Raw genomic sequence first — 134,434 nt, forward strand, 5'->3', positions numbered from 1 at the left:
TATATATCAGGTGCTTAATAACTTTAACCCACTTCAAAGTCAAAACACTGTCCCATTTTTGTCAAAAAAGCGTTCTCCCATGAATCGAAGGTTGTGGCTTCAGGCAAAAGTCGAAGTTTGAAAGCAGACAATTAAAACATTAATCAAAACAAACCTTTACGAATAATATTAGTGACGAAAGACGTCCTACTACTACTAGGTATTAAAATGGCTTATATCTCTCTCTATGCCCTGTAAAATAAAACAACGCTCGGCACACACCACGAGTAGCCCCCCCCCCCTAGTGATGCCATCCCATTCCCACCCCGGGTTTATCGCCCAACGAGCGAGTGACCACGAGGGGACGGCGCGCGTCACCCCGTAGCGTCACGTGACGCGTGTTCCCAGCACGCCCGCGGTGGAGCTCCGCCCTCTCGGCGTTGAGCGCCACGCGGCGCGCGGTGCGAGGGACGATGGCGTCAGAGAGAAGCTTGGCTCCCCCCGCCCTCCCCAACCAGTGCGCTAACCACTGCACCACAGCTCCACCCCACACTACGCACATGGCTCTCTATACACTAAAGACGAAGATACCCCGTGTAGCCTTAACAGACTGTAGGGGCAAGTGCTGTTTGCCAGAGGTGTGGACTCGAGTCATGTGACTTGGACTCGAGTCAGACTCGAGCCATGAATTTGATGACTTGCGACTCGACTTGGACTTGCATAACAATGACTTTGTCCCACCTATGAGATGTGGACTCGAGTCATGTGACTTGGACTCGAGTCAGACTCGAGTCATGAATTTGATGACTTGCGACTCGACTTGGACTTGCATAACAATGACTTTGTCCCACCTCTGCTGTTTGCTAGTAGCACCTATGAAGTCCGGCACTGTGGCACACGAGGGGGTCGGTGACCAGCACCACGCCCGACCCGCCTTTGTCTCCCCAGTGGCGATGTTTGCACGTCGCAGCAGGTACTCATTTGAGGCTCAGTCGACCTAGGGGAGAGCCTGGACCGATTCCGATAATCGTCACTGGTGTTGGTGAACCGGTCATGGGCCTCTACTAGGTCGACTCAGCCTGAAAAACGAGTTCCTGGTACGGTGTGTAAAAATCACCACTGGGGAGACAAAGGCGGCCGAGCGTGGTGTTGGCCACCCACCACCGAGTGTGCTGTGCCGGCCTTCATAGGGGCGGTCCATAAATGACGTCACGCGATTTTGGACGATTTTTGCCCCCCCTCCCACTTCGTCACACGGCGTCATAAAAGTCAGACCCCCCTCAAATATGACTTCACAAGGCTCTGCCCCCTCCCCCCAAAAAAATAAAACATGCCTCAAATAGCTTTAAACTATTGTCATTGTAGTGCATATTTAATGTGGCGCTGCACTCTGATGTTGTAGGAGAAAACATTTATTAAAAAAAGTATATTTAATTAAGTAGAACGTGTTGTATATATTTATTTAAAGTTACTCATTTTGACGTGACGTCACATTTCTCAAACCCCCCCCCCCCATCGTCACAAATGTCTGACCCCCCCCCCCCCAGGTGCGTGACGTCATTCATGGACGGCCCCATATGTGCTCGCTAACAGCCCTTACCCCTACAGCCTGTTAAGGCTGCACGGGGGATCTGTGTCTTTGTGTGCGTGAGTCTGTGCGTTGTGCGCCGCTCACACTCCGTGCTCTCAGCACGCACGACTCAGATCCAGAATCCTCACCGAGTCACCATCACACCACACATACAGTGCGGGGTAGAGCGGTTGACTAAACGAGTGGTGGACAGAGTGCAGCAGCTCCATGGAGTCGGCGCGGTAAAACGACAGCAGCCCCGCCTCCCAGTGCAGGTGACACCCGACTCTCCGGGGAGGATCCCTCACCGGCACTGAGGTCCAGACACCACCATGACACACGTAGCAGCTGTTGTTGTCTTTATATAAAACCCAGGATGAGTCGTTGTGTCCCATCCCGCACTCGTCACCATTCCCTTTCCGTGCGATCGTCCCGTACGCGACTCCAACCGCACAGATCCCCGCCGCACCCCCCACGTCCACCTCCCAGTAGTGCTGACCCGACGAGAAGCTCTCGGAGCACAGAGCTTGGTCCCAGTAGTCAAAGCGGTGCGGGTGATCGGGGCGACCCTGGGAGACAGCGGTCCGCGTCACCGTCCTGAGATCCGTGGATATCTGGAGGTTGTTGTAGGCCGAGTTGAGGTCCACAGTCGGTGAGCGTCCGTCTGCAGTAACGATAATCACAGTAGCCGTGTAACAACAGCACCACTATAACAACAGCACTCGTGCACTAACACGCACGTACATTACAATCGAGCAATTCATAATGAGCATTGTTACACAACGTTGTAATGCGTAGCTATCGGTGTGATGAGATGTAACGGGCACTTTGTCAATCCACTGCTGGATGAGGGCCTCCCTACACCGTGGGGGTCGCGGGGGACATTTGACCATACTTCACCACGCCGGTCACCGCGCGTTGGCGAAGGCAGACGGCGCAGCTGGCGAGAGCACAGAAGTACAGTACAGCGGTGCGTTTGTCTGCCCCGCCATCTACATTTTTAAAAGTCGAGCTTCAGTTCAATATTCACTGTGTAATAGATGTAAAACATTTGATGATGCCATCAAAATGTGAACGGCTCTATATATTCTAATGCAAGGCTGAAAACTTAAAAGATATTAATTGCTTCCAACATGTATTTATTAAAATGTTTTAATTGAAATAGAACGATCAAACATAGAACAATTGTTAAGTTTTTTCGGTAAAGTCACGTAGGTAAAATAATAATAATAAAATAAAGTGATACAGTAGATTTAGCTGTGACGGTCCCACGTGAAGACGGAGACGTGTGTTGTCTCCGAAACGTCGTGATTTAATTGAGTTATTTTAATTTATTATTTTTATTTATTTATTTTTACTTACGTGACTTTACCGAAACAACCTAAAAGCTTCACATCTAGAATAAATTGTTAAGTAAATGAAATAAAGTTCTAATAATAAAAAATAAAATGGGGCTTTTAAAAAATCGCAGCCTTTGCGATTTGCTAATCGCAATGTTTCAAATTGCGACTTCGATTTGGAATCGATTCATCGTTCAGCCCCACTGTGCGGAAGTGTCCGTGGGAGGCAGTGGATCACAGCAGCAGCAGTGGCGTGGATATCAACACCGCCGCAGCCTCTCTGTGTGTGTACAACAAACACAAACATCTCCCGCGTGTCACCTTTCACAGACTGTAGGAGCAAGTGGTGTTGGTGAGCACCTGTGAAGTCCGGCACGGCACACGAGGTGGGTGTGATGGTGTAGTGATGTACACTCGTGTGTGTGTGTTAGTGTAGTGATGTACACTCGTGTGTGTGATGGTGTAGTGATGTACACTCGTGTGTGTGTGTGATGGTGTAGTGATGTACACTCGTGTGTGTGATAGTGTAGTGATGTACACTCGTGCGTGTGTGTGTGTGATAGTGTAGTGTTGTACACTCGTGTGTGTGTGATAGTTTAGTGATGTACACTCGTGTGCGTGTGTGTGATAGTGTAGTGATGTACACTCGTGTGTGTGTGTGATAGTGTAGTGATGTACACTGTGTGTGTGTGATAGTGTAGTGATGTACACTCGTGTGTGTGTGATAGTGTAGTGATGTACACTCGTGTGTGTGTGATAGTGTAGTGATGTACACTCGTGTGTGTGTGATAGTGTAGTGATGTACACTCGTGTGTGTGTGTGATAGTGTAGTGATGTACACTCGTGTGTGTGTGATAGTGTAGTGATGTACACTCGTGTGTGTGTGATAGTGTAGTGATGTACACTCGTGTGTGTGTGTGTGTGATAGTGTAGTGATGTACACTGTGTGTGTGTGATAGTGTAGTGATGTACACTCGTGTGTGTGTGTGTGATAGTGTAGTGATGTACACTCGTGTGTGTGTGATAGTGTAGTGATATACACTCGTGTGTGTGATAGTGTAGTGATGTACACTCGTGTGTGTGTGTGTGATAGTGTAGTGATGTACACTCGTGTGTGTGTGATAGTGTAGTGATATACACTCGTGTGTGTGATAGTGTAGTGATGTACACTCGTGTGTGTGTGTGTGATAGTGTAGTGATGTACACTCGTGTGTGTGTGTGTGATAGTGTAGTGATGTACACTGTGTGTGTGTGATAGTGTAGTGATGTACACTCGTGTGTGTGTGATAGTGTAGTGATGTACACTCCTGTGTGTGTGATAGTGTAGTGATGTACACTCCTGTGTGTGTGATAGTGTAGTGATGTACACTCGTGTGTGTGTGTGTGTGATAGTGTAGTGATGTACACTGTGTGTGTGTGTGATAGTGTAGTGATGTACACTGTGTGTGTGTGTGATAGTGTAGTGATGTACACTGTGTGTGTGTGTGATAGTGTAGTGATGTACACTCGTGTGTGTGTGTGATAGTGTAGTGATGTACACTCGTGTGTGTGTGTGATAGTGTAGTGATGTACACTGTGTGTGTGTGTGATAGTGTAGTGATGTAAACTCGTGTGTGTGTGTGTGTGATAGTGTAGTGATGTACACTCGTGTGTGTGTGTGATAGTGTAGTGATGTACACTCGTGTGTGTGTGTGATAGTGTAGTGATGTTCACTCGTGTGTGAGTGTGTGTGTGATAGTGTAGTGATGTACATTGTGTGTGATAGTGTAGTGATGTACACTCGTGTGTGTTATAGTGTAGTGATGTACACTTGTGTGTGTGTGATAGTGTTGTGATGTACACTCATGTGTGTGTGATAGTGTTGTGATGTACACTCGTGTGTGTGTGATAGTGTTGTGATGTACACTGTATGTGTGATAGTGTAGTGATGTACACTCGTGTGTGTGATAGTGTAGTGATGTACACTCATGTGTGTGATAGTGTAGTGATGTACACTCATGTGTGTGATAGTGTAGTGATGTACACTCGTGTGTGTGATAGTGTAGTGATGTACACTGTATGTGTGATAGTGTAGTGATGTACACTCGTGTGTGTTATAGTGTAGTGATGTACACTGTATGTGTGATAGTGTAGTGATGTACACTCGTGTGTGTGATAGTGTTGTGATGTACACTCGTGTGTGTTATAGTGTAGTGATGTACACTTGTGTGTGTGTGATAGTGTAGTGATGTACACTCGTGTGTGTGTGATAGTGTAGTGATGTACACTGTGTGTGATAGTGTAGTGATGTACACTTGTGTGTGTGTGATAGTGTAGTGATGTACACTCGTGTGTGTGTGATAGTGTAGTGATGTACACTCGTGTGTGTGTGTGTGTGATAGTGGAGTGATGTACACTCGTGTGTGTGTGTGTGATAGTGAGTGATGTACACTCTGTGTGTGTGTGATAGTGTAGTGATGTACACTCGTGTGTGTGTGTGATAGTGGAGTGATGTACACTCGTGTGTGTGATAGTGGAGTGATGTACACTCGTTTGTGTGTGTGATAGTGTAGTGATGTACACTCATGTGTGTGATAGTGTAGTGATGTGCACTCGTGTGTGTGTGATAGTGTAGTGATGTACACTCGTGTGTGTGTGATAGTGTAGTGATGTACACTCGTGTGTGTGTGATAGTGTAGTGATGTACACTCGTGTGTGTGTGTGATAGTGTAGTGATGTACACTCGTGTGTGTGTGTGATAGTGTAGTGATGTACACTCGTGTGTGTGTGATAGTGTAGTGATGTACACTCGTGTGTGTGTGATAGTGTAGTGATGTACACTCGTGTGTGTGTGTGTGTGATAGTGTAGTGATGTACACTGTGTGTGGTAGTGTAGTGATGCACACTGTGTGTGTGTAATAGTGTAGTGATGTACCCTGTGTGTGTGTGATAGTGTAGTGATGTACACTCTGTGTGTGTGATAGTGTAGCGCTGTACATTGTGTGTGATAGTGTAGTGATGTACACTCGTGTGTGTGTGTGTGTGATAGTGTAGTGATGTACACTGTGTGTGTGTGATAGTGTAGTGATGTACACTCGTGTGTGTGTGTGTGATAGTGTAGTGATGTACACTCGTGTGTGTGTGATAGTGTAGTGATATACACTCGTGTGTGTGATAGTGTAGTGATGTACACTCGTGTGTGTGTGTGTGATAGTGTAGTGATGTACACTCGTGTGTGTGTGATAGTGTATTGATGTACACTCGTGTGTGTGTGTGTGATAGTGTCGTGATGTACACTCGTGTGTGTGTGTGTGATAGTGTAGTGATGTACACTCGTGTGTGTGTGATAGTGTAGTGGTGTACACTCGTGTGTGTGTGATAGTGTAGTGATGTACACTCGTGTGTGTGTGATAGTGTAGTGATGTACACTCGTGTGTGTGTGATAGTGTATTGATGTACACTCGTGTGTGTGTGATAGTGTATTGATGTACACTCGTGTGTGTGTGATAGTGTAGTGATGTACACTCGTGTGTGTGTGATAGTGTAGTGATGTACACTCGTGTGTGTGTGTGATAGTGTAGTGATGTACACTCGTGTGTGTGTGATAGTGTATTGATGTACACTCGTGTGTGTGTGATAGTGTATTGATGTACACTCGTGTGTGTGTGTGTGATAGTGTAGTGATGTACACTCGTGTGTGTGTGTGTGTGATAGTGTAGTGATGTACACTCGTGTGTGTGTGATAGTGTATTGATGTACACTCGTGTGTGTGTGATAGTGTAGTGATGTACACTCGTGTGTGTGTGTGATAGTGGAGTGATGTACACTCGTGTGTGTGATAGTGGAGTGATGTACACTCGTTTGTGTGTGTGATAGTGTAGTGATGTACACTCATGTGTGTGATAGTGTAGTGATGTGCACTCGTGTGTGTGTGATAGTGTAGTGATGTACACTCGTGTGTGTGTGATAGTATAGTGATGTACACTCGTGTGTGTGTGATAGTGTAGTGATGTACACTCGTGTGTGTGTGATAGTGTAGTGATGTACACTCGTGTGTGTGTGTGATAGTGTAGTGATGTACACTCGTGTGTGTGTGTGATAGTGTAGTGATGTACACTCGTGTGTGTGTGATAGTGTAGTGATGTACACTCGTGTGTGTGTGATAGTGTAGTGATGTACACTCGTGTGTGTGTGTGTGTGATAGTGTAGTGATGTACACTGTGTGTGGTAGTGTAGTGATGCACACTGTGTGTGTGTAATAGTGTAGTGATGTACCCTGTGTGTGTGTGATAGTGTAGTGATGTACACTCTGTGTGTGTGATAGTGTAGCGCTGTACATTGTGTGTGATAGTGTAGTGATGTACACTCGTGTGTGTGTGTGTGTGATAGTGTAGTGATGTACACTGTGTGTGTGTGATAGTGTAGTGATGTACACTCGTGTGTGTGTGTGTGATAGTGTAGTGATGTACACTCGTGTGTGTGTGATAGTGTAGTGATATACACTCGTGTGTGTGATAGTGTAGTGATGTACACTCGTGTGTGTGTGTGTGATAGTGTAGTGATGTACACTCGTGTGTGTGTGATAGTGTATTGATGTACACTCGTGTGTGTGTGTGTGATAGTGTCGTGATGTACACTCGTGTGTGTGTGTGTGATAGTGTAGTGATGTACACTCGTGTGTGTGTGATAGTGTAGTGATGTACACTCGTGTGTGTGTGATAGTGTAGTGATGTACACTCGTGTGTGTGTGATAGTGTAGTGATGTACACTCGTGTGTGTGTGATAGTGTATTGATGTACACTCGTGTGTGTGTGATAGTGTATTGATGTACACTCGTGTGTGTGTGATAGTGTAGTGATGTACACTCGTGTGTGTGTGATAGTGTAGTGATGTACACTCGTGTGTGTGTGTGATAGTGTAGTGATGTACACTCGTGTGTGTGTGATAGTGTATTGATGTACACTCGTGTGTGTGTGATAGTGTATTGATGTACACTCGTGTGTGTGTGTGTGATAGTGTAGTGATGTACACTCGTGTGTGTGATAGTGTAGTGATGTACACTCGTGTGTGTGTGATAGTGTATTGATGTACACTCGTGTGTGTGTGTGATAGTGTAGTGATGTACACTCGTGTGTGTGTGATAGTGTATTGATGTACACTCGTGTGTGTGTGATAGTGTAGTGATGTACACTCGTGTGTGTGTGATAGTGTATTGATGTACACTCGTGTGTGTGTGATAGTGTAGTGATGTACACTCGTGTGTGTGTGATAGTGTATTGATGTACACTCGTGTGTGTGTGATAGTGTAGTGATGTACACTCGTGTGTGTGTGATAGTGTATTGATGTACACTCGTGTGTGTGTGATAGTGTATTGATGTACACTCGTGTGTGTGTGTGTGTGATAGTGTAGTGATGTACACTCGTGTGTGTGTGATAGTGTATTGATGTACACTCGTGTGTGTGTGATAGTGTAGTGATGTACACTCGTGTGTGTGTGATAGTGTATTGATGTACACTCGTGTGTGTGTGATAGTGTAGTGATGTACACTCGTGTGTGTGTGATAGTGTATTGATGTACACTCGTGTGTGTGTGATAGTGTAGTGATGTACACTCGTGTGTGTGTGATGGTGTAGTGATGTACACTCGTGTGTGTGTGATAGTGTTGGGATGTACACTCGTTTGTGTGTGATAGTGTAGTGATGTACACTCGTTTGTGTGTGATAGTGTAGTGATGTACACTTGTGTGTGTGTGATAGTGTAGTGATGTACACTCGTGTGTATGAGATAGTGTAGTGATGTACACTCGTGTGTGTGTGTGTGATAGTGTAGTGATGTACACTCGTGTGTGTGATAGTGTAGTGATGTACACTCGTGTGTGTGTGTGATAGTGTAGTGATGTACACTCGTGTGTGTGTGTGATAGTGTAGTGATGTTCACTCGTGTGTGAGTGTGTGATAGTGTAGTGATGTACACTCGTGTGTGTGTGTGTGATAGTGTAGTGATGTACACTCGTGTGTGTGTGTGATAGTGTAGTGATGCACACTCGTGTGTGTGTGATAGTGTAGTGATGTACACTCGTGTGTGTGTGTGATAGTGTAGTGATGTACACTCGTGTGTGTGATAGTGTAGTGATATACACTCGTGTGTGTGTGATAGTGTAGTGATGTACACTCGTGTGTGTGTGTGATAGTGTAGTGATGTACACTCGTGTGTGTGTGTGTGATAGTGTAGTGATGTACACTCGTGTGTGTGTGATAGTGTAGTGATGTACACTGGTGTGTGTGTGTGTGATAGTGTAGTGATGTACACTCGCGTGTGTGTGTGTGATAGTGTAGTGATGTACACTCGTGTGTGTGTGTGTGATAGTGTAGTGATATACACTCGTGTGTGTGTGATAGTGTAGTGATGTACACTCGTGTGTGTGTGTGAGATAGTGTAGTGATGTACACTCGTGTGTGTGTGTGTGTGAAAGTGTAGTGATGTACACTCTGTGTGTGTGTGTGATAGTGTAGTGATGTACACTCGTGTGTGTGTGATAGTGTAGTGATGCACACTCGTGCGTGTGTGATAGTGTAGTGATGTACACTCGTGTGCGTGTGTGTGTGTGATAGTGTAGTGATGTACACTCGTGTGTGTGTGTGATAGTGTAGTGATGTACACTCGTGTGCGTGTGTGTGTGTGATAGTGTAGTGATGAACACGCGTGTGTGTGATGGTGTAGTGATGTACACTCGTGTGCGTGTGTGTGTGTGATAGTGTAGTGATGAACACGCGTGTGTGTGATGGTGTAGTGATGTACACTCGCGTGTGTGTGTGATGGTGTAGTGATGTACACTCGTGTGTGTGTGAGATAGTGTAGTGATGTACACTCGTGTGTGTGTGATAGTGTAGTGATGTACACTCGTGTGTGTGTGATAGTGTAGTGATGTACACTTGTGTGTGTTTGATAGTGTAGTGATGTACACTCGTGTGTGTGTGTGATAGTGTAGCGATGTACACTCGTGTGTGTGTGTGATAGTGTAGCGATGTACACTCGTGTGTGTGTGTGATAGTGTAGTGATGTACACTCGTGTGTGTGTGTGATAGTGTAGCGATGTACACTCGTGTGTGTGTGTGATAGTGTAGTGATGTACACTCGTGTGTGTGTGATAGTGTTGTCATGTACACTCATGTGTGTGATAGTGTAGTGATGTACACTCGTGTGTGTGTGATAGTGTAGTGATGTACACTCTGTGTGTGTGATAGTGTAGTGATGTACACTCTGTGTGTGTGATAGTGTAGTGATGTACACTCGTGTGTGTGTGTGATAGTGTAGTGATGTACACTCGTGTGTGTGTGATAGTGTAGTGATGTACACTCGTGTGTGTGTGATAGTGTAGTGATGTACACTCGTGTGTGTGTGTGTGATAGTGTAGTGATGTACACTCGTGTGTGTGTGTGTGATAGTGTAGTGATGTACACTCGTGTGTGTGATAGTGTAGTGATGTACACTTGTGTGTGTGAGTGATAGTGTAGTGATGTACACTGTGTGTGTCATAGTGTAGTGATGTACACTCGTGTGTGTGTGATAGTGTAGTGATGTACACTCGTGTGTGTGATAGTGTAGTGATGTGCACTCTGTGTGTGTGTGATAGTGTAGTGATGTACACTGTGTGTGATAGTGTAGTGATGTACACTCGTGTGTGTGATAGTGTAGTGATGTACACTCGTGTGTGTGTGTGATAGTGTAGTGATGTACACTGTGTGTGATAGTGTAGTGATGTACACTCGTGTGTGTGTGTGATAGTGTAGTGATGTACACTCGTGTGTGTGTGATAGTGTAGTGATGTACACTGTGTGTGATAGTATAGTGATGTACACTCGTGGGTGTGTGTGATAGTGTAGTGATGTACACTCGTGTGTGTGTGATAGTGTAGTGATGTACACTCGTGTGTGTGATAGTGTAGCGATGTACACTCGCGTGTGTGTGTGATAGTGTAGTGATGTACACTGTGTGTGTGTGTGATAGTGTAGTGATGTACACTGTGTGTGATAGTGTAGTGATGTACACTCGTGTGTGTGTGTGATAGTGTAGTGATGTACACTCGTGTGTGTGATAGTGTAGTGATGTACACTGTGTGTGATAGTGTAGTGATGTGCACTCTGTGTGTCTGTGTGATAGTGTAGTGATGTACACTCGTGTGTGTGATAGTGTAGCGATGTACACTCGTGTGTGTGTGTTATAGTGTAGTGATGTACACTCGTGTGTGTGTGTGATAGTGTAGTGATGTACACTCGTGTGTGTGTGTGTGATAGTGTCGTGATGTACACTCGTGTGTGTGTGTGTGATAGTGTATTGATGTACACTCGTGTGTGTGTGATAGTGTCGTGATGTACACTCGTGTGTGTGAGTGATAGTGTAGTGATGTACACTGTGTGTGTGTGATAGTGTAGTGATGTACACTGTGTGTGTGTGTGATAGTGTAGTGATGTACACTCGTGTGTGTGTGATAGTGTAGTGATGTACACTCGTGTGTGTGATAGTGTAGCGATGTACACTCGCGTGTGTGTGTGATAGTGTAGTGATGTACACTCGTGTGTGTGTGTGATAGTGTAGCGATGTACACTGTGTGTGTGTGTGATAGTGTAGTGATGTACACTGTGTGTGTGTGATAGTGTAGTGATGTACACTGTGTGTGTGTGTGTGATAGTGTAGCGATGTACACTCGTGTGTGTGTGATAGTGTAGTGATGTACACTCGTGTGTGTGTGTGTGATAGTGTAGTGATGTACACTCGTGTGTGTGTGTGTGTGATAGTGTAGTGATGTACACTCGTGTGTGTGTGATAGTGTAGTGATGTACACTCGTGTGTGTGTGTGTGTGATAGTGTAGTGATGTACACTCGTGTGTGTTATAGTGTAGTGATGTACACTGTGTGTGTGTCATAGTGTAGTGATGTACACTCGTGTGTGTGTGTGATAGTGTAGTGATGTACACTCGTGTGTGTGTGATAGTGTAGTGATGTACACTCGTGTGTGTGATAGTGTAGTGATGTACACTCGTGTGTGTGTGTGTGTGATAGTGTAATGATGTACACTCGTGTGTGTGATAGTGTAGTGATGTACACTCGTGTCTGTGTGTGATAGTGTAGTGATGTACACTCGTGTGTGTGATAGTATAGTGATGTACACTGTGTGTGTGTGATAGTGTAGTGATGTACACTCGTGTGTGTGATAGTGTAGTGATGTACACTGTGTGTGTGTGATAGTGTAGTGATGTACACTGTGTGTGTTATAGTGTAGTGATGTACACTGTGTGTGTGTGATAGTGTAGTGATGTACACTCGTGTGTGTGATAGTGTAGTGATGTACACTCGTGTCTGTGTGTGATAGTGTAGTGATGTACACTCGTGTGTGTTATAGTGTAGTGATGTACACTGTGTGTGTGTGATAGTGTAGTGATGTGCACTCGTGTGTGTGATAGTGTAGTGATGTACACTCTGTGTGTGTGATAGTGTAGTGATGTACACTCGTGTGTGTGTGTGATAGTGTAGTGATGTACACTCTGTGTGTGTGATAGTGTAGTGATGTACACTCGTGTGTGTGTGTGATAGTGTAGTGATGTACACTCGTGTGTGTGTGGTGTAGTGATGTACACTCGTGTGTGTGATAGTTTAGTGATGCACACTCGTGTGTGTGTGTGATAGTGTAGTGATGTACACTCGTGTGTGTGTGAAAGTGTAGTGATGTACACTCTGTGTGTGTGTGTGATAGTGTAGTGATGTACACTCGTGTGTGTGTGATGGTGTAGTGATGTACTATCGTGTGTGTGTGTGTGTGATAGTCTAGTGATATACACTGTGTGTGTGATAGTGTAGTGATGTACACTCTGTGTGTGTGTGATAGTGTAGTGATTTACACTCGTGTGTGTGATAGTGTAGTGGTGTACACTCGTGTGTGTGTGTGATAGTGTAGTGATGTACACTGTGTGTGTGTGATAGTGTAGTGATGTACACTCGTAGGTGTGTGTGTGTGTGATAGTGTAGTGATGTACACGTGTGTGTGTGTGTGATAGTGTAGTGATGTACACTCGTGTGTGGGTGTGTGTGATAGTGTAGTGATGTACACTCGTGTGTGTGTGATAGTGTAGTGATTTACACTCGTGTGTGTGATAGTGTAGTGGTGTACACTCGTGTGTGTGTGTGATAGTGTAGTGATGTACACTGTGTGTGTGTGATAGTGTAGTGATGTACACTCGTAGGTGTGTGTGTGTGTGATAGTGTAGTGATGTACACTCGTGTGTGTGTGTGTGATAGTGTAGTGATGTACACTCGTGTGTGGGTGTGTGTGATAGTGTAGTGATGTACACTCTGTGTGTGTGTGATAGTGTAGTGATTTACACTCGTGTGTGTGATAGTGTAGTGGTGTACACTCGTGTGTGTGTGTGTGATAGTGTAGTGATGTACACTGTGTGTGTGTGATAGTGTAGTGATGTACACTCGTAGGTGTGTGTGTGTGTGATAGTGTAGTGATGTACACTCGTGTGTGTGTGTGTGATAGTGTAGTGATGTACACTCGTGTGTGGGTGTGTGTGATAGTGTAGTGATGTACACTCGTGTGTCTGTGTGATAGTGTAGTGGTGTACACTCGTGTGTGTGATAGTGTAGTGATGTACACTGTATGTTTGATAGTGTAGTGATGTACACTCGTGTGTGTGTGTGTTATAGTGTAGTGATGTACACGTGTGTGTGTGATAGTGTAGTGATGTACACTCGTGTGTGTGTGTGTGTTATAGTGTAGTGATGTACACTCGTGTGTGTGATAGTGGAGTGATGTACACTCGTGTGTGTGTGTGTGATAGTGTAGTGATGTACAATCGTGTGTGTGATGGTGTAGTGATGTACACTCGTGTGTTTGTGTGTGATAGTGTAGTGATGTACACTCGTGTGTGTGTGTGATAATGTAGTGATGTACACTCGTGTGTGTGTGATAGTGTAGTGATGTACACTCGTGGGTGTGATAGTGTAGTGATGTACACTCGTGTGTGTGATAGTGTAGTGATGTACACTCGTGGGTGTGATAATGTAGTGATGTACACTGTGTGTGTGATAGTGTAGTGATGTACACTTGTGTGTGTGAGTGATAGTGTAGTGATGTACACTCGTGTGTGTGTGTGATAGTGTAGTGATGTACACTCGTGTGTGTGTGTGATATTGTAGTGATGTACACTCGTGTGTGTGTGATAGTGTAGTGATGTACACTGTGTGTGTGTGATAGTGTAGTGATGTACACTCGTGTGTGTGATAGTGTAGTGATGTACACTGTGTGTGTGTGATAGTGTAGTAATGTACACTGTGTGTGTGTGATAGTGTAGTGATGTACACTCGTGTGTGTGATAGTGTAGTGATGTACACTCGTGCGTGTGATAGTGTAGTGATGTACACTGTGTGTGTGTGATAGTGCAGTGATGTACACTGTGTGTGTGTGATAGTGTAGTGATGTACACTCTGTGTGTGTGTGTGATAGTGTAGTGATGTACACTGTGTGTGATAGTGTAGTGTTGTACACTCTGTGTGTGTGATAGTGTAGTGATGTACACTCTGTGTGTGTGATAGTGTAGTGATGTACACTCTGTGTGTGTGATAGTGTAATAAACGACTGGACCACGATGTCTGGCTCAGTGTCCTTTATTCGGTTCGTGCTGTACACCCACACGGCTGTCTTTACTCTGTAGCTTCTCCACGGTGCTGACTCCAATGTCGGCCCGATCCACAACAGCAGCCCCGCTGCTGTTTCTCTCACACAGCCCCCCTTGGCTGTACTCGCTGCAACTCCTCTCTCTCCGCAGCCCTGACAGCCTCGTGCTGTCTCTCTCTCTCTCCGCAGCTCCTCCTGGCAGCCACACCGCTGCCTCTAACACCCTTCTGGCTGTCTCCTCTGCAGCTGCACACCACTCCGCAGCTTCCTCTTGTCTTCGGGGTTGGCTCCCGATCCGTCGGTGCCCCCCCCCCCTCTTCTCACTCGCCCGCGTGGCCTCACTCTTTTCCGCTCACACCCCGACTGACTTCCCCTTCTGGTTTACCCGCTTAAGGACCCGAACCTTCCACCCACGTCACATGACTCCACCCCCCGTGACGTCACATCCGGAAGGTCGCTTACGCCCGCATTACACCACCCTCCCCCGTAGAAAAATCCCAGCCGACCTCGGCTGACCAATAGCAAATCGTAATGCGGCGAACCGAGCTTCCCCCCCTAAAGGACACTAAGCATACAATGTAACAGCAAGAACAACAACAACAACGCAATTAACATCAACGAACGTACAAAAAGCATGCAATAAATACAACTGTAAGAAAAAAAAAAAATAACAAGACAGCAACAATCAACGAAACCTAAGCGATTTGGAACGTGTGCGGGTCGCCGGCCCGTCCCGGACGGTCGGCGGCCCACTCGCAGAACGGGAACGCGATGAAAGTCGAGGAATGACAGGGGGTAATCCCCCTGTCGCAGCTGGAAGTCCACCGACGTCCCGTGTCCCTAAAGAGTTAGTCTTGGGCTTGTCCTGTGACCGTGCCCGCAGCTGGGTCGGAAGGGCTGCAGGGCTCGAAGGTCCCGCAGACCTGGCAGGCGTCCTCCGAGCAGGGCCCCTCGTCCCCCGCAATGTCACGGCCGGCCTGTCTGGAACAGGTACGACAGGCGCTCTAGCAAGATCAATGGACGCAGGCAGGGGAGAGTCAGCAGCAACAGACCCCGGCAAGGCAACATTGGGGGATGACGCATCATGTAAGGGAGCAACATATGGTTTCAAGCGCGACGTATGCACAACCCAGCGACGAGACCCAATCTGGACGCGTGCTGACTGTGGGTTGGGAACCGCAATGAGGCGTACGGGACCATGCCAGGGTTTGTGCTATTTCGGCGAGGTCTCCGGACGTACCTGTGGACAATGAAGCCAGGCTAGGTCCCCAACCTTCCAAGGGCACTCCCCCTCAGACCGTCGCGCATATCGCTCGTTCCGGGCCTGGGCTTTGGCCGTAGCCACGCGGGCATTCTCCCGCGCCTCCGTGACTCGGCGAACCGTGTCCTGAATGTATTCAGGAAGTGGTTTACGAGGTCCCTTCACCCCAGTTCCCAATTGCACATCCACCGGCGGCACGTTTTCCCGACCATACATAAGGTAAAACGGCGAATATCCTGTAGCCGCATGAGGCGTCATCCTGTACGCCGAAAGCACCCCGGGGATGTGCAGATCCCAATCTGATTGTTGTTCACTCACGGTATGGCAAAGCATGGCAGACAATGTCCTGTTCAGCCGTTCAACCATACCATCCGTCTGCGGATGATATGGGGATGTCCGTACTTTCTTAGTCCCAAGGCCCGCGCACACTTCCGCCAATAATTTAGAAGAGAAATTCCTGTCCTGGTCCGTGAGGAGTCTCTCAGGCGCCCCCTTATCCATAATATACCCAAACAAAAAGGCGTCGGTAATGGCCGCGGCCGACTGATCGGGCAACGGCCAGGCCATCGGCCAACGGGAGAGGTACTCAACCCCTACCAGCAAATATTTATTACCCCTCGCCGATGGTGGAAAAGGTCCCAATATGTCCAGTGCCACCAATTCATTGACTCGAGACACCTGAATCGACTGGAGAGGCGGCACGTAAGGATGTTTCGGCGGCTTACGTCGTGCACACGCAGGGCACGCGCGCACGTGCCCTACGACATCTGTCGCCATGCCGTGCCAAAAATAATGACGTTGCAACGTCAACAAGGTCTTCTGCACCCCTAAATGTAAGAGAGTGTCACAATGGAGGGTTCTAATCAACTCGAATCGCAAGGACGTTGGTACCACCAGGCGCCAACGTTCCTGGAACCCCTCCCGCCACATAAGCAGACCATCTCGGAGAGCGGTTTGCGGCCCCATAGCCGTACTCGGACTCCCATTGTCCCTAGCAGACCGCTTCCGCAAGGACACCAATGACTCATCCATCATCTGTTCCCGGATCCAGACAGACCGCGGCAGATTCAAAACCCCGTCAGCCGGTCCCGGTTCCATCGGAGTGTCCGACTTCTCGACGGCCAACGTAAGCGGCTGAGGGGGGTTTGGAATCGGCGAACACCTATGCGTCCCCGACTCACATTTACAAGGGGCGCGCCGCGGTAATCTGGAAAGTGCGTCAGCGTTCGCATGGCGCACTCCCTTCCGATGTTGAATTTGGAAGGAAAATTCCTGTAGCGTGTCCAACCAACGTGCCAACTGTCCGGATGGCTGGTCAATTTTAAGGGCATATTGCAAGGCCGCATGATCCGTACGCACAATAAAAGAACGACCGTAGAGGTATGGTCGAAATTGCCGTAGGAAAAAAACAACCGCCAATAGTTCTCTGCGAGTGACACAGTAGCGGGTTTCCGCAGGAGACAAGACTCGGCTACCATACGCCACGACATGCTCTACACCCCCTTTAGACTGTGATAACACCGCCCCAATACCTGTGTCACTCGCGTCCGTATCAAGAATGAATGGGTGATCGAAATCGGGATAATCCAATGTTGGGGCCGTGGCCAATAGATCACGCAGACTCCGAAAGGCCGCCTCCTCCGGCTGTCCCCAAACAAACTTCCGTCCTTTACCCGTAAGGAGATGCAAGGGCCTCGCAATCGTCGCAAAACCCGGCACAAATCTTCGGTAATACGAGGCAAATCCCAAAAACCGCCGAACATCCCCCACGGTGGCCGGAGTCGGCCAATCCCGGACGCACGCCATCTTTTCCGGATCCGTGGACACTCCCTCAGCACTCACAATGTGCCCCAAATAGCGGACGGACCGTTGCAGTAGGTGACATTTCTTTGGTTTGAATTTCAATTTGGCAGAACGCATCCTCGTGAACACTGTCTCCAGCCGCGTCAAATGTTCATCAAATGTGCGGCTGAAGACAATAATATCGTCCAAATATATAAGACACGTCTCCCACTGCAACCCCGTCAAAACGAGCTCCATCAATCTTTGAAATGTAGCAGGGGCCGCATTCAATCCCATCGGGAGACAGTTGAATTGAAATAACCCCTGCGGCGTACGGAATGCGGTTTTCTCCCGTGAGGACTCGTCAAGGGGAAGCTGCCAAAATCCCGAAGAGAGGTCCAGTGTGGAAAAGAACTTAGCCCCCGACAATGCGTCGAGGGAGTCATCCATACGCGGCAGGGGGTACGCATCTGCCACCGATATCTTATTCAATTTGCGGAAATCAACACAAAATCGCAATTTGCCATCCTTCTTCTTAACCAAGACGACTGGAGCGCCCCATGGGCTGTTAGATGGCGATATAATGTCCGCAGCCAACATGTCTTCCACTGCCCCCCGTACGTGTTCTCGCTCCGCAGGACTCATCCGATGCGAATTTAATCGAATAGGGGCAGCATCGCCCGTCTCAATGTGATGGTAAAGCAACGAAGTGCGGCCCAAATCCAAATCATCGGAGCTGAACACATCGGAATATGTCAACAACAATTTACGCAGCGCACCACGTTGCTCCATGGACAGGGAAGAATTTCCGTCACATAAATGAGCAACCCAACGATCATCCGAACTCCTTGGCTCGGAAACCCCAGCAACAACTCCCCGGCTATGTGGACAATCATGGGTCGCAAACGCCGTAGTGGCATGTGCCACAACCGTACCGGCCGGGACACGGACGTTTTCTCCCCCCGCATTAAGCACCTGTAAAAACGGTAATTGATCCGGCCGGACAATGGTCTGTGCCCCCACTAACGCCAACCCGGTTGTTATCGTGGCGGACGGTGACAACAAGACCCCTACTGCTCCTAGCCGATCAGGCAGGGGCTTCCGATACCGCAAGGGTATAAGCATCTGTGTACCAGGTGGGATGTCCACAGATGCGACGGACAGCGCCTGCACTTGTACGGCCGAAGCAGGTCGCCCCCAGGGCGATGGCAGAAACGAGATTTGACGGCCCCCCGGCAGTTCAATACAATTCTCATTGATTTTGATCAAAATGGGCATCTTAGCCAAAAAATCGGTGCCTAACAAACAAGGAACCGCCAAAGATCTCGATATCAACACAACACCCGAGGCCGACACATCCCCAATAGATATCTTAGCATCCACCTGACCCACGATACCCATGCTACCCCCGTTCGCAGCGACGCACGACCCATAAACCGGACGCACAGCCCCCGGCGGGATGCCCAACAGATGGAAAATGACATCCGAAATAATAGTCGCAGACGCGCCGGAGTCGACCAAAATGCGTACGTCCACCCCTTGTATAGACCCCGGTACAGTGGACGAGCCCGTAGCGGCCGCGACGACTCTCCGTGCCAACTTGCGCCACTGCGTGACCGAGCGACAAGGCCCCGTCGAAGGGCATGCTTTAACCACAACGTTAGGATGGCGCAACGACGGTGATGGGTGAGGTGTAAAGCCTTGCCGAGTGTCTGGTGCGTGCCGACATGCCTGTTTCGGAGGATCTTTAGCCGACTTGACCGGTGCCGAGGCCTCCTGCTGCGGCGGAGCCGGGAAGCAGGCCCAGCAGTCTCTGGCGTAGTGGCCCCTACGCCCGCAGCGGAAACATTCGGCCTCGTTGCGCCGAAGCGCAGGCCTCGCCTCCTGACGGCCCCGTTCTGGTAGCGCCGCGCGCGGTCTCGGCCCGCCGCGTCCCGTCCATGGAGCGGAGGCGGCCGTCAGTTGTTGAGGGCCCCGGTCATCCGGAACATAGACAGCCTGCGCAGGGTTCCACCCCAGCGCATCCCCTTCTTTGACGGGCCCCCCCGTCCACGCCGTCACTTGTTTCCAGCGACGGAGGTTGAATTGCGCATCGAGACACTTAGCAGCCGTCCGGGAAGTTAGCTTCTCATGCCCACACACAGGCATGGGGATCCCTAGATCCCGAGACAGCTCCAACATTTTCCCTAATATGAGAGGCTCGAGCAGGTCCTGTGGCGTCTCAGGATAAGCTGCCATGGCCAGCTCCAGCACCGCACCCCTGAACGCCACGGGCGACTCCTCTGGTGCTCGTTGTCGTTGAGCGAATCGCCGATGCGCATCATCTGGTGGCTCATAAGCATCGGCCATTTCTTGAAAAACACCACATAAAGTTGCCTTCTTATCGGTCGTTATGGAACGGAAGAATCGGACAGATTCGTCGTCCAGGAGAGTCGGCAACACCTCCAAAGCCTCCGCATCGGTCCATCTTGCTGTGCGTACCGCCGCCAAGAAGCGGCAGGCGAACGCGCTCCAGTCCCCACCGACGGAAAATTCTTTAACCGTTGTAAGGTGGCGACTCCGACTCCTCTTCCCGCCGTCTTCCAATGGTGGTGGTTGTGATGGCAAATTCAAAATGGCGTCGGCCCGCGGCGTGGCCAAGATGGCGGTTTGGCGCCACGGAGCGCGCAAAATGGCGGCCTCTTGCCGCGTGGGCAATGGCGGCGGCAGGATAGGCAACGTGGCGGCCCGCGGAGCACCAATTGCATCATCCATCGTCCCTGGCGCGACGAGATGGCATAGATGCGCCAGGACGTCCTTAAGTGCCTCCAGTTGTACCGCCATCGCTTGCCATCGTTGATCCGCGTCTGATGATGTCGACGGACCCGCCACCGCGCCAACATCCTCCACTCCCGTTCCCGTGGTCGCCTCAGCCGGGCTCTCCTCCACCACCCCAACAGGATCCGTGGTTGGAGGGAGTTCGTCGTCGTCGGACGAAGAAGCCGATGCAGGCGCCGGATTAACTTTCTTCCTCACTTGTTTCGACATGCCGTTGCACTTCCGACACCAGTGTAATAAACGACTGGACCACGATGTCTGGCTCAGTGTCCTTTATTCGGTTCGTGCTGTACACCCACACGGCTGTCTTTACTCTGTAGCTTCTCCACGGTGCTGACTCCAATGTCGGCCCGATCCACAACAGCAGCCCCGCTGCTGTTTCTCTCACACAGCCCCCCTTGGCTGTACTCGCTGCAACTCCTCTCTCTCCGCAGCCCTGACAGCCTCGTGCTGTCTCTCTCTCTCTCCGCAGCTCCTCCTGGCAGCCACACCGCTGCCTCTAACACGCAGCCCTTCTGGCTGTCTCCTCTGCAGCTGCACACCACTCCGCAGCTTCCTCTTGTCTTCGGGGTTGGCTCCCGATCCGTCGGTGCCCCCCCCCTCTTCTCACTCGCCCGCGTGGCCTCACTCTTTTCCGCTCACACCCCGACTGACTTCCCCTTCCGGTTTACCCGCTTAAGGACCCGAACCTTCCACCCATGTCACATGACTCCACCCCCCGTGACGTCACATCCGGAAGGTCGCTTACGCCCGCATTACAATAGTGTAGTGATGTACACTCGTGTGTGTGTGTGATAGTGTAGTGATGTACACTCGTGTGTGTGATAGTGTAGTGATGTACACGTGTGTGTGTGTGGTAGTGTAGTGATGTACACGTGTGTGTGTGTGGTAGTGTAGTGATGTACACTCGTGTGTGTGTGTGATAGTGTAGTGATGTACACTCGTGTGTGTGTGATAGTGTAGTGATGTACACTCGTGTGTGTGTGTGTGTGATAGTGCAGTGATGTACACTCGTGTGTGTGTGTGATAGTGTAGTGATGTACACTCGTGTGTGTGTGATAGTGTGGTGATGTACACTTTGTGTGTGTGATAGTGTAGTGATGTACACTCGTGTGTGTGTGTGATGGTGTAGTGATGTACACTCGTGTGTGTGTGATAGTGTAGTGATGTACACTCGTGTGTGTGTGATAGTGTAGTTATGTTCACTCGTGTGTGTGTGTGATAGTGTAGTGATGTACACTCGGGTGTGTGTAATAGTGTAGTTATGTTCACTCGTGTGTGTGTGTGTGTGTGATAGTGTAGTGATGTACACTCGTGTGTGTGTGTGTGTGATAGTGTAGTGATGTTCACTCGTGTGTGTGTGTGTGTGTGATAGTGTAGTGATGTTCACTCGTGTGTGTGTGTGTGTGATAGTGTAGTGATGTTCACTCGTGTGTGTGTGTGATAATGTAGTGATGTACACTCGTGTGTGTGTGTGTGATAGTGTAGTGATGTACACTCGTGTGTGTGTGTGATAGTGTAGTGATGTACACTCGTGTGTGTGTGTGATAATGTAATGTCGTCACTATGTAGTGATTTACATGGTCAACCAGGGAGAAGCCCTTGGCTGGCTGGCTGTCTGATAAACCTCTGAATATTCACAAATAATTCTCAAGGTGCCTTTGATTCTGAGAGCTTTACACATTAACACTGAACCATTAGCATCCTAACTGTGTCTGAATCTGTATCACGCTGCCTCAAGTACTAATTATGAATCCTCAGAATCTCAGCCATAGCGTCTCTGTGTAAAATACTCACAGAGACAACAAAGCAACAGCATCCTCATTCAATAATACAAAAGAGTAGTGTTAATAGAGCTCGTGTAAAACTCCGTTGCACTCGTGTGTGTGCTGTATATTAATGTAGAGGTATTGCAATACAAGGGCTATCGTAATGTATGTGTATGTATGTGCAGTGGTGATAACTACTCGTTGTTCGAAAGCTGTGAGAGAGCAGATCATTAACAGGGTTTTCCCGCTCGTTGGAACGGTCAGGGTCAAATAGGGTAAGGTGGGATCCAAACGCAAGATTGGGAAAGACCAATCGGCAGGTTCCACAAGGTGGCCAGGGATTGGACAACTCGGCCACGAACAGGTATAAAAGCCCGAGCGCTGAGAGCTCTTGGCCAGTTCTGCTACACGAAGACCCAAGTCGGCCGAAGACATCTAGGACCCTGGACCAAGCCCTCTAGCCCTTATCAGGGCTAGGGCTCAGTGTAACCAGTGGTCGGGGAGAGATTAGGTCCTAGATAGCTAGGACCCTGTCTCCCAGCCTTCCCGCCATTGTGAGGGCGAAGGCCCTGAGCGACCAGAGCGGTGGGTCAGTGTGCCTCCCCTAGGTCCAGCCAGAGGACGCTGGGATAGCAGGGAGATTAGATAAACAGCAAGGTCCGGAGGCTGTACCTCCTCAAGGTAACGGGTGAGGGGACCATATACCCCTTTGTGTGATAGGGACTGTGTATTAAGACAATAAACAGTGTGTGCCATAAAGAAGTTTAGAAGTCCGTCCTTTACAACACTACATATGCACATTGATACACATGATGAGCCACAGTGATTGCCCAGTATGGCTCTGTGAGCCTCGGGTATTAACCTTGAACCCCAATAATCCTTACTGTGCCTTAGAAGGGATAAAGCAGCTTCAAGCATTATGAATGAATAATGCGAATCTGTAGGCTGCCTTAGTTTGGTTATGAGCCTACAGCATTAACAATGAACCATACGCATCACAATGGTGATGTGGTCTTTCTCGAGTCTGATGATGACATCCATTACAGGGAAGACTTATTGTCATATATTCATCTGCTACAATGGTTGCTTTGGCCAACAGCATCCTCACTGGATAATACACACGTGTAATATCAATGGAGCTCATGTAATAGTGAAATACACTCGTGTGTGCTATATATTATTGTCCAATGAATACATTACAGTCGTAATGTTTATCTTTGCACGTGCAGTGCGGTGATAGGCAATGTTAACCAAGGTTATGCCTTAGTCTGGCTCTGTGAGGCTCAGCCATTAACTGGGGAAGCTAAGACTTGTAAAGGTAGATTTGAAGCTTTCGTGACTGCAAGGATTCATATTCTTAGGTTTTTTCGGTAAAGTCACGTAGGTAAAACATTAAAATTAATAAAAGTAAAATAAAATAAAATAAAAAATCACGACGTTTCGGAGGCAACACAAGCTTCCGTCTTCAGGTGGAACCGTCACAGCCACGACAGCTGTATCAAGTAAATGAGAGATTGCAGGAGCTACCTCCGAAACGTCGTGATTTTTTATTTTATTTTATTTTACTTTTATTAATTTTAATGTTTTACCTACGTGACTTTACCGAAAAAACCTAAGAATACTTGTAGAGGTGCCTTAGTTTGACTCTCTGTGCATCAAACTGTTAACATGAAGCCTAAGACTCCTATGTCTGGATGTGTGATCCTTGGGTATTAACAATCAACGATAAGATTCCTTGTTCTAAAATCTATAGTCTTTATCATTGAACCGTACAAATCCTACAGGCAGCCTTTGTGTCTGCAGTGGTGAACTTTACAAGACGTACTAGGTACTCATTAAGGCTGAGTGGACCTAGGAGGGATCCAAAATTGGTTCTAAATCCACTCACCACTGATGTTAGCCATGAATAGCCTGTTGGTGATGATGTTTGTAGCTCAGTGCACAGTACATCCAATCTTCACTGGATATCCGTACTCACTCTCGCTCATCCATATGTAGTGACATAAGAAGGGAGGGGCTGCTGGGGGCTCTGGGTCCCTGGGAGGGCCAGGCGCTTAATCCCCTTGGTGCCAGGCGTGGGTTCTCAGGCGGGTCAGACGCTTAAGCCTCTTGGCGTCAGGCGTTGGGTTCCCAGGCGCTTAATCCTTTTTGCGCCGCCAACGGGGGGGGGGGGGGGCTGTGTGTGCTCTGTGGGATATCTGGGGGCGCACACGGCCCCACCCCTCGTTGGGCTAGGCATAAAAAGGGGAGATCCCTAGAAGATTGGGGCCAGTTGTAACTCAAGACCCAAGACCCACGACCAGCCATCTGAAGACCCTGGGATGTTGTGAGAGCCAGTGGTGGGACTCTGGAACTCCCGACTCGGCGACCTTGTGAGGGCAAGTTCCAGAGCATAGCCAGAGTAGAGTATCTAGGCTGTGTACCTAGGCTGTGTACCTAGGCTGTAACAGAGTATCAGGACTGTTGGAGTGTTGTATTGTAATAAAGGAGTTACCTCTACAAGTGTCTCCGGAACCCGTTACATTTGGCGTCAGAAGTGGCAATGGAGACAAGAAGTAAGCCACGTACCTTCAGTCCTGACGGCAATGTCGAGGAACAAGCAGCGATGGGGCGGCCAACGCCGGCCGACAGCGACGCTGCACCGCCGGTTGAACAACTGTCTGCTCCGCCGACCGTCCCCTTTCCAGCGTCGGGAGCAGCGATGGAGGAGGCGCTGCTTCGCCTCACTGAGCTGCTCCACGCCACCGCCTCCATCCTGGACGACATGCGTCACTCACAGGCAGAGACAGGAGGGAGAGAGGCGGCGCAGCGGCCGCGCCATTCCGCCGGCTCCCACACAAAGATGGCAGCCGTTCCCGCCGCAAATACATCCGGGTGTGCCGTCACTTCTGCCGGGGGAGCAATGACCGCTGGGAGCAACGTCACTTCCGGGCCCAGCGTGGGCCAACCCGACGACGCCGCGTCATCAGCGCTGCGTCCCTCACCGCCGGGTGACAGCTGTTTGCAACCTAGCAATGCCGCATCATCAGCGCTGCGTCCCTCACCGCCGGGTGACAGCTGTTTGCAACCTAGCAACGCCGCGTCATCAGCGCTGCGACCTTCACTGCCGGACGACAGCTGGCTTCAACCTAGCATACCACGTCATCAGCGCTGCGACTGGACAGTGAGGGCGCCATTCTTACTGTAACCGGCGCCGGGGTCGGCACATCGACCGACACGCTGGTCGCCGCCTTTGCTGCTCTAGCCAAAGGTTGGAGGTCGGGAGACCAGGCCCCTGACATTTCGTACACTTATGCGCTCCGGATTAATGATTTTTTTGTTGACATTCTCTTCGTTGTCGTCGGGGAGTCGTGACTGTTGTTGGGTAAACTGTGTGGAGCTTCGCTCGTGAGTGTTGTCAATGTGTGTGCGAAACTTTGCTTGTGATTGTTAACAATGTATGGTTTTTATTGAGCTTTGTTCATGATTGTTAATGTATAGCTTGTGCTGTCATTGTTAACGATGTATAGACTGTATGGGGCATTTATCTTGAGATGATGACATGCTGCCAAGGATTTGGAATTGTCAGGCTGGCTCTCAAATATCTTGGGGTGCAGATCCTGACCAGGATGGGCCAGCGGGTGTTGCGTGTCTAACACGAGAGTTGTGGTCCCGTCATGCTATGGCTGACGGCTTGACCTGACAGCCCGGAGATAGAGACACTCCGTGGCATGTCTAGCCTAGTGGGCTGTGTGCTCACATGGCTCGGAAAGTGTGGTCCCGTCATGCTATGGCTGACGGCTTGATCTGACAGCCCGGAGATAGAGACACTCTGTGGCATGTCTAGCCTAGTGGGCTGTGTGCTCACATGGCTTGGAGAGTGTGGTCCCGTCATGCTATGGCTGACGGCTTGACCTGACAGCCCGGAGATTGAAACACTCCGTGGCATGTCTAGCCTAGTGGGCTGTGTGCTCACATGGCTCGGAGAGTGTGGTCCCGTCATGGAATCGCTGACGGCTTGACCTGACGGCCCGGAGGTTGAGACCCTCCGTGGTGTGTCTGGAGCAGTAGGCTCGCCCTGATGGCCCGGAGATTGAAACACTCCGAGGCGCGTTGAAACAGTGGGCTGGAGATTCGTGGTGTTCAGGTGTAGTTGTCCCGTTACGTTGGGACTGTTTCCCTCAGTTGTTAGGGTGCATGTTGTGCAGGGAGTGAACGATGGGTCGTCTCAGCTCGGTCGGTACAGCTATATGCTGCGATGCGAGTCTTGGAGAGAGATTGGGTCTCAGCTTGGTCGGTACAGCTATATGCTGCGATGCGAGTCTTGGAGAGAGACGGGGTTGAAGCCCCCCGATATGGCCGACCTGCGCGGTTTTAGGATGGAGACGCCACGTTGGAAAGGCGGGGGGTGCTAACGGTTGACATGTAATGTCAGTGATGGTCCTCATTGAGGGCTGCTGGGACGCAAGCACGGGATGCCTTTTGGAGATGCGGTTCACACGTGCGGCCACCATTTCTGGGCAGGAGCAGGCAGATTTATTTTGTTTGTGTCATGTAAATTTTATATATATATATATATATATTTTAAAATGTAGATACTGGAGCAACCCTGAAGTGCGACTTCTTTGCCCAGTACACGGGTCGGCCCTGAAGTACGACTTCTCGACCCGGGACGTAGACAGATGTCCAGATTAGTGTGTGTAGAGGGATGCTCGACATGTTGGTCTTCGCCTTCTCTCCACCTGACGGATGGGAGGCTGGCAGGGTGGTGTGGAACCCTGCCATCCATGCGGTGGTTGTGCATCCAACGCGTCAGAATCTGTATATTTGTTGTTGTTAATTCCCCGTTTTCTATGCGGATCCCGAGGAGGGCTAGGTGTGCCACGGGTCGTTTGTTCACGTGTCATTGCTTCACCTTTTTGTTGATTGATGCTTGTATATAGTGTAGAGTTGTACAGGTTGGTTATGGTCTTTATGGTTGCTTTCTTGTTCTCTTTTCTTTTCCTGTTGAGGCTCGCGTATTTTTTTTTCTCTCCCTTTCGTTAATTTAAACTTTCTAATTATTGACAGCCGGGACGGCTGGAGGCTACATAGAGGGGGGTAATGTAGTGACATAAGAAGGGAGGGGCTGCTGGGGGCTCTGGGTCCCTGGGAGGGCCAGGCGCTTAATCCCCTTGGCACCAGGCGTGGGTTCTCAGGCGGGTCAGATGCTTAAGCCTCTTGGCGTCAGGCGTTGGGTTCCCAGGCGCTTAATCCTTTTTGCGCCGTCAACGGGGGGGGGGGGGGGGGCTGTGTGTGCTCTGTGGGATGTCTGGGGGCGCACACGGCCCCACCCCTCGTTGGGCTAGGCATAAAAAGGGGAGCTCCCTAGACGATCGGGGCCAGTTGTAACTCAAGACCCAAGACCCACGACCAGCCATCTGAAGACCCTGGGATGTTGTGAGAGCCAGTGGTGGGACTCTGGAACTCCCGACTCGGCGACCTTGTGAGGGCGAGTTCCAGAGCGTAGCCAGAGTAGAGTATCTAGGCTGTGTACCTAGGCTGTGTACCTAGGCTGTAACAGAGTATCAGGACTGTTGGAGTGTTGTATTGTAATAAAGGAGTTACCTCTACAAGTGTCTCCGGAACCCGTTACACATACACCCAGACACCTCCGATTAGCATGGTTGGTGTAAAAGAAGTTCAATGTAGATCTATACACTTTTACAAAGACAAAGATACCCCCGTATATTCTCAGACGTTTGGGGCAAGTGTTGTTAGTAAGAACCTATGAAGGCCGCATGGCACACGAGGGGGTCAGCACCACGTCAGGCCGCCTTTGTCTACCCAGAGGTGATGTTTACACACCGCACCAGGTACTCATTTGAGGCTGCGTCGACCTCGGGGAGGCCCAGGACAGGTTCAGATGATCCATCACTGGTATTGTCCTTGAGCAGGAATCACACCCAGGACACCAGGTTCATAGCGCAGTGTGCTAACCACTGCACTACCGCTCCACAACATACTTGTACAAGCACAATTACACGCGCAATAACACACACGCACAGGTGGTAAGAGTCCGTGGAACTCACACATGAATGCCAGCAGGTTGACCCCAGCTCCCTGCAGGGCGCTGATCACGGCAATGTCTTTTTTGCTGAGAGATGAGTGTGGAGCTTCCTTCTGAGCGTCTCTCCTATGACACCAGAACCATCAGTGACTCACACAGCCCGTGTCTTACACTGCATCAACACACAGCATCACCACTCACAGCACCATCACACATAGCCCCTGTCTTACACTGCATCATCACACACTGCATCACCACTCACAGCATCATCATCACACACAGCTTCATCGCTCACAATCATCACACATCGCATCATCACGTGCAGCATCATCACACACAGCCAGTGTCTTACAAAGCATCATCACACACAAAGTAACACAGCATCACAGATCGTGTTACACAGCATAATTACACTCATCATCATCGTCATGCAGCCCATGTCCCACACAAGGTGTCACCCCATGTGTTAATCTGTGCAAGTTAATGAGTCCATACCGGTTTGTCTCCTTCAGGTGAACCTGCAGGAGTCAGACACAGGGCGCGCGAATCAGTTCACCTCCAGCCACATTAACCACACGGTGATTGGTAGACGCGATGAGTCTGCACTCAACCATTTGCTTATCCCAGTGTTGTTGGTTGTAATCAAGACAAAGCCCTGGACTCGTTTGGACTCGATGGTTCTCATCAGCAAGGTGTGGCCTCTCAAACCGTTGCCACGGGCAATAGGCGTACGTGTCACTCGATATTGAGTGGCAGTGATTGGAAATAATTTCCATTGCATCGTGTTACCTTTGTCAGAAGTTTAGAAGTTTTGGGAAATTTTTTGGGCCCAAAAACCTCAGAGAAGCCCACTTTTGATACAATTTTGGGCCTAAAAGTCGGTAATGTACATACGTAACGTACCTACATATTGATTAACTATGAATAACCTAACTAATAATCGAGATCCATTGTCATGTATATGCAGACATTAACTCACCTTTCCTACTCTGGGCTTCGCACCTGATTGGCTCAGGGTGATGACATCACATTTATTCCTCGAAGACCAAAACAGGAGAATTTTTCCACAATTCTGACGGTCACCTGATGAGGCTGGTTGTAATTATTGGAAAAAAGTTGTACTCTAATTGTAAATGTTATTTGTTTATTCTCCAACACAATGGTGTGCTGAACTAGTAACTTATTGGCATTTTATATTTACGTGACAAATCTAATTGGTTGTATCGGGTGGTGGCGGGTTTAACGACACCTTTATATTTAAGCGATCTAATCCAAAAAAAAACTTCTATCCAGGGTGAACACTTGTTGAAGCAGACAATCTTCGGATTGGTTTAAACTTTCCGAGACTGATCAAATAATAAATGTCTGTGGCTTTTGTGATGTTAAAAGCTCTTCTCTTTTCAGCATTACTCTTGGTTGATCGACATTTGGATACATGAATTAACTAAATCTAGCGGTAAGTAACTTAAATCTGTATATTACAGGACCATGTGGTTAGATGTTGTAGTGTCAACGTCTGTATAAATTACCAACCGTTTATTAACTCGAAGGATTTGTGTGTTAATAGTTTCGTAGATAGAAATATAATAATATAAATAAAGTTAATGAAAATGTAAAAGAATAAAAATAAAATAATAATAAACAAAACACTTCATTTTTATTTTTCTATCTACGTGACTTTACCGACAGAACCAAAGAATATGAATTCCTGCAGTCACGAAAGTTTAAAGTCAAAATGTTAATCGTTTATTCATTAATTGGAAATTCAGTTGTAAGTTATATTTTTACTAGAAACATACAAATTCACGTTGGTGGACTTGTTTCAATAAAATATATGGCCGATAGATTGTATTGACAATGCAAGTTGCGTTATTATGTTCTTTGTGATACCTTGCATGTGCCGCCTTTCTAAATGTAAGGGCAGTTTTCGACGTAAAACGCGAACTTAATCACGGAACAATGTTTTTTCAGTGGAGCGATCCTTCGCGAGATGTAATGAGTCAGCCTCGTGCTGGCAGTGAGTGTTTGTGCATGTGTGCACCTACGCTCGTATGTGCGTGTGCGTATAAGTTAGTGTGGGGGGAGTGGTAGTGCAATGGTAAGCGCACTGCGTTACCAACCCGGCGACACGAGTTCGATTCCTGCTCACGACCAACACCAGTGACGATAATCTGAATGGGTCCTAGGCCTCCCCAAGGTCGACTCAGCCTGAAAGGAGTACCTGGTTTTGTGTGTAAACATCGCCACTGTGGAGGTAACAGTGGTCAATGGTGGCCAGGTGGGGTGATGCCTACTCACTCTACCTGCAGAAACGCGAGCGAGTCCCTCTCCTCCTGCAGAGCGCGCAGGCGCGTGGCTGCTGCCTGCAGCTCGTTGATCTCGCGCTGGTAATGAGCGATGTTCTCCTCGATTCGGGACAGCAGCTCGCGCCCCTTCATGTCCACGCGATCCAGAGTTGCCTTCTCATCCTCATTCAGCATCACCCTCATGCGGGTGAACTCGCCTGAGATGCGAGCCTTGGTCTGGACTATGAAATCCTACAAGGGTGTACGATGGATGCTATCATTTCATATTCAATGCTATAAATACCAAAGTCACATTTTTTCTGACTACTCCAAACCTAGTTTGCCTTGCCTCCACATTATGTCTCTGTACTCACATCTCAGTGAACAGGTCGATAACTGTTTAAGAATCTAGGAGGTTCACATATATAATATGGTTAGTAAGATAAAAAGCAAAATTGTATTCCTCTGCGGAAATAAACACATCATAAAGTGAAACATGAAATTGTAAATCGAAACAATTTTCCATACGGTCCCATTATATTACCTAAAATGCATTCCTAAAACAAATGTACCCACCCAAAACATACTAAAAATATATTTCAATACAACTGAGATATTTTATGCACAAATATGGAGAAAATTAACGACTAATAACTGACTAAAATGATCTGTTATTAAAACTACCTCACGTTATTAGAATGTCAATTCCTCTAAGCATAGGCTGGGCTCTCTCCCCTCCCTCCATCGTTTCAAATCACTCCTAGCTCTGATATTTGATGGAGACCAATTATCCGCTTTTTTGGTTGTATTACTAATATTCTCCACAACATGGAGATGTGTGAATTTATGCCCTCTTTTACAGCAGGATTTGCATGACATTGGATACTTTGGATACTCGGAACATTATCGTGGTGGTGGGGTTTGTGTGTTCCAGTGACCCTCAGTGCTCTGTCGCGTGGAGTCTTGTACTCCTGGTAGGATCTGCCTTTGTTAACAGGTCTGGGCAGAGATTCCAGACATATAATGGTCCAAAAAGTCATCCCTTCATGAATGGTTAAAACATACTAAAATCAGAGAACCTGACCCAGACAAGGTAAACCAGGACAACCCCATGGAGCCAGGCCTGGGGGTGGTGTTCGACGAGAAGCGCCTGGTGGCCAAGTAACCACATAACCCGGTTGAGCCCTGCCCGAAATGGCTACGTGGCGCCATCCTCTGGGCCCACCATCTGCAGGACGAAGGGTGAGGGGCGGGTGCGATGCTAGTATTGCAGGGAGTGGGATGGCCTCAGATGGACTGAACCTTGAAAATGGGTACTAGCTATTAGGAAATGGAATGTCACTTCACTGGGGGGAGGAAGGAGTCGGCATTGGTGGAGGAGGTGGAAAGGTACCGACTAAATATAGTTGGTCTCACCTCCACACACAGCATTGGCAATGGACGCTAACTTCTCGATCGGGGGTGGTCTCTCCTATTCTGGAGAAACCCCTGGTGAGTGGCCCCGGGCGAGTGTGGGGATATTCACAATCCCGGCTGGGTGCTGTTCAGTTGGAGTTTGTCCCAGTGGATGAGAGGGTCGCCTCAATGAGACATCGGGTCTCAGAAAGGACAACTCTGATTGTTGTCTGTGCATATGTACCAACAGCAGTTCAGAGTGTTCGGCCTTCTTGGAGATGGTGGATGCAGTGCTCGATCGTGCCGCCTACCGACTCTATAGTCTTACTGGGCGAAGTCAATGCTCACGTGGGAAAATATGGAGAAACCTGGAGAGGCATGATTAGGGGGAATGTCCCCCCTGATCTTAACCCGAACGGGGAGATTTAACTGGATTTAACTGGAATTCTGCGATAGTAACGGAATGTCAATAACTAACACCATTTTCGAACACGAGGATGCTGATATGTGTACTTGGTACCAGCGCACCTTGGGCCTGAAAGACAATGATTGACTTTATAGTTATATTATCAGACATAAGGACATATGTTGTGGACACTCGGGTGAAGAAATGGGCAGAGCTGTCAACTAATCACCGCCTGGTGGTAAGTTACATCTGATGCTTGGGGCACCGACCAGATAGATGAGGAAGGCCCAAACGAATAGTGCAGCTTTTCTGGAAACGTCTGGCGGAAGACCCAGTGCAGAAAGATTTAAACTTCCACCTCTGGGAAAACTTCTCCTGCACTCCAGAGAAGGTCATGGACATTGAGTCCGAGTGGACGATGTTCAGGACCTCTATTGTGGATGCGACTGCAAAGCTATTGTCGGGAGGCAGTTAGTGCCTGTGAAAGTGGCAAACCTAGGTCCCGCTGGTGGACACCAGTGCTGAGATATGCTGACAAGTTGAAAAAGGAGACTTTTTCCTAGCTATGGTTGGAAAAAGGTCTCCCGACTCGATTGAGTGATACCAGTTTGCCAAGAGCGTGGCAGCGGTAGCAATTGCTGAAGCAAAAGCCCGAGCAAGGGAGGCACTTGGAGAGGCCATGGAGAGAGACTACCAAGTAGCCTCAAAGATCTTCTGTCAAACCATCCGATGCTATAGGAAGGGTATATGGGATGTGGCCGCATCTATTCTCAGTAACATTGAACACAACGAAGGAGATAGTCGAGAGGTGGAAGGAACACTTTGAGGAGCTCCTCAACCCAGTGGACATGCCCTGGAAACAGCTGGGCGGATCGTATCCATCACGGCTGCTGAAGTCACTCTGGCGGTTAAAGGCCTTCATAGCAGCAAAGCTACTAGAGTGTAAGAGGTTAACCCAGAGTTGTTTAAAGTGCTGGACAGTGTAGGAGTGCCTTTTAAATGTTTTATCGAAGGTCGGTACAGTACCTCTGGATTGGGAAACTGGAGTCTTGGTGCCCATTTTAAATAAAGGGGACGAGAGGATGTGCTCCAATTACAGAGGGATCACACTCCTCAACGTCCCAGGTAAAGCCAATGCTAGAGTGCTGGAGAGGAGTTTCTTGACAGTTGGTTGATCCTCAGATTCAGGAGGAACAATGCGGATTCTGTCAGGGTTGTGGAACAATGGACCAGCTCTTTTCCTTCTCACAGATATTTGAGGGGTCATGTGAGTATACTTCTCCAGTCTACCTTTGTTTTGTAGACTTGGAGAAAGCATATGACCGTGTTCCCTGTTATATCTTGTGGGAGGTGCTGCGAGAGATTGATGTACCGGTGCCGCTTTTGTGTGGTATCCAGTCCCTATATTCCCGGAGTGAGAGCTGTGTCCGAATTCTTGGTGTTATATCAAGGTCGTTCACTGTGGGAGTTGGACTCTGCCGAGGGTGCGTCTTGTCTCCACTCCTTTTTGTGATTTTCATGGACAGGATATCAAGGCGCAGTCGAAGTATGGATAGTATCCAGTATGGGGGCATGGAGATGGTGTCGCTGCTTTTTGAAGATGACGTTGTCCTCTTTGCCTCGTCAGTCTGTGATCTCCAGTGTGCACTTGAATGGTTTGATGCCGAGTGTGAAGCGGCTGGGATGAGGATCAGCACCTCAAATTCTGAGGTCGTGGTTCACTCCCGGGAGACGTTGGAGTGTTCTCTTTAGGTGAGGGGGGATAAGCTGCCCTTTGTGAAGAAGTTTAAGTACCTCGAGATTTATTTCCCGAGTGATGGTAAGTGGGAGCAGGAGATCGGCCGGTGGATCAGTGCAGCGTCCACAGTGTTGCAGGCACTGTACCGTTCCATGGTAGTGAAGCGGGAGGTGAGTTCTCAAACAAAACTCTTGTTTTACAGGTTGATCGATCTACATTCCCACCTTCACCTATTGTCATGAGCTTTGGGTGATGACCGAAAGGATGAGATCTCGGGTACAAGGAACCAAAATGAGGTTTCTCCGCAGGGTAGCCGGGCTCACTCTCCGTGATCGGGTGAGGAGCTCGGTAATCTGAGAAAGCCTCCGGATCGAGAGGAGCCAGTTGAGGTGGTTTGGGCACCTGGTAAGGATGCCCCTCGGTAGACTCCCTCTAGAACTTTCCTGGGAGTGTTCCACTGGGCAGTGTCCCCGGGGCCGACCCAGGACACGCTGGTGGGACTATGTCACTCGGCTGGCCTGGGAATGCCTGGGAATTCCTAAGGAAGTGCTAGAGCCTGTCACCAGGGATAGAGATGTCCAGATCGTTCTACTCAACATTCTGCTGCCACGACCCTTACCAGGACAAGTGGATTGAGAAACGAATGAACGAACAAACTCATGCATGCGATAATGCAAACAGGCTCAGCAATACCGTTGAAGACATATCAAAAGTAGACGCAATCATGTAATTATCCTTTCCAATAAAATCTACGACACCAAAAGAGTGATTCACTAATACATCACGATTCGTTCACATTCAATTAAAATGTTTTAAATATTCATTTACTCTACGTTGTTTTGTGTCTGCTTGACAGTTGTATGTGTGTCATGAGCGCAAAAGTGTTTTCCTGCATTCCCTACATGCCCTTGAAGCCGCATCTCTCGTGTTTATTATAGCATTTAATAGACGATTTCCTGTCACATTTTATCATCTTCACTCGTTTAATGTCTAGTTTCTAATTCAATATTGTAGTTGCTCCATACTGTGTTATTTTATCTCACCTATTGCAAGTCATTCGAGTTATCCTGCGAAATGCTTCGCAGTCTCACCAGATATTAACTTTTTTTTTCATAAACGTTGCATTTGTTTACATTTCAAGCACCCATAGCGATAATAATAGTTCAATATCCTGCACAGTTACTACACGTTGATTCAAAGTTGTCCTCACAGGAGAGTCACATACTCCAAGCAGGGTGGAGGTCACAGGGTAACGAAGTCCACGCGTCGTACCTGCACGTCCTTGCGAGTGGCCTTCATCTGTCCCACGGACACCTCCGCCTTCTTCTTCTTCTCCTCCACCGCTCGTGTCTCCTCTCCGACTCCACTCTGGAAGAGAGAAAGTCACCAGAGGAGACGCCACTCCATGAGCGACGCCCTCTCAGCCCCACTACACACGGAGCCCTCAACAGTGATGGCCAGGAAGTCAGCCCAGACTGATTGAAAAAAGTCTAAAAGGGCAAGGGACGGTGGAGAGAGAATCAACTCATGGTGATGATCGTTGCATGAGGCGTTTCTAGTAATGCCAGTGACACTGATTATTTACTTCCCATGTTGTTATGGCCAGTGACAGCTTTTATCAGCCCGAGTTGTATCTGAGTAGTTCGCACTCCTTGAGGGCCTCACCTTACGTGTCTCGTGCTCATCCTTGAGCGTGATGACATCATGTCCTCTATGGTCTCCTGCGATGGTGCAGTCCCTGCACACGAGGCTCTCGTCCTGCTTACAGAAGAACCTGTAAGGGTCTCCATGCTGCTGGCAGCTTCGCTCCTCCAGGCTGACAATGGGAGCCACCAGGACGTGGTCCATCAATCTCTGGTTGTTCAGGTGAGGTTTCAAGTGGGACTCACACAGGGACATTTCACACCTGAGGCAGGTCTTCACTGCACGAGTCTCCCCATCACCACAGCCGTCACAGAAGACAACTGCAGCCATCCTCTCTCCAACTCTGAGCTGCTCCACCAGGTTGGCGAGCGCCACGTTCCTCTTCAGCTGGGGTCGCTCAGGGAAGGCCGCTCGGCACTGCGGGCAGCTGAAGCTTCTCGCTCTCTCCCAGGCACCGCCCAGACACCGGAGGCAGAACGAGTGTCCGCAGCTCAGCGTGGAGGGGCAGTCAAACGTGCCCAGGCAGATGGGGCAGCTCAGCTCACTGTCGACACAATCACTGGGAGACGCGCTCGCCATGGCCCATGGCTTCACTCGGACTCAGTCACTCGCCGCGGCTCACGGAGGAGCTATCGCAGCAGCAGCTCACACAGTGGAGACGAACAAGGAAATGAACTTGACTTCACCTGCAGTGAAGTTATAAATACCTCGAGACACGCCCTGGAATGTTCCACACGGCGGCTGGGCTCACCTGTGTAGACGTGGCGTTACAGTCACGCACTGTGTAATAGCTAAAACTGATTTTTGTATTTAGTTTGTTGTCCTTCCCCTGCACTTGGAATTAGCACGGTTGGCTACGTACGATGTGGAAGAAGTTCAACATACATACATAGCTTTGACTGGTCTCCAAGTGATATAATATTTGTACAGTACAAACAAAATCCAGCAGCAGCAGCCAGGAACACAGCGATAATGGTTTGTGCCATAGGCTGATTGACTGGCTAGGGTCAGGCTGTGTGCATTACCACAGTGGAACCGCTCCTTGTACAGACATTCTGATGTAGAAGTTAACTTGTTTTTTTCCCATCCGTGTCTTTATCCATTTCTTTCATGCAAGGCCTGTTTGTTTAAGCTTCAGAGTATGTAATCGTTTTCAAACTTTATCAACTAATATTTACCTACTGACTTCATGCATCCTCTGTTCATCTGTGAAATATATTTTCGTTTATTTTTTCCTACTACACCGTTTTATTCTGGGTGGATGGTGGTGGTATATATGCTAATCGGAGGTGTGTGGGTGAGTGGGTGTGTAGGTGGGCGAGTGGGTTAGTGTGTGGGTGAGTGGTTAGGTGAGTGGGTGGGTGGGTGAGAGGGTTAGTGTGTGGATGAGTGCTTGGGTCCCTGGGTGGATGGCCTCATGCATTACCACAGCGAACAACCCCTCGTTAAACAAACATCGTCGTGCATTAAAGCTCGTTATCTACATGCCTTTCACTGCACATTTTCCTATTATGAAAAAAAGAGGTTTACATCTTCATAACGTAAAAAATATATATTCATAACCTATTTTTAATGTTGACATTTTACATCCTGGACTCGATTAATTTGGCGGATTCTAATTATTTTTTTTACCAGGTAAGGCCCACTGAGGTATGGAACTCTTTTCAGAATCGATCTGGCCACAAATGATAGCTTCACGACGTGGCTTATTACGTGGGCAATTCTAGCAGCCAAACACTCTAAACGCACGTTTCTAAGTGTGGGGGGGGGAATTGGAGGAGCGGAGATAAATTCACACGACCATGGAGAGAGAGACACGCAAACTCCAAGTACACGTACAGGCGTCAGGGTCGGGATCGAACCCACGCCTCCTGTATACCAGGCGAGGTAGTTAACATATTCCAGCCACCGCAGTGAGATATAAAAAAAATAACAGCAGAACAAGGAACAAGGTAACGAGCTGACTTCACCTGCAGCTAAATTATAAACACCACGAGACGCGCCCTGGAATGTTGCACGCGGCAGCCCGTACTCACCTGTGTAGACGTGGCGTCACATTCACACACACTGTGTCAAGGTTAAAGAGTCGAAATTGATATATTTTTACTAAAACCCCACGGTAACCATGAAAAAGGTGATGGTTTGTCCTACAGACTGGTTACACCGGCTTGGGTGAAGCTGGGGTTTTCACTGTAAACCGCACCGTGTACATTATTATTAAGCTTTTAAAATATAAGTACACTTTCGCGACCAATATTATTCATTACAGTATTTTTTGGTTAGATCGCATAAATATAAAAGTGTCGTTTAACCCGCCACCACCCAGCACAACCAATGAGTAAGGTTTGTCACGTAAACAAAAACACATTCTGGCTCGGCTGAGGCTGTGCGTTTTGCCCAGCAAACCACACCGATGTCAATTCGTATTCAAGGTTTACAAGAAACCAAATAAACAAGGAGACATTTTTTATTAGTTTTTTTTACAATTCGGTAAATACAATGAAAACCCAACAACTCATTATTTCAAGAGCCGCAATGCAACGTGGTCTAAGTACGAGAGACGGTGCTGGTCGTGGTCCTTGATAAATAAGAACGTCTCACGAAGCAGCCGTCCCTCAAAGAGCCACACGCAGCTACGGAGCTGCAGGTTGCCGACCCCGTGCCCTGAACCAACTGGCGTGACCGGCAAGTAATCATAATTTAATAATTATAATTTAATTGGAAATTTATCATTATAAAAAAAGATTTAGCAATTTTTTTTTATATTTGTATCTATTAATAGCTTAATTATTAAATAAGTTTCCTACTAACACATAAATTATAATTTAATAATACAATTATTTTTTAATGCTTTGATGATGATAATAATGCAAATAAAGTATAATAATTAATTAATTAATTGCGCTTACATAATACATCAGTGATGGTAATTTAATAACAATATAATAATAATAATTTACATTTACTAAACGCTCTTAAACAATCACTCTCGGGGTGCTATGCATGGTAATGCAGAAAACTGAACATCACCCAAGGAAAGTGAGAAGGACATTTGAACATTACTAAAGGGAGAAAGCCATTTTACACAGAGACGGCTTTAGTGGAGATGTGAAGATGAGCAGTGCCTCGGAAATCCCCTTGACCTCGAAGGGCAACGAGTTCCAGAGTGTAGGTGGAATAATTGCCAACGCACCTCCACGTGTGTAGCTTAGAGACTGTGGGACGGTGAGCAATGCACAAGCTGAGGATCTTGACAATCTTGATGGAATATTCGTGGCTGAAGGAGGTCATGGATGTAGGGAAGAGCAAGTCCATTTAGGTCGGTTGACGCTCCCTTTTTTACGCTTTGCAGTTCTTTCTTCGTCTCATTCTCTCCTTCAAAAATCTGTGAAACGGGTTTATTCCTGGGGGAGATGTTTTCCCTTGTGGATGGCGGCTGGTGAGTAGTGTGTGTGGATGGTGAGTAGTGTGTGTGGATGGTGAGTGGTGAGTAGTGTGTGTGGATAGGGGGTGGTGAGTAGTATGTGGATGGATGGTGAGTGGTGAGTAGTGTGCGCATATGAGATGGTGAGTAGTGTGTGTGGATATAGGGTGGTGAGTAGTGTGTAGATGATGAGTGGTAACATATTTTTTCTATCAAGGCTCACAGACAAGAAACAAGAATTATTAATTACTTTACACGGGGTTACAAACCTCACGAAGCACCGCATGGAATGTGCTCAGATGTTTAAGGAATGTAAAAACAAGCCCCGCATCACACATACCTGTCTAGATGTACCTGTAGATTCGCGCCGTTGGCTTTAACCAGTGCCAACAATGGACTCTGTAAGAACATGATCACAATCGTAAAAATAACACATCCTGAGATGCGGGCTTTCGATTCCAAGCAGTCGCCTGTGATTGAACGCGGTTCTCCGGTGAAACGAGTTGATGGTTTAAGCCTCATTATCAATTCCAGGCATGCACCCATACAGAGTTTGATTATTCGATTAATTTGGTCCAAAGTCGAGCTCTGAGCATTGTAGAGTCGTGGTTTGACCGCCGTGCGTCGAACATCGACAATGCAGCTGGGGTGGGTTGGTAATTGCTGCCTCCTGGTCGAGATGAGAACATCATTTGGCGATGCATCGTTGGCGGTGGTGTGCAGGTACAACTAACACAACACATTACAATAACCGTGTTCCTATCCTCCGATAGGCACGGTTGGTTACGTATGGTGTGAAAGAAGTTCAACATACATGCAACTATACAGCACTAATATACACTACACGACGACAATGTATACACTACACTACACCACACACGATACACACTATAGATCACACACAATACACGACTGTACACTACACACTATACTAAACTATGATACACGACACCACTATACTACATTGACGACACTGACAACATACAAACGTTCCGTAAAAAACCCCAATATATTCGGCCTGCATCAGGTGGAGAGATGTTATCTGCCTCACTTCGTATGCATGAGTTCATGGGCTCGAACCCGACCCTAACACCTGTATATTTGGAGTTTGCACGTTCTCCCCGTACTCGCGTGGATTTTTCTCCTGGTCCTCCGGTTTTTTCCTCCACATTTAGAAACATGCGTTTAGAGTATGTGGCTGCTATACATTTCCACATAATAAGCAACTTTGTTGAGACATCATTTGTGGCCAGGTCGCGTCTGATAAAGAGCTATATAGCTCAGTGGGCCTTACTTGGTAATATACATATAGTAGATTCAGAGTTTACTTCTACGATTGTCACTCTTTGGGTCCAGCTTAGAGGCAGTATCCTTTCTGTAGCAATACATTTCGAGTGCCAATATCTTATTTCTCTTAGTATTTGGTTTAAGTCTCGCAGGAATACAAAGCTGTACTGAACAAGCATGTTCCTAAGATGTTCAGTTTGGTCTCGTAGCTGATTTGCTTGCTTTTTCAAATATCATTGCATCCTGCCGTTTCTCCTTTTGCCTTTGTGATCTTCGCTCTTATTGTGTCTTTCGTGCAGCCGTCCCATGTCAGTAGACTGCCCAAGCAAACAAATTCTTTTAAATTCACAATCTTGCTTCTTTCTATTACCACTTCTTGCTCAATGCCCTCCCTTCCTAATATCATCGTCTCTGTCTTTTCCACGTCAATCTTCCATCCTGAATCCTTTCCTGACTCATTCGGGGTATGAACAATTCCCTGCAGTACAACTACGCAGCTTTCTTCCATCCCATATACATCGTCTGCGAATCTCATGTTATTTATTTTTTCTACTTGCACAGATATTTATATATATATCCTGTTCCGTTGTCCTGAATGGCATTCATCACTCTTTCCAAGCATGTGACGACGTTGTTTGGTGGTAGTGGACCGATACAACAATTTGGGACAGAATAGGGGGTGGGGGTAGAGAATCGTGTTTTACCATCAAGGTCGCTTCCATAGCGGTGTGACCGGCTGGCCGGAGTGCGGCTGCGTGCGTTGCCACAGACAATCTCGTCTGTTGAACGCGTTCTGGTAACGCTTCCATTCGTCACGTTTCACGTACTTATTAAACTAATTTTTATTTTATTTTACCAGTCATGGCCCAACTCGAGCTAAGTATCTCTTTTTAAGAAGCGACCTGGCCACAAATGATAGCTCAAAAAAGTGGCCCATCACGTGGAAACGTCTAGCAGCCAAATATTCTGAACGCGTGTTTGTAAATGTGGTAGGAAAACCCAGGAGGACGTGGAGAAAAATCCACGCGACCACGGGAGGAGAGACACCGACAACTCCAAATATACAGCAGCAGGCGTCAGGATCGGAGTCGAACCCACGACCTCCTGCATACGAGGCGAGGTAGTTAACATCCCCTAGCTACCGTAGTACCCTCATTGTCACCCCCCCCCCCTCCGTTTTCATTTCTGCATCCACGTTAAGTTTCGATAAGTCTTTTCTTGCCTATAAGTTGTAGTCCATCAATATTTTTTATTTAAGTAAAGTTTATATTTTATATCGCCGGTCAACTGCGATTGTCACGTTTCCGTGCAATATCCACTTCATGCTATAGCTGCCCCGCAGTGATAATACGCGAATGTGTGAACACGCACTCGCTGAGCTACTCAGCAGTGTGAGTTAGAGTCTCTCATTTACATACAGACACAGACGCATTGATAACTCATCCATCTGTAATGCGAGCATAAACGGGGTGGTTGTTGGCCTCCGCGATATTCACGCGGGCCGGAGCATTGGGGGGCGGAGCCTGGTCGGCGGAGCGTGTGGGAGGAGCCACCGCTCATCTCGGCTGCAATGGGAGACGTGATGGGATAGGATATAGGGGGAGAGCCGGAAGAGATCGGGAGTGGAGACGGAGCAAGAATAGGGGGGAGCCACGCTGAGCAGGACGGGAGCAGCGGCGCCATCTGCCACGTGGCGTGTGGTCGACGGGGCTAGCGGGGTGTGAGAGCTAGCCGAGTGTGCGGGGCACACGTAGCTAGTAAGTGACTAGCGGAGTGTGCGGGGCACACGGAGTGAGCGGTGTGGCTAGCGGAGTGTGCGGGGCACACGGAGTGAGCGGTGTGGCTGGCGGTGTGTGTGTGTGCAGGGTGCGAAGGCGTTGCGGGTCCGGACGAGGACCAGCGGGGTGAGAACGAAGAACCTAAATAAATGACACAATAGAGACCAAGAAAGCCTGACAGAGTCGTTTATTACACATCTATCATAATACAAGTGCGTAGTTCGTGTGCGTGTGTAACGCTAACGCTCACTTGTCCCTGCCTGTTGATTGGCCAAAACAACATTTACAATCGGGGATGTTTACACGAAAAAAAAAGTGTTTTTTATATTTAAAAGTTTAAATACAATAACATGTTTAAAATATACTTTAAAGTTGAATTACAATTGAATTAAATAATTTGTCCGCAATTACCCATGGAGATAGAAACCATTGACAACCACAGGGGTGATTCTATTCCATTATTTCACAATTTTACGACTACAGCTTTTCCATATTCCATCGATTCAAATTGTAATTTGTTATACATTATCTAATAACAGTTGCAGTGATTTTATAATTCCGTCTTGCTTTGTTTTTTTATGTTTTAAAGTAAAAGTTCATGCGATATTGTTGCTACCCCCCCCCCCCCCCCGCTGAGTGAGTGGTACATTCCGAAAAGCCCAACAGCTACGGTGAGCAATGTGGATCAAAGCAGATACCGGTAACGCGATTTGTTATTATCACAGACGTTAATTTGGCATCTTTGGACTGACGTACAACAGAATCGGAATATTTATACTGCAGGAGGAATCCGATGACCTGTAAAGCTCTTTTTAACAGATGTCCAGTAGGGGCACGGGGTAAGAACGTTACAACAGCAAACAGTACACAAATATGATAATAGCACAAGTACAAGGAAAGTTAACACATCACTATAACACATCCACAGTAGTTTAACACGTAAAGCCTTCGCGACCAATATTCATTATACAGTTTTATCTGGGGTTAACCATCTAACACAATCAACCTGCATTATGGACATCTACAGTATATATAAATATAAAAATTAGTAGTTCCCTGCGTCTTGTTGACATTCGGGCGATTGCCAGAAAGTGGTTTGCTTTATCCACCGCTTTCTTTGTTGTCGGAGTGCAGCGACGACTTCGCCTTGGCTCCGTGTCGCCATGGACTGCGTCTGTAGCGCGTTGTGGCGAACGGCGTGCGGGTGGTGCAGCTCGTTGACGCACAGCAGCAGCTGCTGTTGTTGTTGTTGTACAACATTAACGGTTGACGCCTCATCGATGTCTCTTTCAATTCACTACACGCGATTTATCGCCGATGTAACTTTTTACTTTGACGACAGACACTTCTCATCGTTCTTGATTTGAAGCTTTCGTGACTGCAGGAATCCATACTCTTTGGTTGTTTTGGTAAAAAATATCTACGTGACTTTACCGATAGAACCAAGGAGTTTACTTCTCATCATTTTCTCACAATAACCTCGCCGTTGACTGTTTACAGCTCAGGTCTAGCACATGGTGTGGGTATGCAGAGCTGTCAACCCCTTATCAGTGCCCTACTTTGTTACGGACCAATCCAGACGTGATTGGTCACCCCGTGTCCCTTATAAATCTCAAGAGTTCATCCTGCAAAGTCCCATCACAAGGGAGAATCACAAACAAAGACAAACACAATGTTTTTACTCAATTTCCCTGTACAAGAATACGAGTAAACCCGTATGGGTTGACAGGTTTGGGTATGTAACAACATTACACATCACACTATACAGCACACTATGCACTGTCTATAACTCAGCTATAGTACATGGTGAGGGTATGTAACAACATTACACATCACACTATGCACTGTCTATAACTCAGCTATAGTACATGGTGAGGGTATGTAACAACATTACACATCACACTATACAGCACACTATGCACTGTCTATAACTCAGCTATAGTACATGGTGAGGGTATGTAACAACATTGCACATCACACTATGCACTGTATGTAACTCAGCTATAGTACATGGTGAGGGTGTGTAACAACATTGCACATCACACTATACAGCACACTATGCACTGTTTATAACTCAGCTATAGTACATGGTGAGGGTATGTAACAACATTACACATCACACTATACAGCACACTATGCACTGTCTATAACTCAGCTATAGTACATGGTGAGGGTATGTAACAACATTACACATCACACTATACAGCACACTATGCACTGTTTATAACTCAGTTATAGTACATGGTGAGGGTATTAACAACATTACACATCACACTATACAGCACACTATGCACTGTCTATAACTCAGCTATCGTACATGGTGAGGGTATGTAACAACATTACACATCACACTATACAGCACACTATGCACTGTTTATAACTCAGCTATAGTACATGGTGAGGGTGTGTAACAACATTGCACATCACACTATACAGCACACTATGCACTGTCTATAACTCAGCTATAGTACATGGTGAGGTTATGTAACAACATTACACATCACACTATACAGCACACTATGCACTGTATGTAACTCAGCTATAGTACATGGTGAGAGTATGTAACAGCATTACACACACGTGTACTAAATCTGAGCTTTACACAGTAAATAGTGTGATGTGTACAACATTAATGGTTGACGCCTCATCAATGTCTCTTTCAATTCACTACTCGCGATTTTATCACCGATGTGACTTTTTACTTTGACGACAGACGCTTCTCATCGTTCTTGATTTGAAACTTTCGTGACTGCAGGAATCCATACTCTTTGGTTGTTTCGGTAAAAAAATTATCGAAAGAACCGAGGAGTTTACTTTTCATCATTTTCTCACAATAACCTCGCCGTTGACTGTTTACAGCTCAGATCTAGCACATGGTGTGGTTATGCAGAGCTGTCAACCCCTTATCAGTGCCCTACTTTATTACGGACAAGGAAGCCAACATTACTTAGCACGAGGTTACAAATCTCACATAACACTCCGTGGAAATGTGCTCAGGTGGTCAAGGTCACAGACGCCACAAGCGGCAGCTGTCTAGACGCAACGTGAGACACCTTACACGGTCGGCTTTGACCAGTTGCAGACGGGAGCCAGGTCCACTCGCTACGCTCTCAGTGGGAGCTGCGCTGGCCACGACTCTCAGTGGCTTCTCACCGATAGCCGCTCGCTGTGGCTGAGAGACGCTGTCCCTGGAGCGCACACGGCGGTGACGAACCAAGACACGAATCGACTCTCACCTGCTTAGACAGGATCGTTGCATTCACACCGCGATGTTGGAGTTTACGGGTCTCGATTTTTACAAAACCCAGAGTGGCCAGGCAAACGGGAATGGTTTGTCCCTTGGACTAATGTCGTCGGCTATGGATAGGCTTTGTGGGTTTCTGCACCAAACCGTACCTTGTAAAAGATTTGTATTAAAGGTTTAAAAAAAAGTATGTCGTCTCTATCATTGACATTTATTTGTTCTGGATTTATTTTAGCATAACTGTTTAAAATTGTCTTTAAAAAATAGTGAACATTAAATTGTAAATTTTTTGACAAATCATCTCAAAACTTCACGTGTAAATGAGTGGGGGGTCAGGTGGGAGGGTCGGAGGGTGATCGTGTGGGTGGTTGAGCAGGTGTGTGTGGGTGGGTGGAGTTTGGTGTTGTCGTGGTTAGTGTGCTGTGCTATGAACCTGCCAATCCAAGTTAAATTCCCACTCATGACTACCAACACCAATGACCATTGTGTGAACCAGTCATGGGCCTCCCTTAGATCGATTCAGCCTCATATGAGTACCTGGTGCGGAGTATAAACATCACCACTTGGGAGACAAAGGCGGCAGGGCTTGGTGCTGGCCATCCACCCACGTGTGCCGTGCCGGCCTTCATAGATGCTCGCTAACAACACTTGCCCAACAGCCTGTTCAGGCTACACGTGGGATCTTTGCCTTTGTGCGGGTGGGTGAGTGAGCGTGTTTACAGGCGTTCAGGTGGGAGGGAGATCAGCCGGAAATGGGCACTTGAATATGAATGAGGTGGGCAGGTGTGAGGGTGGCAGGATGGGATGAGTGTGGGCAGGTGGGAGGGAGGGTCTCTGTAGACGGCTGGGCGGTAGTAGGTTCGGGAGTGGCAGGTGTCGGCTTGGAGAGTGTTGGGTGCAGGTGAGTGGGTGGTGGTCATCATTACGAAGTGTAGTCATTATCATAATCGTGCTCTTCATCATCATCATCCATCAGTCAGGATCCATTCATCATCATAGCTCATGATGACGAGGAACAAGCAAACTGACTGGGAGTGCAGCTATAAATACCACGAGACGCGCCATGGAATGTGGCCCAAGGCTACAGACTGCACTTACCTGTGAATGCGTATGCTGTAGATTTACAAACCGTGCCCGGGTTTAATCTCCAAAAATATAACATCCATACAAACAAAACAACAGGAACCATCCCAAAAAAAATACATGTTTACACAAGTCAGTCAGTCTCAGCTATGAGAGAGTCACATTCACAGCCTGGATGACAATCTTGAAAATAGATTTTCAGATTAAATTTTTCATTCACCGAGAACACATTGACCCTTGACCCACAATACTACGTGATGACAATTCACAGGTAACCCAGAACACAATCGATTTTATATATTTACGCGATCTAACCCAATAAACCTTTATCATTGATAATATTGGTTGCAAAAGCCTACGTGTTAAAGTCGATTTGTTTAACCAGGTGATAACTCAAGAGACCAGGATGAGTCTCCGTTGCAAGAATGATGATGATGCTGTGTCTGCTGCTGATGATTCTGTTACTGCTGATAATGATTCTATCATTATTGATGCTGCTTGTTCTACTCCCGATGCTGATCATGATGATAATGATGGAGCTACTGATGTTGATGCTGTTGCTCCTGTTACTAATTCTTCTGCTGATAATACTTCTGCTGATGCTGATGATCGAGTCGAGTTGAATTTAAATTTAACGAGGTGAGAACTCAGGAGATCAGGATGAGTCTCATTGACAAGAGTGACCTGGGTCACAAAATTGAAAAAAGCAAAACAAGTCAAACCCATGCCAGCAATGAAGCAAGTAGAAATCTCACCCACAGCCCAGAGCACAATGCGATTAGCGTTCACACAATTACACAACTGGTACGATATAATCAATGCGTCTCAAATCATCTACGCGTTGCTAAACAGCCTGAGACTCGAGGTTGGTTTTATCACCGTATTGGTGTCTCACTTTAAGGAGGGGCGCCGTGGTGGTTAGGAGATGTTTACTCCCTCGCCTGGTATGCAGGAGGTCGTGGGTTGGATTCTGACCCTGACGGCTGCTATTTTTTGGGGTTTGTGGTGTCTCTCTCCCTGTAATAACACAAAGTGTATCTGTGTTATTAATGCGTGTTGAGAAAATATTAGTCGTGTTGCAGTGTAAGGTAGATCTTCACTCTAGATATATATCAGGCTTAATTAATTAACAAACTTCCAAGTCAAGAGACAGTTCCAATTTTTGTCAGCAGAGGAAGGCGTTATCCCATGAATCGAAGTTTGTGGCTGGAGGTCAAAAGATAATTAAAACGTTAATCAAAACCAACCTTTATTACGAATTATAGTTTGTGTGGGTGGAGGAGTCCCTTGACCCCTGGTTATAACATAATTGTTTTAGCCCAGCGACGCTCGGCACACACCACGAGTAGTCCGCCCCTAGTGATGCCATCCCATTCCCACCGCGGGTTTATCGCCCAACGAGCGAGCGACCGCGAGGGGACGGCGCGCGTCACCCCACAGCGTCACGTGACGCGTGTTCCCAGCACGCCCGCGGTGGAGCTCCGCCCTCTCGGCTTTGAGCGCCACGCAGCGCGCGGTGCGAGGGACGATGGTGTCAGAGAGAAGCTTGGCTCCCCCCGCCGTCACCCACCAGTGCGCTAACCACTGCACCACCGCTCCACTCCATACTGCACACATGCCCCTCTATACACTAAAGACAAAGATACCCCGTGTAGCCTTAACAGACTGTTGGGGCAAGTGCTGTTAGTAGCGAGTAGCAACTATGAAGACCGGCACTGTGACACAAAAGGGAGTGGGTAGGCAGCACCACGCCAAGAAATACACAAAGACACGCACAGACACAGTAACAAAGACACTAACACAATAACAAAGACACACAAAGACAAATATACGCACAGACACAGCAACAAAGACACAAACACAATAACAAAGACACACAAAGACATATACACCAACCCACTTACCCGAAGACAAAGATCCCCCATATAGCTTTAAAATACTGTTGAGTTAAGTGCTGTTAGTGAGTTTCACCTATGAAGGCCAGCCTGGGAGAGACCCGCCTTTGTATCCCCAGGGGTAATGTTTACTCATCGCACCAGGTAGTCATTTGAGGCTGAGTCGACCTAGGGGAGACCCAAGACCGATTCATATAATCGCTATCAATGGTGTTTGTAAACCGGTCATGGGCCTCCCCTAGGTCGATTCAGCCTCAAATGAGTTCCTGGTGCAGTGTGTAAACATCGCCACTGTAGAGACAAAGGCGGTCGGGCGTGGTGCTGGCCACCCACCCCCTCGTGTACCGTTCCGGCCTCATAGGTGCTCGCTAACAGCACTTGCCCCAACAGGCTGCTCAGGCTATACGGGGGATCTTCGTCTTTATCTGTGTGTGTGTCTATGTAGCCTTAACAGACTGTTGGGGAAAGGGCTGTTCGTAGAAAGTCGCAGAGCCCTGTGAAGGCTGGCATTCTCGCACACGAGGGGGTAGGTGGCCAGCACCAAAACAAAAATACACACAAATACACACACACACAGACACAGTAACACACACACACAAAGGCATACAGACCAATACACTAACCAAAGAAAATTATCCCCCGTGTAGCCTTAACAGACTGTAGGGGCAAGTGCTGTTTGATAGTAGCACCTATGAAGGCCGGCACTGTGGCACACGAGGGGGTCGGCGACCAGCACCACCCCCGACCCGCCTTTGTTTCTCCAGTGGCAATGTTTGCACATCGCAGCAGGTACTCATTTGAGGCTCAGTCGACCTAGGGGAGAGCCTGGACCGATTTTGATAATCGTCACTGGTGTTGGTGAACTGGTTATGGGCCTCCCCTACGTCGACTCAGCCACGAAAAATGTCTGGTACAATGTGTAAACATCAACACTGGGGAGAAAAAGGCGGCCAGGTGTGGTGTTAGCCACCCACCCCATGGAATGCCGTGCCAGCCTTCATAGGTGCTTGCTGGCAGCACTTGCCCCCCTACAGTCTGTTATGGTACTCTTTGGTTCTTTCGGTAAAGTCCCGTAGGTGAAAAAATAGAATAAAATAATTAATAAAAATAAAAAATAGCAATAATCTAATTAAATCACGACGCTTCAGAAGCAACACAAGCGTAATCAGGTGGGACATCCACAGCAAAAAAAAGTACTGTAGTGGGCAAAGAGAGCTGTTTGTGACAAGCGATTATATAAGTGGAGAGAGCTTGCGGACGACTCACTCGGAGACGGAGGTGAGTTAAGGGCTTCCGCCGTAAGTTTACTAAGGGATCTGGATTACAGGGGGGTGAATCACTTCCCAGGGGTTCGGGGTCCCGGGCTCGCTCCCACTGGGTCCTGACACAGCCGGCTGCCCTGCGCCGGCCGTGGGATCAGCCAACATGGCCGACCGCGGAGCACAGCCACGTCCAGCCCTGACACTGTGCTAACCCCTATTCCTACCCTCTTGCCCTTCGCTCCCCGTTCCACCCCTACTCCGACCATACTCTCCAGCTACGACCTTGCTTACGTCACCGGGTCCCCCCTTTATACTCGAGAAGGCTGTGTCGTCATGTGCGCCGTCCAGAGCGCATGACCCCACGTCCCGTGACGCCATCGCACTGGACAGCGCACATGACACCACTACCCTCTACTACTCCTCTACATCACCCCCCCCCCCCATGAAAAAAAGACAGCCGACCCGGCTGCAACCAAAACGCCCGTGCCTGAGGGCAAACCCGGCTGCTAGAACAAACTCAACCTTAGGGCAGCGCGGCCCCTCAGGCACAACAGCAACAACAACCACAACAAAACAAAAAGAGCCTGAAGGCCTCATCCGCCGGAAAGTGCCGAACAGGCGCCAGGGCCATCACCGGAGCTGCATCCCCCTTGAGCGGGTATGCGCTGCTGGCTCGCTCCCCCGTGCGGCGTCCGACGCCTGTGCAGGTGGCCCGTCAGCGGGCAATAGGCCCACCGCCGTGGCCTCCAGTGACCAGAGGGTCTCTGTTGGCCTCACTCGGGAGGGGCCTGGGGGCACACACACAGGCCGGACGTCACCTCTGTCAACGAGACCCGGCCGGTCAGGCACGCCGGACGCATCATCAGCCGGTCGCTCCGGAGTTGGGGGTGGATCCCCCAGTGTAGATGGAACATAACGTTTGAGCAGTAACGGGTGCACTATCCACCGCCGGCGACCGAACCGAATCCAGACGCATTGCGGCCAGCGGACCTCCACAATCTCCATGGGGCCCTGCCAAGGGCGATGCAATTTGGCCGATGTGCCAACGGGGACCTGGGGACAATGCAGCCACGCTTTTTGACCCGCTACCCACGGGAGGCCAGCTGCCTGGTGTTTGGGCAGCCGCTCATTAGCTGCCTGCCAGCTGGCGGAATTCTCGGCAGCGGCCTATCGCGCCTCGCGCAGCCGGTCAAGCGCGACCTTCAAAGGGGCCAGCACCGCCGAACCCTTCCTGGAGGAGCCAACGTCCATCTGGACGTGCACCGGGGGCTCCAGTTCCCTACCGTACATCAACTAAAAAGGCGAAAATCCCGTGGAGGCATGAGGGGCCAACCGATACGCCGCCAAGACCCCCGGGATGAACAGGTCCCAATCTGACTGGGACGTGTTCAACCTGGTGGCACAGCATGGACGCGGTTCAAGCGCTCTACCATCCCGTCTGACTGGGGGTGGTAGAGCGAGGTGCGGATTTTCTTGGTGCCAAGGAGGTCACACACCTCCTTGAGCAACCTAGACGATAAATTCCGCCCCTGGTCAGTCAATAATTGTTCCGGTGCACCCTTGTCAAACACGTACCCCTGGACGACGGCCTCGGTGATAGAAGAGGCTGACTGATCGACCAAAGGCCATGTCATGGGCCAACGTGTGAGGTAATCAGCGCCCACCAAGAGGTATTTGTGGCCCCGTTGGGATGCAGGGAATGGCCCCAAAATGTCGAGCGCCACGAGCTCATTAACGCGAGAAACCCGGATGGACTGCAGCGGGGCCCAGTCCTGGACAACTGGGGCCTTCCTCCACGCGCAGTCGTGGCAACCCTTCAAAATCAGTGCCACGTCTTCTCAACACCCAGTCAGTAATAGTTCCGCTTAAGGGTCAATAAGGTCTTGTGGTAGCCAAGCTGCATAAGCTATTCGTGAATGGCTCGGGTTAATTTACCATGCAGGCTAGTGGGCACAACCACACAATAGCGTTGCAATTGGGCATTCCAACGCATGAGGAGTCCGTCATGCACGGCGATCGCCGGGGCAGCCGACGAAGCTGAGCTGCTGGCCTTACACCCGATGTTGCGCCGTAGCTTCAGCAGAGAGGAATCCTCCATCTGCAAGCTGGACCATACCTCCCGGGGGAGTCCAAGTCCGAAATCCGTGAGCGCCGCCACACCTAGAGGGGTGGCCGCCTCGGCCGACGCGACCAACTGGGCCGCGACGTCCCCTGGGGCCTTGCAACGGCTAGAGCCCAGGGAGCAAACACACCCACCGCCTGCCGGCAATCGGGATGAACCATCCGCATTTCCATGCTGTGCCCCCTTCCTGTGGATTACATCAAAGGGGTAATCCTGGAGCACCTCGAGCCAGCGGGACAGCTGACCCGAGGGCTGACTAATCTTCAGCGAATATTGCAGGGCCGCGTGGTCGGTTTGGACTGTAAACCGCCTACTGTACAAATAGGCCCTATACAACTTAACAAAAAAAACACACAATATCGCTGTTCCTTTGGGGACAGAACGCGACTGCCATAGGCTACCACCCTCTCAACCCCGTCGACCACCTGGGCCAGGAAAGCCCCAATGCCCGTGTCGCTGGCATCGGTGTTGAGCAGCAAGGAAGGCGCATCCGCCAAGGCCGTGCGAATCGCCGCAAAAGCCGCCTCCTCCTCCGCGCCCCAGTGAAACCTTTGACCTTTGGCAGAAGGCATGCAGTGGCTTCACAATTGTTGCAACATCGCGGACAAACCAACGAAGATATGCACCTCTGTGACAGCTGTGGGAGTCGGCCACGTCCGGACACAAGCCGTTTTATCCGGGTCCGTGGTGACACCTGATGCACTAACAATGTGTCCCAAAAACCTCACCGATGGTTGTAGCAAGTGGCATTTCTGGGGTTTAAATTTCAAGCCAGCAGCACGCACTTTGATGAACACCACCTCAAGGCGTTGAAAGTTCTCGCCAAACGTACGGCCAAAAACAATAACATCATCCAAGTAGATTAGACAAGAATCCCACTGCAGCCCCGCCAAGACCATCTCCATGAGACGCAGGAAGGTGGCCGGGGCCGAATGGAGACCCATAGGAAGCCGATTGAACTCGAACAACCCCTGGGGCGTGCGGAACGCTGTCTTGGGTCTAGAGGCCTTATCGAGTGGCAATTGCCAGAAGCCGGAGAGCAAATCTAGAGTCGAAAATAACCGCGTGCCTGAGAGGGTGTCCAGGGAATCATCAATGCGAGGCAATAGATATGCATCAGCCACCGAGATCTTGTTCAATCTAGGGAAATCGACGCAAAACCGGAGACTCCTGTCCTGTTTCTTGACTAGCACAATGGGGGCACCCCAAGGGCTAGTAGATGGGGAGATGATGTCCGCCGCCAACATTTCAGTGACAGCCCAGACGGAACATGATCTTATTTCGCTGGGCTAAAAAGGTCCTGCCCCCCCGACACGGCTGTCAAGGCGCCCACCAACCCCTTCGTCTTGAAAAGTATCTCGACGGGGAACAGAGGATACCCGTCTCCGTGGAGCCCATTTCAAGCGGTCTGCGCAACCTAAGGGGTAGCAGGATTTGTGACGCCGGCGGTATGGTCACCGCCGCTTTATTCAAGGCCCGTACACTGGTGACCAAGGGAGACAGGACGGTAGGCGATTGTAGGAATTGCTGCCGCCTCCCTGACGGCATTTCCACGCAGCCCTGGTCAACGAGAATTCGGATGGGCATCCTAGACAAAAAGTCGGTCCCCAAGAGGCATGGCACTGCCAAGGTCCTGGAGACCAAAATAAGCCTGGCCAACTCAATCTCGTCAACCCAAACCGACGCTACAACGTGGCCCAAGATGCCCAAACTGCCGCCGTTCACGGCGACACAAGCCCCACGAACCGGCCTTAACGGATCAACGCTGCGGGGTAGCAGCCCGAAAATGGCCTCCAAAATAATGGTGGCCGACGCCTCCCACCAGGAGGCGAACATGCACCCCTTGCACGTATCCCGCCACCACTGAGGAACCGGCAGCTGCCGCCACCATCCGATGCGCAAGCGCATCCCAGTGGCGGGTCTGTCTGGGCCATTGAGCGGGTGATGACGATGGTGCACCCGACTCTTCAAGGACAACCCCATGACGATGGGCCCTAGCCCCGCTAGATGCATGAGGTGAAGGAAGCGGCCGCGCGAGTGAGGCGTCGCGACTCGCCTGGGGCCCTGGGCCCGATGCTGGCGAGGGTCCGGGAGGAGGTGGAGCCCCGTTTCCGAAGGCCCCAGGGGCATTACGGCAGCCCCGCTCAATGTGGCCCCGCTGACCACAGCGGAAGCAAGCCACTGTGGCCGCCTCCTGCGGACGGGAAGGTCCTGGCCGGCCCCGCTGCTCCGGACGACGACCACCCGCCCCCCTTCCGCGACGATCGGGCATCGCCAAGGCCGCGAGGGTGTCCACCCTCTGAGAGGCGGCTCCCCCGTCCGGCGCTGGGACCCCCACGCACACCGCCATGAGAGGCCGTTGGCGGAGGGAGAGGTGCGCCTGAATGTTTTTGGCAACCACCAAGGATGTGATCTGCTGATCATTGTTGATCGACAGAACAATTCCTAGCTCCCTTACCAGGTCAAGCAGCCTCTCCAATGCCATAGAATCAAGCACCCTGCCGTGCAGGTCAGGGAATGCAGACTGCACCAGGGCCAGGAGCGAGCAGCTGAATGCCAGCGGCAGTTCCCCCTCCTCCCGCCGCCACAGCGAGAACTTCAGCTGCGTGCAGGACGGCGGCTCAAAAACGTTGGCCATTTGGATATAGGCCGCTGTATGCATAGCCCGATCGGCCGGAGGGATGGACTTGAAGGCTTGCAGAGCCCTCTCGTCCAAGCAGGTCGGAAGCGCCCGCTTCCGACCTGTGACAAACGGCGCAACGTGGGGTAACCGGCGCAGCCATTGGCAGCGCGCACCGCGAGGTGTGAAAGCCAAGCGGCACCCGCGGGCCCCCCGGTGGACGAGACGTGGTGCGGCGGCGTTGCGGCACCCGCGGGCCATGCCGAAGACGCGGCAAGGTGCGGTGGTGCTGCGGCCCCTGTGGGCCACGCCGCGGACGAGGCGAGGTGCGGGGACTCGACACCCGTTACCCACCTTGTAGATGCGTCGGCATGCGTGGCCACGGCGGCCCCCGCGGGCCACGCCGTAGACGCAGCGAGGTGTGGAGGCGCCACAGCTTTCGTGACCCACCTGTCAGCGGCGGGGTATGAAGCCGCGGTGTCGTCCATGGCCCACCCCGCAGGCACGGTGAGGTGTGTGGCCGTGGCCTCGCCGGCAACCGGCCCGGCGCCCGCGGTGATGGGCGGGGGCGCGGTGCCGGCGTGCCCGGCCATGGCAACCTCCCGCGACGCGGCGAGGGACCACGCCGAAGACGCGGCGGCGTTGTGGCCTCCCCGGGCCACACCGTAGTCGCGGCGGTATGATAGGGCCCTGTAGCGGCCCCGCGGCCCACACCGCCGGCGCGGCAAGGTGCGGAGCCGTGGGCGCAGCCGCGGCAACCTCCCACGACTTGGCAAGGGGAGGCGGCATTGCGGCCTCCTTGTCCCACACCGTAGTCGCGGCGGTATAAAACGGAGCCGCGGCGGCATCCACGGCAAGGGACGCAGGCACAGCGAGGTGCGGAGCCGCAGCATCGCCAGTGGCCGGCCCCGTGAGCGCGGCGATGGGCGGAGCCGCGGCAGCACCCTTGCGGCCCATTCCGGCGGTGCAGCGATGTACGGGGCAGCGGCGGTAGCTGCTGCACACCCCGGCGGCCCGGCGAAGACGGCACGCGCGTACTTACCTGGGGCCCCCCCAGCGGGCATAGCTCGATGTGGAGCCGCGTCGTCGCCGGTGGCTGGCCCCGCAGGCGCAGCGTGCTGAGAAACCCCGGCAGCGCCGGTCGGAGAGACGCGGCGGTAGCCATGGCGTCGACTTGCGGCGTCCCAGCAACAATGGCCGCCGCCCACTGCGTCGCAGCCATAGTGGCAGCCGCATGCGGCTCCTGAGCCAACATGGCCGCCGCTGGCTGCGTCGCAGCCAACATAGTGGCTATTTCTGGCCGGGCGGCCACCGGCGGCGACGAGCTGGCACTCCCGGCCGCCGACTCCTCCCGCTCCGACCCACTCCTCTCTATGGGGACCTTCACCAGGGTCCTGGGCTCCGGGGTCACTACTGGAGCCTCCTCTCCACCGTCAGCACCCTCCAATCGTCCCATCGATGGGTTCTTATGCCGCGTGCCCGTTATTGACATTGTGGTGATGGCGTAACACTTCTAACACCAGTTGTAGAGAGCTTGCGGACGACTCACTCGGAGACGGAGGTGAGTTAAGGGCTTCCGCCGTAAGTTTATTAAGGGATCGGGATTACAGGGGGGTGAATCACTTCCCAGGGGTTAGGGGTCCCGGGCTAACTCCCACTGGGTCCTGACACAGCCGGCTGCCCTGTGCTGTCTCCTCTGCACCGGCTGTGGGATCAGCCAACACGGCCGATCGAGGAGCACAGCCACGTCCAGCCCTGACACTGTTCTAACCCCTATTCCTACCCTCTTGCCCTTCGCTCCCCGTTCCACCCCTACTCCAACCATACTCTCCAGCTACGACCTTGCTTACATCACGGGGTCCCCCCTTTATACTCGAGGAGGCTGTGTCGTCGTGTGTGCCGTCCAGAGCGTATGACTCCACGTCCCGTGACGCCATCGCACCAGACAGCGCACATGACGCCACTACCCTCTACTACTCCTCTACATAAGGTAAGAGGGGGGGGGGGAGGAGCCAGGGAGGAGAGATGCAGGGGGCGGGGGGTGTGGAGTAGGGGGCGGAAGGTGAAGCTCCTGTTGAGACACGGCTGGTGAGAATACAATGCTCGAGTTGGGCAATAAGCGGGCTACACTGGGGATCTGTCTTTGTGTGCATTAGTCTGTGCGTTGTGCCCGTTTCTCTGTGCTGCTCACACTCCGTGATCTCAGGACGCACGACTCAAATCCAGAATCCTCACTGAGTCACTAACACCCCACACACACAGTGCGGGGTAGAGCGGTTGACTAAACGAGTGGTGAAAGGAGTGCAACAGCTCCATGGAGTCTGCGTGGTAAAACGACAGCAGCCCAGCCTCCCAGTGCAGGTGACACCCGACTCTCCGGGGAGGATCTCTCACCGGCACTGAGGTCCGTACACCACCATGCCACAAGTGGCAGCTGTAGTTATTTTTAAATAAAACCCAGGATGAGTCGTTCTCTCCCAGGCTGCACTCGCCACCACTCCCTTTCCTTGCGATCGTCCCGTACACGACCCCAACCACACAGCCCCCCGCCGCACCCGCCACATCCACCTCCCAGTAGTGCTGACCCGACGAGAAGCTCTCGGAGCACAGGGCTTGTACATAGACATCAAACTGGTGTGGGTGATCGGGGCAACCCTGGGAGACAGCAGTCCGTGTCACCGTCCTGAGGTCCGAGGAAATCTGGAGGAGGTTGTGAGCCGAGTTTTGGTCCAGAGCCGGTGACCGTCCGTCTGCAGTAACAATAATCACAATAGCCATGTAACAACAGCACCACTATAACAATAGCACTCGTGCACTAACACGCATGTACATTTCCATAGAGCAATTCATAATGAAAATTATAAGATAACGTTGTAATGCGTAGCTATCGGTGTGATAATATGCAACGGCACTTTGTCAGTCTACTGCTTTATGAGATCCTCCCTATACCGTGCGGGTCGCGGGGGATATTTGACCATACTTCACCACGCCGGTCACCGCGCGTTGGCGAAGGCAGGCGGCACAGCTGGCGTGAGCACAAATACAGTACAGCAGTGCGTTTGTCTGCCCTGCCATCTGCTGCCCACCACGTAGCCCCGCAGCCTATAGCACCTGCTACGCACGGTGGTGGCCGCCCATGCGAGCCCTACCCAGGCCCAACCCCTGCTGGGCGTTCTGAGATGTGAAGAGGTGGGGCGCACTGCGGGCGCTCTGTGCGGTAGCGCACGTGGGTGGCAGTGGATTGCAGCAGCAGCAGCGTGGATATCAACACTGCCGTAGCGTCTGTGTGTATACAACAAACACAAAGATCTCCCATATAACCTTTAATAAACTGTAGGAGCAAGTGCTTTTGGTAAGCACAGGTGAAGGCTGACACGGCACACAAGGGGGTGGGGTTGGCCAGGACCACGCCCGGCCACCTTTGTCTTCCCTGTGGTGACATTTACACACCGCACCAGCTACTCATTCGAGGCTGAGTCGACCCAGGGGAGGCCCATGACCAGTTGAGATGATTCACCACTGGTGTGGAGCTGGGTGAAACTGGTGAAGAACTACGGCACTATGGGCTGTAGGATGTCTCTCAAAGTCCATATCCTTGATGCTCATCTTGATAAATTTAAGAAGAACATTGGAGCGTACTCGGAGGAGCAAGGCGAGCGTTTCCACCAGGATATACATGGCTTTGAACGACGCTAACAAGGACAGTATAACGAGAACATGATGGGAGACTACATTTGGGGGCTAATTCATGAAAGTTATTTACAGTATAATCGTAAATCTCGAAAAACTGCTCACTTCTAAATATTATGTTGTCATGTTTGCATTACTTTAGTATAAACACATTTTAATTTGTTTCATATGTTTTTTTTTCTGACATTATGTGAAGCAAAAGACACAAATTCGCCTGTTTTCTCATTGAAAATAGGTAAATTTCAAAATATCACTGTCCTGGTCACAAAAGCCAAGTTTGTGGGGAATAATAGCAATTTTCTATACTTTTTAGGCATACGCAGTTACGAAATAACACTTACTACCCAGAAACAAAAATTGTGTTACATAGTGTAGTTTATCCTAAGAATCTAGTAATTGTGCATGTGTGTGTGCTGCCCATGGGTTTGTAATTACCAACACGCTGTTCCGGCATCGGTGCATCCACACAACATCATGGATGCATGCCGGGTCCAAGTAAGAACATTTGCTGGACTACATAGTGATGGACCAACGGATGCGAACCCATGTCCTTGATTCCAGGACCTACCATGGAGCTGATCTGCCCTCTGACCATCGACTTGTCATCTGAAAGATGTGCCTGCCATTCTTCTACTCCGGTGGTGGGTGTACACCCAGGACCCCATTCCAACATAAGGTGGCCTGGTCTCAGCTAGCTGATGGGAGTTGCAAGCGACAATTTCATCATCGCTTGCGGCTGGGGTTGGAATCGTCCACAACTCCTCCTGATGTCGAGGGAAAATAGGCGAGGTTTAGGACTGTGACTCATGCAACTGCAATGGCTGCTTTGGGTACGCGGTTGAGACCTCCTCAGAGACCCTGGCTGACAGAGGAGGTGTTCAGGATGGTTGAGAAAAAGCGACAGGCCCACTCTAATCGTCTACAGCATCCCACGTCAGAGAATGAGGAGAATTACCGCAGCCTTCACTCGTAGGTTCGGAGAGCCATGAGGCGCTGCAAGGATGGGTGGTGGTCGCGGGTTACTGAGGAGATGGAGTCTGCTTCAATGACCCGCGATCACAAATCCCTATTAACTCCATCAAAAAAGTAACCTGCAGTGCCATACCTATTACCATCATTAAGGGAAAGAACAGTGATCCAATCTCCGACCTCCAGAAACAGGTTTGCAGATTTGCTGAGCATTTATGTGAGGTCCTGGGGAAGGGGGAATCCCTCAGCCTGGAAAACATCATGAGACAAAGTGGGGATGACCCTGCTGAGGCTGCGGTCCCTCAAATATTGGAGGAGGAAGTCACCCCCTGTGAGTGGCTGGATGAGATGCCATCCGTTGAGGAAGTACTGAAGGCGATCCAGAGACTGAGACCAGGAAAGGCACCGGGCAGAGATGATCTCCCAAGCGAAATGCTGAGGAAGGGGTGGCGTTTGTGCGCAGACTGCCCTACATGGCATAACAACAGTCTTGGCCACTGGACCAGTTCCGCAGGATTAGAAGGATACCCTGGTGGTCCCCCTCTTTAAGAAGGGGGGCAGCACAGATTGTAACAACCACAGGGGCATCTCACTCCTCAGTGTGCCTGGCAAGGATTATTCAACATCGCCTTGCTAGGCACGCTGAGGAGAGGCTTGTGGAACCCCAATGCGGTTTCAGGAAAGGGCGGTCTTGCACAGATTTTGTGTCCGTCTGCTACAGCAGAGGTGTAGGGAATTCCAACAAGACCTACATCTCTGCTTTATTGACCTGGTCCAGGCCTATAATACCATCAGTAGGCCTGGGCTCTGGATTGTTCTTCGTGCTTTCGGAGTCCCTGACCCTCAGCTCATGCTCATTAAAGACCTTCATAATGGTGAGCAGGCCCGGGTAAAACTACGTGGCTGGGAGCCTGAGCCATTCCTTGTACACCTTGGGGTGTGGCAGGGATGTCCTCTGGCTCCAACATTATTTAACATCTATTTCGACCACGTAGTTCGTGAAGCCTTTAGTAGCTGAGGAATTTCCATCTTGTACAGATACATTGGGAGGCTGATGGATGCCCGGGTGCGGTCAAGGGATAGCTCCCTATCGGTCAACCACGTTATGTATGCCGACGACATTGGTAATTGCGGCTCACTCAGAGGAGGAGTTGGAGGCGCTGCTGCTGAAACTGGAGTGTACCACTAAGACGTGGGGCCTTACCATCAGCCCCACCAAAACCAAGCACCTGCCTGGGTATTTTGTACTATCGGGCACTCCACCCCCACAACTCCCAATCGGTGATGGGGCAGTTGTGGAGAGAGTGGAGAGTTTCCCATACCTGGGCAGTATGCTTATGACCGGCTTCAGTTTAACAGCAGAGGTCTCACTCCGAATCAGTCGAGCGGCAATATCTGTTCATCGGTTGCGTAATGCTGTGTGGAAGCTACCTGGTCTGCCGCTCCGCACGAAGCTTCAGGTCTTCTTGGCCACAGTCATACTCTCCTTTCTCTAAGCTTGCGAAACGTGGACCCCCCTAATGGAACATCTTCACCGGTTAAAAACATTTAGGCTGGCCTGCCTATGATCAATCCTGGGTTTAACCAGGCCAGACTGTGTGCTCACAGATCCTTGAAAGATCTGGACAAAGTCCCATTGGTGAGCTCCTCCCGCATGCAAAGCTGTGTTGGCTGAGCAATTGTAGCCCGCATGCCCAATCACCGCATGCCCAAACAGCTTTTGTTCGTGTGGATCGAGGGGGCTTAACGGGCTAGAGAAGAGATGGAGTGATGTGGTACAGGAGGACATGGAGCTGAGTGGTCTTGCCGATGACTAGTACCAGCGGTGTCAAGATCGGCTTCTGTGGAGGAGGCTCGTGAAGGACGCTACTGGGCAATTGGAGGCATTCGCCCTCCAACAACAACAGAGGGTGGAGAAGCGATGCTCACAACAACGAGCGGAGCGCCGGGTGGCGACAGCACAGCAATTTGGCACAGTAGGGGGCACAGGTGGTGCATCAGCCAGTCATCTCAGTCAGTCGACCTGTGGCACCTGGGTCTGCCCCGTGACTTCCTTAATATTGAAGCCCAATAATCCTTACTGTGCCTTAGTAGGGATATAGCAGCCTGAAGCATTATGAATGAATAATGATAATCCTTAGGCTTCCTTAGTCTGGTTAGGAGCCTACAGCATTAACAATTAACCCTATGTATCACAACAGTGATATAGTCTGGCCCGGGTCTGATGATGACAACCATTATAGAAAATATATATCCTAATATATTAATCTGCTACAATGGTTACTTTGGCAAACAGTATCCTCACTTGATAATACAGACGTGTAATATCAATGGAGCTCATGTAATAGTGAAATACACTAGTGTGTGCTATATATTGTCTAATGAATACATTATAGTCGTAATATTTATGTTTGCACGTAGAGTGTAGTGATAGACAAACTCTTTGGTTCTTTTGGTAAAGTCACGTAGGTAGAAAAAATAATAGATCACGACGTTTCGATCGCAACAACAAGCGACCGTCTTCAGGTGAGAGAATCAGACTGCCGTGGACAAGGCCGCAACCCCCCCTCCCTACCCCCCCTCTAGGGTCAATATAATGCCTCGTCCACAGCAGTCTGATTCTCTCACCTGAAGACGGTCGCTTGTTGTTGCAATCGAAACATCGTGATCTATTATGTTTTCTACCTACGTGACTTTACCGGAAGAACCAAAGTGTATTGATTCTTGTAGTCACGAAAGCTTCAAATCAAGATAGTGATAGACAAGACTGACAATGGTTATGCCTTAGTCTGGCTCTGTGAGCCTCAGCCATTAACTGGGGAACCTAAGAATAATAAAAGCGCCTTAGTTTGACTCTCTGTGCATCAAACTGTTAACATGAAGCCTAAGACTTCTAAAAGTCTCTTACTCTGGATGATTGATCCTTGGGTATTAATAATCAACCATAAGATTCCTAAAAGTGCCTTGATCTTGTTCTAAAATCTATAGTCTTTTTCATTGAACCATACAAATCCTACAGGCAGCCTTTGTAGTCTGCAATGGTGATGTTTAAAATAAGTACTAGGTACTCATTAAGGCTGAGTGGACCTAAGAGAGCTCCAAAATTGGTTCTGAATCCACTCATCACTGATGTTAGCCATGGCCGTGAATAGCCTGTTGGTGACAATGTTCGTAGCTAAGTGCACAAACCATCCCATCTTCACTGGACATCCGTACTCACTCTCGCTCATCTATACACCCATACACCTCCGATTAGCACGGTTGGTGTGAAAGAAGTTCAAAATAGATCTATAGACTATTACAAAAACACGATATCCCCATATATCCTCAACAGATTTTTGGGGCAAGTGCTGTTAGTAAGCACCTATTAAGGCCCGTACAGCATATGAGGGGGTGAGTGGCCAGCACCACATCAGGCCCCCTTTATCTCCCCAGTTAAGATGTTTACACACCGCACCAGGTACTCATTTGAGGCTGAGTCGACCTACGGGAGGTCCAGGACCGGTTCAGATAACCCATCAGTGGTGTTGGCCTTGAGCGGGATTCACACTCGGTATGCCAGGTTCGTAGCACAGCGCACTAACCACTACATTACCTCTCCGCACACACAATAACAGATGCACACGTAGCAAGAGTCTGTGAAACTCACACATGAATGCCAGCAGGTTGACCACAGCTCCCTGCAGGACACTGATCGAGGTTATTTCTTCTTCACTGGGAGATGAGGGTGGAGATCCCTTCTGAGCGTCTCTCCTGTGAGACCATAACCAGCAGTGACTCACACAGCCCGTGTCTTACACAGCACCAACACAGACAGCATCATCACACAGCATCATCACTCACAGCATCATCACACAACCCGTGTCTTACACAGCATCATCTCATGAAAAATAATAGGTTTTGCCCTTTCTGGCAATAAACTAGGTGCTTTGATGTTCAAACACCAAATATATACCTTTTTTAAGGAATCAAATCTGCATTAACCACACGTACTTGTGGTGAACATCCAAACAAACATTCTCTTATAATTATAGATGATGCAATGTCTTTGCAACTGATTGGCCTAGAACAGAGACAGACTTCTTTATGGCATAGTCTCACCAGTATCAGACCAGAGAACGCCAAAAGGCAAACAGTGAGCATGTTTGTTTGCAGGTTCATCACAAGTATGTGTGGTGAATGCAGACTTGATTCCTTGTCAAAGGTATCTATTGCTGTTTGAACATCTTAACACTTGTTTTATTGCCAGAAAGGGTAAAATATATTTTAATTTTTCATACTCTAATACTGGCAAAAAGGTCCCATAATACAGTATCATCTCACACAGCATCATACCACACATTATCATCATCACGCACAACATCATCACACAGCATCAACATACACCATCACTCACAGGATCATACCACACATCATCATCACACACGTCATCGTCATCAGAAAATCCATGTCCCACACACGGCGTCACCCCGTGTGTTAATCTGTGTGACTTTATGAGTCCATACCGGTTTGCTTCCTTCAGATGAACCTGCAGGAGTCAGACATAGGGGGCTCGAATCAGTTCACCTCCAGCCAAGTTAACCACACGGTGATTGGTAAACGCAATGAGGGTGCGCTCAGCCATTCACGTATTCCAGTGTTGTTGGTTGTAAACAAGACAAAGCCATGAACTCGTTCGGACTCGATGGTTTTCATCAGCAAGTTGTGGCCTCTCAAACCGTTGCCACTCGGTACCCGATGTCACGGGAAGAGGCGTCCATAGGACTTGATATCGATTGGCAGTAATTATGAACCAACATTCTAAATAAGTACACTCTGTGAGGGTGAATTACACCCAGACCGTCGTGTTAGCAGAGTCGATAATTTAACAGGGTTAACATTTGTTGAAGCAGGCAATCTCCGCATTGGACTCATCAGCAGTCAGTGCTGAAAAACAAAGCCCCCGGGATTTCCTGAAATTAAAAGCACTTCTATTTTCAGCATGACTGATGGTTGGTCTACCTTTGGTTATGTGAATAATAAAAATGTAGTGTTAAGTAGCCTTAATCTGTTGTACATTACAGGACCATGTGGTTACAGTTTTTAATGCCAACGTCTGCATACATTACCAAACAATTAACTCAAGGGATTTGCGTGTTAATCATTTATTTATGAATTGGAATTTCATCAGCAATTTATATTTTTATCAGAATATATAAATCTACGTCGGTGGACGTTATTCTCCATTTAATTTCAGAACGCATGGGCTATACATTGTATTGACAATGCAAGATGCGTTATCCTGTGCGTTGAGTTGCATCACATGTGCCACGTTTTAAAAAACTCAATGAATATACGCAAACTGGGCCACTCGCCCTGGCTCCGTGAGCGCTCTACCTGCAGGAATGAGAGCGAGTCCCTCTCCTCCTGCAGAGCGCGCAGGCGCGTTGCTGCTGCCTGGAGGTCGCTGATCTCGCGCTGGTAATGAGCGATGTTCTCCTCGATCTGGGACAGCAGCTCACGCCCCTTCATGTCCACACGGTCCAGAGCTGCCTTCTCGTCCTCATCCAGCATCGCCCTCATGCGGGTGAACTCGCCTGAGATGCAAGCCTTGGTCTGGACCATGGAATCCTGCAAGGGGCGTGCAATAGATCACATCAATTCATATACCACTCTGTAAAGACCAAAGTCACATTGTTTTCTGGATACTTCAAACCTAGATTTGCCTGCCTCGACATTGTCGTTGGGCTCCCATTGAACAGGTCAATAACTTTAAGTATCTAGGTGTTATCTTGTCCTTCACATTGATCATATGGTCTGTAATGAGTCCAATCCGCCATACTCCCCATCTTTGACTCCTGTGAAATCATCGACCACCTAGCCTCTTGTTCCATCATACCACCTGGCCGCCCACTTTGACCTTGATGCCTTCATATCAATGCACGATTGCAACCTCTGTATCACCTCTAGTTTGTCCCTCCCGGATACCTTAATCCTAAAACGTTCTTTTGAACAAAACTGCCTAATATGTGTAAAGACAGTACAGGGGACTAGCGGTCACAGGGTTTATGACAGGGGAATTAGCAAAGGAAGAGACTAGGGGCCACAAGGGGTAATGACAGGTTAAGGGACAGACAGGGGAAGGATATGGGGTGTATGAGAAGGATCGAGAATTGGGGCTATGGCCAAGTGATAGAAGGGAGCAGGTGCGAGTCAGGGGCCGAGAGCCATCCAGAAGGTTCTAGAGAAGGTCGTGGCCAAAGGTCAAGGAATGGCCACGCTGGGGATAAAAGGGGTTGAGAGGAGAGGCTCGAGGCTGCTGTTGGAGTCGGGGTCTTCTCCTGTCAAGTGAACGTGTCTTCAATAAAGATCATCACAAAAGCAGTGTCTCCTGCAGTCGATACAACTGGTGTCAGAAGTGGGGTTGGTATCATCGTGTCACGGTATAACCGGAAGAAAAATCCACCTGAGACAAGGGAGAGGACAAGGAGGAGACCCCCCTTCAGTCAGCCCCGGGAAGCGGGGTCCCGGTCAACAGGAGAGAAGGGGCCGAACGATAGCAGCCACAAATCATGGAGGGGTGGAGCTAGGTGGCGGGATAGCTGGACCAACTATTGGCAGCAGTCGCAATGCAGAAACGTCTCCTCTTGCAAAGATCAGTTCGCTACTTGGGTCACATTGTTAGCGAGTCCAGGATAGCCACGGACCCTGACAAAACTGCACACATGGCCAACCCCCACGTCGGTGGGTGAAGTTCGCATTTTAGTTGGGTTCGCGTCGTATTACTGCTGCTTCGTGCCAAGGTTTGCGACGATCGCGAAACCGCTCCACGCTCTTACTGCGAAAGTCTAAAAATTTTGGTGGAAAAGGAGGAACAGGCTGCATTTGTTGCGCTACATGATGGCTTGTTAACGCACCTCCCCTTCAGTACCCCGATTTTTCCTTGCCATTTGTGGACACGGATGTCAGTGACACCGGTGGGGTAGAGAGTGTGAGCGCTTATGGGAGCCGTGTATTGTCCCCCGCAGAGCAGCGTTATTGTGTGACGCACGGCGAATTGTTGGCTATTGTTAATTTTGTGCAGCAATACCATCCGTACCATTAAGGTAGAGAGTTTGTTGTACGCACAGATCATGCGGCTCTTCAATATGTGCTGCGAGTTGACCAGCCATAGGACAACTCTCCCAATGGTTAAACATTTTGCAGGATTATTCGTTTACAGTCACCTACAGAAAGGGTACATGCCACTGTAACACGGACGCACTCTCGCAATTGCTGCCAAAGAGCCAGTGTGCGTGTTTGATGGGTGCCAGCCATTGAAAACTTGCAGGTGCAGGATTTCAAGACACTGTCGTAGCGTCAGTGGATGCTCCACCAACTGCATCAACCGTCGCTTGCGACAAAATTATTGGTCTCGTGCACTCTGGAACGGGGACGCCTACAAGCGGAGGACGCCTCCCTGATAAAATTGTGTTGCCGTGTCAGAACGACGAGGGGTATAAAGGGACCGCAGGGAATGTCCCTCGTGGTTTTCCGGGATGGGCTTCTGATGAGGTGGGACGTAGAGGTGCATCGTTACTGCATCATCGTGCCGCCTTGGGGTACAGAAGATCTTATCAACCTCAAAGCGCAACTTCTTTTTGCCCGAGATGTTGGAGGATGTCCATATTGTGCTTAAAGAATGTCTTGAATGCGCTCGCCGGAAGCTCCTGCCAAGGCAGGCAAGCCCACCATTGCAGTCTATCGAGGTGTCCCGTGTTAATGAGCTCATTGCCCTCGACATCCTCGGGCCATTTCTCACCACTCCGAGGGGAAATACGATTTTGCTCATCGAGGTGGCGTACCTGTCCTGGTGGCCGGTGGCATGGTCTCTGCCATATCAATTGGCTGCGTCCATCACGGATGCGTTCCTTCATGGGTATGTGTTGGATAAAGGGGCCCTGGAACATCTCCTATGGACCAGGGTCGAAATTCTTCTTCTAAGTTGTTAAAGGAGGTGTGCGATTCACTGGCCACAAATAAAATACGGACATTGCCCTACCATCCCTAGACTGACGGGATGGTAGAGCGCTTGCACAGGACTTTCACATCCATGCTGTGCCAACAAGTTAACGAGGCGCAGTCTGATTGGGATATACATGTTCCGGATGTTCTCATGGCGTACAGAATGGTCCCTCATGCCTCTACCGGGTTCTCCCCCTTTTTCCCTATGTATGGGAGCGAATGTGACCCCTCCCAATGGAGGCCCAGTTGAACATGAAGCCGAGAAAAAAAAAGGTCGCTGTGCCCATACCCATGCACCTTACCTTCACGCAACTTACGGAAGCAAGGAAATTCGGTTCCGGAAACCTACATTGCCCCCAGGTGCCCCTGGGCACATCCCCTAAATTGTATAGGCCATGGCGGGGCCTGGGTTAGGTGATTGCGGTCATGAGGCTGCACTGCGTACGAATCCAGGTAGGTCGCAGGTGTTGGTACGTGCATCCGTTGCGGCTGAAACCTGATTTCCCACCTTGCGAGGTCGTTTCATCCCCACTCCCCAAAAGCCGGGTGTCTGATGTGTCCGACGAGCCCAGTTGTACGGCCACGGAGGTTATGCTTCAGCGGATTTCTGTTCTTCCGCCCACAATATCCCAACACCTGACACCCACAGAAACATCAGTTGCGCCGTCTAAAAGCCGGCCAGGGAGGGTGGAACGACCGCCACCAACTTCCTCTTCTTCGTCCCCTCCATCTTCTTTCACCGGGAGAGGCCGCGCCCATTAGGCCATTTTCAACATGTCCCCCGGGGTCACCGGGAAACCTGCTCATGTCCCACCTGGGGGCCCGGCGATGAGGACCCGTTCCACAACTGTTAGTTTAAAATAATCCGCCTTCAGTCATCCTATTTATTTCAATGCCGTCTGGCGGGTAGTCACAGATGCGAGCTGGGCTGTAGCTATTGGTTGAACTGGGGTCCATTCTGTGCTCGTGGGCTGCGACATGCTGATGGTCGTTGGGGGTTGTGTATATTCTGGGGGCTTGGTTTATTGCCATGTGTTGGAGATTTTTTTTTCTATTCTATCTTTCCGGTTATTTATTGTTCTCGTTATTTGACTCGTGAGGTCTGCCGGGACAGCTGTTTTTTTCACGGGGGGGGGGGGGGGGTGATGTAGTGACCTATAATGGGTCACTAGGGCATGTAGCGCTGGTTACTGGCAGAGAGGGGGATCTGTGGGTGTAGCAGCCCGGTCTGCCAGCAGGGCAAGTGATAGGCTGGGGAAAGGGATGTAGGGCAAAGGTGACAGAAGGGACACGTGAGGTGAAGCCCGGGAACCTTCTGGTAGGTTCCAGAAGGGGGCGTGGCCAAGGGCGGAGCCAGGCCACGCTGGGGGGGATAAAACGGAGGCCCTGACTCTGGGTCGGAGCTGTCGTCTGGAATGGAACCCGTCATGCTATGCAAGTCTTCGTTCCCGTCTTCATCTCCTCAGCGTTGTTGGTCAAGCAGTGTGCCCGCTGTCCTGACCCGAGTATAGTTATCCCCTGTACCTGTGATGGCTGGAATACACGAGTGTGCCTCCTACTATTAGTGTCTCCGAAGTGACTCACTACAGATATGTAAGGACCTCCTAACTCTGAAAATTCCCAGTCGCAGCTTCAAAAGTATCTCCCTATTCCTACAAAATCTATTTTATTAAAACTTGGTTTTGTGATGCGTCCTTCCATGCCACTGCTACTACCTCACGTTACTGGAATGTCCTTGCCTCTCAGCCTAGGCTGGGCTTCCACTCTCCAAAATGATTAGAGAGCTGCGTGATGAGTGAGATATGAACCAGTTCTGGATTTTAACTTCAGCAACCCACACAGACCTGCACAACTAAGTATGGCCAACTAGCCTCAATGATCATCACAATGTGAGGAAGCCTTGTCTAGAAGTGTATTGGTGAGGATCTGTAAATTATTAACAAAATAGATAAGCACACAAGTCGCCTTCCTCATAGATCTGTCTCTCCACATCAACAATAAAAGTATTTTTTACACAATCTATTGGCCCGGTGGCCTTTTTGGATTGTATAATTCTAGCATAACTGTATTCATTTAGTCCAAGCAAACTCTGGACCGGTTTTGGCATCAGCAGTCAGGCTCGCTTGAATTAACGCAGGTTAACTGCTAGGTGTTATAGACCAGGATTCTATATGATATGGATCTGTCAGACAAAGAAAATGTTTTATGTATAAACAAGTCCAGTATTTCCTCTACAGAATCAATGCTGCTAAAATGATGCACTCCCAGAAGACTGTGGAGCCGATGGGATCTTTATGAATTCATGTATTCTGCAAATTCTATTTTAAATGTTTGAAATAGTCAGACTCTATGTTATGTCTGCTTGAGAATTGGGTGCGTGTCATGAGAGCAAAAATGTTTTCTAGCATTCCTTGTACTCTCTTGAAGTCGCGTCTCTTGTGTTTATTCTAGCATTTAACAGCCGATTTCCTGTCATTTCCTCTTATATTCACTCGTTTAACTTCTAGTTTCTAATTCAATGCAGTCGTTGCTCCATACTGCGTTATTTTATCTCACCCGTTGCAAGTAATTCGAGTTGCATTTTTTTCATTGATATTTCAAGCCCCCATAGCCATAATAATGCAATATCCTGCACAGTAATTACACACTAACTCAAGACAAACAAAGTTTACTTGAATCTACGGAGTTGTCCTGACAGGGATAATCACAGCCCAGATAACAGGGTAACAAAGGCCATGTGTGGTACCTGCACGTCCTTGCGAGCGGCTTTCATCCGTACCATGGACGCCTCCGCCTTCTTCCTCTTCTCCTCCACCGCTCGCGTCTCCGCTGCGACTCCATTCTGTAAGAGACGAAGCCACCAAAGGAGGCTCAACTTCCTATGCGGCTCCCTCTCAGCCCCACTCCACATGGAACCCCCCACAGTGATCGTTCTATGACAAAACCTGAAAAGAGTCCAAGGAAGTCAGCTTGAAAAAAAAAGAGCGTGAAAAGAGAATCATCCCACCCTGATGATTTTTATTTAATGAGATGTTGTTGTAGCACTCTTATGGGTTCAGGTCATGGTATTGTTCGCTCCTGAGTGGCTCCAACTCAACCCACGCGAGCCTCACCTTCCGTGTCTGATGCTCATCCTCCAGTGTGATGAACGTATGACCCGTGTGGTCTCCTGCGATGATGCAGTCCCTGCACACTAGACTGAGGTCTTGCTTGCAGTAGAATTTGAGCTCCTCTTTGTGCCTCTTGCACTTGCGTGCTTCAGGGTTCACATCTGGTGAAACCAGGACGTGGTCCTTTAACTTCGCTCTCTCCAGATGAGGCGCGAGGTGCTCCGTGCAGAAGGACATCTCACACTTGAGGCAGGTCTTCACTGCAGGTGTCTTTCCTTCTGGGCAGTTGTCACAGAAAACAACACCAGCAGCAACAGCTATGGTTTCAGTCACTCGCAGCTGCTCTATGAGGTTGGCGAGTGTCACGTTCCTGGTCAGCTGGGGCCGTCGAGGGAAGGTCTTGCGGCACTGCGGGCAGCAGTAGGAGTCTGTCTCCTTCCAGACATCCTCCAGGCACTGGAGGCAGAACGAGTGGCCGCAGCTCAGCGTGGAGGGGCAGTCAAACGTGTCCAGGCAGATGGAGCAGGTCAACTCACGGTCCACTTTCTCAGCGGGAGCTGCGCTCGCCATGACCCGAGGATGCACCCAAAATAGTTACTCACTGTGGCTCAGAGAATATATTTAACCAAAAATGCTTTATGTTTATAATAACTTGAGATGTTGATTACCATTGACGAGGTGTGTTCTGTTCAGGAGACGCTGTGTGAGCAGCTCACACCGCGGAGACAAACAAGGAAATGAACTTGACTTCACCTGCGGTTAAGTTATAAATACCCCGAGACACGCCCTGGAATGTTCCACACGGCGGCTGGGCTCACTTGTGTAGACGTGGCGTTACAGTCACGCACTGTGTAATAGCTAAAACTGATTTTTGTGTTTAGTTGTCGTTCCCCTGCACTTCCGATTAGCACGGTTGGCTACGTACGGTGTGGAAGAAGCTCAACATACATACATAGCTTTGACAGGTCTCAATTGGTATATATGTACAACCAAAACCCAGCAGCAGTAACCCGGGACACAGCGATAATGGTTTGTCCCACAGGCTGATTGATGGCCAAGGGTCAGGCTGTGTGCATTGCACACAGTGGACCCGCACCTTGTACAAACATTCTGATGGTAATGGTTAACTAGCTTTTTTCCCATCTGTGTCTTTATTCATTTTTTCTCTGCAAGGCCTGTTTGTTTAAGCTTCACAGTCTTTAATCGTCTTCCACCTTTATCAACTAATATTTAACTACTGGCTTCATGCATCCTTTGTTCATGTGTACATTTTTTTATATTCCTACGACACCGTTTAATCCTGAGTGGATGGTGGTTGTATGTATGTTGAACTTCTTTTACACCATACTTAATCAACCGTGCTAATCGAAGGTGTGTGGGTGAGTGTGTAGGTGGGTGATTGGTTTAGTGTATGGGTGAGTGGGTGTGTGGGTGAGTGGGTGTGTGGGTGAGTGTGTATGTATGTTATACTTATTTTGCAGCGTACGTAGCCATTCATGCTAATCGAAGGTGCGGGTGAGTGGGTGGTGGTAGAGGTTGAGTGAGTGAGTGGGTTATTTGGTGATAGGGGAGACAGATGGGCAAGAGGATGGCGTGAAGGGTGGACGAGCAGGCAGTGAGGTAGGGAGGGAGGGTAGCTGGGACGGCGTGCGGTTGAGTGGTTGGGTCCCTGGGTGGGTGGCCTCACGCATTACAATAGCGAACAGCCTCTGGCTAAACAAACATCGTGGTTCTTTTAAGCTTATTAGCTATATGACTTTCACTGTACATTTTCCTATTATGCGTAAATCTTCATAACCTAAACAATATATATGCATCACCTATTGTTAATGTTAATAATTTACATCCTGGACCCGCTGAGTTTGGCCTGATTCTATCAAAAATATTAAATTTTATTTTACCAGTCAAGGCCCAACTCGAGCTAAGTAGCTCTGTTTCAGAAGCGACCTGGCCACAAATGGCAGCTCAACGAAGTGGCTCATAACGTGGAAACGTGCAGCAGCCACACACTCTGAACGCGTGTTTTTAAATGCGGTGGGAAAAACCGGAGGACGCGGAAAAAAATCCACGCGACCACGGGAGGAGAGACACCGACAACTCCAAATATACAGCAGCAGCAGCAGGCATCAGGATAGGGGTCGAACCCACGACCTCCTGCATACGAGGCGAGGTAGTTAACATCTCTGAGCCACCGTGGTACTCATTGTCCCCCCCCCCCCCTCCGTTTTTATTCTGCATCCACGTTAAATGTCGATACGGCTTTTCGTGCCTACAAGGTTGTAGTCGATCATTTTTTTTAATTTCGTTAAAGTTTATATTTTATATCCTCGGTCGACTGCGATTGTCACGTTTCCGTGCAAAATCCACTACGTGCTATAGCTGCCCCACAGTGATAATACGCGAATGTGTTAATCATTGTATAATAACAGTTACAGTGATTTTATAATGCTTTGACTTGCTTCGTGTATTTATGTTTTAAAGTAAAAGTTCATGCGAAATTGTTGCCCCCCCCCCACTTGTTGAGTGAGTGGTACATTCCGAATAGCCCAACAGCTACAGTGAGCAATGTGGATCAAAGCAGTTACCGGAAACGCGATTTGTTATTATCACAGATGTGAATTTGGCATCTTTGGACTGATGTACGTCAGAATCTGAATATTTATACTGCAGGAGGAATCCGGTGACCTGTAAAGCTCTTTTTAACGGATGTGCAGTAGGGGCACAGGGTAAGAACGTTACAACAACAAACAGTACACAAACATAATAGTAGCGCAAGTACAATGAAAGTTAACACATAACCATAACAAATCTACAGTAGTTTAACACGTAAAGCCTTCGCGACCAATATCCATTATACAGTTTTATTCAGATTTCTTACTTGATGCAGTAGTCGTGCTGTGACGGTTCCACCTGAAGACGGAAGCTTGTGTTGCCTCCGAAACGTCGTGATTTTTATTTTTATTTTACTTTTTTATTTTTTTTACCTACGTGACTTTACCGAAAAACCCTAAGAATATGAATCCTTGCAGTTACGAAAGCTTCAAATCTAGAAGTTTTATTCGGGTTAACCATCTAACCCAAACAACCTGCATTATGGACATCTACAGTATATATAAATATAAAAGTTAGTAGTTCCCTGCGTCTTGTTGACATTCTGGTGATTTCCAGAAATTGCTTTGCTTTATCCACCGCTTTCTTTGTTATCGGAGTGCAGCGACGACTTCGCCTTGACTCCGTGTCGCCATGGACTGCGTCTGTAGCGCGTTGTGACGAACGGCGTGCGAGTGGTGCAGCTCGTTGACGCACAACAGCAGCTGCTGCTGTTGTACAACATTAATGGTTGACGCCTCATCAATGTCTCTTTCAATTCACTACGCGCGATTTATCACCGATTTGACTTTTTACTTTGACGATATCATTCTTGATTTGAAGCTTTCGTGACTGCAGGAATCCATACTCTTTGGTTCTTTCGGTAAAAAATATCTACGTGACTTTACGGATAGAACCAAAGAGTTTACTTCTCATCATTTTCTCACAATAACCTCGCCGTTGACTGTTTACAGTTCAGATCTAGCACATGGTGTGGGTATGCAGAGCTGTCAACCCCTTATCAGTGCCCTACTTTATTACGGACAAGGAAGCCGAAATTACTTAGCACGAGGTTACAAACCTCACGCGACACTCCATGGAAATGTGCTCAGGTGGTCAAGGTCACAGACACGAGCTTCGTATCGCACGCAGATGTCTAGACGCAACGTGAGACACGTTACACGGTCGGCTTTGACCACTTCCAGACGGGAGCCAGGTCCACTCGCTACGCTCCCAGTGGGAGCTGCGCTCGCCACGACTCTCAGTGGCTTCTCACCGAAAGCCTGTGTCTGAGAGACGCTGTCCCAGGAGCGCACACGGCGGCGGAGAACCAGGACACAAATCGACTCTCACCTGCCTAGACAGGAGCGTTGCATTTACACCGCGGTGTTTACGGGTCGCGATTTTTACAAAACCCAGAATGGCAAGGCAAACGGTGAGGGTTTGTCCTTTGGACTGATGTCGTCCGCTCTGGTGAGGCTCGTTGAATTTCTGCACCAAACCGTACCTTGTAAAACATTCTTATTAAAGTTTTTTTTTATTATGTCGTCTCTATCATTGCCATTTATTTGTTCTGGATTTATTTTAGCAAAACTGTTTAAAATTGTCTTTAAAAAGAATCAACTTAATATTGTTGTTTTTGACAAATCATCTCCAAACTTAACGGGATCAGGTCAGAGGGTAGGAGGGTGATCATGTGGGTGGTTGAGCAGGTGTGTGGGTGGGTGGAGATTCGTGTTGTAGTGGTGAGTGCGCTGTGCTACGAACCTGCCGACCCAAGTTCGACATACACTCACGGCCACCAACACCAGTGACCATTGCCTAAACCGGTCATGGGCATCTCCTAGGTCGACTCAGCCTCAAATGAGTACCTGCAGCGGAGTATAAACATCGCCACTCGGGAGACAAAGGCGGCCGGGCTTGGTGCTGGCCACCCACCCACTCGTGTGCCGTGCCAGCCGTCATAGGTGTTCGCTAACAGCACTTGCCCAACAGTCTGTTCAGGCTATACGGGGAATCTTTTTGTGGGTGTGTGAGTGAGTGAGCAGGTTCGCAGGCAATCAGGTGGGAGGGAGATCAGCCGGTAATGGGCTCTTGAATATGCATGAGGTGGACGGGTGAGAGGGTGGACAGGCGAGAAGGTGGGCGAGTGGGTGGGCAGGTGAGAGGGTAGGAGGAACGGGTGGCAGGATGGGCAGGTGTATGACCGAGCAGGTGTGAGTGTGGGCAGGTGGGAGGGAGGGTCTCTGTAGATGGCTGAGTGGGTCTTGGGTTAAGTAGTGACAGGTATCGGGTAGGAGAGTATTGGGTGCAGGTGAGTGGGTGGTGGTCATCATTACCAAGCATAGTCATTGTTATCATCATTGTGCTCTTCATCATCATTCATCAGTCAGGATTAATTCATCATCATAGCTCACGGTGACGAAAAACAAGCAAACTTATTGAGTGTGCAGCTATAAATGCCACGAGACACGCCATAGAATTTGGCTCAATGCTACAGACAGCACTTATCTGTGAAGGCGTATACTGTAAATTTACAAATCGTACCGGGTTTAATCTCGCGTAATATAACACAAGGCAGTCAGGCTCAGCTCTGAGAGAAACACATTCAAGCCTGGATGACAATCTTGAATATAAATTTTCAGATTTTATTTTTATTCACCCAGAATATTTTGACCCTTGACCCACAATATAATGTGATTCCAATTCACAGGTAACTCAGAACACAATCAAGTATATTTATATTCACGCGATCTAACCCAATAAACCTTTATTATTGATAAAATTGGTCACGAAAGCCTACGTGTTAAAGTCGATTTGTTTAACCAGGTGAGAACTCAAGATACCAGGATGAGTGGCGGTTGCAAGAATGATGATGCTGCTGCTTCTGCTGCTACTGATGATTCTGTTACTACTAATGATTATATTGTTATTAATGCTGCTGGTCCTACTTCTGATAATATTGGTGATGCTCGCGATGATGCTGCAGCTTATGCTATTGATTATTCTGTTACTGCTGATAATGATTGTATTATTATTGATTATGGTCCTACTTCTGATACTGATCATGATGCTAACGATGGAGCTACCACTGCTAATGCTGTTGCTCCTGCTGTTACTAATTCTGCTGCTGATGATATTTCTGCTGATGCTGCTGATGATGATCGATTCGAGTTGAATTTGAGTTCAACGAGGTGACCACTCAGGAGATCAGAATACGTTCCATTGACAAGAGTTACCTGGGTCACAAAAATGAAAAAAATAGCAAAACAAATCAAACCCATGCCAGCAATGAAGAAAATAGAAATCTCATCCACAGCCCAGAACACAATGCGATTAGCCTTCACACAATTACACAACTGGTACGATATAATCAATGCGTCTCAAATCATCTACGCGTTTCTAAACAGCCTGAGACTCGAGGTTGGGTTCACATCGGATTGGTGTCTCATGTTAACGAGGGGTGCCGCGGTGGCTCAGAAATGTTAACTCCCTCGCCTGGTATGCAGGAGGTCGTGGGTTGGATTACGACCCTGAAAGCTGCTGCATGCTTGGAGTTTGCGTTGTCTCTATCCCTGTAATAACACACAGTGTCTCTGTGATATTAATGCGTGTTGAGACAATATTAGTCGTGTCGTATTGTAAGGTAGATCGTCACTCTAGATATATATCAGGTGCTTAATAACTTTAACCCACTTCAAAGTCAAAACAAAGTTCCCATTGTTGTGATCAGAAGCGTTATCCCATAAATCGAAGGTTGTGGCTTCAGGTCCAAGTATGACAGCAGATAATTAAAATATTTATCAAAACAAAACTTTATTAATAATATTGGTGGCGAAAGACCTCCTACTACTACTGTGTTAAAATGTCTTCTCTCTCTATGCCCTATAAAATAAACTAGTTTGGGTGGTGGGGGTCACTCGACCCCTGGTTAAAACCAAAATGTTTTAGCCCAGCGACGCTCGGCACACACCACGAGTAGTCCCCCCCTAGTGATGCCATCCTATTCCCACCCCGGGTTTATCGCCCAACGAGCGAGTGACCGAGAGGGGACGGCGCGTGTCACCCCGTAGCGTCACGTGACGCGTGTTCCCAGCATGCCCGCGGTGGAGCTCCGCCCTCTCTGAGTTGAGCGCCACGCGGTGCGAGGGACGATGGGGTCAGAGAGAACCTTGGCTCCACCCGCCCTCCCCCAAAAGTGCGCTAACCACTGCACCACCGCTCTATCCCACACGACACACATTTTCCCCTATACTAAAGACAAAGATCCCCCGTGTAGCCTTAGGCTATACGGGGGATCTTCGACTTTATCTTTGTGTGTCTATGTAGCCTTAACAGACTGTTGGGGAAAGGGTTGTTCGTAGCAAGTAACAGAGCCTGTGAAGGCTGGCACTCTCGCACACGAGGGAGTGGGTGGCCAGCACCAAAACAAAAATACACACAAAGACACACACACAGACAGCCGGTCTTCATAGGGCCCGTCCATAAATGACGTCACGCGATTTTTGACCACCCCCCCCCCCTTCGTCACACGGCGTCACAAAAGTTAGACCCCCCCTCAAATGACGTTACAAAGCTCTGCCCCCCCCCCCCCCAAAAAAAAAAAACATGCTTCAAATCGCTTTAAACTATTGTCATTGTAGTGCGTATTTAATGTGGCGCTGCATTCTTATGTTGTAGGAGAAAACGTCTATAAAAAAGTAGATTTAATTAAGTAGAACGTTTCGATTTAAAGCTTTCGTGACTGCAGGGATTCATCTTATTGGTTCTTTCGGTAAAGTCACGTAGAAGGGAAATAATAAAATAATAAAAATACATATATTTATTTAAATTTGCGCATTTTGATGTGACGTCACATTTCTGACCGCCCCCCCCCCCCCATAGTCACACATCGTCACAAATGTCTGACCCCCCCCCCCCCCTACGTGCGTGACGTCATTTATGGACGGCCTCATAGGTGCTCGCTGACAGCACTTGCCCCAACAGTCTGTTAAGGCTACACGGGGGATCTGTGTCTTTGTGTGTGTGACTCTGTGCGTTGTGCCCGTTTCTCTGCGCTGTTCACACTCCGTGCTCTCAGGAGGCACGATTCAGATCCAGAATCCTCACTGAGTTACCATCATCACTCCACACCCACAGTGCGGGGTAGAGCGGTTGACTAAACGAGTGGTGGATGGAGTACAGCAGCTGCATGGAGTCGGCGCGGTAAAACGACAGCAGCCCCGCCTCCCAGTGCAGGTGACACCCGACTCTCCGGGGAGGATCTCTTACTGGCACTGAGGTATCTACACCACCATGACGCACTGAACAGATGTTGTTATCTTTATATAAAACCCAGGATGAGTCATTCTGTCCCAGCCAGAACTCTTTGCCACTCCCTTTCCGTGCGATCGCCCCGTACGCGACTCCAACCACATAGCCCCCCGCCGCACCCCCCACGTCCACCTCCCAGTAGTGTTGACCCGACGAGAAGCTCTCGGAGCACAGGGCTTGTCGCCACCAATCAAAGCGGTGTGGGTGATCGGGGCGACCCTGGGAGACAGTGGTCCGCGTCACCATCCTGAGATCCGAGGAAATCTGGAGGTTGTTCTGGGCCGAGTTTGGGTCCAGAGTCGGTGAGCGTCCATCTGCAGTAACGATAATCACAGTACCCGTGTAACAACAGCACAACTATAACAATTGCCCTCGTGCACTAACACGCACGTCCATTACAATAGAGCAATTCATAATAGGCATCATTATACAACGTAGTAATGCGTAGCTATCGGTGTGATAAGATGTAACGGGCACTTTGTCAATCCACTGCTGGATGAGGGCCTCCCCCTGAGTGGGTCGTGAGGGAAATTTGAACATACTTCACCACGCAGGTCACCATGCGTTGGCGAAGGCAGGCAGCGCAGCTGGCGAGAGCACAGAAGTACAGTAGAGCGGTGCGTTTGTCTGCCCACCATCCACTGCCCCGCCACGTGGCCCTGCAGCCTGTAGCACCTGGTAGGCAGGGTGGTGGCTGCCCCACAACGTGGCCCCGCAGCCTGTAGCACCTGCTCGGCAGAGTGTTGGTGGCCGCCCGTGCGAGCCCTGCCCAGGCCCAGCCCCTGCGGGGCTTTGCGAGGTGCCAGGAGGTGGGGCGCTCTGTGCGCTGGGGCTGCACGATTTGTGGAGAATCTCTAATTGCGATTTTTCTGACAGATATTGCGATTTGATTTGTGATTAAAATGTTTTAAGTCAAGCTTAAGTTCAATATTCACTGTGTAATATATTTAAAACATGTGATGGAGCATTACCACATGATATCATCAAAATATGAACTGCTCTATATATTCTAATGAAAGGAGAGAACTTAAAAATAGAGCCCGACCAAAACAGAATTTCTGGTTTCGGCCGAAACCGAAACTAGACCGAAAGCCTAATAAAACCTAAAGTTGCCATTGATTCTGAGAGCTTCAGGCTGTAACACTGAACCCTAATAATCCTAAAGGTGTCTGTATCTCGCTGCCTCAAGCACTAATAATGAATCCTAAGAATATCAGGTAGACATGTGTGTGTCAAAGACTCATACGCAGAATAGCAACAGCATCCTCACTCAATCATACACACGTGCAGTGTTAATAGAGCTCATTTAATAGTAATTACACTCATCTGTGTGTGTGTAATATATTGTAATGTGTAGGTTTATTGATACATGTTCTAGAGCAATTTACCTTTTTGTCCGTTTAGTGATATACACGATCAACCAAGGTTAAGCCTTTGTCTGACTGTCTGATAAACCTTTGAATATGACTACAGAATCCTAAAAGTGCCTTGGAGTCTGAGAGCTTCAACTATTAACACTGAACCTTAAGGATGATCAAGGTGTTCGAGTTTGGATCTTGCAGCCTCAATTACAAATAATTAATCTGAAGAATATTAGCCTTAGTGTGTGTGTGCGCGTGTAATGAATTCATACATAAAGAATTTCAACAGCATCCTCACTCAATCATACCCACGTGTTGTGTTAATAGAGCTCATGTTATAGTGATTTACACACATCTGTTTGTGCGTGTGTGTTTGAGCTACATATGAATGTTTCTACATACACAGGAGAGCCAGGAGTCTCATCTCGACTCCTCCTGCTGAGATGACCTTTGTGAGCTCCTGCTGGCTGAATGTGGAAGCAGGGTCATCTTGAGTCTCCTGAGATACTGAGTTTCTGTACCCACAACACAGGGCACATAGAACAACACAATACACTCAGAACAATGGAGGACCAGGTCTCTCTACACATTGAACACAGGATACACAGAACAATGCGGGGCAAGGTCTCTCCACAATAACAATAGCAGACATTGGCCACTAAGTGGTGATGTCACCACGATGCCTATGCTAAGCTAGGTGCCCTTTGAGGCCACGTGAAGCATCAAAGACTCGCTTGCATAAGGGCTCAAGACAGACCTAGCAGGTGCCATGGGTGACTGACTGAGAGAACTGGCAGATAACCCCACCTGTGTCCTCTACTGTGCCGACTTGCTGTGTTTTAGCCACCGGTGTTCTACTCGTTGTTGTGAGTGCCGCTCTTCTGCCCTCCATTGTTGGATTGCCAAGTAGCGTCCTTCATGATCCTCCTGTACAGAAGCCGATCTTAACACCACTGGAACCAGACACCGTTAAGGCCACTCATCTCCATATTCTCCTGTACCACATTAGCCCATCTCTTCTCAATCCTGCGCCATGCCCGTTTGGGCATGCTGTGGCTGGGCATGCAACATACATGCCCCAGCCAAAGCAGCCTTGCCTTGAGGAGGAGTTCACCGATGGGACTGTGCCCAGATTTTTCAGAGATTTGTGAGTTCCTCACGTAATCCAGAATGGTTATACCCAGGATGGATCATTGTCAGAACAGCCTGAATGTTTCTAACTGGGGCAGGCGTTTCACCAAAGGGGTCCACGCGTCACAAGCATAGCAATTGGAGGGCATGACCGTGGCCGAGAAGACCCGACGCTTCGTATGGAGTGAAAGACCAGTTAGATTCCACACAGGGCTATGTAGCTGAAGAAAATATAAATGCCACTCGACTGATTATAAGTGCTACTTCTGCTGTCAAACTGGAGCTGATCATAAGCACACTGCCCAGGTATGAACACCTCTCAACTCTTTCCACAAATGCCACCACATCTACGCCTCTGAGGAAGCTAGTTGTAATTACTGGCAAAACGTCATATTCAGATTGTAAATATTGTCGCTTGGCTCTCAAACATACCAGTGTGCTGTACTAGTGACGAAGTGGCATGTTCTGTTTACGTGGCAACCCTTACTAGTTGGCTGTGTAGGGTGGCGGCAGGGTTTTAACGACACATTTATATATTTCCGCAATCTAACCCAAACAAAAACTCTACTATGGATGAATGGATGATATTGGGCACGAAAACCTACGTGTTAAACTTGAGGGAAAGTCTTGAGGCTTTCTGGGTTTTCAGAATGGCGATAACTTTGGCATTCCTTATTTTGTATTTTGCATGACCTGTGCATGACAGTGAAGAGATTTGCCAGCCATTGTTGTCAATATATTCCTAGATTATTTAGGAATGTAGGACAAAGCCCATCCATATCCTTGAGTCTTGTTGGACTTTGCAGTCCTGAAGGATGCTTCCACTTCAGCTGCAGTGTACGGCCTGGTTAGATCTGTTGCATGTGGTAGTTGACGCATGGAGATGGTGAGTTGTTTCCAGACAGATTATTTGATGAGCTCGTCGATTGGTGCCTTTGAGCAGGTCAGATTATAGGAAGGCACCGGATTTGCTGCGGTGTTTGGAGGTCTGTGCTGTCTGTTTTGAGGCACCTAGGTTTAGGAGCTTCCAGGCTTTGCAGCTGGAGTGAGTGAAGTCCACGTTTGCCGTGATGTCTTCCCATCGTTTTCTTTGTGCAAAGTTCAGGAACTCTGGCAGTGTGGTGCCCTTATCTTGGTCACCAGTTCTGATGAACTCCTTCAAGAATTGATCTGGTTTTGGTTGCCAACATGGCATATAGCTTTTCCGATGCCCTATAAGGATTTTTTTCCTCTCGCATATATCATAATTGTTTTCAATATATTGAAATTCCCAAGCTTTGGCATCAGGTTATAAATTCAGGTTCGGTTTATTGTTCATAGCCCGGGCTACAGTTGGCTTTCAAAAAGTTCCAACGCGGCCGTCGTGTTGAGGTTATGACTGGTATCAGTTGTCCACTGGTCATGATTGTTGGCCATTGTTGGCTCTTCTGAAAATTGCCAATAATTGTTCGTGAAACAATGAGTGGAGCTGTCGGTTATTGAGCTGACATGAACCATAATTCGGATTTTTTCTTTATCCATTGGGCTGAGTGAATCTTGACTCTCAAGCTTCATCATTACCTGAGTACCCCTCTTCTATATGGTGGCTGTTGAAGTCACCCCACATCTATAGCCAGGTGAGTGGTTGCTGGCAGAGGTGGTGATAGCCATTTCGTATTTCAGGGGCTGATTTACAATTATTACCGTCGCATTACCAATTGTGACGGTTCTTATCCATGTGCCATCACTTATGGCGAAGCACTTGAGAGCAAAGTCCTCGAGGCCTTGCCTGATGAAGGTCACGAAGAGGTCATGATGTGGGTGGTAGATGGCAGCAACAAGGGTGCTTCAATTTATTCTGATTTTTGTGTTTAGTGTGCTGTCCTTCCCACGCACCTACGATTAGCACGGTTGGTTACATACGGTGCGAAAGAAGATCAACATACATACACTTTCTGTAATTTGCCATCCGTGTGCTGGCATGAACGTTCATCTCCCGTGAGGTGATGACGTCAATTATATTTACCCAACTCCCACCCAGATTCTAACATAGTATAATGAGATTCCTAGTCTCACTGCATACACAGCACAGGATACACAGAATAGTCAATGTCCTGGTCTCTCTACAGTCTACACACAGCATGAGATACAGAGACTAATGAGGGTCCACGTCTCTCTGGTACTGACCGGAGTTCCTCGTACTTGGGATCCTGAAAGACACAATTGTGCAACTCATGTCAATAAAAAATATTCACTTCATCACCAACATCTTCTCCGCTTCTTCCACACACTCATCTCCTGTTGTCAGGATCAATTGACATCACGATACAGGATAACAATAGCTGGATATTAAATAGGGTGCCCTGCACTGGATAGGCATTTTGGGCGTCAATACAATTTCTTGTGGTTTAAAGACTTGGTTCAGCACGCACTATATTTTTAGCACGGTTGGTTGCAGACTGGTCCTTTCGAGTGTTTTGGAGCAGTGAGGGATGCAGATTCCAATTAAGTAATTTTCAGGTAATTTGAACATTTGTATATGTTTTTTTCAAGTATAACGCTTGCGCATAATCACATATACTTGTTAATTTTAAAAGTCTGCTTCACATACAGCACGTTTTCTATATGTTAATACACCTGCGGTGTTAATCAGGGTTGTCCCTGCAACCTCTGCCAAGAGTGATAAACATGCTATCACTGGGCCATATCACATGACTCTTCTAGCTCAGTAATAAGGTTTTGAATTATAAGGAAACACAACAACGTGTTATAGTTATATCAAATTAAGAATAATATTGTGGTGGCTGGCTAGCTCATAGGTCAGAGCGCCGAGCTCCTACTGCCGAGTTTATAAGTTTGAATCTAAGTTTTAGGCGCCCGTAATTATCAAGGAAGGCCTTCCAGGGTCTCAACCCCCTTTTTTAGTCCCGTATTGGGAAGTTTGGCCATTTCCACTGTAAGATGAGGAATTTGCACGTGGATGTAAATGAATTATAAAAGTAACCCCCAATATACGTGAGAGATTAGCAGTTAAGAGTGTGAACAGGTAGATTCACAAACCAACTTTCTTTACTGTAACCCCCGAGTAACTTTGCAGATCGCTGGGTTTTGGAGTTTCATACGTCTGCTTAATCAACCAATCCTTACTTCCATGATTTGAGGATCTGCTAAAGCAAGGGAATATCTTCTATCTGGGTAGTTTATTTTCTTCTGACATTGATAAGTTATGGAAGCAGAGACGTCTCGTCACCTGCAGGAAGGTGAGTGGGTCCTTCACTGCGAGGGCCGCTAGCAGCTCGTTGATCTCCTGCTCCAGGCCGCGTTCTCTGTTCTCATAGAGAGCGATGTTCGCCTGGATGCGGGACAGCACGGAGCGGCCCTCCTCGTCCACGTGCTCCAGCGCCTCCCTCTCCTCCTCATTCAGCTGCTGCCTCTTCCGCTCAAACTCTTGGCTGATCCGCGCTTTCATTCCACGCAGAGACTCCTACGCAGAAGGGGATGATCATGAGTTGTTGAATCACTCACATGCTACTGTATGTGTCTGGCTGTACCTATATGTGTCTGTGTGTCTATCTGTAATTCCACGTTTCTGTGTCTCGATATCTAAATGTCTCTCTGTGTGTCATGAACATAATGCACTAGTTTGTTCACCAGGTTGTTGTATTTTGTATTTGGTAAACTGCGTGTGGTGGAGTATAGCTGCGCAGGCTCGTGAAGGACACTACTAGGCAGTTGAAAGCAGTCATCCTCCAGCAACAAAGGAGGGCAGTGGAGCGACGCTCACAAGTGGAGCGCCGGGCAGCAAAAATACAGCAAGTTGGCACAGTAGTGGCTACAGATGGTGCATCTACTAGTCATCTCAGCCAACCCATGGCACCTGGGTGTGTCCCAAGACCTCTTGTCAGCGAGCCTTCGACACTTCACGTGGCCTCAAAGTGCACCTGGCCTGGCACAGGTGCCGCGGTGACATCATCGTCACTTATTGGCGAATGGCGGGCATTGGTATAGCTGACTCGTCAGATGCGTGTATTGGCCAGTTCTGGCTATATGTTCAATAATATGTGAATGCATTTAGAGTAGGCTAGGTATAACTATCTATGGAACATGTTTGCCAGTATAAAAATAATAAAAAAATAACAATTTTGACCCTTTCTGTCAATAAAATAGTTACTAATACTATGTTAGATATTTCTCTGGTCTAACACTGGTGAGACAAAACCATAAAAGAAGGTTGTATCTGGTGTAGGACAATCAGTTTCAGAGACAACTCCATATATTATAATATCACAGCATCTTTGTTTGCATATTTTGCCACAAGTATGTGTGGTTAATGCAAATTTGATACCTTGTAAAAGGTATCCAATTGTTTTACTTCTAGAAATGGTAAAACCTGTTTTTTATTTTTCATCATTTTAGTTATAACTGGTCGAAGATGATGGAGATCCTGGAGGGTGGCCACTGGCCGTGGCACATTGGGTTTATACGGAAAGCTTTCATGCAATGAGGCAGGACAACTGCTTCTCTAGCCATTTTCTCAACACCTCTCCTGCAACCGTTGACATGGCACCAGCAAGCAGTGAGAGCGAGCATAGTGGGACTTTTGAGGAGCAAGTGGGACTTCCATCCCTGGCTGTAAATCTGTCAAATGTTCTCGTAATCTAGTTGGCGCAATCAGACGGTGATCGTTGACAGTGGGCGTTTCCTTAATCTAATTTCTGATAAGGATTTGCCGGTTGGGGGACAGCGAAGCTCTTGGAGGTGGTGGTCACGGGCTGAGTGGCGACTTGCAGGAACTAATGGAAGGGGTTTGAACATCTGTGAAAACTACGGACATCTGTGAAAACTATTGACATTTGTGAAAACTACTGAACATCTGTGAAAACTACTGCAAATCCGTGAACACTACTGACATCCGTGAAAACTACTGACATCTGTGAAAACTACCGACATCTGAAAACTACTGACATCTGTGAAAACTACTGAACAGCTGTATAAACTACTGACATCTGTGTATACTACTGACAGCTGTGCAAACTTTTGACATCTGTGAAAACTACTGATATCTGTGAAAAGGAGCTGTACAGCTCATCTGATTTCTCCACTATAAATACGTATTCTCACAATCAATCAATCTTTATTTTACGTGCCAATGTCACCCTCAATAAAGTAGGCATCAGTGCACATTACAGCAGAACAGGAATGGTGCAGGGGGCATGGAGCAACAGGTATGAAAAAAGAGACCTGTCACGACCTCAGGAGCTAACACCAATTGAACGAACTGCAAGGTGGTCCAGATGTCTCGTGACCCCCAATTAATGTATCCCTAACATTTCCTTTCCTTTGCATATTCATTTATGTTTTAAATAGACCTTTAAAAAAATATTAAGTCTCACAGAATAAAATGTGGATCACATGACATCTGGACCACCCTGTAGATAGCAACCGCGCCACTGTTTGGAAACAGTTTGATATCTTCATATCGGTGGTGGCTATGCACGTGGCCCGTAATCAAGCACCATTGAGACAAGTGTTGTATGAATGTATGGATGTAGAACTTATAGTAGTAGGTTTTTACCCTTTTAAACTGGTACAAAACTGACACCTTTATTCAAGGCATCATATTTGCAATAACCACAACACAAGTAATCAAAAAAGCAAACAAAAAGAAGCAACTCTGATAATGATAATAATATGCACTGTCCTTGAAGTTGATTGGTCCACACCCGAGACGGCTTTCTTTAGAGCCTAGTCCCCATTGGTGTTGGACCTAATGACACCAGAAGGCGTACAACTCAAACACAGTGCAATATCAGAGTATTGAGAGCTCGGGGTAAGCATTTACTCTATGAGATCTCTTTTACCAGTGGCAAAATATAGTAGTAGGTTTTTACCCTTTTAAACTGGTACAAAACTGACACCTTTATTCAAGGCATCATGTTTGCAATAACCACAACACAAGTAGTCAAAAAAGCAAACAAAAAGAAGCAACTCTGATAATGATAATAGGGTAAAAACCTACTACTATATTTTGCCACTGGTAAAAGAGATCTCATAGAGTAAATGCTTACCCTGCCTTCTGGTGTCATCTGGTCCAACACCAATGGGGACTAGGCTCTAAAGAAAGCCGTCTCGGGTGTGGACCAATCAACTTCAAGGACAGTGCATATTATTATCATTATCAGAGTTGCTTCTTTTTGTTTGCTTTTTTGACTACTTGTGTTGTGGTTATTGCAAACATGATGCCTTGAATAAAGGTGTCAGTTTTGTATCAGTTTAAAAGGGTAAAACCTACTGCTATATTTTGCCACTGGTAAAAGAGATCTCATAGAGTAGATGTAGAACTTATTTCACACCATACATAGCCAACCACGCTAATCGGAGGAGCGGAGGAAGGACAACGAACTAAACACAAAAAGCAATTTTAAAGAATGAGCTTTCAATCTAGATCAGTGGTTCTTAACCTTTATTTAAGCCTTGCACCCCTTTGATTCTCAATCGTAATTAAAAAAATGTATATTTAACAAAGTAGTTGTACTTACATGAACGTGCTTAATTTGTTTGTTTGTTCTTTTCTATGTCCGCTTGCCGTGATGAGGATCACGGCGGCTGCATGTTGAGTAGGGTGCTCCAGACCTCCAATTCCCTGGTTACAGACTCCAGCACTACTACACTATTCACTACACTATACACTACTGCACTGTATTCTACAACATTTTACACTACACTACTAGACACAGACAATGTCCCTCCAGCGCTCCCATTCCCTGGTGACAGACTCCAGCACTACTACACTATTCACTACACTATACACTACTGCACTGTATTCTACAACATTTTACACTACACTACTAGACACAGACAATGTCCCTCCAGCGTGTCCTGAGCTGGCCCGGGTCATTGCCGAGTGGGACATTCCCAGTAGAATCCCTGCAGTCACGAAAGCTTTAAATCGAAATTTAACCGCCTCTACGGGGAGGGATTCCACATAACTTTGAGATCATTAAACAAACTCCGGGATAAGAAGGGTCAGCTAATCAAGTCTCTCACTTTTCTGAAGAGATGCCGCGACTCTAAGGTAATACCAATCGCATTTACACTAACCTCTGCTGCTGTAACATTTTCTAATGCGAAACGAATTTTGTCTAGAACTAGCTTAGCTCTTATCTCAGAGAAAATCAGACTTACGCGCACGGAACTAGATCAGTTAGACAAGACACTCTACAAATCACACTTATCATTGACTGCAACAATGTCCACATCGGATTGGGAACATGTAGACAATATGACTGCCTCTTCAGCTGCCACTGTCGACCAAATGTAAGGACAACTTGATTTCCAAATTCAACCTCCTCTCCAACAAGAGACCGGACCCACACACCGAAAAGCTTTACGTTAACAAAGTCGTAATTAATCGCAGTAACAGTTCTATTTCTGATGGTCTGAAATCCGTTTTAGCTAAAGGGCTAAACTTTGCAGTCACACCTAGACACATACCAGTTAATGATATCATTGCCCAATTAGATGTGGCTCTCAAGGGTCTGGGTAACATCGCTGCAGACATAGCAAGATCTGAAATCGCTGCAACCCTCAAAAACGCTAAGATGCCAGCTAGCAACATCAGCAAAGATGAGCGTTTTGAATGAGCTCAATAAAAAAAAAAGGGATGACATTGTCATCCTTTCAGCCGACAAAGGCAATGCCACTGTCATCATGGACAAAATAGAATACAACAACAAAATTCAAGAACTACTCAATGATGGCAGCTATACAAAAATAAAAAGAGACCCCACCAACAGCCTCGTCATTAAAACCAACAAAATAATTTCTGATTCAACCGCATTAATTGATCAAACCAAACAGTTCTCGTTGAAACCTTCTGCAGCCAGGCCACCAAGATATATGGCTTGCCAAAGATACATAAAGAAGATACACCCCTTCGTCCCATTGTCTCTACTATCAACTCCCCCACCTACAAACTGGCACGTTTTTTGTCTGAAATCCTGCAGCCTTTCACTGGAAAAACCACCTCTGCAGTACTAAACTCTACTCACCTGGTATCGACAATCAAGGGCATATCCCTGTCCCCAGACGACCTGCTTGTCAGTTTTGATGTGGTTTCCTTTTTCACCAAAGTTCCTGTACCTGACACCATCGCAATCATTGAAGACTTGGTTCATCAAGGACTGAATACTGAGGTACCCCCCCCCCCTGGTGAGACACTGCTTAACCAATACATACTTCACGTGGAATGGAACTTTCTACAAACAAACTGAGGGCACCGCAATGGGCTCCCCCCTATCTCAGACGCTGTCTTTCCGACAGCCCTGTTTTTCACATGAGGACGGTTGCTTGCGTTGTGGCCGAAACGTCGTGAGAATTGTATTTTATTATGTTTTATTTTTATTATTTTATTATTTCTCTCCTACGTGACCTTACCGAAAGAACCAAGAAGATGAATCCCTGCAGTCACGAAAGCTTTAAATCGAAAAATTCTCAGTAGAGTTCCGAGTCAGTCTATTTGGGGGCACCCTTACCAGGTACCCAAACCACCCCAACAGGCTCCTCTCAATCCAGAGGAGCAGCGGCTCGACTCTGAGGCTCTCCCGGATTATCAAGCCCAACACCCGATCACAGAGAGTGAGCCCGGCAACCCTGCAGAGAAACTTACTTTCAGCCCCTTGTGCTGCGATCTCATCCTTTCAGTCATTACCCAAAGCTCATGACCATAAGTGAAGGTGGGAACGTAGATCGACCTGTAAACCGCGAGGTTTGTTTGAGAACTCAGCTCCTGCTTCACTACCATGGAATGGTATGGCGCTTGCAACACTGCGTATGCCACACTGATCCGCTGGCCGATCTTCCGCTCCCACTTACCATGACTCGCGAAACAAATGTTGAGGTACTTAAACTTCTCCACTAAGGACATCTGTTCCCCCCTCACCTGGAGAGAACAAATCCATCATCTCCCGGGAGTGAACCGTAATTTCAGATGTGGCAGTGCTGATCTTCATCCCAGCAGATTCACACTCGGCATCAAACCATTCAAGTGCATGCTGGAGATCACAGACTGACAAGGCAAATAGGACAATATCATCTGCAAAATGCAACGACACCACCTCCATTCCCCCGTACTGTATACTCTCTATACCTCGACTGCGCCTTGATATCCTGTCCATGAAAATCACAAACAGGAGTGGAGACAAGATGTACCCTTGGCAAAGTCCAACACCCAAAGTGAACGACTTTGATATAACACCGAGGATACGGAGAGAGCTCTTACTCCAGGAATAGAGGGACCAGAGAGCACACAAAAGCAGCACGGGTACATCATATTTCTGCAGCACCTCCCACAAGACATTGTGGAGAACATGGTTATATACATCTGTGAGAGGAAAACGATCTGGTCCATTGTTTCACGACCATGACGGAATCCATATTGTTCCTCCTGAATCTGAGGCTCGACCACCTGGATGGAGCCTTATTTAGAGCACTCAGGCAAAAGTTTTACTTGTCAAATTGAAGAGTGTAATTCCTCTGTAGTTGGAGCACACCCTCTTGTCTCCTTTTAAAAAATGTGAACCACCACCCCCGTCTGCCAATCCAGAGGTACTGTCCCCGTCGCCTTCCATGCAACATTGAAGAGGCGTGTTAACCATGACACTCTTACGCTGTCGAGTGCTTTCAGCAACTCTGGGCGAATCTTGTCCACTCCAGCAGCTTTTCTGCTACGAAGGCCCTCGACCACCGAAGCGACTTCGACGACCATGATGGATCCGACCCCCCCCCCAGCTGTGTCCATGGCTGCCTCCGGAAATGAGAGGATGTCCACTGGGTTGAGGAGCTCCTCTACGTGTTCCTTCCACCTCTCGACTATCTCCTTAGCTGAGGTCAATGTGACGCCTCCCTTACTGAAAACAGCCTGGGCCACGTCCCGTCGACCTCTTCTAAGGTGTTGGATTGGTTTGCCAGAATATTTTTCAGGCTGCTCGTTAGTCCCTCTCCATAGCCTCTCTAAACTCCCATGCCCGGGCTTTTGCTTCAGCGACTGCAACAGCTGCTGCCCTCTTGGCAAGCCGGTACCTCTCATTAGAGCCGGGAAACCTTTTTCTGAGCATAGCTCAGAAAGCCTCCTTCTTCAACATTAAATATTCCCTCACCACTGGTTTCCACCAGTGGATCCAAGGGTTCCCACCAGGACAGGCATTAACTGCATTCAGGCTACAGCTTTTTGCAGCTGCATCCACAATCGAGGTCCTGAACATCGTCCACTTTGACTCAATTTCCACCAGCTCCCCTGGGATGCAGGAGAAGTTTCCCGGAGATGGAAGTTGAAATCTTTCTGCACTGGATCTTCTGCCAGACGTTCCCAGAAAACCCGCACTATTCATTTGGGCCTTCCATGTCGTTGCCCCACGTCTGAGATCCAAATTACTACCAGGTGGTGATCAGTTGACACATCTGCTCATCTCTTCATCCGAGTGTCCAGAACATATGGCCTTAGATCCGATGATACAACTATGAAGTCACTCATTGACCTTCGGCCCAAGGTTCTCTGGTACCAAGTACACTTATGAGCATCCTTGTGTTCAAACATGGTTTTTGTTATTGAAATTCGATGATTAGCACAGAATTCCAATAACATCTCACAGTTGGATTCAGATCAGGAAGGGGCATTCATCCCAATCATGCCTTTGCAGGTATTTTGATCGTTTCCCAAGTAACCATTAAAGTCACCCAGTAAGACTATGGAGTTGGTAGGCAGTACTGTCGAGCACTGCACCCACCGTCTCCAAGACAGCCAAATACTCTGAACTCCTATTTGATGCATAAGCACAGACCCGAAGTCTCATTGAGGCGAACCTCTCCTCCACTGGGACAAACTCCAACTGAAGAGCACCTAGCCAGGGGCTTGTGAGTATCTCCACACTCACCAGGGGTTACTCCAGAATAGGAAAGACACCACCCCCGATCAAGTAGTTTGGTTCCAATGTCAATGCTGTGTGTGGAGGTAAGACCGACTCTCTCTCGTCGGTACCTTTCCACCTCCTCCACCAGCTCTGGCTCCTTCTCCCCGAGTGATGTGACATGCCATGTCCCAAAATTGGGAGTGTCCATTGCCAAGGTCCAGTTCGTTTGAGACCAACCCTCTCCCCGCCATGCTGACATCTCACCCACCCCTCATCCTTCATCCTGTGAATGCTGGGCCCACAGGATGGCGCCATGTAGCCAATCGGGCTGGACCCAACCGGGTTACGTGGGTCACCTAGCCACCAGGCGCTTGCCAGCGAACACCACCCTCGGGATTGGTTCCAGGGGGTGTCCGAGTATCCCTTGCCTGGGCGAGGTTCTTTGATTTTGGTATTTTTTAACCATTTGTGTTTCGATTATTTACCTTCTAAAAAAATCTGGCATGTCCCACACCCCAACGAAGGGCAGTTCGCACCTCCAGGGAGTGTGTGCTCCCCAGGTTAAGAACCACTCATCTAGATGATTTAAAAGCACTTGGCTCCAGTGCCTTCCTAATAGCAGAAGGAAGAGCGTTCCAGTCGGCCGCAAAATTACGTGCAACTGTTTAACATCTAAGTTTTCGCGACCAATATAATTCAGAATATAGTTTTTCGGATTAGATCACGTAAATATAAATGTGTCACTTAACCTGCTACCACCCGACACAGCCAATTAGTAAGGTCTGTCATGTAAACAGAACAGTAATTACAACTAGCTTAATCCAGCGACAATCAGACTTGTGGAGAAATCCTTTATCCACTTCTGACACTAATTGTAGTGGATTCAAGATGAAGGAGAGATGTTTGTTGGAGGCAACACGTTTATTGTAACACTAAGGGAACATAACACAACGGGGTAATGGCCCCTTCCACCCGATACTCTCGGGAGGTATCTCCTCCGCACTAATGTGCCCTTACTCTGGTTATAGCACTAACCCTACAACCGTTAAGCTCTGAACCCAGCCCTAGCCAGGGTTTCGGGTTCTCGTCTCTTCAGGTCTTCAGGGTGGCTCTTCAGGTCTTCAGGTGGACAATGACTGCCGGACCCGTTCAGGGGTCACACCTTCTGGAACTCTCTAGAGGGGCCTGGAGTATGACAACATCCCCCCACACCTCTGGTCACAGTCCTCTGTGGGGCTACGTTGGCCCAACGGCCTGACTCATCCCATATAGCCTATCTTCCACCCCCTGTTGACACATGTCCGCTACTACATGTAAGGATCAATGGCGATTGCACATAACGCCCAACAATGCCACTACACTTAAAATAAGTTTAACTCGTAAAAACAAAGTTTTTCACTATAAATCCTTTATATGCGTGGCAGCGAACTTAATATAAAGGATTTAAAAATATATTCGCCTGTGGAGGACGCGGGGATCGATCCCGCAACCTTTGGCATGGGAAGCAAGGGCGCTACCAACTGCACTACTCCGCCACGGCCTGTGGAGGGGTTACGCTCTGGGCTCTTATACTGTGACGTTCAGCCAAAGCCATGAATGAGTTCTATTTGAATATATGTAAAATACATTTTTTTTGCCTAAAAAGTGTAACATTTTGGGAATTTTTTTTCACGAACATTAATTGTCTCGCACAACGAGTCGGTGTGGAAAATGTCAGCTCGATTGGATCACGGGAAGTGGGTTGAAAAACGACTGAAAGATTTGCACGGTCGTAAGCAAGCAAGCAAGCACGCAAGCAAGCAAGCACGCAAGCAAGCAAGCAAGCACGCAAGCAAGCAAGCACGCAAGCAAGCAAGCACGCAAGCAAGCAAGCACGCAAGCAAGCAAGCAAGCGAACTTAATATAAAGGATTTAAAAAGGAATAGATGTGATGACTTCACTTGTGAGCCCTTCTTGTGCGAAGGGGGGGGGGGGGTGTTGTATATGTCGTGTCTTGAAAAATTAATAAAAATAATAAAAATTAAATGAAGATTGGAAAAATGCAATTATCAAAAATTATGCTAATTGTGTGCATAAATTATACTAATCAGGGAGGTAATCGTATTAAATTATGCAAATGTATGTGATTACTAATGTATGCAGTTATTATAATTAGGCTTAGCTTCGTTGTCTAGGGTCGTATTATCAATCAGGATAATACAATGAGTTGTTTGAAGTTATCCAAGTGTGATGTAATTATGCTAAATTAAGCTCGGCTTCGTTGTCTAGGGTTGTATTATCAATCGGGATAATACAATTATTCTCGCTTTAACATTTACTGATTATGTATTAATGTTTTTAAGTCAGGTCTCCAAATTCAAATCTCACCGCAGGATACAGTTCTTATAATTAAGATTATTATGCATGAACTCAGGAAGGAACCACTCATACACTTCTGTGTTAAGCAATTTAAATTTCTAAACAAAAACAGAACACTCTAATATGCGAACTCTTATGCTTGGAATTATCAGCACAATACCACTGGGGAAGTTCCCCTCATTGATCCGTACATTTAACCATCAATTATTATGTTGTTAAACTGGGCAACCGAACAATTGATTAATTTCACCGAGTAACGCGAGCATATACGGCGATAGGGAAAAGTCCTTAAACAGGCATGCGACGATATTCATACGAAAGGCAATAAGAAGAAAAGTATTATATCCCGAAGGCAACAGTATACGTCAATAGATGCATCGGCAAGATTATATAATTAACGAAAATGTCTTGGAACAATGGTGTGCAGCAGTGTATGTCTGCTTAGATAAGATGCTTATCTTTTGGCTAAGGCTTCAATTAATTCGTGGGCAAGATTATGTGATCAAAAGAAAGGTTTAACACAATATTCTCCCTGTGAGCGTGTAGATTTGTAACGAAGGTTTCAAACGTTTAGTTTACATCGATTAATCTATTGGTAATTTTGATGCGATTTAAAAGAAAAATAACGACAAATGTACTTATATTAAAAATGATTTGGACCTCGGCCGCACGTCGCTTTTGTCGCACCATATTGACACCGGTGCGACACCTCCCATCTGTATGCACCCTCATCGCATGAGCCCAGCGGAAAGGGAACACGTGCGTGGAGCAGTAGACGAATTGCTGGCGGCGGATATTATTTCGCCGTCCAACAGCCCTTGGGGCGTGCCCGTCGTTCTGGTTAAGAAAGAAGATGGTGGTACAAGATTTTGCGTTGATTTCCGCCGGTTGAACAAAATTTCGGTGGCGGACGCGTACCCTTTACCGAGGATGGATGACTCATTGGATGCTTTATCGGGTGCTAAATTCTTTTCCACCCTCGATCTGTCCTCGGGCTTTTGGCAGCTTCCCCTCGATGACGAGTCAAAAGCCAAAACGGCATTCTGCACGCCGCAAGGTCTCTTTGAATTCAATCGGTTGCCTATGGGCTTGAATGCGGCTCCGGCGACGTTTCAACGGCTCATGGAATTGGTGTTGGCTGGACTACAGTGGGAAACGTGCCTCATATATTTGGACGATATGATTGTTTTCAGCCGCACGTTCGAGGAACACCTCCAACGCCTAGAGACGGTTTTCCAAAGAATGCGGGCGGCTCACCTGAAGTTTAAGCCTAGAAAATGTCACCTTTTGCAACACTCCGTCCGTTACTTGGGTCATATTGTCAGCTCGGACGGCGTGTCCACTGACCCTCTGAAAACCAAATGTGTTCGAGAGTGGCCCACACCCACTTCCGTGGGTGATGTTCGGCGGTTTATTGGATTCGCTTCCTATTATCGCCGCTTCGTTAAGAACTTTGCGACATTGGCGAAACCATTACACGTTCTAACGGGCAAAAATCAAAGGTTTAATTGGGGAGCGGAGGAAGAAAGTTATTTTCGATCACTTCGGGATCACCTCGCCACGGCGCCTACGCTCGATTACCCAGATTTCTCACAGCCGTTCATCCTTGATACGGATGCTAGTGATATCGGCATTGGGGCCGTTTTGTCGCAACGTAAGGACGGGGTTGAGCGAGTGGTGGCGTACGGCAGCAGGGTTCTGTCCCCTGCGGAAACGCGATACTGCGTGACAAGGTGGGAACTTTTGGCGATTGTGCATTTTGTTCGATTGTACCGGCCGTACCTGTATGGAAGGAAATTCCTCGTTCGCACTGATCATGCGGCTTTGCAATACTCCTTGAAATTGGACCAGCCATCAGGCCAATTGGCTCGGTGGTTGGAATCGTTACAGGAATTTTCCTTCCATATTACGTATCATAAGGGAGCCCATCACGCGAACGCTGATGCGCTCTCAAGGCGTTCTAACCCTAACCCGTTCCTCCGTGCACTTGCCTGATGGGCAAACGGATGGTATGGTGGAACGATTCAACCGTACCCTCTCGGCTATGCTTTGTCACACGGTGAGTGAAAAGCAAACCGATTGGGACTTGCACATACCAGGCGTCGTAGTGGCATACCGCATGGTTCCACACGCATCCACGGGATACTCACCATTTTTTTTGATGTATGGCTGTGAGAACGTCCCACCCATCGATGTGCAACTGGGTAAGCCGAGTAAACAACCGTCCCGTTCCTTGCCTGATCACGTGTGGGACTCGCTTGAACGAGTTACGGAGGCGCGAGAGGCTGCCAGGTGTGCGACGGCCCGTGCCCAGGCAAGGAACGAACGGTATGCGCGTTGATCGCGTACTCGCATGCCTTGGTCAGTGGGAGACCTGGCATGGCTCCACTGCCCCCAGGTGCCGGTGGGCACATCCCCTAAACTGCACAGGCCGTGGCGGGGGCCCGTAACGCTGGTGGATATTCGGAACTCACAGACTATCCGCGTTCAGTACGGAAAACGTCGATGGTACGTTCATTCCTCGCGACTTAAACCCTATGTTGATACGCGTGTCGGTCCCTCATCCCCACTAGCTGACCTGCCGGGTTCTGCTGGGCCGATTACGCCGATCGCCACGCCCGTTGATCCCAAGGGGGACTGTGTTGTGCCTCCAACAGATGAACAGGTTCTGAGGGCTGAGGAAGCCCCCGCTGCCCCCTCTCCAACGGGGCCTGCCCTGGACATGATCGAGAACCAACAACCTTTTGATTCAAGCCTACCACCTCCTGTCGATCTGGCGGCAAAGCGACCATGCGCTGGAAGCGGAGAGGGTCCCGTGTCGCGTACGCGATCGAAATCTCTCCCGTTTCGTTAACGTTTGATCGTCTAGCTGTCTCTTCCCTGTCGTTACCGCGCTGCAGGGGCGCCCTAATGTATGTCGGGTTTTTTTTTTCATGGGTGACTGTTTTTAAGTGTTGTTCGGTGCGGGGACGCCGTTTCACCCTCTATTGTTAAATGCACCTTGGTGCCCTAATCAGATGTTTTACGGAATTGGTTGATCACCCTTTTCCCAGCCGAGACGGCTGATTTTTTTCACCGCGGGGGGGGGGGGGGGGGGGGGGGGGGTGATGTAATAACAGCCATAGAGGGTTCACGTGGGGATTGGCTTGCCGGTCCCGCTTTGTAGCCAATCAGGGGTGAGCCAGGGAGCATGGCCTCGGCGTGATCACGGCATGTTAGCAGGGGTGATTGGCCTGGCCAATCGGGGCCTCAGCTAATGGGAAGCCGGATCAGAGGCGTGGTCCCGGGATTGACAGGGAACCATCGGGAACAGTCAACGCTGTCTATGGAAGATTGGCTGGGGGGTACCACGTGACGAAGGGATTAAGAGAGAGAGAGAGGTCGGGAGCAGACTTGGGAACGAGAAGAGCAGGAGTCACGCGCATACGGGGCTCTGGGTGCCACGTGCATGGTGGGGACTTAGCGGGGAGTCTGCCCGCTTTCCGTTGTCTGTCAGCAACGGGGAGTGTGTGAAGTGTAACTGTGGAAGTTGAAAATAAAAAGGACTGATTCCGGAAGCCGTCTCAAGAAGGTTTATTACATTAGTGTTAAAATATGGTGCTGTATTTTTAGGATAGTGTGTTTATAATATATTTTTATGTAGATATCCACATTTATTTAATATTTTTCTTCTGCAGGGCGTGATCTAACAATGGCTACAACATCCGGAATAAATAAATGCAGTAATGACCCAGATATCTTCTGCTACATCTGTGGCAGCTTCACTTTGCAGAATCAAAGGCGCAACATCAATACCTTTAAGTTTCGATTTAAAGCTTTCGTGACTGCAGGGATTCATCTTCTTGGTTCTTTCAGTAAAGTCACGTAGAAGGGAAATAATAAAATAATAAAAATAAAACATAATAAAATACAATTCTCACGACGTTTCGGCCACAACGCAAGCAACCGTCCTCAGGTGAAGAACAGGTCTGTCGGAAAGACAGCGTCTGAATGAGCACCACCAAGCTTGGCAGCGTATATTTAAGCTGGGTTAGAGGGGGAAGGGTGCATTGACAAAGGAATTTGCATATCAAGAGGAATTTAGCATATTTATGGAAAATGAAGATATGGGATTAGTCACTACTTGTGGAATGCGTAGGAGGTGGGGGGGGGTCTCAAAGTCATATTATGCCCGTGCATTATGTAGGATTAGCAGCATCAAAGGGAGGGAGTAGGGTGAGCAGTAATTAAGGGAAGGAATTTTAATAGTAAGGAGCTGCAGCAGCTAAACCACCACGTAAAAAACTAAAATATAAACTACATCATTATCATCAATATACTAATACGCTGATTTACTAACAGTAAGTCATACATTACAATTCTATGTCGCAAAAAATATAATATGCCTCCAGCTAAGCTTTTTTCTTACATCACACGGGTCTATCCCGTACTATAAACTGCCATAGACAAACCCAACATTAAATTATATACTGCATTACTATACACCACCCTATACCTTAGACTATACATTGTAATATTACACTATGTATTATTCTACCCACCCTACTGTATACCACACTGCTGTATATTCACTATACAATTACGATACTATATATTACCTTATACATTATATTAAACATTCCACTTTTATACTATTCATTATTATACAATCTGCTATACACTATACCATTGACTGTCGCGTGAAAGGTACTAAGAGGAAGCAACGAAATATGTCAATGGGAGAGTGGTGATAGGAGACTTGCAGCGGAGCAAAGACTCCATTCCCTGCGGAGAATACAAAAGATATATAGTCAATGCCAGTGAGTGGACTGCGGTCTGAAAGTCACCGTAAACGTGAACACAATCAGTTAAGATCCGAAATGGTTTATTACGTCCTTCCAATGATTGCTGAGCCAGAATCCATCTTGTCGGTTGAAATTGTCTCTGTGTTTGTATATGTGGATCGCCTCATGAACGAATCTCTCATGTTAGCCAGATGGCTTGCAGAGAACCTCTGTCTTGGAGAAGTCAATGTCATGTGAGCCCACTGAATTGTAACAGTGATCTGCCACGGCTGAGGTGTTTGTCCTACCGTGTTTCAGGTCTGCTTTATGTTCACGGATGCGGTCCAAGACACATCGTTTGGTTTCTCCAATGTAACTGCTACCACAGAGGCAACTTAGTTTGTAGACGCCAGGGTACTGTATGTCTGGAACCACATCTTTAACAGACGGGACCAGATCACGGATTTTATGTACTGTGTTGAATCTGACCTGGATCTTGTGTTTAATCAGGATTTTGGAGATCTTTTTTGTGACCCCCGCAATGTAGGGTAAGGTGATGGTTTTCAATGGCTCCTCAACAGGATCCTTCTTGATGGTTGGAGTGATGGCTTTGCGGATTGTGTAGTCGGAGTAACCATTAGCCTTAAGAGCTTGGTGTACGTGCTTGAGTTCACTGGAAATGTGTTCCTGGTCGGAGATGCATTGGGCTCTATGGTATAGAGTCTTGATGAGGGAATTCTTCTGGAATGGATGGTGGTGGGAATCTGGTTTTAGGTAAGCATCCGTATGGGTGGCTTTCCTGTAGACAGAGTGGCTCATTGAACCATCAGGTCTCCTTTTAATTAGGACATCCAAAAAGGGCAGCTTGCCATCTTTTTCGACTTCCATGGTGAATCTGATGGCTGGGTGTATGGAATTGATGTGGTCGAGGAATTGGTCTAGAGCAGGCCGGCCATGTGGCCAGATGACAAAAGTGTAATCTACCTACCTCTTCCATAAGGTCGGGCGTAGAGTGGCAGTATGGATGGCATCAGTCTCAAATTTCTCCATGAAAACGTTGGCTACAACCGGAGATAGGGGGGAGCCCATTGCCCATTGGGGTGCCCATTGCCCATTGGGGTGCCCTCAGTTTGTTTGTAGAAAGTTCCATTCCACGTGAGTTTTACCGAAAGAACCAAGAAGATCAATACCTTTGTCAAGAAGGTTTATCTTGCATACTTTAAAGTACGACTTGGAGACCAAGACAAAAATTGGGCTCCTCACAAAGTCTGTAAAACCTGTGTTGAAACTTTGCGATCATGGTCTAAAGGAAAGAATGCTAAGCTGAAGTTTGGTGTGCCAATGGTTTGGAGAGAACCTACAAACCATTTGTATAACTGCTACTTCTGCCTTGTCAATGTAAAATGTTTCAATAAGAAAAACAAACAACACTTACAATACCCAGATATCCCATCTGCCAGACGACCAGTTGAGCACTGTGAGGAAATACCTGTGCCTGTATTTACTGAGCTACCAGAGATTGATGTTGAATCCCTCAGTTTACCTGCTTCTACAGATGATAATGATGATGCTCAGATCGAATATACGCCATCTGATGCAGATTGTGATAAAATTTCTCTGTTTAGTCAGCCTGAATTGAATGATCTTGTTAGAGATTTGTATTTGCCAAGGCAGTCTGCTGAATTGTTGGCTTCCAGGCTGCAAGAGAAAGGACTACTCAGGCCTGGCACTAGTGTCTCCTTTTATCGTAACAGAGAAGCAGCACTGCGAAAGTACTTCCATTCAGATGGTCAACTTGTTTATTGTAAAGTCACGTAGAAGGGAAGTAATAAAATAATAAAAATAAAACATAATAAAATAAAATAATTCTCACGACGTTTCGGCTACAACGCAAGCAGCCGTCTTCAGGTGAAGAATGAGACACTACCAAGCTAGGAGCTTATATATAAGCTGGGTTGGAGGTGGAAGAGCGCCTTAACAAAAAGAATGTGCATATGAAGAGGAATTTAGCATATTCATGGGAAATGCGTAGGAGGTGGGCGGGGGGGTTTCAAAGTCATATTATGCCCATGCATTATGCAGGATCAGCAGCACCAAGGGGGGGGGGGGGGTGCAGGGAGTAGCATTAACAAAGGAAAGGAATGTTAATGATATGTAGCTGCAGTTACTAAACAACCACGTAGAAAACTAAAGTATAAACTACATAAAAAACTAAAGCATAAACTGCATAGCACCATCAGTATACTTGCTATACTCTACAATAAGCTGAGTTACTAACAGCAAGTCATACATTACAATTCTACGTCGTAAAAATTATATAATATGCTTCCATCTAAACTTTATTCTCTTACATCACACGAGCATATACCGTACTATATACTGCCATAGATAAACCCAACATTAAATTATATACTGTATTGCTGTAAACCACCCTATACTTTATACATTTTAATATAACACTATGTATTATTCAACTCACCCTAATGTGTATCGAAATGGTTTATTACGTCCTTCCAATGATTGCTAAGCCAGAATCCATCTTCTCGGTTAAAATTGTCTCTGTGTTTGTATATGTGGATCGCCTCATGAACGAATCTCTCATGATAGCCAGATGGCTTGCAGAGAACCTCTGTCTTGGAGAAGTCAATGTCATGTGAGCCCACTGAATTGTAACAGTGATCTGTCACGGCTGAGGTGTTTGTCCTACCGTGTTTCAGGTCTGCTTTATGTTCACGGATGCGGTCCAAGACACATCGTTTGGTTTCTCCAATGTAACTGCTACCACAGAGGCAACTTAGTTTGTAGACGCCAGGGTACTGTATGTCTGGAACCACATCTTTAACAGACGGGACCAGATCACGGATTTTATGTACTGTGTTGAATCTGACCTGGATCTTGTGTTTAATCAGGATTTTGGAGATCTTTTTTGTGACCCCCGCAATGTAGGGTAAGGTGATGGTTTTCAATGGCTCCTCAACAGGATCCTTCTTGATGGTTGGAGTGATGGCTTTGCGGATTGTGTAGTCGGAGTAACCATTAACCTTAAGAGCTTGGCGTACGTGCTTGAGTTCACTGGAAATGTGTTCCTGGTTGGAGATGCATTGGGCTCTATGGTGTAGAGTCTTGATGAGGGAATTCTTCTGCAATGGATGGTGGTGGGAATCTGGTTTTAGGTAAGCATCCGTATGGGTGGCTTTCCTGTAGACAGAGTGGCTCATTGAACCATCAGGTCTCCTTTCAATTAAAACATCCAAAAAGGGCAGCTTGCCATCTTTTTCGACTTCCATGGTGAATCTGATGGCTGGGTGTATGGAATTGATGTGGTCGAGGAATTGGTCTAGAGCAGGCCGGCCATGTGGCCAGATGACAAAAGTGTAATCTACCTACCTCTTCCATAAGGTCGGGCGTAGAGTGGCAGTATTGATGGCATCAGTCTCAAATTTCTCCATGAAAACGTTGGCTACAACCGGAGATAGGGGTGAGCCCATTGCCCATTGGGGTGACCATTGCCCATTGGGGTGCCCTCAGTTTGTTTGTAGAAAGTTCCATTCCACGTGAGTTTACCGAAAGAACCAAGAAGATCAATACCTTTGTCAGGAAGGTTTATCTTGCCTACTTTAAACAGTATATAGTATATCATTTAATGTTGGGTTTATCTATGGCAGTATATAGTACGGTATATGCTCGTGTGATGTAAGAGAATAAAGTTTAGATGGAAGCATATTATATAATTTTTACGACGTAGAATTGTAATGTATTACTTGCTGTTAGTAACTCAGCTTATTGTAGAGTATAGTAAGTATATTGATGGTGCTATGCAGTTTATGCTTTAGTTTTGTATGTAGTTTATACTTTAGTTTTCTACGTGGTTGTTTAGTAACTGCAGCTACATATCATTAACATTCCTTTCCTTTGTTAATGCTATTCCCTGCACCCCCCCTTGGTGCTGCTGATCCTGCATAATGCATGGGCATAATATGACTTTGAAACCCCCCCCCGCCCACCTCCTACGCATTTCCCATGAATATGCTAAATTCCTCTTCATATGCACATTCTTTTTGTTAAGGCGCTCTTCCACCTCCAACCCAGCTTATATATAAGCTCCTAGCTTGGTAGTTTCTCATTCTTCACCTGAAGACGGCTGCTTGCGTTGTAGCCGAAACGTCGTGAGAATTATTTTATTTTATTATGTTTTATTTTTATTATTTCATTACTTCCCTTCTACGTGACTTTACCGAAAGAACCAAGAAGATGAATCCCTGCAGTCACGAAAGCTTTAAATCGAAATTTGTTTATTGTAATAATGTTGAAGGGCTTCTTCTCAATATGGGACTGCCCGCATATGATTCAAGTGAATGGAGACTTTTTATTGACAGTAGTAAAAGAAGTTTGAAATGTGTGTTACTTCACACAGAAATATATATGGCTCAATCCCAATAGGACACTCTGTAAAAATGAATGAAGAGTATGCCAACATCAACATTGTTCTGGATAGATTGGAATACCATGTTCATGGATGGCTAATATGTGTTGATTTGAAAATGGTTAATTTTTCTGCTGGGTCAGCAAGGAGGTCACACCAAATACCCTTGTTTCCTGTGCTACTGGGACAGTAGGGCTACATTAGAACACTGGGTTAAAAAGAACTGGCCACCAAGAATCAGTTTGATGCCTGGTGACAAGAACATCAAGAATCAGTTTGATGCCTGGTGACAAGAACATCAAGAATGAGCCTCTGGTTGATAGGACTAAAATTGTGTTTCCCCCACTGCACGTAAAACTTGGGTTAATGAAGCAATTTGTCAAAGCTCTTGATCACACTGGAGATTGCTTCAGCTATATATGTTCAACCTTTTCAAGTCTCAGTGCCGAGAAGAAAAAGGCAGGAATATTTGATGGCCCTCAAATAAGAACACTCATCAGGGATCCACACTTTGTTACAACTGTAATAAGAGCCTATGTCCGGCTCACGTGGTGATCGGCTCTGCCGGTCCTACTTTACAGCCAATGAGGGGAGAGCCTGGGAGCATGGCCCTGGCGTGATCGAGGGGTGCCAACTAGGGTGATTGGTTCTGCTGGTTTTGGCCTCAGCCAATGGGAAGACATGTCAGGGGCGTGGTCCCGGGAGTTGATGGGGAATCTATAAGATTCGGCGCAGGCTACCAAGGATTGGCTGGAGCGTACCACGTGACCCAGGCATTAAATAAGGGGAGAGATGAACGACACGGGGTCAGACGAAGAACGAAGGAAGAGAGGGGCCACGCGCGAGCGGGGCTCCGAGTGCCACGTGGCGGTGCATCTCTTGTGGTCTGTCTGCCCACTTCCCGTTGCCTGCCAGCAGTGGGGAGTACTTGTGAACTGGAATAAATAAAGGACCGATTCCACAAGTCGTCTCCAAGAGTATTATTACACAACAATGACTGCGGCAGAGGCTAGAGTTTGCAATGCATTCTCTGATGTGGTGCAGAATTTCCTTGGGAACAGGAAAGCGGACAACTTTCGAGAGTTTGTGGAGGAGCTGCTCTTGAGTTTCCAAGCACTTGGATGTAGAATGAGCATGAAGGTTCACTACTTGCATAGTCACTTGGCCCAGTTTCCATAAAACATGGGTCACGTGAGCGAAGAGCAAGGTGAATGATTTCATCAAGACATTCAAGTTATGGAAGAACGTTACCAAGGCCGATGGGACTCAAACATGATGGCACATTACTGCTGGTCCTTGATGAGAGACATTCCACAAGCTGTACATCGGCGATCGTCAAAGAAGAGGTCGTTTATTCAGATGTAACATCACTATTGTGAATGAACTTTTTGTACATATTTTTCTCATCTTCACAATAAAATTCTTACATGATAATATGCATTCACTCACATTGATATGCAGTCACTCTCACAACTTTGTGCTACGGCTCATTAAATGTTTGTTTCATTATTATTGAATATTGCATCTTATCTTATTCTTGTATGGATGTCTGTTTAGCTATTCGTATATGAGCATACATTTGCTGTTTTTATTGAAAATGCAATATTTGATATCTCAAAAACCTGATGTGATAGACAAAAACTGATGCCAGATTTGGAATCAACACCCCAAAATTACCTTAAAACCGTTGGAATACCTTATGCCAGAAAAAGTGTGTTGACCAGTGTTATTTGTGTTAAGCAGACGCCGGGTGATGCGTCGTGAGTTTGTGAGGGTGGGGGAGGGGCATACAAACAGCTTGTTGCTCTCTCTCTCTTGCTCGGCGGCAGCTGGAGCAATGTTGCTTCTCCGCTGCTGAATGACGAGTCGGCATGACGTTCGCCATCGGCGGTGCACGATGATTCCGTCGTCAGATAGCGCGCGCAGCTCGTCCGTTGGGCCGCCTAACCTCACTCTTGTCTTCGTTCCCAGCTGGTGCTGGTCGGTGTGTGTGGTCGAACCCACGGCGCTCTTGCTGGCGCTAACACTCTTGCTCGCGCTAACACTCTTGCTCATGGGCGGCTGGTCAGGTTCTTTCCCCTGGTGGATGAGCTGAGTTGGCACGATACTTATCTTTGAAGGTGCTCGTAGCACTCGCCGCTTGTCCGCTGGCAGCTGACACCCTTGCTCGATGGCGCTGCTGCGCGCTCTCTGGCGATGCGCGATTGTGCTTGCGATTACAAGACGGAGACTTGTGTTGCCTCCGAAACGTCGTGATTTATTATTATTTTATTATTTTTTACCTACGTGACTTTACCGAAAAAACCTAAAAGTATAATATAAGGTTCATCAAAGCCTTCCTGTCATCAATGGAAGGAGCTGCTCCAGATTGCCCCCACGTGCGTCCTTTCAGTCCCCCTCCCTCTTCTCTTTGTTCTGTTTTTTTTATTACTTTTATCTCCGGCTGCGTGTTTTTTTATGTGGGGTGTGGGTGGTGGTTACATTTTTGTTTGTGCCTCATGCTACAACGCGGTTGATTATTAAGAAAAAATGTTAATTGAATTATTCTTAATACATTTTTTTGGAAAAAGGCCTATATATACAATAGGGGGGTTAATGACTATGTATAAATTACAATGGGTATCCATTGCCGGTTGCGTTATTCAAATGGTCGAAAACTTCAAATGGTATTTACATTTGCATAATGTACGTAGGTTATAATCATAATTTGATTACAATAATAATCAACGTACATTATGCATGCACATTGTGCATTCACATTATGTGAATTACACTAACGATACGAACCAGTAAAAGGCTCGAGGTGGTGATGGCATGTGGCGTTGACTGAAGCGCTGACCTCTAAACACGTTCCTTCGGAGTGGGCAGGTAGGAACTTGGTTGGACAGCGCATTCGTGCATGACAGACAGACAAATAATCCCTGGTGGGCAGTGTGGAACCTGTTGTTCGTACCTGTATGTATAAAAGATAACTTGACTTTAGGTAGCCAGGCAGACAGCCCCCTTAACTATCGCCCCCCCCCCCTCCCTTAGGCCCCTCCCCCCTTAGGCCCCTCCCCCCTTAGGCCCCTCCCCCCTTAGGCCCCTCCCCCCTTAGGCCCCTCCCCCCTTAGGCCCCTCCCCTGACCAACCCCCCCCCATATCCTCAGGCCCCTCCCCTGACCCCCCTTCCCTTAGGCCCCTCCCCTGACCCCCCTTCTGTTAGGCCCCTCCCCTGAGCACCCCCCCCCCCCCCATATCCTTAGGCCCCTCCCCTGACCCCCCCTCCCTCAGGCCCCTCCGCTGACCCCCCCCCCTCAGGCCCCTCCCCTGAACCCCCCCTCAGGCCCCTCCCCTGACCCCCCCCCCCCCCTCAGGTCCCTCTCCTGACTCCCCCCTTCCTTAGGCCCCTCCCCTGACCCTCCTCCCTTAGGCACCTCCCCTCTACGTACCCGGTAGTAGGTCTCTACCAATCAAAGAGCTGTTTGTAAGGTCTCCACCAATCAAAGAGCTGTGTGTATTATATATTTATTTATGCACGACAGACAGACAGTCAGACAGACAGACAGCTAAATAATCCCTGGTGGGCAGTGTGGAACATTGTTCCTCCCTGTAAATAAAAGTGTTCTGGATACGTTTAAGCACTTGCTTTCATCTCTAAATGTTAAAGTAAACCATTTGAACACTGTGTGCATCGCTGGTTATACAAATAGCAAGTTCCTGAAATCAACACAAATGCATCCGAAGGTATCGTTCATATAGGGTAATATTTACGAGAGTTCATGTGCACCCCTATTACAGGGACATTGACACAGCCAATTGATTTTGGAATTCAAACTTTGTTTGAAAAAATAATTAAATTGAAGCTTCCGACATGGAGATGCCGGGGATTGAACCCAGGGCCTCGCACATGCAAAGCGTGCGCTCTCCCACTGAGCTACATCTCCACCACGCTGGCAGCCAGCCAGGTAGCCAGCCCCCTTAACTATCATCCCCTCCCTTTACCTCCCCTCCCTTAGGCCCCTCCCCTGACCCCCTTTCCCTTAGGCCCCTCCCCTGACCACCCCCCATATCCTTAGGCCCCTCCCCTGACCCCCCCTCCCTTAGGCCCCTCCTCTGATCCCCACCCCCCTCAGGCCACTCTCCTGACTCCCCCCTTCCTTAGGCCCCTCCCCTGACCCTCCACCCTTAGGCACCTCCACTCTCCGTACCCGGCAGTAGGTCTCCACCAATCAAAGAGCTGTGTGTATTATATATTTATTTATGCACGACAGACAGACAGTCAGACAGACATACAGACAATAAATCCCTGGTGGGCAGTGTGGAACATTGTTCCTACCTGTAATATTGTGTCAATACCTTATTCACATCGTTTGATTGTTAGAAGGAAACCGTTGTGATGGACGGCCTTCAGCACGTAGGTTCGGGTTGCATTAAGATGGTCGCATCCAGATTGGGGGTGTTTTTGTTGTTTCCCTTGCAATTGGGTGTTTATTTAACTGTAGGTTTGCTGCATATGTATATCATTGCACGAGTTTGGTGAGAGTGGGAAATAGACCGACTGAACCTTAACAAGCATATCACTTTTGATTTGTTGTGCCCTCAATGTTGGGCATGACGTCACCCTCCCACCGTTAGAAACGTCGTTCGGGGGATTTGCAAAAATGTGAGAGTCCACTCTGGCATACTTGTCACCGCGTCTCGACCTGTACCTGCATGTGCTTGTACGTGTCTTTGAGCTGCTGTGTATGTGACGCTGCCGACCCCTTGTTCTTATCTCTCTCCATCTTCTTGAGCCGCAGCTCTTCCTGTGTGGGGCAGGTGAGCGTGCAGTGCTTAACATTCACTTCATCATCATCATCATCATCGTCATCATCATCACCATCGTCATCATCATCAATTAATTTGAAATCCTTATAAAAAAAAACAGATTTTAAAAGTAGCAATGCAAAGACAAGCTGTAGTAACACTTTAGGACGGTGGGTTACAGCAGGAATTGATTTTTCACCTGTTTAGCATGTTGGGCTTTTTTCACTGTGATGACCTTGTGTCCTGCGTGGTCTCCTGCGACAGTGCAGACCATACAGACCAAGATCTCATCCTGCTCACAGTAAAATTGGAGATGCGCATCATGCTCCGCACATCTTCGTTCTTCTAGGTTCACAATGGGAGCCACCAGGACGTGGTCCATCAATCTCGGGTTGTTCAGGTGAGGTTTCAGGTGTGACTCACAGAAGGAGGTCTCACACCTGAGACAAGTCTTCACTGCACGAGCCTCCCCATCACCACAGGTGTCACAGAAGACTCCGGCCATCCTATCTCCAACTCTGAGCTGTTCCACTAGGTTGGCGAGCGCCACGTTCCTCTTCAGCTGGGGTCGCTCAGAAAAGGCCGCTCGGCACTGCGGGCAACTGAAGCTGCTCGCTGTCTCCCAGGCACCGTCCAGACACCGGAGGCAGAACGAGTGTCCGCAGCTCAGCGTGGAGGGGCAGTCAAACGTGCCCAGGCAGATGGGGCAGCTCAGCTCACTGTCTACACAATCACTGGGAGACGCGCTCGCCATCGCCCATGGCTTCACTCGGACTCAGGCGCTCGCCGTAACTACGGAGGAGCTATCGCAGCAGTAGCAGCAGCTGCTCGAACAAGTAAATGAACTGACTTCACCTGCAGTGAAGTTATAAATACCTCGAAACACGCCCTGGGATGTTCCATATGGCGGCCGCGCTCACCTGTGTAGACGTGGCGTTACAGTCACGCACTGTGTTAGATAAAATTGATTTTTGTGTTTAGTTGGTTGTCCTTCTGCAATTCCGATTCGCACGGTTGACTACGTACGGTGTGGAAGAAGTTCAACATACATACTTAGCTTTGACCAGTCTCAAGTTATATATTTGTACAAACAAAATTTAGCAGTAGCAGCAGCCAGGGATACAGCGATAATGGTTTGTCCCACAGGCTGATTGACCGGCTAGGATCAGGCTGTGTACATTTCCACAGTGGAACCGCACCTTGTACAAACATGCAGATTAAAATGTTAAGTTGTTTTTTTCCATCCGTGACTTCATCCATTTTTTGTTCTTGCAAGGCCTGTTTGTTTAAGCTTCACAGTCTGTAATCGTCTTCCACCTTTATCAACTAATATTTTAACTACTGGCTTCATGCGTCCTCTGGTCATCTGTCAAATATGTTTTTGGTTTTTATTCCTACAACACCGTTTTATTCTGGGTGGACGGTGGTTGTATGTGTATTGACATATGACGTCACTACCGTGTCGGGTCTGTACACACATGACGTCACTGCTATGTCGGGTCTGTACGCATGACGTCACTGCTGGATCGGGTAGTGTAGAGGCTGTTGACTACTGCCACGGGGGTCGTGTCAAGCCATGGCACTCTGAGTGATCCCGACTGGACACGTGACCGGATCAAGGTGGGGGCCAGGGGCCCCAGGGGGGACCTTGGGGGTCACTTGGTCAGGGAACTGAGCCTTCTCGAGAGTTCGAGAAGGTGGGCGTGGCCTGGATGTGGCGGGCCACGCCGAGGCGCATATAAGTGGGCTCTGCACGGAGAGCTAGGCTGTTCATGTCCGAGATGAAGACGCTTCATGAAGACTGAAGACAAGAAACCTTTCTGGCTTGGCCACGCCAAGTAGTACCCGAGTGTTAGTGAGACTAGGACGGTGGTCACCACCTTATGTATAGTGTGTGTGTTACAGTTGTGTTGCAGTTATGTTAAATAAATAGTGTTGCCTCCACACTAGTGTGTGCGCCTCTGTCGAACCATTAGATTTAGTGACAGAAGTTGCAATTTTTAGGTTAGACTTTCCTAGAACAAGGCAAGATGCTCACACGTCATAGGCAACCTACCAGACATTCCTTGGGTGAAGAAGACGATGCAGACATCATCCCACTGACAGCCCCGGGGATGGCAGCCCCAAAGGGTCCCACCGAGGCTTTGCCGCCAGCGGAGCAACGCCGCGCGGTTCAGGCGGCAGACTCATCGCCGTCCGAGGCTCATTGGATAGCCAGCACCCACCTTGCAGAGTTGCTGGGTGCTGCAGCCGAGTTTGCCGCCAAGCTTGACACTGGTGAGCCGTCAACGGAGAAGATTGCCCCGGAGCCACGTGGCGTCGGCATCATTGCTGCCGCCGTCTGAGTGCGTGACTCTCCCGCCACGCCGCCCGATCGAGCGGCAACAATTTTAGCGGGGAGGCCGCCATTTCCCCCCACCCACCAGCTGTGCCGCGGGACGTCCCTGCGCTGCATCGCTGACTCCCATTTGTTCATTAATTCACAGCAGCTGGCGGGGATTGGGAGGCGTTCAAACGCCAATTCTTCGCGAGCTGCACTTTGGCGGGGTGGACTGAGGAAGAGGCATTAAATGCGCTCCCCACCTCTCTCGACGACGACGGAATTTTACGCCATCCCACCAGTGCAGCGGTCCACGCTATCACAGGCGTTCAAGAAGATGGCCACAGTTTACGACCTGCCGTCCAGTATACGCAACAGATTTGCTGAGCGACGGCGAGGGGAAGCCGAGACGCCCCCCGCCTTCGGAAGCGCTCTGCTGTCCCTGGCGCAGGCGGCGCTCTCGAAGATGGAGCCGATGGGCATTGACTCATTAGTCTTGGAAAGACTGTTGGGGCTGGCGAAGAAGTTGAACGTTGCACTACCTGCCTCGGAGGAAGATGATCCGTCATCCCTTGTGATCGCCCGCTGTATACAGACGCAACTTGGGTTGAAGAGATGAACGGGGCTGGTGGCATGCGCTGCACCTACGGGCATACGCGAAGAGTCGGAAGAGGATGAGCCCGCTCCAGTTTGTGCTGCTGTCGATGGCGGAGGAGGACGGAGACGCGATGTGGAGCGGCAAGGAAGACGCGACCGTCCTCAAGGAAACTTCCTTCATCCGGGCTCCAGCCACATCATCTGCTACAATTGTGGGCTGCCGGGACACGTCACCTCGGGGTGTCACGCTGCATGTCGATGATGCTTCGAGCCACCATCGTCGTCTTCCCGGCCGCCATCAACTTCAAGGGGCCCCCAGGTGAGTCGCGGTGCACCACACACTCGGCCCTCGTTCCCACCTCACCCATTTCATATTCGTGTAGATCCGCACACTGTTGTTGTTTGTCATCATTGGGTCGCGGCACGTAAGGGATCTTTTGTCTTGGGTGAGGGTTGGCCGCTCGGCCCAGACCAGTGGTTGCAATTAGCCCATCGGGTTGTCGCCTCGACTGCCGGCTCGTTCGCGGTCATCGGCACTATACAGGGCATAGAAGTGCGAGTTCTTATCGATACGGGGGCTTCCGACAACATGATTTCTGAATTGATATTCAACATTTTGCCGTGAAATTGTCATTCATTGCACCCCGTTTCTGTTCCATACTTCACCGCTAATGGGGGATCGTTCGGAATTTTAGGCCAGATATCGGTGGAGGTGTCCATTGGGGACATTAAATTGGAAGGACCTCTATTGGTCTTCGAATCTTTAGCGGTGCCATGCTTGTTAGGGACGGACTTCCTTGGGAAGATGCCCCTCAAAAACTTAACATACCAGAGATGTTTGGAATGTCCATCGGGGAGGTGAATTGCGTTTTTATAGTCGCCCGCTAAATTGCATAATGTTAATGCATCTGTTCAGGCGCTTGTTAATGACATGGTCACGATTCCCCCTGGGGCACAAATGCTCGTCCCCCTGTGGCGGCACAAACCGCTTGATCGGGAGACCACCACAGGGGGGATTGTATTGGGACCATCTAACAAGGCAGCCCAGGGAATGGCGCTGGTGGAAGCCCAGATGCTAGTTTCGAGGGACTGGCAGCCCTTTATTCAAATGTTGAATGTGGGGCTTGGTGCGTCGGTCATTTAGGCGGGCACAGTGCTCGCTGACGCGTCGGCCATAACGGTCCACGGTGATATGATAGGGGGCGTTGAAGTTTCACAGAATGCAAGCCATGCGCATACAGATGATGACAGGTGGGCGGATGCGCTTTGCTCCGAGAATCGGAACCTGTCTGGCGCTCAGAGGTCCGTGTTGTGTACGCTGTTACTTTAATTCGGGGATATTTTCAGCCAGGGTAAATTTGATCTTTGTCGCTGACCCTTCGGAGTCACCATATTGATACAGGTGACTCTCCCCCCATCCGGCAAAACCATTACATTTAAGCCCGGCTGAAAAAGAACATGTACAACAAGCGGTCACCGAAATGTTGGCCGACGATGTCTTCTCCCCATCTACGAGCCCATGGGGTGCTCCGATCGTGCTTTTGAAAAAGCATGACGCGAGTCTGCGCTTTTGCGTAGACTTCCAGAAACTTAACAAAGTGTTTTTAGCGGATGCGTACCCCCTGCCCTGTATGGACGATTTGCTGGACGCGTTGGCGGGGGCGCATTTTTTTTCAACGCTCGACCTACTTTCGGGGTTCTGGCCATTGCCCCTCGATAATTGCTTAAAGCCTAAGACTGCTTTCCGAATGCTGCAATGCTTTTTCGAATTTAACAGATTCCTGATGGGCCTCCACTCGGCCCCGGCAACTTTTCAGAGGTTAATGGAGCTAATCCTGGCAGGACTCCAATGGGACACCTGCCTGAAATATTTGGACGACGTAATTGTATTTAACCGCACTTTTGATGAGCACCTTACCCGGCTACGTGCTGTTTTTCTCAAGATGCGAGAGGCTAATCTTAAGTTTAAACCTCAGAAGTGCCATATGTTGCAGATGTCCGTAGGATACCTCTGGCACATAGTTAGCAAGTCGGGTATCGCGACTGATCCCGATAAAACTGCGTGCCCACGTGGCCTACCCCCAAGTCAGTGGGTGAGGTAAGCAGTTTTATCGGTTTCGCTTCCTATTACCGTCGCTTTGTGCCCGAGTTCGCCACCGTTGCCAAACCCCTCCATGCCCTGACGGCAAAAGGACAAAAATGTTGGTGGGGAGTGGAGGAGGCCGTTTTCGTTGCCCTCCGCGATGGCTTGGTAGGCGCCCCTCCCCTCCGATACCCGGACTTTTCATTGCCGTTAATTTTGGACACCGATGCTAGCAACACGGGTATCGGCGCTGTACTGTCCCAGGTGGTGAATGGAGTGGAGAGGGTGGTGGCGTACGGCAGCAAAGTGCTCTCACCGGCAGAGCAACGTTATTGTGTAACGCGCCGGGAACTACTTGCTATAGTTTTCTTTGCACAGCAGTACCGACCCTATTTGTATGGCAGGCGGTTCGAGGTGCGTTCCGATCACGCCGCCCTCCAGTACACCTTGCACGTTGAGCAACCATCAGGCCAGCTCTCACGCTGGTTAGAAATCCTGCAGGAATATTCGCTCCGGGTGTCTTATCGAAAGGGGACGTGCAACGCTAATGCTGATGCGCTGTTGCGGCTTCCCCTGGACGGCGATTGCTCGGCCTGCTGCAAATCGCCGGACATGGTTGTGTCTCCCGCCATTGTCGCATCGGCGTCGACACCTTCCCCTGACCAGCTAGTTGTGCCTCAGGCTTGTTACATCTGGCCCGGTTCTCTAGCTGCTACCGTAGGCGCACACCAGGCTCAACATCCCTGGTGAGTCGGTACAGTCAGCAGCTGCCAACGCCGAACCCCGGGCGGCGGTTAACTAACCCGGAAAACTCAGCTTGTCTGAGCCTGGGCGTGTGGAACCCCTGGTGGAGGAAATTCCACCAAAACGGGTCTTTGGACCTTCCACTGCAACCAGGACCATCTCCAGTCGTTTTGACTACGTCTTGCCACTGGGTACAGATGCGGCTGGTCGAGAGAGTGAGGTTGAATGCTGCGCAAATCACCCTCACTTAAATCCAAGTTCTCTGCGCAAGTCATGGCACTTTTTTACCATCGTCATTATCCAAGTCCTGTGGCGATGGGTGAGCGACGAAGCAGAAGGCACGGATATGCTGGAAGCTGTAGCCACAAACCTGCACGCAGGCGGCTCAGAATATTGGTCGTTCCCTCACTGGACCGAAGCAGCAGTGAAGTCCGGCAGCACCCTGAGTGACTGAGCAGCCCTATTCAGGATCACACTGCTCACCTCCGTAGTGAGGAAAGGGTTAGAAAAGGTACCCTAAACATTGTCTGCTTTAAAACATCCTGGCCAGCCTACCACAGCTGGCGGGATCCCATACTTGCGGTCGAAAAACAAAAAGAAAAACAAATAAAACGAAAATACCAAAGTGATACCATTCACTGTTGGCGCCTGGAATGTGCGCACTTTGATGGACACATCTGGATCAAAAAGACCTGAGAGACGCACCGCCCTCGTGGGCAGAGAGCTAGCCAGATACAATGTGGATGTTGCTGCCCTTAGTGAGACTCGACTGGCCGATACTGGACAAGTGACTGAAGTGGGTGCAGGTTACACATTCTTCTGGAGCAGACGAGGCCAGGAGGAGAGACGTGATGCTGGTGTTGGTTTTGCAGTAAGAAATCACCTGGTCAACCAACTGGCAAGCCAACCCAAGGGGATAAACGACCGTTTAATGACCTTACAGCTCCACCTATTTGGTAAAAAGGCGGCCGCCATCATCAGTGCATATGCCCCTACCATGACCAATTCTGACGAGATCAAAACCAAGTTTTATAATGACCTGGAAGTCATTATTGCTGCCACAGCCAGCTCGGACAAACTCCTGATACTGGGTGATTTCAACGCCAGAGATGGAAGTGACCATCAATCATGGAATGGAGTCATAGGTGCACATGGCATTGGAAAATGTAACAGCAACGGTCTTCTACTGCTGCAAACATGCTCTGAATTTGACCTGCTTATCACCAACACGATATTCCAACTACCAAAGCGCAAGAAAACTTCATGGATGCATCCTCGTTCACACCACTGGCACTTGATTGACTACGTCATCATGAGGAGGAGCGACCGGCACGATGTCAGGGTGACCAAGGCAATGTGTGGTGCTGAATGTTGGACTGACCATCGTCTCATCATCTCCAAACTTAACATCCAGATTAAGCCTAGCAGACGCCCACAAGGACAAAGACGTGTCAAGCGTCTTAACATCACTCGCCTACAACAGGAACACACCAGACTGGCCTTTGTTGAGGCTCTAGACCATCACCTGGAGTCTCTAAGCTTCGAGCATACAGACGCTGAGGCAGACTGGACTGCTCTCAAGACCGTGCTGCATTCTACAGCCCTTGAATCACTTGGTGTTCCATTATGTACACATCAAGATTGGTTTGATGAGAACGATGCAGAAATCCGAGCACTCCTTGATGAAAACATCGCCTGCATAAAGCATATCTGAATGACAGCAGCTCAAGTTTAAAGAAAACTGCCTTCCTCAACATTCGCAGGATTGTTCAGCAGAGACTCAGAGTCATGCAAGACGCCTGGCTGTGCGCAAAAGCTGAGGAGATTCAATCCTACGCTGACAGTAACAACACCAAGTGCCTCTATTATGCACTCAAGCAGGTCTATGGTCCGCAACACTCAGGAACTTCACCTCTCCTGAATTCAGATGGAACAACACTCCTCACGGAGAAGGACAAAATACTTGCAAGGTGGGTCGAACACTACAGCGCAGTCCTCAACCGGCCATCATGCATAAATGAGGAGGCAATTGCGAGACTGTCTCAAGTTGAAATAAACCAGTCCCTGGCTGTTCTACCTTCCACTGAGGAAACCAGCAAAGCCATAACACTCCTCTCATCAGGCAAAGCTCCAGGGTCCGATGCCATTCCAGCAGAAATCTACAAGGCTGGAGGGCCTCGCTTAGTCGAGAAACTGACCGACCTCTTCCAGCCTATGTGGAAGTTAGAAGCCGTTCCCAAGGAGTTCAAGGATACTACTATAATCAATCTATATAAAAGGAAAGGCAATCGGCAGGACTGCGACAACCATAGAGGCATCTCCATACTATCAGTCGCTGGCAAAATCTTGGCAAGAATCCTTCTGAACCGCCTAATTGTCCACCTAGACCAGGGTCTGCTATCTGAGAGTCAGTGTGGTTTCAGAAAAGACCGCGGAACCACTGACATGGTATTTACTGCCCGGCAGTTACAGGAGAAATGCCAAGAACAAAATGTTGATCTATATATGGCTTTCGTTGATCTAACAAAAGCATTCGACACAGTCAGCCGGGAGGGCCTATGGAAAATCATGGCCAAGTATGGGTGTCCAGACAAGTTAATTGGCATCGTGCGCAATCTCCATGATGGCCAGCGTCAGAGACCAGCAAGAACTCTCTGATCCGTTCCCAATCACAAACGGGGTGTATCAAGGCTGCGTTTTAGCGTCAACGCTTTTCAGCATGGTGTTTTCTGCCATGCTGCAAGACTCATTCCAGAATCACAACACTGGGATTAACTTCATCTACCGTTTTGACGGTGGGCTATTCAATCTGCGGAGGATGCAAGCCAAAACTAGAGTGGAGGAAGTCACTGTTCGAGATCTTTTGTTTGCTGATGACTGTGCTCTGGCTGCTGGCTCAAATAAAGATCTACAGGACAGTATGGACCACCTCTCCTCAGCTTACAACAACTTCGGCCTAACAATCAGCACAAAGAAGACTGAAGTCCTATACCAACCTGCTCCTGGGAAACCCTACACTGAGCCAACCATCTTTGTGAATGGGCGAAAGCTTTCAGCCGTTGACAAGTTTATTTACCTTGGTAGTACACTGTCTCGTGCTGTGCACATAGATGATGAAGTTAACATCAGGATTGGCAAGGCCAGTGCAGCCTTTGGACGTCAACGTGACTCAGTATGGGAAAGGACTGGCATCAAGCAGAAGACAAAACTGAAGGTCTACCGGGCTGTTGTCTTACCAACTGTTCTGTATGGGTGCGAAGCCTGGACAGTTTACCAGCGCCATGCCAAGAAATTGAATCATCTCCACTTGAGCTGTCTGAGGAAACTGCTGAGGATCAAGTGGCAAGACAGAATCCCTGACACAGAAGTCCTCAGCAAGGCAAATATCCCCAGCATCTACACCTTGCTTGCGAAGGAACAGCTTAGATGGACTGGCCACGTGACCAGAATGCCCTACGCGAGACTTCCAAAACAAGTCTTCTTTGGTGAGCTGAAAAATGGCAAGCGAGCACAAGGGGGCCCCAAAAAGCGCTACAAGGACACCCTTAAAGCTTCCTTGAAAAGCTTTGGATTCGACTTGAAAAGCTGGGAATCCCTAGCACAGGACCGACCTGCTTGGAGAAGAAAAGTACAGGACGGTGCAGTCCTCTGTGAGAGTAGGAGAAGCTCCTGTGCTATCTTGAAGAGGCAGCAGCGCAAATCTACCAAGGAAGGGCGTGTGGCTCCACCTCAGAGCTCTACATCCTCCCTGTCCTGTCCAGTGTGCCACAGAGAATTCCGGGCTCGGATTGGCCTCTTCAGCCATCTGCGCACTCATCAAAACCCAACAAAATGACAAACGTGCCATGGTCATCATCAACTTTGATGGACGAACAAGAAGAAGAAGAAGGAGCCCAGCGCTCCCGTGGCACGTGACGCTGCCTTGGGGCTGAGCCACTCCGAATGGGGGCGCCTCCAGGCAGAGGACGCTTACCTATTGAGGATGCGGCGCCGCGTCGGGGAGTTGGGTGACGGCTCGGGCCGACGCAGGCTAGCCCCCATCATTCTAAAGGGGGGCCTGTTGATGTATTTGTATGGCGGGTTACAACGCTATAGTATTATTGTGCCTACGAGCCTCAGGGGCAGGCTGATTGTGGCCATCGATGAGCGGCTAATGCATTTAGGGGTTCATAAAACCCTGGCCACCCTTAGGCTTGATTATTTTTGGACGGGCATGGCAGCGGACGTTAAAAACGTCTTTAAGGGTTGTGTGCCATGTGATCGCCGCAAGCCACCGCCTGTCAAGTGCTGCCCACCATTACGGTTGATTAAAGTGTCCCGCATCAACGAGCTTGTGGCTCTAGACATATTGGAACCCTTCCCCACTACGGCCTAGGGAAATAAATACTTACTTGTGGGTGTTGAATACTTTTCTCACTGGCCTGTGGCTTGGCCGCTCCCAAATCAATCAGCTGCCAATATCACTGATGCATTCTTGCATGTATAAGTGCTAGATAAAGGGCCACTGGAGCGTCTCCTTACTGATCAGATGAATAATTTTTTGGCTAAACTGATAAAGGAAGTGTGCAACCTTTTGGGGACAGAAAAGGTTCGCACATCGCCCTATCATCCCCAAACGGATGGGATGGTAGAGCAGCTCAATAGGACACTGACCTCGATGTTGAGTCAGCAGGTCGATGAGTCACGGAAAGATTGGGATTTGCGCATCCCTGGGGTGCTTGCGGCCTACAAAATGGCTCCGCATGTTTCCACTGGCTACTCACCATTCTTTCTGATGTATGGGCGGGAACCAAACCTGCCCATTGATGTCAAGCTTAAGATGGCTCCTGAGAAGCCGAAGGTTACCATCTCTGAACCTATGCGGTTTACCCTCCAACGAGTTTCGGAGGCGCGCGAGGCCTCTATAGAAAATTCCGCCGCCCAGCAATTGGCCAATGAGCGTCTAAAAGGTCGTCGCGAGAGATAGGGCTTGGCTGCACTGTCCACAAGTGCCTGGCGGCACGTCCCCCAAGCTGTATAGGCCCTGGCGGGGTCCGGGCGAAGTGGTATGGGCCGACCGGCTTCAGTGTGTTAAGATCCTGTTCGGCTGCCGGAATTGGTTTGTACATCCGTCACGACTTAAGATGTTTGTTCATCCCTGTCACGTCCCCTCATCTCCAATTCCCACGGGCCGAGTGTCGGGTGTACCGGGCAAGCTGGGGGGTGCGTCTGTGGAGGTGGTCCCTTAGGGTGCTTCTGTGGTCCCGCCCACAGGATCAGAGGGGGTTTTTGCGAGTTAAACAATTCGTGCATGCTTATGTTGAGAGGCACACGTTTCCTGTTTACATATGCTCACAGCCGGGATGGCTGTTACACGGAGGGGGGGGGGGGGGTGATGTAGTGACATAAGACATCACTGCTATGTCGGGTCTGTACGCATGATGTCACTGCTAGGTCGGGCAATATGGAGGCTGTTGACGAGTACCACGAGGGTCATGTCAGGCCATGGCACTTTGAGTGAACCCGACTGCACACGTGACCGGATCAAGGTGGGGGCCAGGGGCCCCAGGGGGGACCTTGGGGGTCACGTGGTCGGGGAGCTGAGCGTTCTCGAGGGTTCGAGAAGGTGGGCGTGGCCTGGGTGTGGCCGGCCACGCTGAGGCGCATATAAGCAGGCTCTGCACGGAGAGCTGGGCTGTTCGTGTCCGGGATGAAGACGCCTCATGAAGACTGAAGACAAGAAGCCTCAAGTCATCATGGCCAAGCAGAAGCCCTCCTGGCTTGGCCACGCTAAGTAGTACCCGAGTGTTAGTGAGACGAGGACGGTGGTCACCACCTTATGTACAGTGTGTGTGTTACAGTTGTGTTGCAGTTGTGTTAAATAAATAGTGTTTCCTCCACACAAGTGTGTGCGCATGCCCAGCCACCACATTCCTAAACAGCTTTTTTTCAGCCGGATAGAGGGTGCTAAACGGGCGCGGCACGGGCTAGAGAAGAGATGGAGTGATGTGGTATGGGAAGATGTGAAGCTAAGTTGACTTGCCGATGACTGGTACCAGCGGTGTCAAGATCGGCCTCTGTAGATCAGGCTCGTGAAGGACGCTATCGGGCAGTTGGAGGCAGTCGGCCTCCAACGACAATGGAGGGGGGAGGAGCGACGCTTACAGCAACGAGCGGAGCACCGGGTGGCTAAAGCACAGCAAGTTGGCACAGTAGAGGGCACAGGTGGTGCATCAGCCAGTCATCTTAGTCAGTCGACCCGTGGCACCTGGGTCTGCCCCGTGACCTCCTGTCAGCGGGTGTTCGACACTTAACGTGGTGTCAACGTGCACATTGCCTGGGACAAGCCTCGTGGTGACGTCACTGCCACTTATTGGCGAATGGCCGTTGTGGTTGGGTGAGTGGGTGGGTTTAGTGTGTGGGTGAGTATGTATATTGAAATTATTTTGCAGCGAAGCTGATGCCAATCGTGCTCATCGAAGGTGCGAGTGAGTGGGTGGTGATTTATTGAGTGGGGTGGTTATTTTGTGAGAGTCTAGACAGTTGGGCAGGAGGATGGCGTGAAGGGTGGACAAGCAGGCGGTGAAGGATGGAGGAAGGGTGGCTGCAAGGGCATGCGGTTGAGAGGTTGGGTCCCTGGGTGGGTGGCCTCACGCATTACCACAGCGATCAGCCCCTGGCTAAAAAAACATCGTCGTTCATTTAACCTTATTAACGATGTTATTTTCACTGTACATTTTCCTATTATGCGTAAAAAATCGAGGCTTTAAATCAATATATATTCATCATCTATTGTTAATGTGCATCTTTTACATCCTGGACTTGTCGAGTTTGGCCGATTCTTTAAAAACTTTTGAATTTTACCAGGTAAGGCCCACTAAGGTATGTAGCTCTTTTCTGAAGCGATTTGGCCACAAATGATAGCTCAAAGACGTGGCTTATTACGTGTATAATTCTAGCAGCCAAACACTCTAAACGCATGTTTTTAAATGTGGACGAAAAAACTGGAAGACCGAGAGAAAAATCCACGCGACCACGGGAGGAGAGACACCACAAACTCCAAATATACAGCAGCAGGCATCAGGATCGGGGTCGAACCCACGACCTCCTGAATACGAGGCGAGGTAGTTAACATCTCCTAACCACCGTGGTACCCTCATTGTCACCCCCCACCCCTTAGTTTTATTTCTGCATCCACGTTAAGTGTCGATACGGTTTTTCGTGCCTACCAGGTTGTAGTCGATCATGATTTTTTATTTAATTAAAGTTTATATTTTATATCCTCGAACAACTGCGATTGTCACGTTTCCATGCAATATCCACTTCGTGTGATAGCTGCCCCACAGTGATTATACGCGAATGTGTGAACACGCACTCGATTAGCTAATCAGTGGTGTGAGTTGCACACTCTCATTTAGATACAAATGCAGACGCATTTATAACTCAATAGCGGTAAGTACCCGGCGTTGCCTGGGTAAAAAATATATTTCAAAATTTCTCTTAAAAACCTTATATATACACACACAGATACTAAGGTATTGTGAAAGCCTGGTGGGCCGTTTGTACATTTCTCCACCAACAAAATTATAAGAAGCTTGCAAAAGTCCAAAAAGTTGTATACATTGTGGGGTAAATAGTTGATGTAAAAGGTTTCCGAAAATTGTGGACACCCCCCCTCAAAAAATATCTTTACCCCCGCGTAGGTATATATACCTACACACCCTACATACGACAGAGGAAGTAGTATCTATTGACTCTGTAGTTGTATCTACTGACTGTACAGTAGTATCTACTGAGCCAGTAGTAGCTACTGACTGTGGAGTATTATTTACTGATTGTAGTAACGACTGACCGTAGTAGTATCTATCGACTCTATTGTCGTAACAACTAACTGTATAGTAGTATCCACTGACTATAGTAGTATCCACTGACTATAGTAGTAACTACTAACTCTAAAGCAGTATCTACTCACTCTATAGTAGTTTCTACTGACTCTAGTAGCTACTCACCGTAGTAGTATGTACTGACTGAATAGTAGTATATACTGACTGTAGCAGAATTGACTGACTGTAGTGGTATATACTGACTGTTTTACTATCTACTAACTCTGTATAGCAGTATCTACCAACTCGATAGCAGTATCTACTATCACTACAGCAGTGCATACCGACTGAGGTGGTACCTGCTATGATTACAGCAGTACATATTGTGGTGGTACCTGCTATGATTAATGCAGTGCATACTGCTGTGATGGTACCTGTTATGATTACAGCAGTGGATACCGACTGTGGTGGTACCTGCTATGATTACAGCAGTGCATACTGTGGTGGTTCCAGCTATGATTACAGCAGTGCATACTGACTGTGGTGGTACCTGCTATGATTACAGCAGTGCATACTGCTGTGGTGGTACCTGCTATTACAGCAGTGCATACTGCTGTGGTGGTACCTGCTATGATTACAGCAGTACATATTGTGGTGGTACCTGCTATGATTACAGCAGTGCATACTGACTGTGGTGGTACCTGCTATGATTACAGCAGTGCATATTGTGGTGGTACCTGCTATGATTACAGCAGTGCATACTGACTGTGGTGGTAGCTGCTATGATTACAGCAGTGCATATTGTGGTGGTACCTGCTATGATTACAGCAGTGCATACTGACTGTGGTGGTAGCTGCTATGATTACAGCAGTGGAAACAGCTGTGGTGGTAAGTGCTATGATTACAGCACTGCATATTCTGGTGGTTCCTGCTATTATTAAAGCAGTGCATACTGACTGTGGTGGTACCTGCTATGATTACAGCAGTGCATACTGACTGTGGTGGTACCTGCTATGATTACAGCAGTGCATACTGCTGTGGTGGTACCTGCTATTACAGCAGTACAAAATGACTGTGGTGGTAGCTGCTATGATTACAGCAGTGGAAACAGCTGTGGTGGTACCTGCTATGATTAAAGCAGTGCATACTGACTGTGGTGGAAGCTCCTATTATTACAGCAGTTGAAACAGCTGTGGTGGTACCTGCAATGATTACAGCAGTGCATACTGACTGTGGTAGTACCTACTATGATTACAGCAGTGCATACTGACTGTGGTGGTACCTGCTATGATTGCAGCAGTGCATACTGATTGTGGCGATACCCGCTATGATTACAGCAGTGCATACTGACTGTGATGATACCTGCTATGATTACAGCAGTGCATACTGACTATGGTAGTACCTGCTATGATTACAGGAGTGGAAACAGCTATGGTGGTACCTGCTATGATTAAAGCAGTGCATACCGACTGTGGTGGTACCTGCTATGATTACAGCAGTGCATACTGCTGTGGTGGTACCTGCTATGATCCCAGCAGTGCATACTGACTGTGGTGGTAGCTGCTATGATTACAGCAGTCGAAACAGCGGTGGTAGTACCGGCTATGATTACAGCAGTGCATACTGACTGGTGGCACCTGTTATGACTACAGCAGTGCATACTGCTGTGGTGGTACCTGCTATGATCCCAGCAGTGCATACTGACTGTGGTGGTAGCTGCTATGATTACAGCAGTCGAAACAGCGGTGGTAGTACCGGCTATGATTACAGCAGTGCATACTGACTGGTGGCACCTGTTATGACTACAGCAGTGCATACTGACAGTGGTGGCACCTGCTATGATTACAACAGTGCATACTGCGGAGGAATCTGCTTTCACGACAGCAGTGCATACTGTGGTGGTACGTGCTATGATTATCGCAGAGCATACTGACTGGTGGGACCTGCTATGATTACAGCAGTGGATACTGACTGTGGTGGTATCCTATTACTACAGCTGTGCATACTGACTGTGGTGGTTCCTGCTATGATTATAGCAGTGTATACTGACTGTGGTGATACCTGCTATGACTACAACAGTGCATACTGACTGTGGTGGTACCTGCTATGATTACAGCAGTGCATACTGCTGTGATGGTACCTGCTATGATTACAGCAGTGCATATTGTGGTCCTACCTGCTATAATTACAGCAGTGCATATTGTGGTGGTACCTGCTATGATTACAGCAGTGCATACTGACTGTGGTGGTACCTGCTATTACAGCAGTACAAAATGACTGTGGTGGTAGCTGCTATGATTACAGCAGTGGAAACAGCTGTGGTGGTGCCTGCTATGATTAAAGCAGTGCATACTGACTGTGGTGGTAGCTCCTATTATTACAGCAGTTGAAACAGCTGTGGTGGTACCTGCTATGATTACAGCAGTGCATATTGTGGTGGTACCTGCTATGATTAAAGCAGTGCATACTGACTGTGGTAGTACCTACTATGATTACAGCAGTGCATACTGACTGTGGTGGTACCTGCTATGATTGCAGCAGTGCATACTGACTGTGGCGGTACCCGCTATGATTACAGCAGTGCATTCTGACTGTGATGATACCTGCTAGGATTACAGCAGTGCATACTGACTATGGTGGTACCTGCTATGATTACAGGAGTGGAAACAGCTATGGTGGTACCTGCTATGATTAAAGCAGTGCATACTGACTGTGGTGGTACCTGCTATGATTACAGCAGTGCATACTGCTGTGGTGGTACCTGCTATGATTAAAGCAGTGCATACTGACTGTGGTAGTACCTACTATGATTACAGCAGTGCATACTGACTGTGGTGGTACCTGCTATGATTGCAGCAGTGCATACTGACTGTGGCGGTACCCGCTATGATTACAGCAGTGCATTCTGACTGTGATGATACCTGCTAGGATTACAGCAGTGCATACTGACTATGGTGGTACCTGCTATGATTACAGGAGTGGAAACAGCTATGGTGGTACCTGCTATGATTAAAGCAGTGCATACTGACTGTGGTGGTACCTGCTATGATTACAGCAGTGCATACTGCTGTGGTGGTACCTGCTATGATCCCAGCAGTGCATACTGACTGTGGTGGCACCTGTTATGACTACAGCAGTGCATACTGACAGTGGTGGCACCTGCTATGATTACAACAGTGCATACTGCGGAGGAACCTGCTTTCATGACAGCAGTGCATACTGTGGTGGTACGTGCTATGATTATCGCAGAGCATACTGACTGGTGGGACCTGCTATGATTACAGCAGTGGATACTGACTGTGGTGGTATCCTATTACTACAGCTGTGCATACTGACTGTGGTGGTTCCTGCTATGATTATAGCAGTGTATACTGACTGTGGTGGTACCTGCTTTGACTACAACAGTGCATACTGACTGTGGTGGTACCTGCTATGATTACAGCAGTGCATAATGCTGTGGTGGTACCTGCTATGATAACAGCAGTGCATACTGACTGTGATGATACCTGCTATGATTACAACAGTGCATACTGACTGTGGTGGTACCTGCTATGATTACAGCAGTGGAAATAGCTATGGTGGTACCTGCTATGATCCCAGCAGTGCATACTGACTGTGGTGGTAGCTGCTCTGATTACAGCAGTGCATACTGACTGTGGTGATATCTGCTATGATCACAGCAGTGCATACTGACTGTGGTGGTATATGCTATGATTACAGCAGTGCATACTGCTGTGGTGGTACCTGCTATGATTACAGCAGTGCATATTGTGGTCCTACCTGCTATGATTACAGCAGTGCATATTGTGGTGGTACTTGCTATGTCTACAGCAGTGCATACTGACTGTGGTGGCAACTGTTATGACTACAGCAGTGCATACTGACAGTGGTGGCACCTGCTATGATTACAACAGTGCATACTGTGGTGGAACCTGCTTTCACGACAGCAGTGCATACTGTGGTGGTACGCGCTATGATTATCGCAGAGCATATTGACTGGTGTGACCTGCTATGATTACAGCAGTGGATACTGACTGTGGTGGTATCCTATTACTACAGCTGTGCATACTGACTGTGGTGGTTCCAGCTATGATTACAGCGGTGCATACTGACTGTGGTGGTACCTGCTATGACTATGTAGTGGCGGTACGCGCTGACAGGGGGGGATCGTGTGAGAGCGCGTCGGGTGTGGCTACATCGCGTGGTGTAGTGGGGGTGTGTGCTGACAAGGGGGGGGATCGTGTGAGAGCGGGTCGGGTGTGGCTACATCGCGGTCCGCAGGCAGATGTCCACATCGAGGTCCGCATAGGCCCCGCCCCCTGTAGCGGAGGACTATTTAGGGCGATGCACAGCAGCACTCGAGGAGTTGGTAACCAGTGAAGACAGAAGACGGAGGAGGAAGAGATAGGGCCCTGAGACCCCTAGCCCCGATGTCCTTGTAAGGGCCGGGACCCTGTGTGGTTCAGAGGCGGGACCGTGGGACCCGGGGCCGGACGTCCGTGTGAGGGCCGGCCGTGGGAGCCAGTGGTCAGGACCCATACCCCAGCCGGGGTGGGTCTGGGAGTTCCCCTGGAAGCTACGGGGCCGGAGAGCCCGCGTGTGTGTAGCCGAGTGGAACGCGTAGCGTAGGCTGTAGTTGGCTACACGTGTCGTTGTGGCTAAGTGAATGTTAATAAAAGTGTGCTACCCGTCAAGTGGTCTCCCGCCGTAATTACTATATTACAACTGGCGTCAGAAGTGAACCAGTTTTCGACAAATGGATACTAGGAAGACTACCCGTACCCACGAGCGAGATCGGGAAGATGACCACGACGTACCGGGACTGCATGCTCTGGGAGCGGAGGAGGGGGAGGAGGAGATGCCGACGCTGCAGCACCTCGGGGGGATGCCCGACGCTCTGCTGGGGTCCGACACCGGGTTCCAGGGTGCGCACTCCCGCCTGGCGGAGTTGCTGCTGGCCGCCGCTTCTATTTTGGCGGAAATCACCGCTTCTGGAGGTGGGAGGACGACGACGGGGTCGGAGGAGGGAGCGCCGGCCGAAGATTCCTGCCAGAACGTGCTCCGCGCCTCGAATTTTGAAGTTGGCGCCAATTTTGCTGCTCACTCGTTGATTGGCGGGAATCGGGGGGACCACGTGGTCGGAGGCCTCCACTCTTCACGGCCCGCGTCATCAGCGTGCATTAACAGTCCCCATGAAACACATGCCGAGGGAGCCGCCATTCTTCTCAGCAAAGGCGATGCGCGGGAAAATCATCTGTCGGAGGACGATCAAGTATTCCAACAAAGGCTTCCCGCGCTGACGGCGTTCAAGGCTGAGGGGGGCGACTGGGGAGCCTTCCAGCAAAGATTTCTCGCACATCAGGAAATGTCGGGGTGGTCCGACGCCACGGCCTTACGTGCGCTGCCGGCGACGCTGGACGACGATGCGCTCGCGGCCTTCAAGTCCGCCCCAAGATCGGCCCGCTCCACGCTCCAGGCCGCGCTAGGCCTCATGGCCAGGGTGTACGGCCCACCCTCGGCCTGTCGCCACCAGTTCTACGAGCGGCGGAAAGGGGACTCTGAAACTCCGCTCGCTTACCGCACGGCACTGCTCGCCCTTGCAGACGCCTCAATTCTCTGTATGGACGAGGAGGGGAAGGACGCCATGGTGACGGAGCAGCTACTGGCACTGGCCCAGGACTTGGGGGTCCCCATAAATATGGCGGACCAGGTGGACATTTGTTCTCTGTGGGTGGCTACGAGTATCCATGCACACGAGGTCCTCAAACGAAAACGGAAGGTCGTCTGTGCATCGGTTGGAGTCCCACCGCCTACCTCGATAGTCGCTGAGCCCCAGGGTGTTCCGTCTCGGGAGGAGGCCTTCGCCGTGGCGAAACCGGGAGATTCGAGATCGGGAGGTCGTTTGCCCCTGCGATCGACCCACAAGCTGGAGCAACCGAAACCTGCGACGTCTCTCGTCATGTGTTACAACTGCGACCTTCGGGGTCACGTCGCGTCCGGGTGCCGGGCTCCTCGTCAGCGCACCACGGGACCACGTCCGGACGACAACCAAGGGCCCAAGTCATCCCAGCTACCCCCGGCAAGTCGCGGCACTACACATGCTCGGTCCACATACACGGCACACGCGGGTCGCCGCTTCGCGGCGTAGGGAACGCGCATGGGGGCCGGGGATTCGATTCGGTGAGGGGGGTTCGTACACGGCCTGGGGGCAGTCAAATGGTCCGAGTTGGCCCACAGAATAGTGGCTGCGTCGGCCGGGTCGTCCGTGGTTACTGGATTTATTGATGGGGTTGAGGTCCGGGTACTGGTGGACACGGGTGCGTCGGCCACTATCATTTCGGACCTTATCTATAACATCCTCCCCGTCCAATGTCGACCCCTACTCCCGGTGGATGTACCATGTTATGCGGCGAACGGGGGCTCCTTAGGGATTGTCGGCCAGATTCGGGCGACCATTTGTATCGGAGATATTTAATTGGCGGGTCCTGTGTTGGTCTCATCGTCCCTGGCAGTTCCATGTTTATTGCGTACGGATTTTTTTGCTAAAATGCCCATTCAAATTCTCGTCGATCAGGGCTGCATCGAGCTTCCATCGGGTCGGCGTGTTGCATTTTTGGAAAGTCCTACCAAACTACGCACGGTTTGTGCAACGGTCCAGGCGTTGGCGACGTGCCCCCAGGATCGCAAATGCTGGTACCCCTTCGGTTACGGAAACCCTTCGGAGTGGAGGCAGCGAGACAGGGGGTTCTGTTGGGTCCGTCAAACAAAGCTGTTGGGGGCCTCGACTTGGCGGTAGCTTAGACCATGGTGCGGGCGGACAGGGATCTATTCGTTATGGTTCTGAACGCGGGGTCGCGACCGGCCATTATTACACAGGGCACCGTGCTTGCTCACGCGACGCCGGTACCCGTGGATGAGCAGCTCGTTGCTCATGTTGATTCTACCTTGGACCCGCATCCTCCGTCGGTGGAGGACGAACAATGGTTGGACTCGTTGTGTGCAGGGTCCGATAACCTGTCTAGTGTGCAGTTGGGAGCGCTGAGGGGCCTGCTACTCGAATTTTCCGATGTGTTTAGCAGACACAAATACGATATTGGCTGCATGGACCTGTTGTGCCACCACATAGCAACGGGTGATGCGGCCCCAATTCGGCAGAACCCCTTCCGGTTGAGCCCAGCCGAGAAGGACCATGTACAGTCGGCCGTTAATGACATGCTGACAGCCGACATCATTTCGCCCTCTTCCAGTCCATGGGGTGCTCCCATCGTGCTTGTTAAAAAAAACAGGACGGGTCCTTGCAGTTTTGTGTAGATTTCCGCCACCTTAATAAAATCTCGGTGGCCGACGCGTATCCGCTTCCCAGAATTGATGAATCTCTGGATGCTCTGGCCAGTGCGCGTTTTTTCTCGACACTTGACCTGCTTTTGGGATTTTGGCAATTGCCCCTCGATGAGGAATCAAACCAAAGACCGCTTTCCGGACACCGAGGGGCCTGTTTCAGTTTAATCTATTGCCCATGGGGCTTCATTCCGCTCCCGCGACGTTCCAGAGACTAATGGAATAGGTTTTGTCAGGTCTCCAATGGGATACCTGCTTGATTTACCTCGATGACATCATCGTTTTCAGCCGGACCTTCGAGGTCCACCTCCAACGGTTAAGGGGGGTGTTCCTCAGGATGCGTTCCGCTAAGTTGAAATTTAAACCGAGGAAATGCCACCTGCTTCGGGAATCGGTGAGGTACTTGGGGCATATTGTTGGCCGTTCAGGGATCTCTACGGACCCTGCTGAGACGCACTGCGTCAGCTCGTGGCCAACGCCAACCTCAGTCACAGAGGTCCGCAGCTTCATAGGGTTCGCCTCCTACAACCGCCGCTTTGTCGAACATTTTGCCACCATAGTTAGGCCCCTACATGCTTTGACGGCGAAAGGGGTGAGGTTTCACTGGAGGCCGGAGGAGGAGGCCGCGTTTTGCTCCCTTCGGGACCCCTTGGTGAGGGCTCCTCCCTTGTGTTACCCCAATTTCACGCAACCGTTCCTGCTTGACACGGATGCCAGTAACACAGGTATCGGAGGAGTGCTCTCGCAGGTGGTCGGGGGTGTCGAACGGGTGGTCGCCTACAGTAGCAGGGTTTTGTCACCAGCAGAACAGCGCTACTGTGTGACCCGTCGTGAATTGCTGGCGATCGTTTTTTTTTATCCAACAATTCAGGCCGTATCTCTACGGCCGTCATTTTACTGTTCGTACGGACCACGCGGCGCTTCAGTACACAATGCGGGTCGCCCAGCCCTCCGGTCAGCTATCCCGATGGTTGGAGGTCCTCCAGGACTACCAATTCACGACCATTTACCGTAAGGGTTTGCGCCACTCGAATGCGGATGCCTTGTCGCGGTTGTCGCCTCGCTCGGAATGCTCATGTCTTCTGGGATCGGCGCGTTGTAAACCCCCTGTCGCCGTCCCCACGGGAGTTATGCTCGCCGCCACCGACGCACCTCGGGTCGACGTCCCTGCCGCTCCCGCATGAGGGGACTCGTTACTCGCGCTGCTTCTTGTTGAGTGGGGCCGTCTCCAGATGGCTGACAGCTCCCTACTCACGCTGCATCGCAAGGCAGAGGGCCCCGAGGGGGGGGGAGACTGGGGTCGGCTCCTGGGTGGTCAAACAGGGCCTCCTGATGAAATGGGACAATATGTCCCGGCGTCATGCGCTCGTTGTGCCGTCTGCTATGCGGGGTAGGGTCGTTCTAGCTGCTCACGAACGACTCCTGCATTTGGGATTTCAAAGAACGCTAACCCTACTCCAACGGGACTACTATTGGCCGGGTATGGAGAGCGATGTGGCGAACATCCTCAAAGGGTGTGTGGGGTGCGCTCAAAGGAAACCGCCGCCAGTGGCGGCTAACCCGCCAATACAGTCCATCCTGGTCTCGCGCACGAACGAACTGGTCGCGCTCGACATCTTGGGGCCCTTTCCCGTAACACCTAGGGGTAACAAGTACCTGCTGGTTGGCGTGGAATACTTCACCCGATGGCCCATGGCGTGGCCGCTCGCCAACCAGTCGGCTGCAGCAGTGGCGGACGCCTTTGTCCAGGATTATGTCTTGGACAAGGGTGCCCCCGAACACTTGCTGACTGACCAGGGAAAGAATTTCTCGAGCGTTTTGTTGCGCGAGGTGTGCAACTTGTTGGGTACGAAAAAGGTGCGTACCTCCCCGTACCACCCGCAGACTGATGGAATGGTTGAACGTCTCCACAGAACGATTACTTCTATGTTGTGCCAACAGGTTTGCATGCGGGCGTAAGCGACCTTCCGGATGTGACGTCACGGGGGGTGGAGTCATGTGACGTGGGGGGAAAGGTTCGGGGCCTTAAGCGGGTAAACCGGAAGGGGAAGGCAGTCGGGGTGTGAGCGGAAAAGAGTGAGGCCACGCGGGCGAGTGTGGAGAGGGGGGGGCGCCGACGGCCATCGGGAGCCAACCCCGAAGATAAGAGGAAGCTGCGGAGTGGTGTGCAGCTGCAGAGGAGACAGCCAGGAGGGCTGCGTGTTAGAGGCAGCGGTGTGGCTGCCAGGAGGAGCTGCGGAGAGAGAGAGAGAGGGGGCTGCTTGTTAGAGGCAGCGGTGTGGCTGCCAGGAGGAGCTGCGGAGAGAGAGAGAGAGAGCAAGAAGCTGTCAGAGCTGCGGAGGGAGAAGAGCAGCAGCGAGTACAGCCAAGGGGGGCTGTGTGAGAGAAACAGCAGCGGAGCTGCTGTTGTGGATCGGGCCGACATTGGAGTCAGCACCGTGGAGAAGCTACAGAGTAAAGACAGCCGTGTGGGTGTACAGCACGAACCGAATAATAAAGGACACTGAGCCAGACATCGTGGTCCAGTCGTTTATTACACTGGTGTCGGAAGTGCAACGGCATGTCGAAACAAGTGAGGAAGAAAGTTAATCCGGCGCCTGCATCGGCTTCTTCGTCCGACGACGACGAACTCCCTCCAACCACGGATCCTGTTGGGGTGGTGGAGGAGAGCCCGGCTGAGGCGACCACGGGAACGGGAGTGGAGGATGTTGGCGCGGTGGCGGGTCCGTCGACATCATCAGACGCGGATCAACGATGGCAAGCGATGGCGGTACAACTGGAGGCACTTAAGGACGTCCTGGCGCATCTATGCCATCTCGTCGCGCCAGGGACGATGGATGATGCAAGTGGTGCTCCGCGGGCCGCCACGTTGCCTGTCCTGCCGCCGCCATTGCCCACGCGGCAAGAGGCCGCCATTTTGCGCGCTCCGTGGCGCCAAACCGCCATCTTGGCCACGCCGCGGGCCGACGCCATTTTGAATTTGCCATCACAACCACCACCATTGGAAGACGGCGGGAAGAGGAGTCGGAGTCGCCACCTTACAACGGTTAAAGAATTTTCCGTCGGTGGGGACTGGAGCGCGTTCGCCTGCCGCTTCTTGGCGGCGGTACGCACAGCAAGATGGACCGATGCGGAGGCTTTGGAGGTGTTGCCGACTCTCCTGGACGACGAATCTGTCCGATTCTTCCGTTCCATAACGACCGATAAGAAGGGAACTTTACGTGGTGTTTTTCAAGAAATGGCCGATGCTTATGAGCCACCAGATGATGCGCATCGGCGATTCGCTCAACGACAACGAGCACCAGAGGAGTCGCCCGTGGCGTTCAGGGGTGCGGTGCTGGAGCTGGCCATGGCAGCTTATCCTGAGACGCCACAGGACCTGCTCGAGCCTCTCATATTAGGGAAAATGTTGGAGCTGTCTCGGGATCTAGGGATCCCCATGCCTGTGTGTGGGCATGAGAAGCTAACTTCCCGGACGGCTGCTAAGTGTCTCGATGCGCAATTCAACCTCCGTCGCTGGAAACAAGTGACGGCGTGGACGGGGGGGCCCGTCAAAGAAGGGGATGCGCTGGGGTGGAACCCTGCGCAGGCCGTCTATGTTCCGGATGACCGGGGCCCTCAACAACTGACGGCCGCCTCCGCTCCATGGACGGGACGCGGCGGGCCGAGACCGCGCGCGGTGCTACCAGAACGGGGCCGTCAGGAGGCGAGGCCTGCGCTTCGGCGCAACGAGGCCGAATGTTTCCGCTGCGGGCGTAGGGGCCACTACGCCAGAGACTGCTGGGCCCGCTTCCCGGCTACGCCGCAGCAGGAGGCCTCGGCACCGGTCAAGTCGGCTAAAGATCCTCCGAAACAGGCATGTCGGCACGCACCAGACACTCGGCAAGGCTTTCCACCTCACCCACCACCTGTGTTGCGCGATCCTATTGTTGTTGTTAAAGAAAGGCCATCGACGGGGCCTTGTCATTCAGTTACGCAGTGGCGCAAATTGGCACGGAGAGTTGTCGCGGCCGCTACGGGTTCGTCCACTGTACCGGGGTCCATACAAGGTGTGGACGTGCGCATTTTGGTCGACTCGGGGGCGTCTGCGACTATTATATCGGATGTCATTTTCCATCTGTTGGGCATTCCGTCGGGGGCTGTGCGTCCGGTTTATGGGTCGTGCGTCGCTGCGAACGGGGGTAGCATGGGTATCGTGGGTCAGGTGGATGCTAAGATATCTATTGGGGATGTGTCGGCCTCGGGTGTTGTGTTGATATCGAGATCTTTGGCGGTTCCTTGTTTGTTAGGCACCGATTTTTTGGCTAAGATGCCCATTTTGATCAAAATCAATGAGAATTGTATTGAACTGCCGGGGGGCCGTCAAATCTCGTTTCTGCCGTCGCCCTGGGGGCGACTTGCTTCGGCCGTACAAGTGCAGGCGCTGTCCGTCGCATCTGTGGACATCCCACCTGGTACACAGATGCTTATACCCTTGCGGTATCGGAAGCCCCTGCCTGATCGGCTAGGAGCAGTAGGGGTCTTGTTGTCACCGTCCGCCACGATAACAACCGGGTTGGCGTTAGTGGGGGCACAGACCATCGTCCGGCCGGATCAATTACCGTTTTTACAGGTGCTTAATGCGGGGGGAGAAAACGTCCGTGTCCCGGCCGGTACGGTTGTGGCACATGCCACTACGGCGTTTGCGACCCATGATTGTCCACATAGCCGGGGAGTTGTTGCTGGGGTTTCCGAGCCAAGGAGTTCGGATGATCGTTGGGTTGCTCATTTATGTGACGAAAATTCTTCCCTGTCCATGGAGCAACGTGGTGCGCTGCGTAAATTGTTGTTGACATATTCCGATGTGTTCAGCTCCGATGATTTGGATTTGGGCCGCACTTCCTTGCTTTACCATCACATTGAGACGGGCGATGCTGCCCCTATTCGATTAAATTCGCATCGGATGAGTCCTGCGGAGCGAGAACACGTACGGGGGGCAGTGGAAGACATGTTGGCTGCGGACATTATATCGCCATCTAACAGCCCATGGGGCGCTCCAGTCGTCTTGGTTAAGAAGAAGGATGGCAAATTGCGATTTTGTGTTGATTTCCGCAAATTGAATAAGATATCGGTGGCAGATGCGTACCCCCTGCCGCGTATGGATGACTCCCTCGACGCATTGTCGGGGGCTAAGTTCTTTTCCACACTGGACCTCTCTTCGGGATTTTGGCAGCTTCCCCTTGACGAGTCCTCACGGGAGAAAACCGCATTCCGTACGCCGCAGGGGTTATTTCAATTCAACTGTCTCCCGATGGGATTGAATGCGGCCCCTGCTACATTTCAAAGATTGATGGAGCTCGTTTTGACGGGGTTGCAGTGGGAGACATGTCTTATATATTTGGACGATATTATTGTCTTCAGCCGCACATTCGATGAACATTTGACGCGGCTGGAGACAGTGTTCACGAGGATGCGTTCTGCCAAATTGAAATTCAAACCAAAGAAATGTCACCTACTGCAACGGTCCGTCCGCTATTTGGGGCACATTGTGAGCGCTGAGGGAGTGTCCACGGATCCGGAAAAGACGGCGTGCGTCCGGGATTGGCCGACTCCGGCCACCGTGGGGGATGTTCGGCGGTTTCTGGGATTTGCCTCGTATTACCGAAGATTCGTGCCGGGTTTTGCGACGATTGCGAGGCCTTTGCATCTCCTTACGGGTAAAGGACGGAAGTTTGTTTGGGGACAGCCGGAGGAGGCGGCCTTTCGGAGTCTGCGTGATCTATTGGCCACGGCCCCAACATTGGATTATCCCGATTTCGATCA

General features: G+C 49.1%; 3 protein-coding genes and 1 non-coding gene across 4 annotated transcripts; all 4 read right to left on the minus strand.

The window, feature by feature from the left end:
* Window positions 1-1,525: 1,525 nt before the first annotated feature.
* LOC144733085 (E3 ubiquitin-protein ligase TRIM11-like) lies at window positions 1,526-36,365 on the minus strand. Its single transcript, XM_078614824.1, has 6 exons — window positions 35,691-36,365; window positions 35,298-35,393; window positions 30,505-30,738; window positions 28,697-28,719; window positions 28,224-28,327; window positions 1,526-2,213 (listed from the first exon to the last, which is right to left on the minus strand). The coding sequence occupies exons 1-6, from the start codon at window positions 36,246-36,248 to the stop codon at window positions 1,666-1,668; spliced, it is 1,563 nt and encodes a 520-aa protein (XP_078470950.1). The 5' UTR covers window positions 36,249-36,365; the 3' UTR covers window positions 1,526-1,665.
* A 20,221-nt stretch (window positions 36,366-56,586) lies between these two features.
* Window positions 56,587-70,855, minus strand: LOC144733238 (E3 ubiquitin-protein ligase TRIM11-like). The gene is made up of 6 exons (XM_078615026.1): window positions 70,140-70,855; window positions 69,773-69,868; window positions 64,420-64,653; window positions 63,549-63,571; window positions 62,693-62,796; window positions 56,587-57,134 (listed from the first exon to the last, which is right to left on the minus strand). Exons 1-6 carry the CDS (start codon window positions 70,704-70,706, stop codon window positions 56,587-56,589), a joined length of 1,572 nt encoding a protein of 523 aa, XP_078471152.1. The 5' UTR covers window positions 70,707-70,855.
* Window positions 70,856-77,801: 6,946 nt separating this feature from the next.
* LOC144733076 (zinc-binding protein A33-like) lies at window positions 77,802-108,502 on the minus strand. Its single transcript, XM_078614815.1, has 7 exons — window positions 108,226-108,502; window positions 107,948-108,093; window positions 107,652-107,747; window positions 83,760-83,993; window positions 82,697-82,719; window positions 79,802-79,914; window positions 77,802-78,352 (listed from the first exon to the last, which is right to left on the minus strand). The coding sequence occupies exons 1-7, from the start codon at window positions 108,500-108,502 to the stop codon at window positions 77,802-77,804; spliced, it is 1,440 nt and encodes a 479-aa protein (XP_078470941.1).
* Window positions 106,815-106,886, minus strand: TRNAA-UGC (transfer RNA alanine (anticodon UGC)). Its single transcript has one exon. It is a non-coding gene; the product is annotated as a tRNA-Ala (tRNA).
* Window positions 108,503-134,434: the final 25,932 nt, after the last annotated feature.

This window comes from Lampetra planeri, chromosome 45 (genome assembly GCF_965212315.1).
Source record: "Lampetra planeri chromosome 45, kcLamPlan1.2.h2, whole genome shotgun sequence".
Lineage (NCBI taxonomy): Eukaryota > Metazoa > Chordata > Hyperoartia > Petromyzontiformes > Petromyzontidae > Lampetra > Lampetra planeri.

What these genes read in the sequence shown, in the direction of transcription:
- LOC144733076 (XM_078614815.1), bottom strand. Translation starts at nt 108,502, where the DNA reads ATGGCGAGCGCGTCTCCCAGTGATTGTGTAGACAGTGAGCTGAGCTGC. An exon ending in ACACGTACAAGCACATGCAG is followed by an intron (nt 83,994 to 107,651) that starts GTACAGGTCGAG and finishes CCTTCTGCGTAG; the next exon opens with GAGTCTCTGCGTGGAATGAA. An exon ending in ACCCACTCACCTTCCTGCAG is followed by an intron (nt 82,720 to 83,759) that starts GTGACGAGACGT and finishes TGTGTCTTTCAG; the next exon opens with GATCCCAAGTACGAGGAACT.
- LOC144733238 (XM_078615026.1), bottom strand. Translation starts at nt 70,706, where the DNA reads ATGGCGAGCGCAGCTCCCGCTGAGAAAGTGGACCGTGAGTTGACCTGC. An exon ending in ATGAGCATCAGACACGGAAG is followed by an intron (nt 69,869 to 70,139) that starts GTGAGGCTCGCG and finishes CGTCTCTTACAG; the next exon opens with AATGGAGTCGCAGCGGAGAC. An exon ending in CCGCTCGCAAGGACGTGCAG is followed by an intron (nt 64,654 to 69,772) that starts GTACCACACATG and finishes CGCCCCTTGCAG; the next exon opens with GATTCCATGGTCCAGACCAA.
- LOC144733085 (XM_078614824.1), bottom strand. Translation starts at nt 36,248, where the DNA reads ATGGCGAGCGCGTCTCCCAGTGATTGTGTCGACAGTGAGCTGAGCTGC. An exon ending in CCACTCGCAAGGACGTGCAG is followed by an intron (nt 30,739 to 35,297) that starts GTACGACGCGTG and finishes ACACCCTTGTAG; the next exon opens with GATTTCATAGTCCAGACCAA. An exon ending in ACTCGCTCGCGTTTCTGCAG is followed by an intron (nt 28,720 to 30,504) that starts GTAGAGTGAGTA and finishes TGACTCCTGCAG; the next exon opens with GTTCACCTGAAGGAGACAAA.